The sequence below is a fragment of the Asterias rubens genome, chromosome 17 (assembly GCF_902459465.1).
Source record: "Asterias rubens chromosome 17, eAstRub1.3, whole genome shotgun sequence".
NCBI lineage: Eukaryota > Metazoa > Echinodermata > Asteroidea > Forcipulatida > Asteriidae > Asterias > Asterias rubens.
Window position 1 is genome coordinate 9437628 of NC_047078.1, and position 143863 is coordinate 9581490.

General features: G+C 38.5%; 10 protein-coding genes across 12 annotated transcripts in view; 6 read left to right on the forward strand and 4 right to left on the reverse strand.

Moving 5' to 3' along the window:
• Positions 1 to 8639: 8639 nt before the first annotated feature.
• Positions 8640 to 11579, reverse strand: LOC117301474 (60S acidic ribosomal protein P1-like). Its single transcript, XM_033785493.1, has 4 exons — positions 11358 to 11579; positions 10360 to 10537; positions 9513 to 9578; positions 8640 to 8810 (listed from the first exon to the last, which is right to left on the reverse strand). Exons 1-4 carry the CDS (start codon positions 11427 to 11429, stop codon positions 8797 to 8799), a joined length of 330 nt encoding a protein of 109 aa, XP_033641384.1. The 5' UTR covers positions 11430 to 11579; the 3' UTR covers positions 8640 to 8796.
• A 297-nt stretch (positions 11580 to 11876) lies between these two features.
• Positions 11877 to 16019, forward strand: LOC117301419 (out at first protein-like). The gene is made up of 4 exons (XM_033785395.1): positions 11877 to 12135; positions 13786 to 13923; positions 14605 to 14782; positions 15310 to 16019. The coding sequence occupies exons 1-4, from the start codon at positions 11947 to 11949 to the stop codon at positions 15594 to 15596; spliced, it is 792 nt and encodes a 263-aa protein (XP_033641286.1). The 5' UTR covers positions 11877 to 11946; the 3' UTR covers positions 15597 to 16019.
• Positions 16020 to 17376: 1357 nt separating this feature from the next.
• LOC117301418 (retinoblastoma-binding protein 5-like) lies at positions 17377 to 32383 on the reverse strand. Its single transcript, XM_033785394.1, has 14 exons — positions 32252 to 32383; positions 30723 to 30748; positions 30150 to 30322; positions 28637 to 28777; positions 27787 to 27874; positions 26428 to 26499; positions 25051 to 25160; positions 22441 to 22613; positions 21204 to 21376; positions 20418 to 20535; positions 20202 to 20268; positions 19237 to 19336; positions 18742 to 18865; positions 17377 to 18015 (listed from the first exon to the last, which is right to left on the reverse strand). The coding sequence occupies exons 1-14, from the start codon at positions 32268 to 32270 to the stop codon at positions 17885 to 17887; spliced, it is 1515 nt and encodes a 504-aa protein (XP_033641285.1). The 5' UTR covers positions 32271 to 32383; the 3' UTR covers positions 17377 to 17884.
• A 225-nt stretch (positions 32384 to 32608) lies between these two features.
• On the forward strand, positions 32609 to 41740 carry LOC117301831 (GA-binding protein alpha chain-like). Its single transcript, XM_033785827.1, has 10 exons — positions 32609 to 32693; positions 33431 to 33584; positions 34332 to 34476; positions 35048 to 35132; positions 36233 to 36307; positions 37109 to 37198; positions 38205 to 38411; positions 38929 to 39021; positions 39482 to 39674; positions 40130 to 41740. The coding sequence occupies exons 2-10, from the start codon at positions 33448 to 33450 to the stop codon at positions 40320 to 40322; spliced, it is 1218 nt and encodes a 405-aa protein (XP_033641718.1). The 5' UTR covers positions 32609 to 32693; positions 33431 to 33447; the 3' UTR covers positions 40323 to 41740.
• Positions 41741 to 41967: 227 nt separating this feature from the next.
• LOC117301358 (E3 ubiquitin-protein ligase TRIM71-like) lies at positions 41968 to 57629 on the reverse strand. Of its 2 annotated transcripts, none has more exons than XM_033785289.1 (7): positions 57431 to 57629; positions 49177 to 49891; positions 47993 to 48130; positions 47186 to 47398; positions 46216 to 46483; positions 45778 to 45954; positions 41968 to 45278 (listed from the first exon to the last, which is right to left on the reverse strand). In XM_033785289.1, exons 2-7 carry the CDS (start codon positions 49864 to 49866, stop codon positions 44839 to 44841), a joined length of 1926 nt encoding a protein of 641 aa, XP_033641180.1. In that variant the 5' UTR covers positions 49867 to 49891; positions 57431 to 57629; the 3' UTR covers positions 41968 to 44838. The 2 variants fall into 2 exon arrangements, with proteins under 2 accessions (XP_033641180.1, XP_033641181.1); XM_033785290.1 differs by lacking the exon at positions 57431 to 57629 and adding an exon at positions 50664 to 50828.
• A 2155-nt stretch (positions 57630 to 59784) lies between these two features.
• Positions 59785 to 64562, reverse strand: LOC117301490. The gene is made up of 8 exons (XM_033785511.1): positions 64067 to 64562; positions 63569 to 63653; positions 63167 to 63219; positions 62671 to 62805; positions 61849 to 62048; positions 61276 to 61353; positions 60596 to 60809; positions 59785 to 60028 (listed from the first exon to the last, which is right to left on the reverse strand). The coding sequence occupies exons 1-8, from the start codon at positions 64389 to 64391 to the stop codon at positions 59982 to 59984; spliced, it is 1137 nt and encodes a 378-aa protein (XP_033641402.1). The 5' UTR covers positions 64392 to 64562; the 3' UTR covers positions 59785 to 59981.
• Positions 64563 to 67337: 2775 nt separating this feature from the next.
• Positions 67338 to 77630, forward strand: LOC117301857 (protein SMG9-like). 2 transcript variants are annotated; one of them, XM_033785848.1, is made up of 12 exons: positions 67338 to 67388; positions 68409 to 68554; positions 69253 to 69342; positions 69626 to 69959; positions 70770 to 70864; positions 71700 to 71812; positions 72332 to 72539; positions 73343 to 73532; positions 74012 to 74119; positions 75302 to 75427; positions 76599 to 76740; positions 77244 to 77630. In XM_033785848.1, the coding sequence occupies exons 2-12, from the start codon at positions 68462 to 68464 to the stop codon at positions 77320 to 77322; spliced, it is 1578 nt and encodes a 525-aa protein (XP_033641739.1). In that variant the 5' UTR covers positions 67338 to 67388; positions 68409 to 68461; the 3' UTR covers positions 77323 to 77630. The 2 variants fall into 2 exon arrangements, with proteins under 2 accessions (XP_033641739.1, XP_033641740.1); XM_033785849.1 differs by having other exon boundaries at positions 69259 to 69342.
• Positions 77631 to 84307: 6677 nt separating this feature from the next.
• On the forward strand, positions 84308 to 102048 carry LOC117301565 (lachesin-like). Its single transcript, XM_033785595.1, has 11 exons — positions 84308 to 84624; positions 89235 to 89396; positions 89917 to 90048; positions 91988 to 92164; positions 93441 to 93740; positions 98018 to 98192; positions 98693 to 98793; positions 99393 to 99541; positions 99837 to 100035; positions 101005 to 101070; positions 101469 to 102048. The coding sequence occupies exons 1-11, from the start codon at positions 84567 to 84569 to the stop codon at positions 101573 to 101575; spliced, it is 1626 nt and encodes a 541-aa protein (XP_033641486.1). The 5' UTR covers positions 84308 to 84566; the 3' UTR covers positions 101576 to 102048.
• A 10003-nt stretch (positions 102049 to 112051) lies between these two features.
• Positions 112052 to 133676, forward strand: LOC117301536 (proto-oncogene tyrosine-protein kinase receptor Ret-like). The gene is made up of 18 exons (XM_033785557.1): positions 112052 to 112157; positions 113286 to 113411; positions 114078 to 114203; positions 116072 to 116188; positions 117371 to 117610; positions 118540 to 118692; positions 120710 to 120808; positions 122458 to 122565; positions 124205 to 124315; positions 125598 to 125699; positions 126475 to 126629; positions 127567 to 127798; positions 128571 to 128681; positions 128905 to 129095; positions 130711 to 130945; positions 131553 to 131649; positions 132437 to 132536; positions 133470 to 133676. The coding sequence occupies exons 1-18, from the start codon at positions 112094 to 112096 to the stop codon at positions 133557 to 133559; spliced, it is 2457 nt and encodes an 818-aa protein (XP_033641448.1). The 5' UTR covers positions 112052 to 112093; the 3' UTR covers positions 133560 to 133676.
• A 3191-nt stretch (positions 133677 to 136867) lies between these two features.
• Positions 136868 to 143863, forward strand: part of LOC117301590 (serine/threonine-protein kinase Chk1-like) — a 17033-nt gene continuing 10037 nt past the window's right edge. Inside the window, exons 1-6 of the mRNA XM_033785619.1 lie at positions 136868 to 136972; positions 140070 to 140172; positions 140902 to 141001; positions 141929 to 142052; positions 143272 to 143406; positions 143772 to 143863. The exon at positions 143772 to 143863 is cut by the window's right edge and continues 97 nt beyond it. Of these exons, the coding sequence (XP_033641510.1) occupies positions 140108 to 140172; positions 140902 to 141001; positions 141929 to 142052; positions 143272 to 143406; positions 143772 to 143863 (516 nt within the window). The 5' untranslated portion in view covers positions 136868 to 136972; positions 140070 to 140107. The remainder of the gene's footprint in view (positions 136973 to 140069; positions 140173 to 140901; positions 141002 to 141928; positions 142053 to 143271; positions 143407 to 143771) is intronic.

Sequence of the window (143863 nt, forward strand, 5' to 3'; positions counted from 1 at the left end):
TTTTTTAAGTTCTGCCTGGGCCCAATTTTATAGAGCTGCTAAAGCACAAACATTTGCTTAGCATGAAATTTCTTCACTGATAAAAACAGGATTACCATCCGAATTTCAATTTGTTGCGTATGGTTTGTTACTGGTATTCAGCTGTGGTTTGCTTATCCTGAAAATCACGTGGAAATTTGGTTTTTATCGAGGCAAAAATGTCATGCTAAGCAAATGTTTGTGCTTATAGGAGCTCTATGAAAATGGTCACAGGATGGAAATAGAACATCGGCTGGGACGACTACTTTAGCTTTACTCGACCGAGGGGACTTCTAGTGATCGATAAATAATATTAAATCCAATTTGAAAAGATTTGCACTTTTCTAATCATTCTGCTCCCGTTCTTGTGGTAAAAACTCCACATGGTTATATTTGGACACGCAATGCATTCCCACGTGATTTTATCCAAAACACTGGAAGTAATTTCCTTTTAAAATAATATGAATAACACCCGTTTCCCTTAAAGGTACTGGACACAATTGGTAATATTAATCAAAACAAAAATTGTTAGCATAAAAACGTACTTGGTAATGTAGCAGTGGAGAGTTGTTGATAGTAAAACATTTTGTGAGAAACGGCTCGTAGTTTTTTTAGAAAGAAAAATATTTCTCACTAAAATATTTGAATTGAATTCGTAACATCAGCTGAGGTCTCGAAATCAAGCATCTAAAAGCACACAACTTGTGTGACAAGGGTGTTTTTTCTTCCATTATTATCTCACAACTTCGACGATCAATTGAATAAAAATTTCACAGGTTTGTTTTTTTGTACGTACAAAATGTTGAGATACACCAAGTGAAAAGACTGGACTTTAACAAAACCAAAGATGTCCAGTGCCTTTAAGGTCTTTTAGTAGAACAACTTGAGTGAGAGTAAGTGAGCTTTTAGAAAAATAACGCCAAGGTTTTGCTGCTTGCTGAGTGTTTAATTAAAATCATTTATACTAGAGAGGAAATACAAAGGTGATGATTGGGAGTATTCAGACAGGACAAAGTGGCTTCGTTAATGGAAGGTTGTTTTCGTCGTTCAAGACGGTCGGCTTGGCAACAACTTGTTTTCGCTATATAGGTGCCTGATTTCGGGGTGGATGCAAGTAAGAGAATAATAATGACAAACAAAATTGTGAATGATGGGGGCAGGTTTTTTAAAACGATAGGTAATGAATTGAGATCAAATTAACAGCATTGTGGAATTGGGGTAAAAATAAAAACTAAAAACATTGTATTTGGAAGCTCGCCGAAAACAAGGCTACAAGTGACACTTGGTATGGGTCTAGAAGAAAAATTATTAAATGTGAAAAGAACTAACTTGTGTTCTCTCAGATGCCTAAAAGGGCTTCAGGCCAGAAGTCTTTAAATATTTTAGTGAGAGATTACCTTTTTTACAAAAAGAAACCAGGACGTTCTTCACAATGTTTTATTATACTATTATTAACAGCTCTCCATTGCTCGTTACCAAGTAAGGTTTTTATGCTAACAATTATTTTGAGTTAATTACCAATAGTGTTCAGTGCCTTTAAAGTGGTCCACCTTCTTTAAAGTCCACCCATCTCATTTTATTTTACCGACATCACTATCGCTGTGAATATTTTTATATAAATAAGGAAACACTTCCACACTTGTATATAATTTAAAAAAATATTGTGTCATAAAATAAACTGTGATTCCCGGAAGACTGTGTAAATGAACCCACATGGTGTATAGAATCACAATGCCTACCGTTTAGCGCTGCATTCAATTGTTTGTTTCAATCATAATTTAAATTTGTTTAAGAATGCTTAAATAATGTGTATGGCCAGGTGGTGGAATATAATGTGCCGGAAAAAAAATTACAAATAAACTTTTATAATTGTTTCTTTGCAACTGCTACTTTTATCACCTAAACAACGGATATAATCATCTCAGTCGTACAGGTTTAAACTGCTGTGTTGACCACTTGACGCAGTCGGTAGCAAACAAAGCTATAGTATTCAATAGATGTTCAATTTTCATTGTGGATAAAGAATATTATGTTTTACGCTTAAAGGCACTGGACACTATTGGTTACTCAAAATAATTGTTAGCACACAAACTTACTTGGTAACGAGCAATGGAGAGCTGTTGATAGTAAAAAAAAAATAAAAACATTGTAAGAAACGGCTCCCTTTGAAGCAACGTAGTTTTTGAGAAAGAGGTTATAATGTTACTCACTCAAAAAAAGTATAAGACTTTTATTATGCATCCGAAAGCACACACAAAGTTGTGCAACAAGGGTCTCTCATTATTCTGTTGCAAACTCAATGACCAATATTGAGCTAAAGAAGTTTGTTACGCATAAATGTTGGGATACACCAAGTGAGAATACTGGTCTTTGACAATTACAAAACCATGTCCAGCCGTCGATTTCACCAAACTCTTCCTAACTTAGGATTAATCTTAGGACTTAGGACGGGTTCAGTTCCGTATCCGAAGACGTTTGGACGCATTGAACCCATCCTAAGTTATAAGGACGGGTTACTCGTCCTAACTCGAGTTAGGATTAATCGTAGTGTTTCGTGAAATCGGCTGCAGGGCCTTTAAAATAATGTAACATTTGCATCAGTTTGTTCGGTTTCCCCTTATACTGGCGTATAAGCACTGTATACTCATACTTCCCCGCGCTCGTGTTATCTGACTTTCAAATACAGGTGGCCGCTCATGCAATATGGCATCCCGTGTGATACTTATTATAATAATATAATATCCCCACCACATTGGCAAATTACCTCGTAATATACCACACACCATGCCTTAAATTTCCCTCAAGGTTCCGCGTTATTAACACAGTGGCACGCTTAATTGAACGTTGCCATTGCCGATACCATCTGCAAAAACCATGGATAAGATGGTCATGTATAAGATGATTGTAATGAACACGTTCAAGCCTATATAATAATATTGGGTTCTTATTATATCGCACCATCACCCAGTGACGCTCAGTGCGTTTTTACATGCAGTACTTTCCTGCAAGGATCTGGGACTAAAATGATACCAACTTTTACATAGCATCATGTATTATGGTTATCAATGTGCTGTTATGCATTTATGCGGTCAATCAAACCCGGAACACTGGAATGACGAACCCCTTCTCCTTTCACAATTGTACTGGGCTCTTTTTACGAAACACACGGAACCCACGGTTTTACGTCCCATCCGAAGGACGAGTCATCATGGTTAAGTGTCATGCTAAAGGACACGGGTGTCCCGACTGGGACCAGTATCACGACTGAGACTCGAACCCACACTCTGCTGATCGGAAACATCAGAGTTTAATTTCGGTGCCCTTTGGGCATGACACGCCACAAACTGAACATTCCTACCAAATATAACGGAGACCTATACCTTCGTTTTTGGAACCAGTCCATTGTTTTAATTCTACACAATAAAACTAACTTGTGATAATAAAGGCCTAGGAGGTGGAATTTTTAAAGATATTTTCTAAAAACCAGAGCGGCTTATATCATCAACGCATGTAAGAGTATAATCCGTGGGTGGAATACAAAATCTGATAAACTTTTCTGGCAGTTTGAATAAAATTCGTGGGGGATAGATAATTGATATCCTGTTTGCCATATAACCACATTACTTCATAGTAGACATAAACAACAATTATTAAATAGTTTATAATGACTCTACCATCTGGATTAAAAAGATGTTTGCATGAATACACAATCATAACAATTATTGTCTCAACAGAACATGTCTATATGGAATACGACATAATTATTATTTCACAATGCAGTTCCTGTTTATCTACAACAGCAGTGCCAATAAAATAAAACAATTATGTTTCAACCATAAAGTATTACTTATGTCTATAATAATGTTTGTAATTGTTTTTGTTATTGCTCCACAGCAAATTGTAAACCGTATGTTATGTAAAGGAATAAGCCTCGTGTTTAGCATACCTTGCATAACAAATTATTGACTGAGCAACCTTTTTACGCGTTGCACGCGATATTGAGATAAGAATATAAAATAACTGAAAACTGGCCTTGATGCAGCTGATATGTTTTTTTATATATAACTTATTGAATTTTGCGTGGAAATTGTGACACACAGTGTAAACTTTCCCAATTATACAAGACAGTGTCTTGCCAGCTAAAGACGCCATGGAATGTACAAGGCGGTAAGCTTCATGTATTTCATTATGGTTTATAGCCAAAATAACTTCCGCATGCCATCTATAATGCAAAACTCCATGCTTGCATCATCAAAGGCACATTTCCCAAATACTTCGATCTGTGTTCACAATGAAGCTATATGCAAATGATCACACACGATAGTCAAAAACGTATTAACTGTCATTTTTGCTAATCGTTGAGCTTACTATTATAGGCCTCCAGGGTTGAGCAAACACAGCCAAGTAAAAGTCGACTATTACTTGTGATCGAAAGCATTGTAGATCGTAAAGATTTCCGTTTCATGCCAGCACCATTTCACCCAAAGGAATATCTCACTGAGTAATTTAGATACCAATTTATTTCATGACGAATGGAAATAAAAGTGGTGGCAGGAAACGGACATTTTCCTACAGATTTTGTAAAAACGGTGTGCTAGCTAATAATACAATGTACAACGAGTCATCATAGCTTACCCTCTTGAAGTGTGGTGTATAGTAGTGTTACAATGTCGCAACCTCTCAAGATGAGATTCATACGACCAAGATGTGTTAGATTTGTCGGGTGCTTCTTTTAAGAAACAAAACACAGGCAGTCCAATGTCCTACTTTCAGACCTCTTGCTCTATGGTTAACCTAGCACGGAGGTACGTCCATCCACAGTGATGTTCACACGAGCGATGCATGTGATTTTATCCAGCCAGGCTTGTTTTGAATACTTGATTATTTTGAAGCCCAATGCGAAGGTTGCGCGAGACCGTAACGCACTATACCGTTGCATGTAGGCGAACTGGTAAACTACGTGCACGTGTGGCGGGGGCAGTTGAAATAATAAACGGTCACATATTTCGTAAACTTGTGCAAGTCCCTGTTCCTCTTTTTGATCGAGGACGCACGAACATAATGGCTCATATACATGCTTTAAAGCAGGAATATTGCTTATCAACTCTCTGCTAAGCAGAAATGAGCAGGATACCAGTCACAAATGGTACATTTTGGACATTGGCTGGTAACCTTAGTAAGTGTTGTTGTGCTGAGCATTTTTGTGTGCTCAGCTCTATGAAGTTGGGTCCATGAGTTCTGGTTTGGGTATAGTCCCATGTGGTTGAAAAAAACGTGGATTTCGTTTGCATAAACATCTTTTTATACCGCCACATTCTAAACATAATATCCTGACGAAATTGCAATAATTTTACAGCTAGAAAGGAACAACAATATTCGAAGAACAGAGGCAAAGCGACACCATCCAATGTAAATTTTTTTGTGAATGATTTAAGGTGAGTTACTGAACGTTTTTTTTTTTTAAGGATGAGGTCCTCTGATGAATATGTTTGAAGTGTCCAGGTGTATTGGTGATCAAGGAAGAAATTACACAGATAGGTCCTATAAAGGCATATATATAATTTATGTACAAAATCTTTTTTCCCAAAAAGTGTTAAGGTATGGGGCCGCTTGATTAATATAGGCCTACGTTTCAAGTTTATTGGTGATCAATGAAGAATTTACTTGAATGTATATTTTATACAAAATCCATTTGTAAAATTTTAAAAAGGTAGGTGCTTATACTGATGAGTATGTTTCAAATTTTCAAGTGTATTTTCATCAATGAAGAAAATAATTACAACTTGTTTGATGCAATTCCCTCGATCTATTGAAACAACGGACTAGTGGAAGTTTAGCATATCGTTCAACATGGTTGGAATACCTGGCGTTGTTGTTTCATTCGATGCGATGCGATGCGAGATAAGTCTTGTCTCGTCTGGCTTGTCGTTTTTAGTCACACACGTTCACATTGCAATAATGTCACAGCAATTATTCACCACTGATTTGAAGAGGTTAGAAACATTCAGTCATGGAGGAGGGAATAAAATAACAAGGGCTTTACGATTCCACGAGAGGTTAAAACTTCATCCCCACGGTATTTTGGAGACTTGGTAATGTGGGGGATTGGCTAAAGGGCTATAATAGAGAATTGGCTGTTTCCAACTTGGTGTTTAATTATAAGGCATGATACTTCACGGAGGCAACGAAGGCAATTGCCTTGGTGCCCTTTAGATGCTCCCGGTAGATTTCCTAACCAAGAAGAAGCATTGGTGCCCTTGCCCTTTCTAAGACGATGCATACACAAGAATGTGTTTATATTCTTTTGTTTTGTGGACGTTTGCCGAGTTCCCTTGACGGGAAGATCATCTAAACAAAGGCAGCACACATTTTCCCCAAGAACAATATTATAATCTGTCAGTTGGCCTACTGCAACTATCCCTCGATGAGTTACCAAGGTAATAAACAGGTTTGATAGAGCTGACAAAAAAATAGTCGCCGCGAAGGTGCACTTATTATATAGGGTGTGGTCAGACACCACTGACATGAAACAACAAACATGTAAAAAATTGTTTTTAAATTCCATTGTGCGAATGGAAAGGTCAGGTGAAAAAAAAGTTAAGAAAATATGAAGAAAAAAACACATTTTGTTTATTTTAGTTGTTAACAACGGAAATTACTATCAGCTCCAATTTCGCGCTTTATTTTAAAAGGCTTTCAAAGACAGGGGTTTTAAAGGGGGGTAATTCAGCGATTAGTTTGCCTTTTTTTTTAATGTTCAAAATATACAATTTTCTCGAATGCGACTTCTTTTTTCAGAAAGCCATACTTTTTCCAAGCTACATAAAATTAATTTGACCTGTATTGAAGCCTATGTTAAATATGTGTGCAGTGTTAAGGCTCAGCTATTAGACAGAGGGCCAACATCAAGGGAGAGGAGGGAGGGAGGGGGGCGGCGGCTGTTAGCTTCCTGTCAGTGTACTTTCGAAAGGCCAAATTGTGTACAACAAAACCAAACTCATAATGCGTTTCCACAATCTACTAGCAATTGATCTGACTCATTTCCGTATTAAGACCTTGAAATTTTTAACGGCAGTGGACACTATTGGTAATTACTCAAAATAATTATTAGCGTAAAACCTTTCTTGGTGACGAGTAATGAGGAGAGGTTGATGGTATAAAACATTGTGAGAAACGGCTCCCTCTGTAGTGCCATAGTTTTCGAGAAACAAGTAATTTACCACAAATTTGATTTCGAGACCTCAAGTTTAGAGCTCAAATTTTCACAGGTTTGTTATTTTAGGCATATTATGTTGAGATACACCAACTATGAAGGCTAGTCTTTGACAATTACCAATAGTGTCCACTGCCTTTAATTACCTCTAAAATCACAATCCCCCATGAACACTATAATTTATGATTGTTCTTCATTTCAGTCCGAAAGTAACCTAGCTATATAATGCCATTTAATAATCACCCAATAATATGTTGTTACATACACATTGAATAACAATGCTGTGTTATAATGACCTCAGTCAGAAAACGCAGACAATGGACCAACCAGTCCGATACCATAACTATAAATGCATGCAATGACGGTCGATTGTCTTCGATTTTCTCTGCGTTTATGTCACAACACATCTGTGGTTTAAAGGCATGTACACAGTTGTTAACTACTCATAATAATAAAATATTAGCATCAAAAGTTATTTGGTAACGAACTATGGAAAAATAGTTTGAAACATTGTGTGAGAAACGGCTCCCTCTGAAGCTTATGGGTTTTTTTTTATAAAAAAGAATTTCTCACTGACATGTTACTTTGAATTGAATTCGAGACCTCGTGATGAGGCGACAAGGATGTTTTTTGTTTCCATTATTCTCGCAACTGTGACGACCAATATTGTTATTTTATGTACACAACTATTGTTGGGATACACCAAGTATTAAGAGTAAGTGCCTTTAATAATCGGTCTACAATAAAGCGCGCCACCATGCGTCTACCTCTTTAGAGGTCATTTATTTTTTCAAAAAAGGCAATTAATTTTGACGTCACACTCGAGGCTCGTGAATAACGCCAGATACCGGTGTCCCCAAAAAATATAATGCGCCGGAGATCGTCACCCATTTAGGAAACTATTACGGGGCTGTAGGAGAATCAAAAGAGGGCGCTATCAACACAGTTTGCTGTCATAATAGGAGGGCGGGGCATCTCCTGCCGACCGCCTACCACACACACCAGTGTGGCAGGAGATTCCGTGCCCCCCCCCCCCCCCCCCCCGGCAAACCGTTTACAAACTTCTCCCAATAGCGCCCTCTTTTGGACCATCCTCCCCGAAGGACAGATTTCCCTTCGACACCAGCCTTTTTCTAATACAAGACATCAATATACATTTCGAAATAATTAATAGTTACTCCAGAGGGAGCCGTTTGTCACAGTTTTAAACTCCCAACAGTCCTCCTCCATTGTTCGTTATCAAGTCAGTTTTTATGCTTCGATTATTTTGAGTCATTCCCAATAGTGTCCAATGCCTTAAAAAAAATCCATCGTTTTTTATTTTTCAATAACAAAAACACACAAAAAAGAGCGAAAGTAACAAAACCTAAGAAAAAAAGTCAGAAAGAAAACAGAAATGACAAATTTATTTTCTTTTTAAAAATGTTCTTTTCCTTTTTATTGCATCTTCAATCAATTTCCAGTTAGTATCTGCAAAGCTTCGTTTGTAAACTAAACTAGTCCAGCGCCCTCTGTTGACGAGGTGAGACTACCTGGATCGTGAAAAAAGAACTGGCCACTATCTTTTAGTCGAAGAGACCTAAAATAAAATGACAGAAAAATAAAAATAATTTGGGTTAATAACATATAAATAAAAGTCAGCGAGCCTAGATTAGTAGGCCTATATAATTATGCGGTTGATATGTAACTAAAGGCACTGGACACATTTGTTTCCGTGCAATCCAGACCTGTTGATAGTATAAAACACTGGGAGAAACAACACCCTCTAAAGTAACGTAGTTTTTAAGAAACAGGTACTAAAAAACTTCCTCTTATAATGCATCCTTTTATAAAATTTGTAACTCCGATAACCAATATTGAGCCAAAACGTTCACAGGTTTGATATTTGACGCAATTGTTGGGATAAACCAAGTGAGAATACTGGTCTTCGGCAATTACCAAAGGTGTGCAGTGCCTTTAAGACTTAAACTCCAGTTCCAATTTCTTATAAAAAATTAAGAATTTTGTTAGTAATAAAGATTTAAAATTGTACAGCCCTGTTCATATTTCCTTAGAAGGTGAATGCGATAAGAATTTTGACGTCACAAGTTCGCAGCGCATAATACAAAACATTTGAGCTGTGTTCGTTGTATATTTTATTGTTCTATTAATGCGCTTAGAGGCTTTTCGTATTAGGCGCTTAACAAATGTCCTATGATTATTATTATTAAAACAGCCACTTGACATAAAATTCGCTTCACATTCACAGGAATGAACCTGGCTTAAGGATGTTTGATCTTACCGAATCCCATATCATCATCGGACTCTTCCTCTTCCTCCACCTTCTTCTCCTCTTTCTTCTCAGCAGCTGGTCATAAAAAAAAAGATGGTTAATATTAATTTATGAAGGGCTTTTCAAAATTGAGTTGCTTTTCCCACAGCTCATTTTGTTAAGGGACAGGGGTCGATTTCACAAAGAGTTAAGACTAGTAGGACTAGTCCGAGCAGATATTAAAAACATATGGCTGGTCCCAAGTTAGGACGAGTATCGTCTTAACTCTTTGTGAAATCACACCCAGGGCTGCTGCGAGAGGTGGGGAGGAGGGCTGAACAAAAGGATGTAGTTAGTTTTTGAGATGTTTCTCATTGGTCTATATCTTCATTATTTCTCAGATACTGATCCATGCTGAAAGGTGGTGTGTGATCTTCTTCCGAGTGAATTGTTCTCGGGTCATTTCTCATCGTTTGGGCTTGAGAACAGTGAACTTGGGCCAGGCCTGTATGCTTCGTTTTTTTGAGAGGGCAAGGGCACCAAGGCATTTTCTCCTTGGTAAAGGGCACTCTATGAAGAAATTGTTAATTTCTACTGGGGCATTTCAAAGACACCAAGGCAATGACAAGGGGGCATGGAGGCAATCGCCTTCATTGCCTCTATGAAGTATCGCACCTGTTGGGCCAAGAACATACCGCCAGAACTCAGCCCAAGTGGACACATAAGAAAACTTACCAAAACTAGTCACAAGAGGGCAGTTTGACAATAACAGAATCATGTATTCGGTGATCATTCTACAGAACCTTGCCAAGCCGCACTACAGCAGCTGCTACGAGTGCCGTGGATTATATCAAAGCCTGCTGTACTTGAGACTTACCAGCCTCTGCGGGTGCTGCGGCAGCGCTGCCGCCGGCAGCAGGTCCGGCTGATGGGCTTCCAACACTGGAGAGCAGAGAGCCCACGCTATGTCCCTCAAGAGCCTTAGCGAAGAGGCCTGGCCAGAAAGGCTCAACAGTCACTCCGGCTGCCTTGACCAAGGTGTTGATCTTGTCGGCCTAGATACAGAAAAAAATTAATTGTGTATTATTAATTAGGGTATAACAGTGCGAAGACTCGGTTTTCACTGCGTGGTAATGATCGGGTTGGTGGCTGGTTATGTAAAAATTAAAGTAAAATTTAAGTAACAGTAAAAATTAAAGACATGGTGGTGGCATGATTTTGTCCAAGACAGATACACTGTTTGTATCCAACCCTACTATTTTTCCAGTTTATTGTGAATTAGAACAGAACAGCATCTTTTTAATTTAAAACAAATTAGATGTTTCTTTGGTGATAATGAGTGATTAAGTGGTGGCCCCAAACAACAATGTTTTCAACCAAAGACAGTAAAAATGCATGAGGGCAAACTTTACTATTATTGAGAATTTTTTTACAAACAAGAAAGTTCATGACGAAACTAGAAAACTATTTGTGCGAAACTCAGCAGTGTTTTTTTATCTACCTTAGTTTGATCAAACCTCAAAAGAATAAGGATGAAAAAATGAAAAGTAATCTTTATGAAAAATAATAATCAAAGTGGCACATGGTCAAGAAATTCATGATCCACATTTTCGGAAAATGCCGATGAGGGCGCTGTTTGAATTTGTAACGGTACCAAAAAATGTGTGCAGACAAAAACAACAAAACCTAGCTGAACGACACCTTTATTATATATAATTAATACTAAATGATACAACAATGAAGTTGATGAACATTGAAAGAAAACCTTCAATTAAGCCCTAATTCATAAGCATAGACAACAAATCAAATTAAAACTGTAACATTCGATTCAGCGGGTACACAGGCCAAATGCACAAAATTAAAATGGAAACTTACCGTGATGGCAACATCATCATCATGAAGGATGAGGGCACTGTAGATACAGGCAAGTTCAGATTGAGACGCCATTTCGGATAAAAGGGGTATTTGGCTACCTTTTTATGCCAAAAGAAATTTTGGATGGTTCCTCAAAAGGGTACACGTCGCCGGATTTGGCCTTAGCTCGGGAAGAGAACGGTGCACCTTCGTGAAGATTGATTGCGAAAGGACAGTACATGGGAGATCATTCCATTATTAATGGGGGCTAAAACACCATTGGTCTATATTGTACGCAACTTACGTCCTTGTTATAGGAAAACAAGTGTTTTAAGTGAGTTAAATGAAAGTAATTTAACTAAAACGTAATATTCAGTTCTAATTATTTGATATATGACATCGACTTGTTTGATTTCATTTATTCAAAAAGTTTCATAGGTAGAGGGGGGAAAAAGAACACCTGTTTGTAAAATGAAATTACCCAGAGCTTTACGCCCTCTACATTCCCAAAATAGTTAGTTTAAAATCCAAAATGGCGGCCAACAGAAGGACGTCTTTTTTCAACAAGCCTAACAAAACGTCAAATTTAAAGCCTATAATTTGTGATGTTATGACAAAAATTACCTTAATTTTTATCTGTGTTAATATAGTATCATCTCAACTTGTAATCAACGTAAAAAACAAAGGTGGCGATCTTATACAAGAGACGTTAACTGGCGAACCGGACAAAAATACGATCAGTCTGGAATTTCAGAAGTTGGATGGAACTTACCTGAAAATGCGAATTGACTTCAAGTCGGTAAGATTGTTGGCAGGAATACTGTACCTTATTGTTTGTTGAATAATGATGGTCAATGCTTCAACATATTTACTCCCGACGAGTTCATTGCAAGTTGATTGAAAGAACAGGATTTTGTTTTGCTTTGAAATTTGTTTTGAAATTTGATAACAAGTAAAATTAACAACAGATTCAAATCATCATGGGTCGCACTAATTCCGACAACTCACGACAACTCACGACAACAATTTTTAAATGCACTTAAACAGAACATTTTAACATAATTCAACCGGTATATATATGCACAAGAGTCATATGCATCCAAATCACTTTCAAACTGTTGAAAAAATTGTATTTTTAAGTGTACAAAAAGTGTTTTTTATCCCGAATTTAGTAATGAACGGAAATATCCGCCATGTTGTCTTTCAACGTACTTGAACGATTCCATTACACCGCAGGGGTAATACAATATGCAAGATGATTATTTACCATTTAATGTGCCTCTCATAGTCCCCATAGAGTTTTAAAAAATATTGTATTTAAATCTTCCCTTTTATAGAATTCCAGAGTGTCGGCTTAGTACATGTACGTAACAGAAAAAAAAAAAAAACAGCAGCTAAAACCAAAAAGAAAAAAATACAACTCGGCCCTCTGAAATTACCCATGCACCCTGCGGTGTAATAGAATCGTCCAAGGTACGTCGAAAGACAACATGGCGATTATTTCCGTTTGCTACTAAATTCGGGGTAAAAAACATTAGATGCATATGACTCTTGTGCATATAATTAATGGTTGACTTATGTTCAAATGTTTTGTTAAAGTGCATTTAAAAATTGTTGTCGTGAGGGGTCGTGAGTTGTCGGTATTTAGTGCGACTGCAAATCATCATGAACTTGGTTTGCATAAACATCATTCATTTTATTTTATTATTTATTATGTTGATTAATTATAGGCCTATTAATTATAAAATATGGAAAAAATATGGAAAACATTTTACCATTGTGTTTTGGAAGAAATACAGCTATCCTTTTCCCCTCCACAATCCCTCACAGAATGAGGTACAATTTACAAACATTTGAAAGCACAGCAAACAAATGATAAAGAAACACTGTCATGATTGTACTTTGTCACTGTCCAGTGTCAGTGTCTGTCAGTGTCACCGAACTGAAACAGAACAAACATGACGAAGCCTGGCTGCGCCTGCCCTGTCAGTATCAACACCCCCACCCCAGGATTGTTAATGTTGACTGTCTGCCAGGATATGCATAAAACCAACATATTTTTATCAGTGAACATTTGAAAGTGATTATGCACTTCCGTTTTCATCAAGACACTCCACTCTCCCCCCTCCCCTAGAACTACGATATGACTAATGACAATAATGACGTTCTATATGACTACCACCCCCCCCCCCCAACCCCACTCACCAGGCAGGAGTATTCAAGTAAGCTTGGTTCATACTTCTTGCGAATGCAAACACAAAGCGAATACTGACGTCACAAACACTCCCATTAGCAGCAGTTGAGCTGCAGTGTCACCGAGTGTCAGAGTTGTGACATCAATTTTCACATCGCATTCAAATTCGCAGGAACTTGAGAAGTAAGAAGAGCTCGTGCTTGAGTTGAGGCTATGACTTTAAAATAATCATCTTCTAAACTTACACAATTTCAGGAGGTGCAGATCTTCAAGATGACAGTACTGGGTGAAGAGGAGAGACTCGATGACAAACAGCATCAGTCAATGTGCTTCGTCTTCAAATTCCTCAAGTCTGAGTTCATTACCGCTGATGCCATGTCCAAACTTCGCCAGGTAAGTAAGTCAGAATAAATAGATCATGATGGAGCTCCAGTAAAACGTTGGCTTGTGGTCAAGTCGTTAATATCGTGATAGCATAATACACTCAGTACCTAGCTCTAATGGATGTCGGACACTATGTACCTTTGCCACTCCGTACCCTGGAAACTTTGTACCTTCGACACTTCGTACCTTCCAGAAACTTCATACCATAATAACCAAACTGGTCACTTCGTAATGTGTACCCTCAGCCGAGTTATTTCATAATCCTCTGATCTCCATGAGCATGGTGTGGGCGGGGTGGGATCTCCCAAGCTGGGCAGCTGAATTCTCTCCCCACACTTATTTTGAACATGCACAAAATAAGCAGAGCTGGGTGGTGGCCAGCAGTACTGTCGTGATGTACATGATAGAGTCTCTAACTTGACAAACTGATGGATTTTTACAGCAGTCGTTCCCGACCTGATAACTTTTTGAGATCGTCAGGGTGATGGGCATTGTCTTCGTAAGGTCGCAGAGCTGTGTGGACAGGGTATTAGCAATCGGAGACTGCTCTCGCAAGATTACTTCTCTTGTGTAAGTCTGCTGGTTTCTGTCAAGCAAGATTTTTCTGTGCTTGGCAAGTTTTCTACGGGCTTGATGAAAATGGTCCCTGCTTTCACACTGTTTATTCTGAAAATTGTTTGTTTTTTACAGAAAAATCCTGGCACGATCAGGAATCCCGAAGAAGACAAAGGTCAAGAGAGACTTATCATGACCCTCGGGGTAAACCTTGACCTTGCCAAGAGTATCAGCCCGTACGTATTCAACATGTGTTCCAAGGCGGAGACGTTAATCTTTAGCAGGGAGTCGGATCTCAAGGCGTGGTCTGCTGGTAAGTAGGGATTCGTCTCAGTAAAAACCCAAACTAATCGACACTCATCTTCATGAGGGCAAAGCCATTTTAGTTTTGCAAAAGTCACCACTATGGGATAACTTTGAAGGAGCATCACAGGGTTGCCCGTAACTTTTTTAGTGACTGCCAGCAGGCCATGGGCCCAATTTCATTGCTCTGCTTACTGTAAGCAAAGAATCAGCGCTTGTGGAAGCAAGCAATTCTGTGCTTAGATCAAGCAAGCTAGGAATGTTGGCTTGTCCGAGTGAGTACTCAACATTACTAGCCATTCTACATTTACACAGCTAGCGCAGAATTTTGGCGCTTGCATGTAAGGGGAGCCATGAAATTGGGCTTTTTCACGAGTTGATCTGTCATGGGAAGCTTTTCAAACTTAACTAGCCAGCCAGACCACTTGAAAAGAATTGTAATTGGTTCTAGGGTGTTTTAACTGGCATTTGGTCAGCAGACCTATTGTATACTAACATGACCTTAACACTTTGGTACTTGTTTTTGTTTGTTTACAGGCAACAACCAGACCTACACGTCGCTGCTTGGAGCTGCCCACCAATTCCCAATGGCCACCACACCTCGCTGTGATACCGTGAAAGAAACCGACCAGCCATGTGTCTGTCGGTTACCAATCTGTATTGGTTGGTACCCCTGTGGGCTGAAGTACTGTCGTGGGAGAGACTCGGCCGGGAAGACTGTTAGCTATCGCTGCGGAATAAAAACTTGCAAGAAATGTCGCGTCTTTGATTATTATGTCGAGCAGAAATTGAACTGCATGTGGGAATCGGTGTATAAAGACTGAAGATAAAACTCCTGGATAAAATCTGCTACGCTTGCAATTGTGCTAGGCAAAAGCTTAGCAGACATCGGCTACCAGCTAAAAAGACACATTGTGCATATATTGCTCGACAGTGGTTCCCTGCTTAGGAACATCGCTAAGCAAAATCGATTGGATCTCAAACAGCTTCTGCTTTTGAGATAGCCATGAATTTACATCTTATTGGATGACATTATTTAAGGTTAAGTAAATTGATTAAGTTTTCACTTATTTTTGTATGACACTTCTAAGCTCTACAAAGCCAGCAAATTCTAAGTCTAGTTCTTTTCTTATTGACAAAGTAAAAATGCAAAGGCATTCCTCCTCTTTCTGAAAAAAATCTATACGGCCAAGTCTTCAATAATAAAGAAGCTTTGGTGGTCAATGAAACACTATTAATGATGATTACAAGACGCCCTTTGGAGACTCAAGTTTTCCTTGACTATATCAAAAAACAAAAACGACCTAGTGGTAATTTTTTTACTTGTGATACATGAAGAGTTTTGGTGGTACTTTTACAAGATAAGTTTTTAAATTAAAGGTACAAAGTCACCCTTTGGCAATCTTTGTGTAGATTCAAATTGTTCTTGACTAATCCAACGAACTAGCCAGTCGGACCACTTCAACAGTATTTTTGACTGGTCCTCTTGTGTTTTTAAAGCTAACATTTGGGGAATGAACCACTATTGATGGAGAGTGTTGTGAACCAACATAAACACCTTGTAATGTTTTATTTATTACAATTCCAATCATGTGCTAAAGCATATTTTGATATTATCTTAACTTGCAAAAAAAAACTTTAAATGAACAGAAGTAATGTGTCCGTATGCAGAATTTGATTTTTTTTAATCAAAACTTCAATTCAATTCTTTTGTTGTTGTATATTTGTAAATAAAGTTCATATTCTTTTGTAAGAATTGTTTCAAGTTTCACATTCATTTTCTCTTGAATTATAATATATTGTCATCATTCACATCTTCAAATTCCAGGATTGGTTTCCATGGTGACGATAAAATAACACAAGCTAACAGTCAATTTAAACTTCCGTCAGATTTGTTGTAAACTTAGTTTCACAACTTTTACAAAACAAAATATTGAACGAACTGTGTTCACATATTTGATGAATATTCGTGCTACAATATTTCACCATCTTTTAAAAAGTCTTTCAGCTCAGCTAAGAAAATGCTTCTTAGCTAATTTCTTTGATAAGCACAAAATGAGTGGGCACCAGTAGAAAAAGTGTAAACTTAATGGAATTATGTCCAGGAATATTACTGCTAAGCATTGCAGTTCTGTGCAAGTCTTTGTGCTTACAGGCTTTATAAAATTTGACACTAAACACTTTTTTTTCGTCGGGGGAACTTCGATAAGGCCAAACAGCAGATACATTTTGTTTTACCATACAAGCATTAAATGCAAGTGGTTGAATGCTACAAAATCTTCACTGCGCTGAAACATCTTTTCAATGTATGCTTAATTTACTTAAATATTTACACACTATGTACAACATATTAATTTTAACAGTTAAAGAAGGGATTATTTTTCAGGGGAAAGTACAGTACATGCACCGCACCACTACATGGATTGTTGCTTAGTACTTAATAAAAAATTCATAAATACCCATAGTTTTAAGATGCTTGATTTTCAAATTCTAAATCTGAGGTCCGAAATAAAATTCGTTGAAAATTACTTCTCTCTCAAAAACTACCTTACTTCAGAGGGAGCCATTTCTCACAATGTTTTATACTATCAACCTCTCCCCCATTACTCATTACCAAGTAAGGTTTTATGGTTATAATTATTTTGAGTAATTACCAATAGTGTCCACTGCCTTTAACTCAAAACTAGTCTCTATTTCTCTGTAAGTAATATCAGCATTATGGTATACACATGTACTGTTGAATGTTTATGAAGGAACCCAATGGAAACTTCAGTCATATTATACAATGTCTATGGGAAGAATGGAAACTTCAGTCATACAGGGTCTATGGGAAGCATCAGGAACATCAAGTGGAACAGTCAGTCTATGACACAGGGTCTATAGGAAAAACGGGGAACCCAATGGAAAAGTCAGTCATACTATACAGGGTCTATAGGAACCATCGGGAACCCAATGGAAAAGTCAATTATATTATACAGGGTTTATGGGAATCATTGGGAACCCGATGGAAAAGCCATCTTTATTATACAGGGTCTTTGGGATCTTAGGGAACCCAATGGAAAGGCCATTTTTACCGAGAGATGTCAAAGTGTTGTAGGAGTTTTTTCTTACTTCAATCGTCGTGAATTCTCCTGTGTTTTGATTTTCCTCGTCTGCCGTCGCTCGTTCCTTTTTGCTTTCCGGGAGGCGGACCTCTTCGTTTTGTCTTACCGTCGCTCTTGTTGGACAGGAGGGGATGGAGTTCTACAAAGATAAAGATAAACAACTCTTAAAGAACAAAGGAGTTACAAGAAACATATTGGCAGGCCCAAACTCAATATTCCCAACAATAAGCGGGAAAGTAGTAGTGGGAACGCCATTATCGTACAAGCACCGTGGTAATAATAATAATAATAATAATAATAATAATAATAATAATAGTAATAATAACACAGCATTTGTAAAGTACACTTTATCTGTGTGACATTCAAAGGATATCTTTACAGGCTAATCTGAAGAGATGGGTTTTGAGAGAATGTTGGAATCACGAGATGTCATGTATCGTAGTGAGATCTCTGTAGTCGCAATTAAAAACGCAGCCCAATTAGCAACCATTCAAAGTAGGAATAACTGCTTGATCGGCATTAGTCTGTGTGTGATCGTAGAGGCAGCGAGTCTGCAAGACTTTTGACATAGAAGCAGCACATTAGTGTGGAGTCTTTAATTTGACAAATCGATTGTGTCCCGTCATGATAAGTTTTTGAAATCGGGGTGATCGGCATGGTCTTTGTAAGGTCATAGAGCTGTGTGAATGGGGTATTCATGAAGTACCTCTCAGAATACACACTAACTGAAAGATTGATTATGGAAGCCAAAGCCCAAGGTTTGGAAACGTCGAGGGGGGTTCCAGAAAACGGATTTCCGGTTAAAAAAGAAGAAATCTCATCCCCGAATGTTGGAATACCAAGGTGGATATCAAGATCCTCTTACCGTCTGGGGTGTCTCCATGGAGCTCTATATCAACAACTTTTACTTTCTTCTTCTTGGGGGAAAGGAGGGAAGATTCTTTGGGGGCTACTCTCTTCTGGGTTTCTGCCTGCGGAGGTTCATCCGTCTAAAGTTTCAGGTAAACAAAAATGGTTTTGATCAGTATGAGTCCTTGAGTCATTAATTTCCAGTTCCTTTCAGAACCAACACTACTCAAAAGAATTATTCACATGGTGTTACCCCAAACCTCTCCTAGTTCTACTTCCACCATGCAAAGTTTCAAATCCAACTCTTGTCCTTGATCGATCTTACAGACTTTATTACTTGACACTTAAGACTTAGAGCAAACTGAATGAAATGCTGAGTTGTTAACCACCGGTTCTTTTCAGAACCAACACTACTCAAAAAGATATATTCACATGGGGTTACCGAAAACCTCTCTTACTTCCACCATGCAAAGTTTCAAATCCTACTGATATAAAGGTAGTACGATCTTACTGGGTCTGATGTTGGTGCCCACGTAGGCTCCTCAGGTTCATCGACCTCTGGTGAGATGGGAAGATACAGTAGAGCTTTTTCATCCTCTGCTTCTTCATCACTGCCAAAACGAAAACAATAAACAGACTTATACATATTTCTCTTTACTTTATAGGGTTGCATTACAGTATGATCATGACAGTATAAAAGAAAAATGATTTGGGGGTTGATCAAAGAAAAATTGACTACAGTGGGCCTCAAACCAACGCCCTCCGAAATAAACAAGCCGGCTCCCTACCAACAGACCGATCCATTAAGCTCCGCCCCATTGCGTATTGACCAATCACAACGCAACGAAGGTCCGACACTATCTAGTCATATGTTTGTGGTCTCCGTAAGGATGTTGGCATGGGTATCATCTACTAGGAAAAGTCGGTCTATGACACAGGGTCTATAGGAAAAACGGGGAACCCAATGGAAAAGTCAGTCATACTATACAGGGTCTATAGGAACCATCGGGAACCCAATGGAAAAGTCAATTATATTATACAGGGTTTATGGGAATCATTGGGAACCCGATGGAAAAGCCATCTTTATTATACTAGGAGCCTGGCTGGTAGAGCAGCAACAATACAGTCCCAAATTTTGACGAAGCAATTTTGGTTAAGTACCTTGCTCAAGGGCACAAATGTCATGAATGAGATTCATACCCACACTCTGTTGCTGACAACACTAGAGCTTGGGTTTGGTGAACTAGATCGCTCGGCCACAGCACGCCACTTCTTCAGAGTTGGGACCTTCCTTTTCTTGAGAATGTTACCAGCCAAACTACCATGTCTTGTGTACAGTTTGTGGCTGGTTTTCAATCAAGATTTGTTTCTCAAGCAGCTCTAAAAAAAGATTGGGTTTGAGTGTTTGAAAAAAAACAAATTCATGAAGCCTGTAAAAGTACAAAAAAAACTTGCTAAGCAAAGAAAAGTATGTACCTGCTTAGGAAAGCTGCGATCGGTTCAACGGCAAGAACGTCTACCTCTTCATCTTCTACTGCTACATCTAAACACCACAAAAAGATTTTAAAAAGAAATCATCGATAAAAACAAAACGGTGAAATCCATTTCTAAAACGGTTAACATTTTTTTAATAAGCTACTTCGTCATAAACCAATGCTACTTTATCCCTTGAAGAGAAAATCGATAACTTACCAACGGGATCAACGACAGATTTATCCTCATCTTCTATATCAAATTCACTCTCCCGTTCTTCGTACTCAACGTTCTCATCCAGCTCCTTGAAGTCTGGGGCGTAGGCGCTCCAATTCTCCTGCAAACGAACGTGAAAGAAGAGGTATTTGAATCTTTACGTTTTCAGAAAATGGGTAGAATGGGCCGTTAGAAACGTCAAGACCCCAAAAAAAAAATCTTTTCAGAGGCAACACTCAGACGCCAAAAAAAACAAAATTCTCAACTTCAACTAACAATTTCTTTGTTAAACTTTCTGCTCAACTTTAATAGAAAAGTTGCCAATTACACGAAACTGTACATGTATTATTTTTTCGTTTTTGCAGAAAAAAACTCCTGAATAATTTTTAAAAACATTCATAAACACAACTGCAAAGCAAAGTTTTTTGTTCTCATCATTGCACAGAACTCAAGCTCTGGTGTTTCTCTTCAGCAGAGTGTGGGTTTGAATCCCGGTCGTAAAACCTGTGTCCCTGAGCAAGACACTTAACTATAATTGCTTCTCTCCACCCAGGTAAATGGGTACCTGTGAGAGCAGGGATGGTTCTTGTGATTGATTTAGCTGAGTGGCACATATTTTTAGCACAGGCTGTCTACGCCCCAGGGAGCTGAGATGGTTTAAGGAATGAATTAAATGGCCCAGTAACCAGGGGTAATGATGTTGGAAGCGCTTTGAGAAGCCCCTTGGGTGTTAAAAGTGCGATATAAAAAAAAACAATTATCATTATTATTCTTAAATTGTGTACGTACCACTTGGTTTTGAGCCCAAACAGAAACGACTCCGCTTGAGACAGAGGCTATGATTGGTCGAACTGGATGCCACACAACGTCCAATAGGAGCTCTCCTCTCGTTCCATGTAGGATCTTGACTAAGTTTCCGTATTTCTTCTCCCAGATGTACAGGGCATGCTGCCGAGCAGACCCTAAAATGAAATGCCAGATTTAGAGGAAAATTTTGCAACTATCTACAATGGAAACTGGCTGGGTGAAATAGGATTCCAGCCAATGACCTCAGAGTTAACAAATTGGCACTGTACCAACTGGGTTTGGTCTGGCTAGAACTTAAACCATTAGGCGGAAAATGCCTATAGTTTGCCCTAGTACAATCCAAATATGGCAATTCTGTTTGTAGTATATCCTTTCTCATTTAAAGTCCATTGCCACTCAGTCTGATTGCAGGACGGGAGGGTCGCCCAAGATTTTTTAGCAGGCTCAAAGTTCTGTAGCACGTTTTTCCGATCAAACCCGTCTGAGCCCGTCAATGAGTTCGTAAACAGACTGTAAAAAGTTGCTACTACACCCACTCTGTTTCAAACAGTTGAAGCCTATTCGACTACATTTTTTTCACAGCATAGTTTCGTGTACTGGGGGCTTAAGTAACAGCCACAGACGCAGACACTAGAAATTATTCTTCTCTAACCAGCAACAATGTCCACTCCCTTTGCACTCAGTTTAAGCCCGTTCGGCTACATTTTTTTGAGAATGAGTTTTGTGTGATGGGGACTTAAAGACAGTGGACACTATTGGTAATTGTCAAAGACTAGCCTTCTCACTTGGTGTATCTCAACATACATGTATGCATAAAATAACAAACCTGTGAAAATTTGAGCTCAATCGGTCATCGAAGTTGCGAGATAATAATGAAAGAAAAATAACGACGTTGTGTGCGTTTAGATGGTTGATTTCGAGACCTCAAGTTCTAAACTTGAGGTCTCGAAATCAGATTCGTGGAAAATTACTTCTTTCTCAAAAAACTAAGTCACTTCAGAGGGAGCTGTTTCTCACAATGTTTTATACTACATATCAACCTCTCCCCATTACACGTAATCAAGAAAGGTTTTATGATGATAATTATTTTGAGAAATAACCAACAGTGTCCACTGCCTTTAAGTCCGATCAGCTACATTTTTTTGAGAACGAGTTTGTTGTGATGGGGGCTTTAGTAACAGCCGCCGACGCAAACACAGTAAAATTATTCTTCTCTTACCAGCAACAATGTATTCTCCATCTCCCGAGAAGCAGCATTTCTTCCAAGGAGTTCTGTTAACGAGATCTTGAAGTTTCTGGATGGGCTCCGGTTCACCGTCTTTCCCGCACGCAAGAACCTCTCCGCTCTCATAAACACGGATGATACGATCCGCAGTATTCACTAAGAAACAGCTGGAAATATAAAGAATACAGAAGCTGTAGTGGTTTGCGGCAACACCATGTGTATATCTACTTGTTGGGTAGAGTGTGTCCTTTTGAGAACTTGTCTTGCTTTATATTCTATTACTGCGGAGTAGACGTTCCCACAAGCATTTCCCACACGCAAGGACCTCTCCGCTTTCATGAACACCAATGATACGATCCGCAGTGTTCACTAGAAAACTAAATACCAAAGCTGTGACTGTTTGTACAACTTTAATTTAGCCCATACTATGCTATGCAACGATATGCACCAAACGGAAACAGTCATTCATTCATTCAGTCGATGCGGAGCATCGGATGATGGCCCTCCAAACACGTTGGTCCTCCATTGCTGTACGCAGCTCTTCCCGACGCAGTCCAGAGTCCCGGCACAAGGTGTCCGCATAGGTGGTTTGCGGTCTGCCTCGGGAACAGTGACCTTGAGTAGGGGCCCAAAGCACAAGCTTGCTCACTGCCAGCTCAGCATGTCTTAGACAGTGACCTGCTAGTCTCAGCCTTCTTGCCCTAATCTTGGTGCTATTAACTCTTGGTAGTCCACCGTAGAGTTCCAGGTTTGTGACATGCCTCTCCCAATGAATCCGTTTAACACAGCGAAGCATTCTCGTATAGCAGCCGTCCAGTCTCTTCTCTAGACGACTGGCTAGTGTCCAGGACTCACATCCATAAAGCAGTAATGATTCCACAGTGGCAGTGGCAGTAACAGTACGGTAGTTGTAATCTGTTGCGTAAAGGCCGGTTTATAGTCGGTCGCGCGATGGTCGTGCGGTGAAAATCTTGCGCGCGATCCTAAGACTGAGGCCTAAAAACCGTGTCTTTTTATGAATGCGCGTCAAGATTTCCATCGCGCGACCGACTATAAACCGGCCTTTAGGCAGTCAACTCAGATGTCATTCTTTGACTGAATTTGTTGCATTCAGCAGCCAAGTGACTTCATATTGGTGTTGCATTTTGTTGTATTTGGCAGCCAACTTTGTTTTCATTTGGCAGAGTTCATGATCCCACATATTAGCCTAGTCATCACTACACTTTATGTGGCATACTGTTGCGTACAGCAGGGCAAACGCCCTTGATCAGTCGTAACACAAACAACATGCCTGCACAGTGCAGCAAAATCCCTTGTTGCATTGTGTTGCATTTGGCATGGTTCTCATTTCAACAAGAATAATAATAATGATAATATCGAAGTCTTATATAGCGCACGTATCTACCAAACAAGGTACTCAAGACGCTGAGTATATACAAACTTTCAGAAAGACAGGTAATTGCAGTGATGAATTTTGAGACCCTATAAGTTAGCACCTTATAAGGGTTTACAAGGTGCTACGACGCATACAGCAGCCACAGCCAGGAACACCGGGGCCAACCCCCTTCTCTTTTCGAAAAGTGCACTTGGTTCTTTTACATGCGTTACACAACACATGGGACCAACGGCTTTACGTCCCATCCGGAGAACGAAGCAATGGTTAAGTGTCTTGCTTTAGGACACAAGTGTCATGGCTGGGGATTCAAACCCACACTCTGCTGATCAGAAACACCAGAGTTTGAATTCGGTGCTTTTAATCGCTCGGCCACGACACTTCCATGTTGCATTCTGTTGTATTTGGCAGGGTGTGTAGAGGGACCCTAATGGGGGTTGGGGTTCATAACCAAGATTGCACTAACAGTAACCAGGGCCCAATTTCATAAAACCTGTATTAAAGGCAGTGGACACTATTGGTAACTGTCAAAGACTAGCCTTCACAATTGGTGCATCTCAACATATGCATAAAATAACAAACCTGTGAAAATTTGAGCTCAATCGGTCATCTAAGTTGCGAGATAATAATGAAAGGAAAAAACACCCTTGTCTCACGAAGTTGTGTGCATTGAGATGGTTGATTTCGAGACCTCAAGTTCTAAATCTGAGGTCTCGAAATCAAATTCGTGGAAAATTACTTCTTTCTCGAAAACTATGGCACTTCAGAGGGAGCTATTTCTCACAATGTTTTATACCATCAACCTCTCCACATTACTCGTCACCAAGAAAGGTTTTATGCTATTAATTATTTTGAGTAATTACCAATAGTGTCCACTGCCTTTAAGCACAAAAATTGGCTTACCATGAAATTTCTTCCTTAATAAAAACAGGATTACCAACCAAATTTCCATGTGATTTTAGCAACAGCTGAATACCGGTAACAAGCAATGTGCAACAAATGGAAATTTGATTGGTAATCCTGTTTTTATCAAGGATGAAATTTCATGCTCAGCAACTTTTTGTGTTTACAGGCTTTATGAAATTTGGCCCAGGGCCCAATTTTATGGCTCTGCTTACCGTAAGCTAAAAATCTGTGCCTACAGAAGCAAGGAATTCAATGATTACATCAAGTGTATTTCATAAATTAGCAGGATCCTACTCTATACTTACTTGCCCCTCCTTGCAAACTCGATGGATTTGATAGCCGTCGTATTACTGGCTCCTGTCGTCACTTTAAACGAGGCGACTAGTTTGAAATTATCTGTTGATACTACAAGAACCTGTAGCGAAACAGGTGGAAAAATGTCTTTAAAGGCACTGCAGCGGAATTCAAGAAACGCTAGGATTAATCCTATCTCTAGTTAGGACGAGTAACCTGTCCTAACTTAGGATGGGTTCAATACATCCTAATGCCTTCCGATACGGATCTGAACTTGTACTAAGTCTTTAAACACTAGGATCAATCTTATCTCGAGTTAGGACGAGTAACTCATCCTGTAACTAAGGCCCGGTTTATACTTCTTGCGAATGCGAAGCGAATTTGACATCAATTTGACGCCACAACATTCCTTTTACAGTGATATTCGCAAGTGAGTTGAGCAGAGTTGAACTGCTGCGAATTATTCATTGCGAATTTGTGACGACAACATTCGCATCACATTCGCAGGAAGAATGAACCAGGCTTTAGGACGGGTTCAGTACGTCCTAATGGCTTCGGATACAGAACTGAACTTGTCCCAAGTCTATAAGATTAATCCTAAGTTAGGAAGAGTTTGGTCAAATCGGCGGCTGGACCTGTTTGGTAATTGTCAATGATGAACACAAAAGATCACAGCGGTCCGTGAGTCTTTTTAAGTCTTCTTTAAAACGTGACCTTATCTCCTAATATGAATCTTAGCTTCCCCTCCAGCACTCCTACGTAATTCATTCACATCCATTTCTCAATCCTTCTTAGATATTTATTTTGTATCCTGTCTGCTTAAAGACAGTGAACACTATTGGTAATTGTCAAAGACTAGTCTTCACAGTTGGTGTATCTCAACATATGCATAAAATAACAAAACTGTGAAAATTTTAGCTCAATCGGTCGTCGCATTTGCGAAATAATAGTGAAAAAAAAAACACCCCTGTCACACGAAGTTGTGTGCGGTCTGATGCTTGATTTCGAGACGTCAAATTCTAAACTTGAGGTCTCGAAATAAAATTCATGGAAAATTACTTCTTTCTCGAAAACTACGTCACTTCAGAGGGAGCTGTTTCTCACAATGTTATATACTATCAACCTCTCCCCATTACTCGTAATCAAGAAAGGTTTTATGATGATAATTATTTTGAGTGATTACCAATAGTGTCCACTACCTTTAAACTGTTCTGCCATCTTTTTGCTAATTATGAATTTTTGTATTTTCAGTGATCTTTATTTATGTATCTTGTGTCAGAGTAGCCGTTATGTCTTATCTTGGTATGTCCTTTTGTTTGCATGTCTGTCTGCTTGTTTGTTTGTTTTTGTCTGTCTGGCTTTTTAAAATTTATTATTTGACAACTCACCTTGCCTTTGGCGTTTCCTGAATAGATATAACGCCCACGTCTGTCGAACGATGCCACTATATTCAGATCAAACTGAAGAAAAACAAATTAATACACTAGTTAATAATAATAATAATGATAACAATAAGTAGTTACTATTTAGGGCATTTCAAAATAACCGTCTCAATGCGCTTTGAGTCAATACCATCCCTTTAATCTTTCTCAGCTTTCTTTCTCTGGAACTGCTGTGGCACTCTCCAGTGGCTTTTTCATACAAAATATCAACCTCTTCCCTCGCAGGTACCCAGGCATCTATCGTACCCATTTATACCCCTGGGTGAAGAGAATGGGGCAATTATGTAGCATCTTTCTCAAGGAGACAAGTGTCATGACAGGGATTTGAACACTTTGATGACCTAAACCACCATTCATCTCATCAAGACTGGACTTCTGCAACAGTCTACTTACAGGACTACCTCAGCAATCACTAAACCGTCTTCAAAAAGTCCAAAACGCTTCTGCCCGCTTAACTCACCAGAACCAAATCTTCCGATCACATAACACCCCTTTTATATAATCTCCACTGGCTTCCTGTTAAACATAGAATACAATTCAAAATCTTGCTTCTCACATTCAAGGCCCTCCATGGGTTAGCACCTTGCTACATTACACATCTTTTACAACAACGTAACATCAGACCAGGCCTTAGATCATCATCATCACCACACATACTCTATGTTCCCAAAACTCGTCTGGCAAGTTACGGAGACCGTGCCTTTTCCAGCTGCGCACCGCGTCTCTGGAATTCCTTGCCAGACGAGCTGAGGGACACACCTGATCTTTCTACTTTCAAACACAACCTCAAGTCTCATCAGTTTAATTTGTCAGCTGACTAGCTTCCGGCGCCTTTGAATGGATCTGTTCCAGATACTGCGCGCTCTATAAATTTTATGTTATTATTATTATTATTATTAGAACTAGAATTCAATGCTCTTGGTCATGACACCCTACATGTAGTTCGATATTTCATCTTCATTGTTCCTCCTACATGTTCTCTGTATATCATTTGCCAGTGAGTTGACAAACCATTCAAAAACCATTCAACTGCAAGGGTTCTGCGGGGTGGCTCAACTGAGCACAAAAATAACTTGAGGGTAGACTGGGCCCCTGTCTTTAACCGTAAGGATAAAGACAGGCACCTGCCACTCAGATCCAGTGATTCCATTGGATACAATGATATCATTGGATAAACGTGCAGTGACATTTGACTGTGCATCTCTATGTGAAATTAATGTAGGTCAAAGGTTACACGCCGGCTGGAGACAATCAATTTCAATATTGAATGGTTAGACAGTAGGAGGGTTGACTATTTATACTTACATCATCATCTGTAGGGATAACGGAATAGCTCCCATCAATGTTGAGAACGATCGGAGCATGCTTCATCGGGCAGACAAGAATCTTTGCACTTCAAAAAAATAAAAGCATAAATTATACTAAATGGTAAAACGCTGGGGTAAGGTTTCCAAACTGTTCATGTTATGGGGCAATGCAATCAGTTGAATGGCCTTTTGACTGTGTTCTTTTTCTGTGACATTTGATGATACTCCTTATCATAAGCTGTGTCTCAGATTAATGTTAAGTGAACAATATTCTCAAATCTGTGCTGGGCGGCACAATGTATTTTGCTCAAAGTGACGGGCGAAAATTGTGAGACCTGGCAGGCCTGTATGCTTCATTTCTGAAAGGGCAAGGGCACCAAGGCATTTTCTCCTGGTAAAGGGGAAATTGTAAATTTCTACTGGAGTATTTCAAGGGCACGAAGGCACGAAAGCATTGACCAGGGGGCATGGATGCACTCGCCTTCATTGCCTCCATGAAGTATCAGGGCCCAATTTCATAGAGCTGTTTAAGCACAAAATTTTGCTTAAGCAAAACAATTCTTGCTTAGTAAAATCAGATTACTGGCCAAGACTCCACTCAATTTTTATGCTTTAGAAAGTAAACAACAGCTAAATACCAGTCACAAGCAATGTATATGGCATGACATTTTTGCCAGTGACATGCCAATAATAAGCGAGCTATTTTGGTGCTTAAGCAGCTCTATGAAGTTGGCCCCAGGCCTGTCTAGAAAGGCTCGCCCAAAAACTGCACAACATGGCTACAACACTGATTGTAAGCGCAGAATCGGCAGTAAGCAGAGCAAATGATATTGTCCAAGATTACTTACTGTTTCCTAGGGTGGAACTGAACTTTGAGGACGGGCGACGGGAATCGATATCTCTGATCACAATCACCTGTCAAGACGTCCCAAATCGATATCATGTTGTCCGTAGAAGCGCTGAGGAGTTTACGTCCATCCCGACTCCAACTAGAAAATAATTGAATAATAACACAACTATTTAAATTTCATGTTAAGGCACATACTAGAGACAGACCGAGGCCAAATTTCATAAAGCTGTTAAGCAGAAATGACCAGCTTGAAAAAATTCTTTGCTAAGCAAAAAATTGAGTGGGGTATCAGCCACAATAATGCAAACTGAAAGTAATTTTGGCTGGTAACCTGTTTCTGCTAAGTGATACTATTCTCTGCTTTGTGGAAGCGCCGTGGCCAAGCAGTTAAGAGCACCGAATTCAAACTCTGGTGTTTCTGATCAGCAGAGTGTGGGTTCGAATCCCCAGCCGTGACACTTGTGTCCTTAGGCTCCAGAGGGAGCTATTTCTCACAATGTATTTTACTATCAACAGCTTCCCATTACTCGCTAACAAGTAGGGTTTTTATGATATTAATTATTTCAAGTAATTACCAATAGTGTCCACTGCCTTTAAGGGCGAGCCCTGCGGCAACATATATGTATGGACTGAGGTTAACTGATATAAGAATGATATAGAGAGGTTTGCGGTAACACCATGTAATGACTATCTCTAATGAGTTGGGGTGGTTCTGAAAAGAACCGTTGGTTTCAACTTGACGTTTCGATCAGTATGCTCTGATCGTCTTCTGGAGATCGCACGGAGTACACTATATATAGAAAGGTTTGCGGTAACACCATGTAAAGACTATCTCTAATGAGTTGGGGTGGTTCTGAAAAGAACCGTTGGTTTCAACTTGACGTTTCGATCAGTATGCTCTGATCGTCTTCTGGAGATCGCACGGAGTACACTATATATAGAAAGGTTTGCGGTAACACCATGTAAAGACTATCTCTAATGAGTTGGGGTGGTTCTGAAAAGAACCGTTAGTTTCAACTTGACGTTTCGATCAGTATGCTCTGATCGTCTTCTGGAGATCGCACGGAGTACACTATATATAGAAAGGTTTGCGGTAACACCATGTAAAGACTATCTCTAATGAGTTGGGGTGGTTCTGAAAAGAACCGTTGGTTTCAACTTGACGTTTCGATCAGTATGCTCTGATCGTCTTCTGGAGATCGCACGGAGTACACTATATATAGAAAGGTTTGCGGTAACACCATGTAAAGACTATCTCTAATGAGTTGGGGTGGTTCTGAAAAGAACCGTTGGTTTCAACTTGACGTTTCGATCAGTATGCTCCGTCTTCTGGAGAAAGCGATCAGAGCATACTGTTTGAAACATGGAGTTGAAACTAACAGTTCTTTTCAGAACCACCCCAACTCATTAGAGATATAGCCATTACATGGTGTTACCGCAAACTTTTCTATATATCTTATTTCCACCATGCAAAGTTTCAAATCCTACTGATATAAGAATGGTTGACCAACCTGACGGAGCAGACTGGATGAACGTGTGCGCTGATGATCTTAGCAATGCCTCTGGTCAAGAAGTCCCAGATAACCACACGGCCGTCGTTGCAGCCTACAGCTAGTAACGTACCTCTCTTGTTAAATGCGCATGTTAACGCCATGCTGATACAGTCAAGGGTGCCATCACTTTCCTAAATACAAACAAAATAATGCTTACCACAGAACTTATAAACAAGGTCAGGCCTGATACTTCACGGAGTCAACGAGGACGATTGCCTCCGTGCCCCTGGTCATTGCCTTGGTGCCCTTGAAATGCTTCAGTAGAAATGTACAATTTCCTCATAGGGTGCCCTTTACCAAGGGGAAAATGCCTTGGTGCCCTTGCCCTTTTTAACACAAAGCATACAGCCACAGGCACCAGGGGTCGACATGGGTAAGTTAATCGAACGCACCATGTGAAGGCCTATTGTGACGATATATTCACCACGTGCATGACATGTATGGTGCCATATTGCAGGCTGGTATAGTCTATCTATCATTCAAAACCGCGCATTTTTTCGACCTTACTTATCAGTATTTATCTCAACTTACCTCTGGAAAGTTCTGGCCAAAAGACTCTGAAAGTAAACAGGTAAAAATAAAAATACTAGATATTAATAAATGGCAACGACTGAGTTAACTCGGATACGAGTTGATTTTTGTGTATGAAATAACTTGGATTAGGGTACAAGTTGACCTAAGAGATGTTAAATTTGCATCGGGGATAAAGAATATTATTATTATTTTTTTTTTTTACCCATACAAATGAACGTATACACTGTATACTCAGTACTTTCCCGAGTCCTGTGAAAAAAATATCACAGGCATGTTATTTGGGTGGGATTCGAACCCACGACCCTTGCAATTCTAGAGCAGTGTCTTACCAACTAGACTACCGAGGTTGCCCGGTAGCTAGAGGCAGTTCGAATCCTATGTTTTGGCAGCGGGTACGGCAACGATATAAGAGATGTTAAATTTGCACCTGTTTCCAATGCAATGCTATGTTCCAATCAACATGGACAAGGTTATCCAAAATGTAATAATACAAGTAATTAAAAATTATGAGGTAAAGTTACACCTAATGAAAGATCTATATCTTGGGGGAAACCGCAATCAAATATTTGACAACAACATTTGTTTTAAAGTTTGCATTCAAAAACATGGTACTTAGTCGACTGCCACTTGTTCATTCATTCAATTATGACTGACCAATCTATCTACGCAATCAAATGAGATTGCTTTTGCTGGTGAGGACAAGTAAAAGAGTTCCTTTGTTTTTTTTGCTCTTTCGTTGGGCAAGGGCTTAAAGGGAAAGGTTTCTGTATGGTGCCACCACTTTGAAAAAATAATATCTACCTCAATGCGCTATCCCTTTTTGTAAGAATTAGTGAAACAGTGGTGCCACTGGTGGCACCAAACGGAAAGTTATCCGATTAGTGTGCCAGACCCTAGAGAAAACGGTCCGTGCCGCGTCATCGGACAACTCAAGGAATCAAGGTCCAATGAAATGTGGGCTTCAATTTTCATTTTTATTGTGGTCAAAAATATTTAATTCTAGACTTCAGTCAGTATAAAATTATAAAGAAAGGGAAATTAAACTATTCCAACATCCATCATTACAATTTACAAAGACAAAAAACTCTCTTCTTAAATTAAAAAATAATTATAAACCCGGCCTTATCGTATATCGTTATTATTAACACTAGATTCTAGAAACAGAGTTAAAAATAAAAATAAATATATAAATTTATGGTGGCAGGACACCCAGTAAAAATACTTGTTTAAGTTTATATGCATGTACATATAATTATTATTGCAGCTATCAACAAATAATAGGACATTGCAGCATGGAGGAATAAATTAGGAGCCTCCATGATTGCAGCTAGCTTGCAATCAAGGGTTTAAATGGGAGTGATAAATAAATTTCTTTTTTAAGCTGTTGACCGGTAATGTGGAATGGCGCCCTCTGTTGACAGACTAGTGTATTGCCCGTACTTAGACCAGTAGCGCACTAAAAAAACAAACACAAAACGTTTACTTTCTACACATATACACTGACGAAAAAATACATAAATAATTACCTAGTAGCTCTAAGTTCATCTTGATGCCTCCATACAATATTTTTAAATGATTTCTTGAGCAAATGTCAAATAACAACGTATTTACTGCCCGTTTATCGGAAGAGCCAAGAAAACTTTTGCTTACAAACTCAAAGATGGCGGCATTTTGGAGGCTTAGTCAACAACTATAATTTTAAAGCTTTTGTTTTTTTTTACTAAAGTACTAGCCTACAATAAAAAAAGCGTGAAACTAATATGACAGTTGTTAAATATTATATTATTAAAAGAAAAAGATTCAAATTTTATAAAATATTAATGTTTAAACAAAATAAACAATACACTTTTTTGCATATCCGGTTTCAGCAGCTAGTCTTTGTTTTTCTTCCGTTTTGTCAGTAAATAAACGCTTCAATGCTGCTGTAGTTTCAGTAAAAATTTGCCGAAATCTCTTCTTGAACAGCAGGTAAGTGTGATCATCATTGCTGTATGAGTGCTTGCTTATCATGTTGTTGTGTTAATTAGTTTTAAAATGTGAATATCAAGTTATGAATGCAGGATTTCCATTAATTTAGGTTGTTAAAAAAGTTGACCTCTACTGATTCTCCACTTCTCCACATGCTGGACAGAGTGCACCGAGAGTGAGAGGGGGTAGGGAGGAGGAGTGGAAAAGTTTCCGTATGGCGCCACCACTTTTTCATTCTATATATGAAATAAATATAGTATCTAATTTACCTCAATGAAATATCCATTTTTGTAAAAATGAGTGGCGCCATACGGAAAGTTATCCAAAAATAAATAAATGGGATTTATGATTTTCTGCTGGACAAGTGAAGTGATAAAAGGTAGTGGCAGGTTACGATTTTACGAAAATATTCCCAAAACCAAAAAGTTAACACAGGTTTCGGGTTGTCAATATATATTTTGTGTGGTGAGGCTAAAAAAAATTCCTCGTAGCCCCACCCACCCCCCTAAAGTGTTTGTAGTATTAGTAAAGGATTCATGATAACATGCAGAAGAAGCTCTGTATCCTGCCACCACTTTCTAGTTCGTTATGAAATTTTAGTAACTTATAAAAAATATCTACTCAATGAGATATTTTTGAATTTTGGTAAAAATTTGTGAAAAAAGGATACGCAACATCTTTCCTGAAATTCCATTGAAATTATGTATTGTATTGATTTATCCAATTATTTGTTGTAGTGAGAGAGTTTGCAGCCATGGACGACGGCGGATTAGATGTTGTAGAGGAGCTGTTACATGTTGTACCAGACCAACCTGATCAGCCTCAGCAAGATGATCATATCCTTACCGCTATGGAGATAAAACAAGAGGGGAAAACACTACCTTTATTAAGGTATATGGTAAACTTTGAACAGTTCAGGGCGCTGGTCACAAATAATGGCACTAGAAAATGAGTGACAGCATCCATACAATTTTTGGATGCTTCGAAAGGTTCTTCTATTCTATTCTTAAACCTGTTTCATAATTTGACAGCGAATATGAATGTGATAACAATTTTGACGTCACAAATTCGCAACGAATAATTCGCATCAGTTGATTTGTGCTCAACTCCTGCAAATGATTTGCTGCGAAACTGGCCATGTGACGGAAATGTTTGATTTGCATTCGCAGTAGTCTCATCTGGGCCAAATTTCATGGCTCTGCTGACTGCCGAATTATGCGCAAGGATCACTGCAAAAAATCCCTGCTAACTCAGGAAATCTGCTTGGGGTAAGCGCAGAATTTCCTGCTTCCGTAAGCGCGTATTCTTTGCTTGCGGTCAGCAGAGCCATGAAGTAGGGCCCTGTTGTTGGCAAAGCCTAAGCCCTGTTCATACTTCCTGCGAATGCAATGCAAACATTGGTGCGCAATTTTGGTGCGCGCTGTTATTACTCTAGTGACCCAAAAACTTTGCTTCGCTCGAAACATTCGCAGGAAGTATGAATCGGGCTTAAGTTCACTTGAGTTAATGATGTCTTCACTAGAACGCTAAATGATAAGATGTTATAAACATTTCGATGGTGTAAGCATGTTTGTAGGTTCTGATGGTTAAATCAGAAGTTAAAGTTGTCTAATTTGTTCTCTTGTTTTTGTTTTACAGTGGGGAATCGCCCAAAACTTCGCAGAATGTTGTATCTCACATGATGGACATAGCGGAGCCTTTGATAAACCTGAAGAAGGCCCTCGAGCAACGGTTACAATGCAGCCTGAAAGACCATGAGATCTACTTACAAAACAGTACATTGGTAAACATTCTTAGTATTTCAATATCCTCGCCTCAGTTTTAAACATTGTAGCGTTGACCAGGGGTTGCAAGTAACACAGTTTATTGACACAAGAAGGTACGGTAAACTGGCTTTTCTGTCCTCATTTCAGAGCATTATTTACACTCAACAAGTCAAACTAAATACACGATAGACAAAAGCCCAAAGCCAAAGAGCGCACTCTCTGGCGAGCAGATATATAATTACAGTGATGAATTTTGAGACCCAATGTTTAGCACCTTATAATGGTTTACAAGGTGCTACGGCGCATACAGCAGCCACAGTATACTCCCCAGGGAGCTGAGAAACATTAAAAAGGGATGTTATTGGCCCTACGACCATCAGGGCACTAATGTAAAGCGCATTGATACGGTTATTGTGAAATGCGCTATATAAGAATTTGTTGTTATTATTATTATTTTTATTATCACACCCCCGACGGCTACGGACGTCTCAAAGCCAGGCCAAAGGCTTACGCAGAGGCCATGGCGTTCCTCTCCGTTATCTTGGTTTACAGCAGGGAACCTGACTTCATAATTCTTTTGTTTTGTAGTTAAGTGAAGAGAAGAGTTTGATCGAGCAGGGAGTCATCGCCAAGGGAGTATTGCAGTTCAGTGTACAGGTCATATCAGCACAAGGTAAACATTAAACAATATTGTTAATGTAAACTTAATGCAATTTTGGCTAGAAACCTATTACTGTTCAGCAAGATTTCTGTACTTAGCAAGATTTTGTGCTTAAAGGCTTTTTGAAATTGAGCTCTGAACTATCCTAATTGATTTGTTTGGAGTTTGAAGAACATGAAGTGAGGTTATACATATACAACTAGCCAGACGTTTCGACCTTAGTAGAGTCTTTCTCGAAGGCTAAATGATAATACTGTTAGTGAAATTATACATACAACAAATAGTTACTGGACGGACGTTTCGACCCTAGCAGAGTTTTCTTGAAGGTATAATAATATAATAATAAAAGAAGTCAAGAGCAGACAGGAAAAAGCAAGGTATGAACAATGACGAAGGAGACAAAGTCTGGGGGAGGGGGGGGTTGTAGCCTGAACATCTGATGTCACACTTCGAGGCTCGTGAATAATGCCAGAGACCTGCCTCCAAACCAGCGTGTATATTCACCTTTGACCTACATTCATTTGACATAGATACACAGTCAAATTCTATTGTGTCAGCCTTGTACTGTTTGCTTGGGCATCTAGGAAAGCTCATGTCACTGTGCACATTTATCCAATATCGTTGTATCCAATGGAATCACTGGATCTGAGTAGCAGGTACATGTCTATGTCCTAGTGGATAAAGACAGGGGCCCAGTCTAGGGGGGTTGGAGGGAAGGGGCTGGTTTGACCACAAGAATATGGAAACACAAAGAGCAAGATCAAAGGTGGGAAGAGGGAGAAATTATTTAGTGATTGAGGCAGACTACAGAGGCAGGCCTGGAATAACACGTAGGCTACGACAACCATGGCCTCCATGGCCCCCTGGTCTTGACCTAGGTGCCCCTTCAAAAGTTTCCCATTGATTTACCAGTGTAAGTGCCCTTTGCAAAATTAAAATGGCCTCGCCCTTTTAGAGACGAAATTCCTGGTCTGTAAAGGGGGAGGCAAAGACAAAAGGTCTACGAGAATCACTAGAGCATTCTGTGTGTATCGAAGCAAGTCACTGCACCAGACACAATTAAGTCACACTTGCAACTTTAATTTTGAAATTGTTTTTAAATTTCTGTGCAGGAGTCAAACCTCGAATTAACATTGTCGATGTCATAAAACCCATCACAGTTGAAGTTGCAATTGAGCAGCGAGCAGGTATGAGTTTTTCTACTAGTAAAGTATAAGTCTACCACTGAGGGGAACTATAAACATGAACAGTAAACTTGGGGTACAACCATGAGTAAAATCTCTTTTAAAGGAGTGGTGGCTCTGAAAAGAGTCGGTTTGGTCTCAACGTTTCGAACAGTATAGACAATGTGACCTATAATTTACATTCATCACCCTCTGTTGAAAAAACACTGTTTACGTCATGTTTCGCCGGGCAAAAAGACACGTAGTCACGGTAAGATTGCATACACTTTCTAGCTGGCTGCCAAAACACAAAGGTTTTGCCCGGTGGTATGCGCGCTGGCTGGTCCAGCTTAAAATTTTTAATTTTTCTAAGGTGTTTTGTTTTATATAATTGTTTAAACCTTTTAAAAGCACCAGACACCTTTGGTAATTGTCAAAGACCAGTAATCTCACTCGGACCCCAGCATTATGTTTAAGATAAAACACCTGTGAAAATTTTGACTCAATTGGTTGTCAAAGTTGCAACAGAAATATGAGGCCTGAAGTTTTTGATTACTTGAGTGAGAAATAACCTTTTTTCTCAAAAACTATGCTACTTTAGAGGGAGCCCGTTCTCACGATGTTTTATGCTATTAACAGCTTGTTACCAAGTCAGTTTTTATGCGTTTTTTATTCTAAATGATAACCAACAGGGTCCAGTGCCTTGTTTGTGCTACTAAGGTCTGGCTTAGACTTTTTAATTTTTATGTATATGGTGTGTTTTTTAAGAATTTGTTTCAACCTTTTAACTGATGAGTTCTCATGTTCTCTTTGTGATTTCACCAGCTCCAGTACAGGTGGAAGATGGGACGGGATGTAAATGGGTTGTGTGTAACAGCTACAAGGAGGAACAAGAGAAGCAAGGAATACCCCTCGGTGAGTTGGCATTCTTAAAGACACTGGACACTATTGGTAAATTGTCAAAGACCAGTCTTCTCACTTTGTGTATCTCAACATATGCATAAAATAACAAACCTGTGAATATTTGAGCTCAATGGGGCATCGAAGATGCAAGATAATAATGGAAGAAGAAAAACCTTGTCACAAGTTGTGTGCTTTCAGGTACTTGATTTCAAGACCTCAAAATCAAATTTTTAGGTCTCAAAATCAAATTCGTGGAAAGTTACTACTTTCTCGAAAACTACGTTACCTCAGAGGGAGCCGTTTCTCACAATGTTTTATCAACAGCTCCCCATTTCTCGTTACCAAGTAAGGTTTTATGCTAATAATTATTTTGAGTAATTACCAATAGTGTCCACTGCCTCGAAATAACTGAGTATAGATTGCAAAATATTTCAGTTGTTAAGATTAATGCCACCTTCTTTATTGTGGCACCCCACCATAGTGGTATTGTCTATGGCATGACTATAGATGAGCAGAGAATTCCTTTTTGAAATGTCAAGACCACACTGGCTCTTTTCAGAGCCGTTTGCGTTTACGTTGATTACTCGACAGGATCCTTAAGTGAAGACATTAGGCCAAGGGTTCTTGACTGTTGAAGGAGTGCAGATCGGACACACAAGTGCTATCAGAAAAACAAGCCCACAATAACAGATTTATACCTAGTTGTACCGTCAAGTTTACTATTTATTTATAGTTCTTTCCTAAGTATGGTTGATGTTATGTATTTCATTGTTTTTCTCATCCGCAATGCCCGGAGCAAGTTGAATGCCCTTGATATCCTAGACTGGACAATTCCACTTTATCAAAGGGGGGGGGGGTTAGTTCTCAGATGTGTGTATTTGTTTCTTCAAGACTGGAAACAAAATAGGGGCAGTGAGATCAGTGACCCCTGGAATTGTGGTTGGGCCTAAAGCTACTTTAAAGTCTTTCCCCCTGACTTATTATTAACCCTCATTGCTATTCACACTTCAACCATCAGCTCCTAAAGACTGGACAAAGGACCAGACTATTCATTGGTTCTATTGGGCCACTAAAGAGTTCAACGTGGACACGTGTACAATGCCGAAGGAGCTGCAGCTTAACGGAGAGGAATTGTGTCAATTAACCAAGAGGTTTTTCATCGCTCAGTTGCCCAAGGTACCAAATGTCGAGCTTATGTGGTCCCACTTGGAAATTCTTAAAAAATGTGAGTAAAAAATATTATTAGTAATAATAATAATAATGTTTCTAGTGGGCCGTGTCTGTCAATAATGACACTCCTGGCGCAAAAAAACAAGAACTTTGCTAATACACATGACACAAGACAACCAAAAGTTTGAAGGCTATTGTGTTCGCAAACAGATATGTCTTGAGATGATTTTTTGAATTTTGAACAAAATTAAAAGTTGCGTCCCCTTGGCTGCATGCCGCTTCCCAGGTTGAATCATAAGCTTGGGTGATCCCTGGCTATACGGACGTTACAGGTTGAACGGCTTCTGACTGGCACCCATGAACAAACCTTTTGAAATGAAACTGTCACACGTTAGTTTTGTTTTGTTGTGTACATCTACATAGGATTCAATCAAACGCACAGTTCCAAAAAACAAAGGTGTACTTTGCTTTTAACTAATATTTGCCCACTTTTGTGGAATCCCTTAAACTTGTTCAAACACATACATGTACCTTTAAGCACATCTTAAGATATTTTAATGTTAACATTTCAGATCAAAAAGAGGTTCGAAAGCCGCCGGAACGTCCCCTTCGTATCACAGGATTTGGATCAGATGACAAACTTAACTGCCATGGGAACAGAACAGGTAAGCCATGCAGTGCTCAAATTTTCAGACTTTCTTCACTAATTAGATAGCATTTAGAGTATTTATCCAGATCAAAATTTCCTTTAAAATGTTAAAGGAACATTACAGAATTGGTTTTGCTAGCTAAAAAGTTGCTGGCAGTGTAGTCATCCACCATATACATAAACCGACAAACCTGTAAAAGTTTGAGATCGATCGGCCAATGATGAATTTTGCAGTGCATCGATGCCAAAACAAAAACGAATAAAACACTTACTGAGCGAAAAACTTAAAACGCGAAAATTTGATTATTTATTTCTCATCAAATATGAAATTTCAGACAGAAATATTTCGAAGGATGTTTTCTACTATCATCATCATTAGACCGTGTAAGTTCTATGTAAATCTGTGATCTTCACGATTTTTGCTTCTTACCAATTCTTCAACGTTCCTTTAAACCTAATATTTGTTTACGTTTCAGGTAATAACGGGCAGATCCAGTTGTGGCAATTCCTCTTAGAACTATTGACAGATACCAGAATGCTGGATTGCATCTCGTGGGTCGGCACACAAGGAGAGTTCAAGCTGAAGCATCCGGAGCTCGTAGCCCAACGGTGGGGAGAGCGCAAAAACAAACCATCAATGAATTACGAGAAATTAAGCAGAGCACTCAGGTAAATATAAAGTGGCGCCCAACGGCACCTAGCATTTCTCAGAAATAGTTACTATATGTATATTAAAAGTGAGCCCTTTTCACACTACGCTGCAACCCTTGGGAATAACGACTGGATTTCACACTATGCTTGCTTTACCCCTGGTCTGCCCCCCTGTCTGCTTCACATTATTACCCCTGGTCACTGGGCCTTAATTCATTCCTTAAACCATCTCAGGTGGGGAGTATGCAACCTGTGCAACAAATGCGCTGCTCGGCTAAAACAACCATAAGAACCATCTCTGCCCTCACAGGTACCCATTTACCCCTGGGTGGAGAGAAGCATGTAGTTAAGTGTCTTGCTCAAGGTCACAAGTGTAAAATGCTGTGTAAGAACTCGGTATGAAAATCCAAGCCCTTTTTTTGACGGCCACTCTTTGCGTATGTAACAAACACCTCCATTTCCATTTCTCACAGGTATTATTACGATGGTGATATGATAGCTAAGGTTCATGGCAAGAGATTCGTCTACCAGTTTGTATGTGACTTAAGAAGCTTACTAGGCTATAGCGCAGCCGAGCTGCATGAACGTGTCACCCAGTGCGCTAAAAACAAAGTAAAGAAAGCCGCCAGTATGGCACTGAATTCTGAGATGCGGATAACGTGGTGAGGTGGACATGTTCCCCGTATCCGACAACAGTATTGAATGCTAGTATCCATTGCACAATCAAGGAACCAGTCTATTCACCAAGGTTCGGTTACACTGATGTGGAATGTCTGCAGAACAAGATGACAGACGCTAGACTGTTTGGGGTGAAAGGAAAACAAAATCTAGGTACACTGTATACCACTTCTTTCTGCAGATGCGGATCACGTGGTAGCGTGGAAATGTTCCCCCGATATCCAATACCAGGAATCAGTGGTATTATTCATTGCACAGAAAGGAACCAGTCTGTTTGATTTGGTTACACTGATGTGCAATGGTGGCAGAACAAGATGACAAACGCTATACTGTTTTGGGTGAAAGACAAACAAGTCACGGTATGCGGCTTCTTTCTGCAGATGCCGGTGACATGGACATGTTCCATGTATCCAACAACAGTAATGAAGGCTAGTATCCATTGCGCAAGAGAGGAACCAGTCTATTTGGTTCGGTTTATTACACTGATGCGGAATGGCGGCAGAACAAGACGACGAACGCTATACTGTTTTGGGTGAAAACCAAACAAGATGACTGACGCTAAAATGTTATTGGCGACAGACAAACATGTCGTGGTGCGCAACATCTTTCCAGTGCTGAAGAAAATGCGATCGCACGTGATCTAGCCATAGCTGTAGCCGAAGTCGCTGTTTCGTTCATGGCCTCAGCAGCTCTACTGCAAAGGCATTCTTGATCTCTACCGACTCATGTTCTGTCTTGTGGATGATGGTTTAGTTTGACCTAGTTTTTGTTAAATTTTTTATACATATGTTCAATGCTCTTATTAGAGACCAACGAGAAGACTGAAGACAATGAAGAAATTTCAGTTTTAGATGTAGGAGGAAAACCCCGGAGAATTATTCTTCCGAACAAAACCACGCAGTTAAGTAGGGACCGAAACCCCAAGATTGGTCAGACTTGCTATGTTTTAGTTTATACTGAATTTGCTTTTTAGTCCACTATTTTTTTAATTTTGTAATAAACTAATTTTGTTGATCTGATTCAGTTGTTGTGCATTGCAGTCCAATCTGATCCCCTTTTAAGGTTTTTATTTAAGTTTTACTCACGTAAAAGTGATATTTGTTTTGATTGAGGTTGCCGGGGCAAACACAGTATAAGTCTGGTAACTCAATGAGTACAATGGAAAGAACATAAATGTATACGAGAATAAGACTTAAAGGCACTGAACACTTGGTAATAACTCAACATAACTTTTAGCACAAAAACTACCTTACTTGGTATACGCGCATTTGAGAGCTGTTGATAGTAAAAAAAACAATGTGAGGACCAGCATGCCCTCTGACGTTTTTAAGTGAGGTAATTTCTCATTCAAATGTTTAAAAGACTTCAGGCCTGAAGCCTTTATTGGGCATCTGAAAACACACAAAGTAATTGTGCAACATGGGTGTTTTTTCTTACATTATTCTCTTTCAATTCGACGACCAATTGAGTCGAAATTTCCACAGGTTTGTTTTTTTGTGCATATCATAGCATACACCAAGTGAGAAGACTGGTCTTTGACAATTACCAAAACGTTCCAGGTGTGGGTTTCACAAAGAGTTGAGATAAAAGTCTTATCTCAAGTTAAGACAAGTTACTCATCCTAACATACATGTTCAACATTTAGGACTTGCTTGAAATTTTTAATAACTCCTAACGATATTTTCAGAAAATCTGAATACAAGTAATATTAAACTTGACTTTTTTTTTTACATAACAGCAGATAATTCTTTGTTTATTAGTGATTTAGCTGATCACACAACTACACAACTCAAATGTTTTTATTACATTTTTATGTATGCTTCTTGTTGTAAAGTACTATGATTTTTTTTAAAACAGTTATCGTGTTAAATAAAAGAATAAAGAGTGATTTGTTAAAATATATTTTAGATACTGAACCCAATCACCACAAGAATTTGTTAAAAAATATAATTATAATATGCAAAATAGTGGCCCATAGTATACAACAGTTGTTATGATAAGACGGTGAGAAATTTTATGAGGCATAAACATTGTAAAAATGAAATGAAAATTAGAGACACTCATTCAAACTTTTGAAAAGGTGCACTTTTTTTACACAAGCTACCTCAACAAAAATTACGTTTTGATGAGGGACTGGAAACCAGTCTAGGGTTCCTTTAAAAAAAGTACAATAAACGTGGATCACTTTAGTACGGTCTAAAAAGTGTTAATAAAAATATCAATTATTTTAATCAGAATAAACCATAACGATAATGTGACCAAGTACCTTTTGGTATGATTACGTGACAGTTTGTAAGAAAAAAATAATATCCAAAGAAACAAAAATACAAATCGTGATTATAATAGTAGCCCAAAAAGACCTGTCCAAATTAGCGAAGTACAATAATTAGGATTACAAAGAAACTAATGAATTATTTGACATTTAAAAGTATACATAATGCAAACAGTGTAGATAAAATTCAAAATTAACCCTCGTACTGTCTGACTATTCAATATCCTCCAATATGGGTTTGAATGATAAACTATGCCAGCCTTCAATATAAGATGTGGTGAATGCATCTACACAGTACACAGTCAACCCTCCTACTGTTTGACTATTCAGTATCATCCACTGTGGTTGTGAGCAGAGAATTGTTTAAAACATGTCTTCAAAGCAAAGCAGGAAACTGGTTGTAACAAATGGCACAAGTGACATGGCAATTTGAGCAGGTAATTTATTCTAACTGGTAAGCATAATTTGTTCATGCTTAGGACCATTGTTCCAACTAAAGTAACTCTAGATGAAATTGGGTTTTTGGAGGGTTAATTTTAATCTACCACTAAGCCTACATTATTTCCGTTAAAAATGAATTCTTATCATGTGCTACATATACAATATACATTCTTAAAGTAAAGCTACAGCGATAAAACATAGCAGCATTGTACCTAATCCCACTAGTAAACACACACTGTACAATAATATAACTACTGTTTCGAACGACCCCTTAAAGGCGCACTACAACGGAATCGGAAATCTCGGATTACAAATTATGAAATTTATACACAATTTGAATGATGATACATCATTAACTTTTGAAAGAGTAAACTCATTCCAATTCCCTACTTTTAAAATAGGGTCATACTTTTGTATTGACCTCGAAAAGATAATTATGGAAATTGTCACTACAGGACTACTCCATGTGAAGATGCTAATAGTAATAAGCATCCTGCAAAATTATTCAGTCTGAAGTTTCAGAATCAGAATTTGAAATTTGCAACGATCGTCTGGAAAGTTTTCATGGTTTTGATTTTAATTCTGCCCTGAATTTTGCTAGAGATGGGGTTATTATCCATTGGCCTGGGCTGGGCAGCTACTGCGACGAATGATTGCTTAGTTGAGTTGCGACAACCGTTTTTAACTACTCAGTTAATCATGCCGCCACGACTACTACAAAAATAGCCTCGACTTCCCTCTTAGTGAACAAATTGTGTCGCCAACGCAATCAGACATCAGTGTCACAATCCTTCAAGCTTAAATTTTACTGAATTGTGCCTGTTTGAATTTGGTTATGAATTTGGTTCACATTTCGATTGAATTGATTAATAACCGAGTACTGGAGAAGTAAATCTTAGCACAGTATTTCAGTTATCAAATTATAGTTATCAAATTAAAAAATATTACACCCTGAAATTAAATCTGTATAACTTTTCACCAATATTGTATCATACCTTTTATGCTTTCCTGTAGCAACTCTGAAGAACCTAGCAACAACCTTTCAGACTTTTTCAAATACTGTCCGGCAAATTCTTGAAAACTGGCCTCAATTTCAAAACTAAAAAAAAGATATTATTTAGCTTTTAAATTACCAAACTGGAATATTCTTTCCGTTTTGTCTGTGTATACCCCATACTGGATGGGCTAACATAGTTTTGTACATTCCTTAATTTTGTCTCCCTTCAATGTTGCATGTCCCCCCCCCCTCCTTTCAATGACTCAAAAAGTCCACACTCCGTTTTTCTTTCACAGCATTTCCTTCCCACTTCTCCAAGTTCTCAATTACTGAATATCACGGAAAATGAATACAAAAGCTGCTGTCTATTGACAATTCAAACTTCGGAATAAAATTGAAATTTTATCTAAAGTAACTGAAAACTTGGAAGATTTGGTGACTGAAGAATAGTAGAATACAGAACATGTTAAAACTGTTACAAGTGCTGGAATGGTTAGACAGATAAATGCCTAAATAGTACTTAATAATTATTTGTAAAGTTATGGGTCTAACTTTATAGAGCTGCTTAACGGCTGTTAATATTTTTCCCCTAAACAGTCAATTTTGTGCTTACAAAACCACAGAATCGTAAACAAAATTGCTCAAGAAGTTAAACTGCAATCCTGCTGAAAGCAACTCTATGAAATTACGTCTCGGTTGTGTTCAGCGTAAGTTTTCCTTTGATTTGGTTTGAGAAGCAAACCCAGTTTCAAACAATGCGAGTGCCTAAAACACTAGAGCATGAAGGGAACAATCTACGACATGTTAAAGATCCGAACAGAATGATAATTAGCCATAATGAGCATTCCTTTTGTGTTAAAGCAGATACCCTGCGGCATGTACTGCTTATCAGCAATACACTTAATATGCTTCCCACGTGCGGTGTAGTGATGGATCTGTCCAGTGTTGATGTATCCCATGTATCCGGAAATGTAAATCTCGTCGTTACCATCGATGGCGATTCCGGCAGGCTTCATCTTCTCTCCTTCGAAGACGGTCTCAAAACCGAAGGCCTCGTTACCCTTAGCGCCCCATGGGTCGACGGCGACCACCTTGCCCTCGTCGGCATTACTCATGAGGATGAGGTTCTTACCGGTGACGCAGATGAACTCTGGTTTCATGTTGACCTGGATGATGCGTTCAACTTTTCCGTCGATTGGGCTGTGGATGCTGATCAACTGACGAGTGAAGTCACCTATAAAAAAAAACAATAAAAAAATCCTTTTAAAGGCAAAGTTTATCTTTTGTTTTGGGCACAGTTTGATTCTTCAATCCAATAAAAATGTAGATACTATACAGTAAAACAAATCGGTAAAAATTTCAAAAGATGTTAGCTTTTTTTGAGATATTGCAATTATCCCACGCAAATATATTTAAGGCAGATAAAATTATTTATAGGAACACAATCTGAGAATATTTTCTGACAGTAAAATTTCTCGGATTCAACTTTTTGGCCGAAAAAATTCGAAGTAAAATACTTCCCAGAATGCTTAATAGTATCTGAAACAGCTGCACTTTAAACCAAGTAAGGTTGTATTGCCGTTCATTTTGAAATGGGCTTTTTGATGGGCAATTTGTGGATGGCTTTTGAAGGTTTTGGTGGTTAGAGTTAAACTGAGTTAAATTTTGGAGGTTGGACTGCCAAAGAAGGACCAGAAAACTGACAAGTGCATTAAAGCTGCGACTCAACTTACCAATGTAGATTCGATCTTCCTTGTCGATAGCAACGCAACGAGGATCCACGGTTCCCTGCTCACTAGGAGCCACTGGGAACTGCAGGACTTGCTTGCGGTCACCGTTGTAAACGGTGGCCAATCCAGAGCGGTCAATCACGACCAGACGATTCTTGGAATCGCATGCAACATTACGTGCTGTAGAGACAAAATAGTTTGAGGTTGAATAAATAAGAAACTGACAAGAGCAGGATTCGAACCAACACCTCGGAATTAACATTCTGGTGTCTTAAGCCCGGTTCATACTTCCTGCGAATGCGATGCGAATTTGATGTGAATTAGTAGGCATAACTCAATAGAATTGAACGTTATGTCCTGAGTTGTCGCCTTTGATTTATAGTTTTAAAAACAAAGTCACAGAAAAGTAACAACACCAAAAATATCTTGAGGGATGCTTACCACTTTGAGCTGGGATGCTCACTTTGTGATTGCCTTCGCTCGAACTAACCGCAACACGGTTGTTGTTACGATCGGCCACAGCGATATCCCCATTTGGGCAAGCAGTGATACCTCTTGCCCACTTAAATTCACCCTCCATGGTTCCTTCTTTTCCGAACGTTGCCATCATGTCCCACTCTCCTCTCTTGACGACCTGGCCAAGAGTTACGTTGTCGGCGGCTTCCTTTGCCAGACCGGTAAACTTCAGGAACGAGAGCTTCTGATGCACCTGTTGTTAGGAAATTAATTGATTGACGAGTAAGTATATAAAAAAAGAAATATTTTAATTATTATTTTTGTTCTCTCCACTAGTTCATTCATTGCTCTTTGCTGTATTTTTTAATGTTTTTATATAAATATAAATATAAAAAAATTCATACAAAAGAGATTGAAATAAAGATATGGAGAAGACTAGACTGAGGATGAAAATGTAAATTTTCCTTTAACCTCAAGGAAAAGGTTCAGTCTGCAAGAAAACATATAAACGGTACAGACATGCAACAACATTTGAATTCTGCCGACAGAGATGTAGACTCTCTCTGCGATTCTTACGATGTTCTCGAGATTATGCGTTCGCGACTATGGTCTCATATACTGGAGAGCTGTTTGGAGCCAGCAGCCTAGCTATATATAGCAAGCTAGACCAATTTTAGAGGTGGGCTCTAAATCCAATTTAGTCCACCAAGGGTGAGCGGTTAAACAACATTGTTCATAATTGATTATGGGCAGCCATCATTGCTTAAGTGCAATCTGGGGGAAATCTGTGCTGGGAACCACAAGGTATTTTGCTCAGAGTATACTGGGCGAAATTTGGTCTGGGCTGGCCTGCCCGGCAAGGTCAACCGTGGCAACAATGTATCCAGCATAAATGACTTGTCCACAAATCTAGCCAGAACAGGAATGACTTTTCGAGTCTCCAGAACTTGCTTACCTGTGGTGGGCTCTTTTCCGTCAGATTCTGCAGGTCTCTCTCCACCGTTGGATGGAGCGAGAGGAAGTCAGAGTCCGTGGCGGTCTCGATGGCGTTACGGGCAACCTCCAAGGAGTGACGAGCCTTACCGATGAAGGATGTTACTTTCTGATCGCTCTGTTGCATTGTCTGGGCTCTCTGCTTCTCAGTATGGTCAATCTCATCCAGTAAGGACTAAGGGGAAGGCAAACAACACAAATGAAGCATTATTAATTGAGGTTTTGCCGTAGCAGTTATTTTGAGTAGCAGGCCTTGCCCTTCGCTCTTCAATCAATCAGTCAATCAATCAATCAATCAAAAGAAATTTATAAAATCCAAAAATGCCAAAATCAAAAGTTTGCTCTAAGGCGCCGATGTATGGGCACAATCAGGAGAAACACTCTTAAAAGAGCACAGCAATTTTCCTTTTGGTAATGAGGAAAATGTGCAGTTTGTAGTTCTTAACATCTGTTCTTATTCTGTAGGACCGTTCTTGTCATCTTTCTAACTTGACTTGACTTTTTATACTTAACCTTTTATTCCTTGATAACAATTTGCTTCTCTTTTTAAAACTCAGTACAATTTACTTTGAATACTGACTGTTTTCCGAATACTCTAACCTTTCTAGTCTTGTATAACTAAAAAGCTTTTATTGTTCTTGCCCAATACCTTTCCTTTCTTGTCTTAGTGCTTTACCTTTTCTATCTTTCCTCATTAAGTAGACTCTTCTAAAACTAAAAAGCTTTACTTGTTCATGCTAAATACTTTAAGCTATCTTGTCTTCTTTACCTTTTCTTTCTTTCTGAGCTCGGAGATCTTGGAAGCCACCAGTTCTTGAATACTCTTTCTAGCATCACTGGCATTGATCTTCAGATCATTCTTGACTGTGTTCAATCCCTTCTGCACCTGCTGGAACTCGTTAACAACCTGCAACCATTCAAACAATAATTGATTAATTACACATATATTGTAAACAAGATGGTTAAAGAATTCATGCTCCTGTTGTATGACACAAAACACATACGTCCATATATTTACATTAAATTTACATGGTAAAAAGCTAATTGTTGAAAGCTAATGTCCTTTAATTTTTAGAAATTGGTAAAACAATTTCATGAAAAAAGGCTACGTCTTGTGAATTATTATACGTAACAAAACAGTATTATAATTTTACTTTTAGAAAGAGAACTTCCATTCTTGTTTTGTTTTAACAAATCAAATCTCACAGGTTACCGGTAAACTGGATATATGTGTTCTTACAATTAAATAACAAAATAGGCCTACAACAGGATTATACATACAAATATTTTACAGTAAGTTAAACATTAAACGAAAATATATAGCATTTAACCAAGACATTAAATAGTGAACATTGACAATAAAAAGAAGACCAACTCCACACAAGGTTTAAAAAGATAGGAATTAGGTAAAAGGACAAAAGCCAGATAAGAAAGATTTTTATAAAAAGGAACAGCATTTAGGTTTCATTAATTAAGAACATCTTTTAACAAGAATAGCAAAAATTGAACAATAATAAGAGACACAAAATATGGAGCTTCTATGTGCACAACAAAATATGAAAAAGTTACATTAAATATATGAGGCAATTTCAAACAAAACATAGAATGAACCAAAATAAAACAGAATCAGCTTGACGAATATAAAGAGGTACATGTAACTCATTAAAAGTGTCTTTATAATAAATTATGAGTTTTTTCAACAAGAAGAAAAATGAAGCATCGGGCATGGCAGTGCATGTTTTGGGAGGGGAATTTAATGTTTCATACAAAAGGTCATGTGTGGGTACTCCTAGAACTATGAGGTTTGCTCCCTGCTAGCGTTTGTTTGTAGGGACGACAGCGGAACGAACCTCTCAGAGTTCAAGGAGTAATGCTTGGTAACAGTTGTTATTTTAGCCTTGTTTTGAGGGGTAATAAACTTTTTTAAGAGAAAAGGAACGTGTGTAAGTTTACCTCTTCGGTTTTTGGCAAGAAGTCTCTCATGCTCTGACGGCGTCGATTGGCGGCCTCCCTGATGCTGACAGATTCATGCTGGGGGCGGGCGTGTCCCAAGAAGGCGCATTCCAGACAGATCAACTCGCTGCATGTCTCACAGAAGCAGCGGATCTTCTCGCCTGGATGATTCTCACACTCTGGTGCCTTCTTACGGGCCGGACTCTTCAACTCAATCTTCCCGGTTCGAAGCTCGTCCAACGTTGCGATGGAATGATTCTTGATCATGGCGAAACGCTTGTGGGCCTCGACGCACCCTTGACACAGGAAGTGATCGCAGTCCATACATCTCGCGATGGCTTCTTTATTCTCATCACACCCGCCGCACTCCAACTTCTTACCCTTAGCACCGAGTAGCTGATCGTGCAGAACCATCTCCTCGACAACTCCGCTCAAGTGAAGGTTAGACTTCAACCCAGTGATCCCGCCGATTGGCAATTCCGTCTCGTCGCTGCACACCGGACACGGGATCCGCGTATTCTTGGGATACTTCATGTTGCGGTATTTCACGAGGCAATCTTCGCAGAAGGTATGGACGCAGTCCATGATTTTGGGCTTGAAGTAGAAGTTTTGGCAGAGGCCACATTTCAGCGACTCTTTGCTGATTTTGTTCAGCACGGTGCTGGCGGCGTTTTTAAACATCGCAGTCATCTTGGCAGATGGTTTCTACGCAAATCTGTGGTCGGGAAAAACACAAGTAAAGAATACATAGAACTGGTTATCAATCATATTGATTCATTTCAATCCGGACTCCTATTGCCCAATAATATTGACTATAGACTTCAACTTGGCCCAATTCCATAAAGCTGTTAAGCAGAAAAAAACTGCTTGACAAAATAATTTGTTTGCTAAGCAAACACCAGTCACAGCATGAAAACTTCTGGCTACCAACCTTTTTCTGTGCTTTACAGGCAAATTGGGCCCTGAAATTCTTCCACCCAGATAAATTAACTACTTTTATGTGAACAAGAATCAGAACAACAAATTAACATCTCAAAAATGCTAAGTCATTGTTGCCCATTTTGATTTGCAGCTATCAATGATCAAAAAAGGTATTGATTTGATAATTAGAAATATTTCTGAATCCTGCCACCACTTTTTCACTCATTTTGATTTGACAATATCTCACTATATATAATGATAAACCATGAAACACTATATTATTTCATAACGAATACAAAAGTGGTGGCAGGATACATACATTCTTCCTAAAACGGCCCAACCCTTGTCAATGCATTATATCGTGCTAATTTGTTGGTGACCGCATCAAATTACAAAATACACAACTCGACCATCTGCCAGCGCAACTTTGGTCCCTGGCAACGCCTCGCCCAGCGGGCCAGCAGGAGAGCATACAACCCGTACCACACGTTTCACTAAAATTAAAACATCACTGATAAAAAGACGGTAAAATGCATCCTTTATTCACAAATTATACAACAACATACCACTGATAAAGACTCTCCTTGCTTCCTAATCAACTCCTATTGCGAATAATTAGCTTGTTACTCAACAGAAAACCCTCAAAACATGGGTATTTCGTAGTGAGATTCGGCAAAAATAGTCAGTAATGACGCGCTGACAAAACACCACGATCTACACCTGTTATTTTTTTAATTATGCTGTGCTAACCACGCATGCGTAAGGTATAACAAAAAACCACAGCCTGTGTACACAAATCGTCATTGAATGAATGGAATTTTAGGAATGTGCAAGTGCCACTATGCCTTTTTGTTTGTGACCTTTGGACAAGCTCAAATCCTTTGGGCATTACTGGCATTTTTAGGGTGGGTTTAAAAAAATATATTATTGAAATACGATTATTTTTACGTGAGGGCTTGTTTGCGAATAGTTAATTTTAATTAATAGCTGGAATATTCAAATATTCCAGCTATTAATTTGGTGGAATTGAAGCGCACTGCGACCGACGGAAACTACTGCCGTAGAGATTATTTTTTCAAATTCGAACCTATTTTTTTTTAAGGAAACACTTTGTGTACGTCGTGCATGTAGGCCTATACCATGTATAATGTAGGCCTGTAGGTATATCGTGTGAATTTTCAAAAAAGGCAACAATAATTTGGATGTCATAAAAGTTTTAAAATTTCAAAAAACGGTGAGAATGGAGCCGGACTGAGACAAACTCCCGGCCCGCGAAACGCGTAAACAATAAATGTTATCAACAAATATTTTATAAATAACAAATATATATTGATTTATTGTCCAAACCAACAGCGGACAGACCACCAAATTATTACAGGAAAGGTAATAAAAGAATAACTTCACCTTTAAATTAACAATAAAACTAATACCTAGTTATCTCCCAGGTACGCGCTTCGCTTCTTTTTCCAAAAGTTGACTTTGAACTATGTTTATCTTTTTCATCTAGTTCTTCAAATAGTGTACAAAATTGAGCACATCGCTTCCGATGTCTGATTGCCTCTATGGTTGATGATAGCTATTAAAGGCACAGTATGTACACGTTTGATAATGCACCCTTCCCATGAAATATGCTAATCCCATTCACGCATAAAAAATACAGACCCTGTTGGTTGGCAAACGCCATAGAGTTGTGCACTAAGCAGACGCGCAATCGCGTCTGCGTCACGCACCCATTAGCCGTGTACAAAACAGCGCGATGTTTCCTCATTTTGCCAACCAAAACGTTAGTGCGCACGCGCTACGTGCAATTTACATATTTCATGGGAAGGGTCCATTGTCAAAGACCACACCCCAACATGAATAAATGCAAACAAAATAACAATACTGTAAAAAGATAATTGACTTGGTCATCATTTTTGCAAGAGAATAATGAATGAAAAAAACACCCTTGTTGCATTACTTTGTGGTGCTAAGATGTGATAATAACTGGGTGAAGTCTTTTATTATTTTAGTGAGAAATTTCCTCTTTTTAAAAACTAAGTTTTACGGAGCTGTTTCCCACAATGTTTTATACTACCAACAGCTCCCCATTGCTCCTTACAAAGTAACAATTATTTTGAATTAGTTACCAACACAGTGTCCAGTGCCTTTAAATTTATAACGGTACTACAGTGCAATGTGGCAACGCGGTCCAAACTCATTGTCCAAAAGGTCCAAAGTAAATTTTGCCCTGTGTCTGGAATAAAACACGAATTCACATCTGTTCTTTTAAATTCTTGATGTAACAATCGTGTTTTCCAGCCCCCATTCAAATGTCCAAAACTGCATGCTCCATCTATACATAAAGTTATGGCCCACTTAACCGATTATAAATGTTACGTATGCGAGTTATTAGAAGTTATTCATAATTTTGTGGTTTGAGGCAGCGGCAAGCCTATATAGGAACTTCACGGTGGAATTCATGAACTTTGAACAGCAGACGTTATGCAAATACTTCGTTGGTGTCCTGCAGGAACACAACATTTGTAAATGCATTAGATAACGATTATAATGCTTAAGTTTATACTTTTCATTTTCTATTTAATTTGACTTTACCCAGCCACCAAGCCCTCGGTCATTTACCGCAGGCCCAACCCACACCCATAAAACCTCACTTCACTAAGTCAAACTACAGTTTGTTTGTATGGCAAAACAGAAGTTAGTGGGGCGCAAGTTGGAACAATTAACTTCATGGAATGTGTTAACTAGTTTCTGTAGAACAAGATTTGTCTGTGCTTCAAGTTGTTATGCTTATACAATACGGGCTTTTTGTGGGTCATGAGAGTTTTGGGTATAGAGAGGTATACAGTCGCTGTTGTATGGTGTAGGCCTATCTTCATTTTTTAGTTTGGCTCTAGACATAAAGCATTTTAGTAAATCTTATTTATTGATAACAAAGTTTAATGATAGCAATGTTTGCTATTTCAATGTGTATAATGATATGATACAGGGCCTGTATTATATGTAAGCAAAACACGTAAGTCGCTTAAGCCATTTTGATATTACACACTCTGGATAGCCTAATCCGGTCGCCATTCCAGAGCTGTCACCGCACCCGGAATACTGGTTTTTAAAAGCATGAGTTTAACTTGGATGCTGCGTCGGTTTGACAATGATTGAACATTATTCCTGGTCACACACAGACCCATCACATAGATTTTACAAAGAGTTAGGACTAGTCGTAACTTAGGTCAGGTATAGTCTAGGAAATATTTAAAACTTTAGCTAGTCCTCAGTAAGGATGAGTTCGAGATAGTCTTAACTCTATGTGAAATCCACCCCGTGCCCCCTAAAATCCCGAACCGGATTAATTTTCACTGTGAATATCACTGCAACTTCCTTCACCTACCCTACTGCAAGGAGGCCATAACTCCCGTTTACTCCCAAAATAAAATGGCGGTTGACACTTTGATCCTATCAAGATTTTGAAATCTCATTCCCATTCAAACTATATCTGGTGTTCATGAACACTCATTGTAGGTTGTGGAATGCTCGAGGCCATTTGAAAATCTCTATTGTCAGTCAAATTTCGTTTCACAAAAGGCTTTATCAAACCCGGAATAACACGTCCCCAGACCGAGTCAATAAAAGACTGCTTGGGAAGCGAGTTGCATACCGTTCGAATAGTCAATAGAGTACACAGAACAGCCGGAAATGTCACCTCATGTATAGGTCAAACAGTATTATTCCTCAACTCAAAAATAGAAAAAGCAAAACATAACATAATTTCTCTGAGGCAACACTCCTTGCAAAATAAATTTTCTCCGACTTTTCCACACTTAAAAAAGTTACTTCTCAATATTGCAAAGTCTCGAGGCAAAGTATACATGGTGTACACCATTTTGTTGTTGCAACCGTTTGACTGTAAAAAGGCAGTGTACACTATTGGTAATTACTCAAAATAATTATCAGCATACAACCTCACTTGGTAACGAGTAATGGGGAGAGGTTGACAGTATAAAACATTGTAAGAAACAGCTCTCTCTGAAGTGACGTAGTTGTCGAGAAAGAAGTAATTTTGCACGAATTGGATTTCGAGACCTCAAGTTTAGAATTTGAGGTCTCGAAATCAAGCATATCAGAAAGCACACAACCTCGTGTGAGAAGGGCGTTTTGTTTTCTTTCATTATTATCTGACTTGCAACTTCGACGACCGATTGATTCAACTTTTCACAGGTTTGTAGTTGGATGCATATGTTGAGATACGCCAAGAGAGAAGACTGGTCTTTGACAATTGCCATTAGTGTCCACTGTCTTTAATGCGGATATTATAATAAAAGGTTTTTATACTATGAAAATTTCATTCAACATGTGCCGTGCGTTTATGGAGGATATCACCAAAAATCTCGAGCAGTTTAATACGTCCAATGAGGAAGTAATCGGAGCACACAATCTGATAATCATATCTGACAGCAAATGTTTCTAAGATTCAAACTAAATTATTCAAACTAATTATCGGCTCAATGCACAAGCTTGCTCTGGTAACCATAACCTTGCTTCTACTATATGGGTCCCTCCACAGTTTCATGAATGTCCATGCAATATTATTCATGAAATTACCTGATCAAACATATTAACTTGTTTTTTAAGTTCCAATTTACATTTGATTTAATTTGTTTGATTAAACTGTTTGATTGGTTGATTGATTGATCGATTGATTGATTGAATGATTCGATATCATTTTCCATAACCAGAGAACTTCAAAGTGCAACGATTGTTAAAATGTTTTAATACCATTGAAAGCTGATGTGTATATAGTTTTCCCTTTAAAGTATTTGATATAAAAAAAAAAATTATAATCTGGATGGTCTCTATACGAACGTAAGACAGGTAGTTCAACTTCTTTACGCATCTACAAGTTAGTTCAAAACACAATTCAGCTGGCAGGTATTGTACGAGGGCAGTGAGACTAAAAGGGTCAAATCGACATAATCAGATGGCAATCCATCAATAGAACAGTTTATTTGATTTATGCTCAACAGCTTTTCCAGATGCTTCTGGGTTGATGAACAAAGCGAGACTAGTACCGAGGGAGAGGAGAACAGGACCCAATGTCAAGGCCGTCTGTCAGCCCCAATTGCCCGTTGGTCCCCTGACGGGAACCAGGAGGTTGGACTCGTATTACCTCTCAAAAAAACAAGGATATTTTTCAGGGTTTGGTTTTTGGACATTCCTAAATCTTGACTGCGTTTTAATGCACCCTAAGTGCACAAAAGTGTGAAATCAAAATATATTATTTCAAACCAAATAAGTACATGAATTGCGCCCACCATTCAACCCATTAATGGCCACTTTTGTTTCTGAAGTGTGCATCAGTATAATTTTCATTCGTTTCAAATGTGCAAAAATTTTGTGGGAATAGTAAAATTATTCCGAATTATTTTTTCTTCGATATTTTTATGTTTCAAACGTTTGTGTTTTTGGAAAAAAAACTCCCCTTGATTGTACAATTTTACAAAACATGGGCCTGGACACGTTTGCTAATTATACTCAGTCAAAACAAAGGGCTATTTATAGCATACAAACTTGGTAACGAGAAACGGAGAGCTGTTGACACAATGGTAAACGGCTCCCTCTGAAGTATCAGAATTTTTGAGGAACATGCAATTTCTCAGTCAAATTTGAGTCGAGAAAGACTTCAGGCCTATAGACTTTCTCAGGCATCTGAAAACACACACATAATTTTATTGCAGCAAGGTTTTCATGCATTCCCATTGCAACTTCGATGACAAATAAACACATAGTCAGATTTACGTCATCAACCGTCATAATAAAACAACCCACATTATTTCTCGGCGCACAATGCATTTCGCTTAGATCATAATTAGCATTCATATTATTATTATGAGTCAATAACTCTGTATACAACAGTCATATCAAAGGAATGTGAACTGATTTATATAATAGTTCGTTCTCAATGAAGTATGACTGATGGACTGATCATGACAGCACAGTGTTATGAAAATATTAGCAGCAGTCGATTTTTCATTGTAATAATAATAATACCATATTGATTCAGAACAAACAGTCCATTCAAAAAATGATAATAAAAGAAAAGCAACCTTGGCCTAAATGTGTATGAGTAGGTCTGACAGAAACCTACGGTGATCCTGAAAGGACACGGCAAACATGTGTACTTTGCGTTCATGAACTTGTTTGACTGAAATTCAATACACCACGTTCGGAATTGAAGATGGTCTGCCTTCTTCTTAGACGTCAATATATCACAGGAATGTTTTTACACTAAACACACGCTCAGGTCAAATATAATGGGAGGAGAGTGGTTTTTGTTTTCCCCATGGGATCAAACTTGAATCAGCCACATCAAACTCCGAAATTGTTTTGGTTTTTTTGCTTTGTTTTGCTTGTAATCGACTTGAGGAATACCTCATCAAAATTGTAATGATAGATATTTTTACACTGGATTTGCAAAAAAAAATAGTGATTTGTTTTTAAACAATATTTGTAAAGTGGATGCAATCTAGATTAAAATGGTTTGCATTACTTTTAACTTATTATCCCAAGGTGTACAATTTTGATTTGTCATTTTTTTTTCTTTCATCTTCATCTTCAGTTCAAAATCTATGGCAAGTAGTATAACGGCAAATTATCTTCAAAAGTTCGTTCGCAATTATTTCTTTGAACGTGCTTGGACAACACACATTCCCTCGTGCACGGTGGGAAATATTTCCGGCGTATCCTGCCTGGCACCACTTTTTCACTCATTTTTACAAAAGGAACATCTCATTTTGGGTAAATTAAATACTGCCTTGTTCCACCGAATGAAAAAGTGGTGACGGCAACCTTTGTCTAGTTTTCACATTTTTTTTCAAAATTTTAGCTGAAATGGTTTTAGCTTACCATGGAGGTAGAAATACAATAAAAACCAATGAATTTAGATATTACAGATAATGTAATAAATATAGTTTGGATAGTCAATCAGGAAGTTATACACAGCGGTTATTGGCAATTGTCAACCCGTGGATTACTTCAATGTTGAGTTACACCAATAAAGTAATATTCAACAAATTGATCAATCAATCAAAGATCAAACCATGGACCTTTTAAGCTCCGTGATCAAATTTCAAATATTTGTTTTAAGAACTTGCCACGCTAGAGTGGATACACTCACTATTGCACGTCCCCACCCTGTGACAAAATGCACCCATCAAAAGTACCGACCACACACCAAGTAAAACTAATTTCAGGACATTTACCTTCACTATCCGCAGTTAACGTATGAACAACCACCGGATAACTTACGATACAATAAGCTATACAAAACAACACTTACCTTTCAAGAAATATTCCGGATTCCAATATTCCACCCAAACCAGCACTTTGTAATTGGAAAGGGGAGCACTTTATTCCTGTGTCAACCAGTACAAATCAGACACACTTTGCAAGGCAGGGACATACACACACTGAGCCAATACATGTACACCAACGGTAACGCTCTTTTTCAAAGGACGCGAGTCTATGAATGGGCGTATTCAAAAATAATGTTATTTTGTTAACGGCACGCTAGACTGGTTCGGTACTGACTCACTGTTATGCCGTGTGAGTCAAAGCACAGTGGCGGGGGTAAGACTGTAAACAAAAATGTGAAAATAATTTAGTGCATTGGACTTCGCTCGGTAAACGAGACTACATTGTTATTAATAGATAAATGACTGGTGATGTGCTCATGTAGCCCTGGGAAAACAGCTTGTTTAAAGGCACTGAACACTCTCGGTAATCTTTACTCATGTTTAGCATTTCAGCTGAAGCCTAGTAGTAAAATATGCATCTGAAAGCACACAAAGTAATGCAACAAGTGTGTTATTTTATTAAATCTATTGTAAACTCGATGACCAATTTGAGCCCAAGTTTTCACAGGTTTGTTGTTATGTTGAGATAAACCATGGGTGAATAAATTTGACTAATAATTTATTCCTCCATGGATACACCAAGTGAGAATACTGGTCTTTGACAAATTACCAAACTAGTTTAGTGCCTTTAAAGGGACTATCTCTTGTAGTCACTCTTATGAAAATGTTTAAAAGTAACTTTTCCCAAGTCAAGATATCAGTGATACTGATAGCCTATTGATCGGAATTCTCGCGTGGTCATGTTATTATGCATCCATAGCGTGTTTTTAATTCGTATAGTATTTTTTTTTATAAGCGACTTGCAACCAGCATGAAACGAAACCAACAATAAAACTAGGAATGTTGAAACCAAGCCGGGTTAACAGTAGTCATTGAAGCTACTTAACGGGCAAACAGACAAATAATACTGTGTTATTATTTTCTATTGTGCTGGTGTTTATCTGTACACTCGGTGATAAATATACGGGTTGCATTTATATGTTGGGTCTAATGTGCAGACTGATATCCTTTACTTGTTGTGCAAGTTAGTAAACGGAATTAAAATAACATCTATTTCATAGCTGTTTTATTTGAATAAATAATGTAACGGTAATTCATTAAACTGATAATAAATGCATTTAAATGCACTAGACACGTGTAATAATGTAAAAGACCAGTATTCTCACTTGGTGATCCGAGAGAGAATACTGGTTTTCACTAAAATGCTTGGGGCTCTTCACTTAATGCTAGTTGCTGTCTATACGTGCTTAATATCACCAGATAGAGTTTGCACAGTAGCATAAAAAAAATGATAGGCCTACTTAATACAGAATAATTTTATGCCTAAAGAAAAACTGCGGATGTTCTTTTGTTGGACATACATTTGTATGCTTTCAGACGCTTATAGAAAGGATGCTTGAAGTATTTCAATATGTGTATGAGAAATCACCCTTTTGTCTAAATCTTAACTACGGGGAGGGTACGGAGCCGTTTTCCCAAATGTTTGATACTATCAACAGCTCTCCTTTGCTCGTTACCAACAAAAGTTTTCATGCTGACGATTTTTTAATAATTACCAAAAGTGCACCACTTCTTTAATTGACGCTGTGCACAGAATACAGCAACCCCATCAACAACAGAATACTTTTAAATAGGTGTACAGCTTAAATATAATGTTATTCCTTTCAGCCTATACATTAAACATAATTTTATTCTCGTCAAATAAGACAAATAACGTCACTCATTGAATTTAATAACATGAAGAAAAAGAAACAACTCAAGAGTTGAGGTGTGCAACATATTATCATTAACTAGATGTGTTTATTTGTACAAAGATTATATAATGTGAATTCAATAGTTCCTGCTATTCATTCCAATGAGTCGATCAATCAAAAATTGGCTTCTAACGGAAAAAACACCAGTAATGAATAAAATGCTACCCAAAGCTTTACAAAAATATACATAATACTTTAAAGGCAGTGGACACTATTGGTAATTACTCAAAATAATTATTGGCATAAAACCTTTCTTGGTGACGAGTAATGGGGAGAGGTTGATGACATAAAAACATTGTGATAAACGGCTCCATCTGAAGTGCCATAGTTTTCGAGAAAGAAGTAATTTTCCACGAATTTGATTTCAAGACCTCAGATTTAGAACTTGAGATCTCGAAATCGACCATCTAAACGCACACAACTATGTGTGACAAGGGTTATTTTTCTTTAATTATTATCTCGCAACTTCGATGATCGATTGAGCTCAAATTTTCACAGGTTTGTTATTTTATGTATATGTTGAATACACCAACCGTGAAGGCTAGTCTTTGACAATTACCAATAGTGTCCACTGCCTTTAAGTCCAAAATATAATTTTTAGCACAGAAAAAGCATCAAACTGTGTATATCTATTAGGCATAATTAGAATATATATTTCGTTTTTCTGCATTGAAGTATGTGTTTTGACGATTCGTTTGGTCTACTCTAGCTCAGCGGTCACTCAAAAGCCGATGCAAACCGCCCTGGCTGATGGTCCTGGTATGCTGCCTGAAAAGCATACAAAACAAAGACTGAAAGATGTAAACTTGTGGTTACCAGCCAAACCACGTGTACAGTTTATGACTGGTTTGTTAAGCAGAGTAGACATTTCTGTTGAGCAGTTTTATGAAATTTTACCCGCAGATTAAAGGTATGCCTGCATTATAAAATTATGTTGAGGAAATAAAAAACAATTATTTCAAACTTAAGAATAACGGAAATAATTCGAATAAAATGATAAAAATGATACAGAGTCCACTGATTTTGATCAAGAAGACCTAGAAAGTCAATTGTTATTATATATCTATATCTATATATATTTGTTTTTGGCGTACGAAAACCATTTATTACAACTACAACAAAATCATTTGAAAGACTTACCACCAAATAAATCCAAAAATAAGAAGTGAACGGTTCCAATTGAGATGAAACTACGTTAGTTATGCACATGTTCCCTATGGGAAGATTATTCCGAAAAGGGTAAACGTATACTCATCTCAGGACTGTATTTTGCAGGGGTTGAACCCCTTGGCGCTTCGGTGTAAAAAAAAAAAATCAAAAACAGTGAAACCTTACCATGAATAGACTCGTCTTCCAGTCCGTTGCATATTTCCCGATACTCTGTTGATGCAATCAGGGCGTTGAGGGCGGGATTCCACCATGTCGCTAACGTATTATCCTTCCTCATCATCATGCTGTATCCCTGCAAGGAGCACCCATCGATGCGATCTGAGGCTAGCTGAAGGTTATTTTTTACGCCCAGGAATTCACTGATGAAAACAGCATCCACCTGCAATGAAAACACTACTTGTTATTTTGTTATCAGTCTTCTGCCTAAAGCAAGCAGCTAGTCGAACGTATTGAGACCAATAATATTACCCGGCGCGGTAGTGATGATAATTAATAACGATCCAGTCCCGGCCAATTTTCTACATTCCGCCTAGGTAGTAAAGAAACAGGACAGCTCTTTTTAGAACCGAGAAGCCTCTCGAATTCCGAAAAACTACTCCGCGGTATAGTAGAATATAAAGCGAGACAAGTTCTCAAAAGAACATGATTTACCTGGCAAGTAGATACACACATGCTGTTACCGCAAACCAAATTGATCCCTCATGCCTCAAATCCCATATGGTTTGATTTCAATGTTGAGAATGTTCAACTGATAACATCACAAATCTAAAAATGAGGATATAGCCTCGAATCAAAGACGACCTCTGCAGTAATATTATTGTTCATATGTTCATACATGTACCCACCTCGCCATTGTTGACTGCTGAGAGTAAATCCTGCTGAGTCAAATAGTTAATAACTCTTCCCTCCGTCAGATCATGGCCCTATAAAAAAAGGATCAGAGAAATTTCTTTTAGAAGCAAAGCTTGATAGGCATGAGGTCGCAAAAGACATGCATATGCATTGAGACAAAGGATAATAATTACAATTTGGTGAACCAAAATTTTAGTCTTGCTTGGTGACGTTTGTTGCCTACATCATTAATGAGTTTTAGGCCGAGATGTTTCAATGTTTCCTATGGAAACAAAACTGTGCTTATTTAACATAATGTTACTGGCAAAAATGTCATGCCATAAACATTGCTTGTGACTGGTATTTAGCTGTTGTTTACTTTGCATAACAACTGATTTGAGTCTTCAATCCGCGCCGGTAATCTAATTTTACTATTAAGCAAGGATTTTTTTTTTTTGCTTAAGCAGCTCCATGAAATTGGGCACAGGACGAGTGACAGGGGGAGAATGAATGACCATGAGGGGCTAAGCCATTGATATTAGTTACATTTATAGCATACATATTTTGTAACTTAAAATAATAATTACCACGACTTCTGTCAGGCTTTGTATGCAATCTTCATCTTCAATATAGTAGCGTAAAAGACCGATGGTCTTCCCGGTGATGTTACGCCAGTTGAAGGCGCCCTCTGGGGTACCAGACTTCACCATGAACACGGCGAGGTGTTTCTTAGCGTGCGCTTCGGTGAACGAGAAAGTGCGCGCACGGCGATATGTAACTGGCCATCCTGAGTGGACAGTAAAAACAAAAGTCAATCAAAGTTAATTAATCATGAATTAAATAAGTTTGTTCTGTTTTGTTTCTTCTTTCTTAGTCTTTCCAAACACAAGTAGGATATTGCGCCTCCATAAGACTGTTTTTCGTTATGTACTGCTAAAGATGGAAATTTAATTATTTGTTGAAACAAAAAGTGGTAAGGGTATGTTTGCTGTCACTGTCACGCTCGACCAATTTTAGCACAACATTTCACAGATTAATTGTTTATTTATTTTATGCATATTTTTGGGATACATAAAGTTAGTCTATACTGTCTTTGACAATTGTGAAAATAATGTATAGCGCACGATCTACCAACAAGGTATACAAGGTGCTTAAGATACTTTTTTTAAAGAAAGAAAGGTTTTCGAAGTTGTGAAATTCTGAGACCCAATTATAAAGCACCTAATAAGGGTACAATGTATACTACGGCGCATTCAACAGCCACTACCAGGAACACCAGGGCGAACCCATTCTCTTAGCGATAAGTGTTACTGGTATCTTTTAAGTGCATTTTACACAACGCACGGGACCAACGGTTTTAAGTCCCATTCGAAGGTGTCCAAAGCCTTTAATAAAATAAATAACTGTACCTGTGCATGCATCATACCACCTTCCCAGAAGCCCAATACCGCCTCCCTGTTTCTCGATGTCATCTCCTATAGATTCCCAGCATCGGTTGTAGTCATCCCAGTCTAGTCGGCAGCTCTTTTGAGCAATCCTACAAACTGTAAACACGTCAACAATGAATTTGATTATTTACAATGTTATAGTCATTGTACTATATAATATTAAGTAATCATCAGTGTTTTGTTGTGTGAGGTGTCCTAAAGCGACTAGCAAACAAAAAGCTGTGGCGCAGGTTTGGGGATGCCGGCCGGGCAAACGTTTTCTGACGTCAGGTGATGAGACTGAAAATTAATAAAAAGGACTCACACGGGATTGACACTTGAGCCAAGTCTGTATACGAGTTGGCGGCAGGGGATATGATGGCTACGACATTTGCTAAGAGTGTTTTATCTATCGTACAACTGCAACTGTAATTTCTGCCATCCTAACCCTTCAAAATCCAATCGAGGTACTTCTTACCTGCGTTAACGACATCAATGTTGTAGCCTTTGACCTGGCCACTCTCAGGTTCACTGTAGTAAAACAAAGAATTATAACGGTAAAAGTATACAAATAACTTGAAGAAACAATAATTAATTTGAAGAAACAATATAGTTTCAAATGGCATGACAGCGTATAGCTTGTTAACTTTTAGCAATTTGTGCTATAGAAGTTTTGAAAGGAAAGCAAACGAATCTGTTTGTCCTAAATTATTGTTAAATGCATACAAATTAGATGATTTATCAATAATGTGATTGATCTAGAAATTGTCTTTGAACCAAACGCACAACGACTTGAATGAGCACTTTCAAGTTTTCAACACAATCAAGTTTACCGCAATAAAATTATACGAGTATTGTACTCTATGGTCACAAAACTTACACGTATTCGAGTCTATTACTGTAATCTCCAATAGCAAAAGTCCAAACTCGATCGGTGGTTTCTGGTATTTCAGCCGCTGCTGGAACTATGGAGATTAAATTAATTAACAGAGATTGCACACAAAGGGCATTTAAAATCAAACATCGTGGAACTTCTAAAGATTACACAGGGAGTTTTGTGTACGGAATTTAATTAAAACAAATAACTATTACAAATTATATAAACTTAAACTCCCCTCCCCCCAAAAAAAAAAAATATATATATATATATATATATAAATAAAAAAAAATAAAAAAATGAGAGGTTTAACATGCCTAACAAATTAATTCCTTAATGTGGAAATTAAGTATTGTATAGGCCCTTTAAGTACCTGTATAATACAGGGAAAAGCAGAGATTAATGCTATAAATGAATCTGCGTTTAGGTATGAAAAACGAGAAGTGAAACAAATATATCGATTGTTTAGACTGTTAAAGAAATTGCAAAACTTGCACTAACCTGTTTGTGGAACTGTCATTTCATTTTTAACATCAACGTAAATATTGCCTTTATTGGCAACTCCAATAAACCCGAACAGCAGCGCAAGAGATGCTACTACCAACGCTACGACAACCAACGCAGTGCCACCGCATTTCTCTCGGCCACAACAGCCGTACTCCCGACGCTCTACTACACGGTTCATTTTAGCGAAGGTAACCTTAGACGGGTAATTTCTCTCAGTAGGATTCTCTCCTTGCTTGTTGGTGTTTGTTGTGTCACCATTTTTCGGCAAGATCATGTCCACCTCAGGTACCATAAGAGCTGGTTGGTTTGTTTCGCTCATTTTCCACCCTTTTTTCGGCGTATTCTTTGCTATGGTGTGACACAGCCAGTATACTTACGAGAACTGATTCAAGTTTCATGGATTTCGCACAAACACAAATACATAACCTTGGGGAATAGCTTGCAAAGAGTATAAGTCGAGACTAGCCCTGCCGGCGGCCTTGCACTTTCGTGTTATGATACAGCACAGAGGAAGGCTCCTATAAAAGGGCTAAACTAGAAACCATGATAGCAAGTCTATGTAAAAACGTATTAATTTTTTACTAAAAAGCAATAATAGTCAACAATCCGGGCCACATGTTCTACTCCAATGCCTCCATTCATGAGAGAACAATAATTTGAAACGTGTAAAGTTGTGTGCGACATGACCTTACAAGTATCTATTGTGTAACTCCCTCTACAGCATTATTTTTTTACGTTGGCTTGATTTCAATTTCTTTTCCAGAAAGTCATGCAGAGACCTCCAGGTTTTACTATTTTGTTGTGTGGAATCTGAGCTAAACCTCTGCTCATGTTGATTCCTGATCCTCTGTAATCATTTCTGCAGAAATAGAGCCCGATTTAATAAGGCCTGTGTGAGCGCAACAAATTGCTTAGCATATTGCTTAGCAGGAAAATGGTTATTAGCCAATTTGCATTGTTGTGACTAGTGCCACACCACTAGTCACATAGAAATAAAAATTCGCTCGTGGCCCAATTTCCCAGAGCTGCTAAGCACATCAATGTGCTTAGCATGAACTTTTTACCTTGATAAAAACTGTATTACCAACCAAAATTCCACGTGATTTTTCAGGATTTAGCAAACAACAGCCAAATTAATATAAAGCAAAATGCAACAAATGGAAATTTTGGTTGGTAATCCTGTTTTTATACGAACGAAATTTCATGCTAAGCAAATTTGTGTGCTTAGCAGCTCTATTGAATTAAGCCCTGGTTTCAGCTCTCATCCACTGCAATAACTATATAGTTCTTCAATCGGTGCACACTTATTACAACAATACCCATCAAAGTAGTTGAATTCCTTCCTCCGTGTTTGTTTAGTGAATCACTACTTGGAATTCATCGTTCAAACAGGACTAGGGCATATGGATATAGCATGCGTGCTTTAGTTAGTACGAAATTGGCACATGAACTTCAAGCACACTGAAGTATGAGGTTACCTATTCGTCGTTGTGTAAAGCAATTCATAAGATTTACAATGAAGATATAATGTCATTTTCGATTCGGGTTCGCCCTACTCATTAAACAGTGATGTAATACTATTATATTATAGTGCTGGCCCTAGGCCAGCTGTGATTGGCTACACACAGGTCACCGACACCACCATTATACACTCGCGTGCCAATAGTATGCAAATTACTATAGTAAGTGTCAATCATCCAAGTGCATGGATGGATAAACAACTTGGAAAAGTGGCTTCCCGCCTCTTTTGTCCATAATGAGATTTTATCGGTGCTAAAACAATGGGCTGCTTATTATCATGGAGCAATAAACTAGTATTGCTCCATGTTATTATGCACACAAACGAAAAGTCTGTCACAACAACTTTGACCAATGGCAGTCAAGTGTCATGCGGTATTTTGCCTGCGTAGTAATGTAGGCCATTTTTTAGTGAACATTGAGAAAAAACATATGCCGCAAATAATTTTTTTTTTCTTTTTTTCTGATCAAAATATTTCCAATGAACAAATTTATGCAAGATTTATTTCACAAACTTCTTTTAAAGTCACTAAAATTGTGAAATTTTACGAGCGGATGAATAAGTTTTCGATGTCTTGCATTGGACCGTAACACAAAATAAACCGCATCACTCAGTCATTCGCCCATCACACAGTGCAGACGTTTTTCCCCGTGCACGCGCGTTGTTACTTTTGCAGCTGAAATTCAATGGAAGAGGATTGTGGATTTATGCGGCGACGTCTAAATTTACGAAACTAAATTGACTGGGAATTACTTCACTAGGGCAAAGTGCGTCGGTAAATAACCCTTAGCTTCTTCTACTGTCTGTGTGGAATATGACACACTTAAATAAAGGTAAGAAACGTTTTAAATACATAACTACTTTGAGAGTATAGCCTATTCTAAAAACCGGTTCTATTTAATTTAGAGACAAATAATCAATTTAGGGCAAAATTATATTTTTTTTTGCGGGGCCGGAGATAAGCAGATAGAGCAAGACTAATAATAACGTTGCCAAATGTTTTTAGACCGGTGTAAATATTTATCTTTGTTGTATGTGCCTAAGTTGTGGTCATAGGCCCACATGTCAAATTAATTTCTAAATAAAACAGATAATTTATTACGCATAATCCTTCTGAAACAAGTGCTGTTTGCGGGGTAAATAAGCACTGAATAATGTCTAGACAATTTAAGTGTTGCACAAAAATGTTACATTGCTTGACAATACAAAAATCACAGGTAAAAAAAAAAATGGGTGTCCAATCATTCATATAATAATTACAGATAAAAGAACAGGGTGTCACCAAAATTAAAACTTGGACTTACCAATTTGTCAGTCCTGTGTGGTTGCCTTGACCTAGCATGTTGACGTCTCGCTCGGCAAAGATATAATAGAGTAATTGATTTGTTGGCAGAGCAGATCAAGAGTGCGAGGGCGGGGTCTATTAATTACGGAGGAATCAACTTGTTTTTATAACGATCCGTTTGCAGAAGAAGTGTGTATGTGTCTCATATGTAGCCATTTCTGACAGCCTTCAAATTCAATTTGTGTGTTAATTATCAAAACCCTTAATTTATTGTGTACTCATTTTTCTTTCTGTGAGAATCGATATAAGGCTACAGAGGCCCCAATCACTCAGCCACAAAACCACCGTACCGTGAAATTTCGAATACTCGCTCGGTTACTCCGAATCGAAAGAAGAAAAGCGCCCTCAAGAGTTGTCCCTTCGTCAAGTCCGTGTAAAAGTCAATGAAACTTGAAAATATTATAGCGCACAGCACACTCTTCAAGCTTCTTGGATAATCCCTACACATTACGGTGAGTGTATGACTGAGTAGATTTGGTCAAGGCTTATATAAACTATATATATAGCTGTAGAGTATAATTGCATTTTTTGATAGTTTTGTTCATTACTTAAAACCTTTTTTTTTTAATTACACCATCGGCATAACCATGGACTCTATTATTATCTATGGAGGTAGTCTACCTCCATGGCATAACTGACTGACGTGACTCTCTCGTCGGCGGTCACATCACTCTGTATCACTCACTGTACACAGTAGTGTAGTGTTAATTACTGGTGTATACTGTACTTAACTCTGGCTAGTAGGGCCTAGCATAGAGCAAGGAAGAGAGTAGGGAGTAGTACCGAGTAGTAATATCACACCAGTGACCATGACACAAGTTCAAGTTGTCGGTTGTTGTGGTAGTGTTCACTGCAGTGCAGTTCAAGTAAACAAAAAACATCAACAATCAATTGACTATCGAATCGTATCATTTATTACCGTATACTATTAGTACTATACTTATAGTAGTACTCTTGAGACAATGAGAGAGCGCACATGTTTTTGTGACATTTAATAAATATCAATAACTTTTCTTTATATAGGCCTATATTAAAAATTAATATTTCTTTTTATTTATTATTTAAGTAAAAATTAATATTAATGAAGTAATTATAACACACATTCAGTCAGTGTGATATTAATTGTTTGTATTAATTAATATTGTTCTTTTCATGTTCATTAATTATCTTTTATACCTTATTATAAATTGGGATTTTAAGTATAATACAATTACAATATATACAACTTGGCAAACCTCTCGGGCAAACCTTGGCAAACCTCTCGGGCCGTTTTAAAGTAAGTTTTCTATTTATCTACTAATGATAGTAGCTCTTTAGATCCGAGACCACAATAAACACAATATTTTTCATTTAAATTTTTACTGTTTAACATTCAGGTTATAAGCTTTTCTTTTAAATTTAATAAATAAAATAAAATTAATAAAAGATTGTGGCCATGTAACAACAATAATAGCCTTTCTATTATTTGACAGTTCTAGATCTGCGTCTTATGGATGACCAAACGATCTGATGACCAAGTGAAAACATGTCATCAAAAGTACCAGGAGGAATTGTGGGCGGAGCTAGTGGGAGTAGCACTGGGGGAGCAAGACGACGCAGGAGAAGAGGCAGGTCAAAGGTCAGCAATGATTTCTCATTCCAATCTTTGGATCTCTTCCATAAACTCATTCCAATCTTTAGATCTCTTCCAAAAACTACACTAAGGCCGTAAGGGTTCGTATTCGACACTGCCTGGGGCCAGTGATTTTCAATGTTTTAGCCTTTGGCCAGTAAACTCCTGACCAGATGCAAATGTATGTCCAGCAGTTATACATTTTTCAATGGGAGACATTTGGGACGCTTGGTGGCAGCAGACTTACCAGGTAAAATCCGTTGTTCTCGGTAATGTGCGCATGGTCGGAACTATGTAAACAATGGAAATATACCTGGTAAGTCTGCTGCCACCTAGCGTTCTAAAGTCTACCATTGAATAGTGGCAGAATAGTGGTCACTACCTCAAACTGAAAGGAATAATGTTCAAATGTTGATGTTGAGTTTCGAGTACAAAATACAATTCTGTTGTGTATTAAAATCAAAGCAAGGTAAACTGTATCAAAAGCTCTGTCTTAATGAAGATTCTGGTCAATTGTGAAATAAATTCTAGCCCGGTAAACATTTTGAGCTACAAAGTACAAGCCTTGTCTTGTGAATTTTTCAATCCCTGTCATAAGAAGGTATGCTCGACTGTATTTAGGACAGCCACTGAGGATCGTGACATCCTCTATTGGAGAATTATATAAGGGGGACTTATGTCTGGACTTTTTCTGTTTCCTTAAGACGCAGGAAGATCTTAGAGATGAGACAAGTTCTCCTCAGCTGAGTAAGCCAACAATAATTCTTGCCAAATCTACTGCATCTCAACCACAGGTAAGAACATTAATCAATATAATGTTAAATTGTTGCCATACCTACTGCTAAAATATAAGTAGGATTTCTTTTTTTATACTGCCTCTAGCTACTGGGCAAACTCAGTTGTCTAGTTGGTAAGACACTGCTCTAGAATTTCAAAAAGATCATGGGTTCAATTCCCATGACGAATATGCCTATGATGTTTTTCATCGAACTCAGGAAAGTACTGAGTATATACAGTGCTTACATATTTGGTGTATGGTCAAAACCAAGTTTTAAAAAAAAAATTTTTTTTTTGCAGAGTAAATCAGATTTGTATGGCTCATCACCAGAACCAGGGGGTGCTACTCTTTCATCCCAAACGGGTGAGCCTGCAAAGTCTACTCCTCAGTTTAAAATCAAAGCTCGACCCAGTGAATCTACTCCCTATAAACCCATTCCAACTTTCCCACAAGCCAACTCCTCAGCAATGAACTATCAATCTCCTGTTACCACGGCAATATACGCATCGTCCCCGTCACAGGGAGATGCAGGACAGTCTGGTGCTGGTAGTTACTCTGCAGCTTCAAAGCCTGTGGGTCAGGTGACAAGACCACTTGGACAGTCCAGTGCAACCCCGGTGTTCACCATAGAGGGTAAGTGGAAATACACAACCTGGGACCTATATGTAATTTTGGCTGTTAACCTTTTCTGCGACGCAATACAAGGATACTTTAAGGTCCATTACCAATTTGTCCACATATTTCTCTTTTACCAAATTTCGTCTCCTTTTTTGACCATACAACTAATCTTTGTTATTGCTGAAAGTGTCGTGGTCGAGTGAATAAGAGCAACAAACTCAAGCTCTGGTGTTTTTTGATCAGCAAAGTGTGGGTTCGATACCTAGTTGTAACGTTTGTGTCTTAAGCAATAAGATGGTTTGTAAAGCCATGGGTCCTGTGTGTTGTGAATGTTTATTGTATTAAAAAAGAACCCAGTGCACTTATTGAAAAGAGAAGGGTGACTGGCCCCGGTGTTCCTGGTTTGATTGGCTGAATATTGCGCTACAGCTATGGTGCTTTGTAAACTGATAAGCCGTCGATTTCACAAAACTCTTCCTAACTTAAGACTAATCTTAGGACTTAGGACGAGTCTCAACCCTGCACTGTAGCATGCAGACCTTAAGATTAATCCTAACTTGAGATAAGACGAGTCCTAACTCTTTGTGAAATCGACCCTAGGTCTCATATTTCAGCACTAGGTTCAGCATGTATAACTCCACATACATATATATTTGGTTTGCGGTAACATCATGGTGTGTATCTACTTGCCAGATAGAGTCTGTTCTTAGAGAACTATCTTTCTTTATTCTACCACCGTGGAGTAGATTATGAAGGAAAATACTGACAGCGCATAGGGACCTCACGGTGATGGTTAATTATTATCATTGTTATTATCACGTACAGTTCCTGTCCACAATCGACTGACAGCACCACCCGACATGAAGCAAAGTGTGAAACTAGTGGATGACAACCTCCAGTGGTGTGACAATGGCATGGAGGTAAAAACTTATTTTAATAATAATAAAAATAATTACACAGCATTTATAAAGGCGCACTGAATCTGGTGTAAAACCATTCAAAGGCACCAGTCAAGATGGAAAAGAGGGAATTCTCAAGTGTTAGGGAAAGCAAGTGTGAACAGGTGTGTCTTAAGTTGCTGCTGAAAGATGGAGTTGTTATGTATTTCCCTGAGGTTTTCAGGGAGTGAATTCCAGGACCTATGGAAAACCCCCTGTCCCCGTAGCTGGCTAGACGAGACCGGGGAACAAGGAGCATGTTGCTTGTGAATCTAAGACCTGGTCTTGTAGTACGGGGAGTCAACAGGTTTTAGTTTCCCTCGTGGTTCATTACTTGATATTTGAAATAGTTGTGTCCCCTTAAGGTGATTCCCTCTTTCCCTCTTAAGGTGGATTGTTTTATTCTATGTTTAAAATTTAAAAATCTTTCTAACAATTATGCATTTTAAAACAAATGGCTTTCATAGATCAACTCGCATGGTCTAAGGCGACAGGTCCCTTTAACATTGGACAGCAGCCCTGAGCCCAGTGATTTGAGCGCTGGACCAGTAAACTTTTGACTGTGCAAGTCCAGCTGTCTTTTAAATAATAACACCTCAATGCATTTTTAATTTAAACTGATCAATACAAGTATCTTTCATTTCTGTTGAGTATTGAAGTTATTATTACCCATAAGAAAAGTAGTATAAATCAACCTTCTGCCCTGCAGTCTTGTGTATGTTTTCCACTAAATTTTGAGTAGCCCTGGTAGTGGTAAGAATTATGTTGTCGGTAAATTTGTTATTTTTAACAAATCCTATATTATTTTCTATCCTAGATGTTACTGGACCACACTGATTTTCTAGTAGTTGGCGTATTGGGGTTACAAGGTAGTGGGAAGTCCACTCTGATGTCCATACTGGCTGGAAATAGTGTCAGTGACAATAAAAGGTACGTCTCTTAAATGTTCATTGTTATATTAATTACCGTACATACAAAGTCTCTGCCACGACACGCCACCAGAACATGCTAAAACACAAACAAAACAGCAAGGTACATGTAGTGCCCACATTAGGCCGTGTCTGAAACAACTACTGCGGCTACAGCTACTGCTAGATAGTGCTCGTCTGCCTACTCTTCAACACTAACAGGCGTGCTACTAATCTACAAATCCCAGCCATATCTCGTTTCCCTTCCCCCCCCCCACCCTGCCCCCTTTCAATGCTGGTTCTCATTGCACGGATTGCATTGCACGGACTGCACAGTATTCTGTGTTCCGGTCAATGTTGAACGGAGGACTGTAGAGAGAATGTTTCTTGTCAGGGGAAAGTGGACATGGAGTGGTTTTATGTAACGTTTGAAACGGTTGGCCCAAGCAGTTTGGCCGGGATTGTTGCTGTAGCTGTAGCTGAAGTCACCGTTACAGACATGGCCTTTGACTCTTTTGAAATGTTTTCATTTAATTTCCAGTCCCTATATCTTCAAGCCACAAACTAGAGAGATCAGGAACCAGTCTATGCACCAGACTACTGGTATTGACTTCTATGTTACCAATGAAAGAGTAATGATTCTGGATACGCAACCGGTACTCAGCTCTTCAGTAATGGACAGCTTAATGAGCCATGAGAAGAGTCTGCCGCCAGACGTGACATCGGCTGAAAACTGCAATGAAATACAGGTAACTACACAAATTATTTAAAGGCACTGCTGCCGATTTCACGAAACACTATCTCCAGTTAGGATGAGTACTTTGTCCTAACTTAGGATGGGTTCAATGCATCCTAGGGTCTATGGATTTTGAACCAAATTTGTCCCAAGTCCTAAGATTAATCCAAAGCTAGGAAGAGTTTGAAAAATCAACGGCTGGACACCTTTGGTAAATTGTCAAAGACCAGTATTCTCACTTTGTGTATCCCACCATATGCATAAAATAACAAACCTGTGAAAATTTTGATTCAATTGGTCGATGAAGTTGCAAGAAAATAATGAAAGAAAAAAAACGCCCTTGTTGCACAAATTTGTGTGCTTTCAGATAACTGTAATAACAACAGTCAGGTCTGAAGCCTGTATGCTTCGTTTTTGAAGGGACAAGGGCACCAAGGCATTTCTCCTTGGTAAAGGGAATTAGGAAATTGTAAATTTCTGCTGGAGCATCTCAAGGGCACTAAAGGCAATGACAATGGAGCAGGGAGGCAATCCCCTTTATTGCCTACGTGAAGTATCAGGCCAACCATAGTGATTGCTTGTATTCAACAAATTCAACACCTTTTTTGAATAATAGTTTATTGTGTAATATTGTTACAAACTGTGGCTATTTGTTTTTGCTTTACGTTAATGACTTTGTGAGAATACTGGTCTTTGACAATTACCAAAGGTGTCCAGTGCCTTTGATGCAAGAAAAATATCAATGTAGGATTCAAATAGTAAAAAAAAATACATGACTTCTGCTACAATTATATTCCTCATGTCTTTATTTTGCAGTCTCTTCAGCTTGCCTCATTTCTTTTGACGGTGTGTCACGTCGTCCTCATTGTTCAAGATTGGTTTCTGGACATTAATCTGGTAGAGTTCCTCAAACGAGCTGAAATGTTGAAACCCCCTACTCCTAGCCCTAGCCCAGCATTGGAAGGTTCCAATAACGAGGAAACAGAAGACTTCTTCCCAAATGTTGGTAGGTACCTTTGTTTAACAGGGGTGTATCACAATAGAAGGATTGTTTGGTTGAAATAGGTTGGTACTTTTCACTTTAATTGTTCTGGATATGTATTGCACCGTTCTGCTGGACCGCCAGAACGTTCCATATGAACCAACGAAATTGCCCGATAGCTAGATGCAGTTTGAATTAGGAGACAGTTCAAATAAGGATTCAAACTGCCTCTAGCTGCCAGACAATCTTGGTGGTCTAGTTGGTTAGACACTGCTCTAGAATTGCAAAGGTCGTGGGGGTCGAATCCCACTCAAAAAATAAAAGACGCATGTAATCTTGTTCAAAGACCTGGGGAAAGTAGTTAGTATATTGTATTTACATACATTGATGTAAGGGTAAAACAAAATTAATAGGATTTATATGGTTGAAGTCCTTCTAAGGGATATGGTGGTAAGATGCCTTGTACTTAATAAGTTCCTACTTTGTTTTTTTTATTGCATCAGTGTTTGTGTTGAACAAAGCAAGGCAAGAAGACTTCCAAGTGACAGCTGTTCAGTCAATGCAGGAAAGTATAGCCAAACTCTTCAAAGATTCAAAACTTACTCTCCAAGGTATGGTTCTATCAAATCTGGGCCCAATTTCAAAGAGCTGCTTTTGCTTAAACAATTTTTGTTATTAAGCAAAAATAAGCAGGATACTAGCCACAGATAACGCATGTGAGATTGTAAACTTATTCTGATAAGCATAATTTTGTTGTGCTTAGCTACTTTGTTGTGCTTAAAGGGAAGGTACACTATTGGTAATTGTCAAAGACCAGTGTTCTCACTTGGTTTATCTCAACATATGCATAAAATAACAAACCTGTGAACATTTTAGCTCAATTGGTCATCGGAGTTGGGAGAAAATGAAGAAAGAAAAAACACCCTTGTTGAACGCATTTGTGTGCTTTCAGATAGGAATAATAGGCTTCTAGCTAGAAGTCTTTTATTATTTTAGTGAGAAATTACCTCTATTTCAAAATCTATGCTACTTCAGAGGGAGCCGTTTCTCACAATGTTTTTTGCTATCAACAGCTCTCCATTGCTCGTTACCAAGTCAGTTTTTAAGTTAGCATTTGTTTTGAGTAATTACCAAATGTGTACCTTCCCTTTAAGCAGCTCGATGAAATTGGGCCCTGGTATTTCCCCTCCCCTGATGTGTGACTACCTGTTTGTGTATACAATTTTCATGAGAGATCACCTAGTATCACAAGGCCTCAGACGGCCACTTCAAGGTGAAGGCTACCCCAGGGGCATGTTGCCACCTACTCCTAGGGCTGAAACAGGGTTACCTTCTTCACAGTCCAAAGGATGTAGGCATGGGTGTCACCCACTAGGAGCCGGGTTTGTAGAGCATGATGCACTACCTTACAATGTTTTACGAAGCAATTATGATTAGGAACACTTATCACGGTAAACTAGGGGTTAACCCAAGTGTTTCTGGTTCACACGGCAAGCACCTTTGCTTACAAGTTTCCTCGGGCTTGCGAGCTGCAGTAATTAAGTTCACTTATGAGGCATCCTTAAGCTCGGTTCATACTTCCTGGGAATGCGAAGCGAACGTTGACGTCACAAATTCGCAACAAAAAATTCGCAGCAGTTCAACTCTGCCCAACTCACTTGCAAATATCGCTACGAAGGGAGGGCTGTGACGTCAATTTCATGTCAAATTCGCATGAAGTATGAACAGGGCTTTAGTTTTATTACCAGAAATAACTTAACAATCAACAATTCTTCTGATGTTGTCAAATGTAGGAACGGCCTCAGTAGCTCACACAAAGCTCCTACCAGGTCTAAACAGAAAGAATCTACCACTGGATGTGAATTTGTTTGTGCTACCAAGATTTGATAGGACACCTGCAGAGAACTCGTCATCGGAAGGTAAGGGTGTTGCCAAAACTAAAGGTTTCTCCAACCTATTCTCTTTAAAGGGTGAATGTACTTTTTGTAGGACAAAAACACAATGTCCACAGATTTACACTAAACTTACACAGTTTGAAGATAATGATAGTAGAAAGCTTCCCTGAAAATATTACGTGCTGAGGTGCTGTAGTGTTTGAGAAATGAGTAAAACAATGTCATGAAAATTATTTTAAGCATTTACGAACATATTTTCATGACATTGTTTTACTCATTTCTCAAAAACTACAGCACCTCAGTAAGTAATTTTTGAAAGGAAGCTTTCCACTATCATTATCTTCAAACCCTGTAAGTTTAATGTAAATCTATGGACATTTTGAAAGAGTACCCAAATCCTTTAATTATCATAAGAAGAATCGGTCATTATCGGGACTAAGGAAGGATTTTAAACTTTCCATGGTGGTAGTATAACTAGGTGGGGTTTGCAGTTAGCACAATTCGTATATCTCTTTTGAGTAGTGTTGGTTCTTACCTCTTTTGGTAATAAACCAGCCCCGCTCATTGTCTCCCTCTTCATTGTTCATCCATTGTTTTTTTTCTGTGTGCTTTCTGCTTCTCTCTCTGCTTGTTTTTGACTACTTCTGTTACAACAATATGTGTGTGGTATTTTGTCATCCAGCTTTCAATGAAGACGAAATGTTTGAGTCGAAATGTCAGAGCATTAACCATTTTTAGCAAATTCAAATATTCTCTTGGATAATTTCATTCTGTCAGCTTGTTGCCATGGGGGACTTTGGGGAACGCTAGGTGGCAGCAGACTTAAGGCCGATTCACACTACAGCGATAACGAAAACGATAACGATCACGAAGCAAAGAGAACGCATACTATTGGTTGAATTGCTCCAGGCAGAATAAGCACACGCTCATTCAACCAATACAATGCGTTCCCTTTGCGTCGTGATCATTATCGTTTTCGTTATCGCTGCAGTGTGACTTGGCCTTTACCAGGTAAAATCCATTGTTCGCAGTATTGTGCGCATGCTCAAAACTACGTGAACAGTGGCTAGTTACCTGGTAAGTCTGTTGCCACCTACCGTTCCAAAGTCCCCCATTCGAAGCAGGAGTGGATGTAATTTGTTTTAGCATTGTAAATTTGTGTCAAATAAATTTGTATTAATGCTTGCTATTCCAGACCATTCTATTCTGCTGAGTCTGTTACCAGTCTCCTATCAAGGCCATCCAAGTGTAGAACTCTTAACCAAGGCATTCCGGAACCAGATTTATGGAGCTGCTCGAACGTCTCTGACACACACTTCACTCACAGAAAAGAACTGGTGAGTAGTAGGAGTGCAGTTGACACAGGATGTTTAGGGCCAATGATTTTTCGCAATCGCGAAAAACGGACAGAATTTGCAAAATCTTCCCTTTGAAACGGTAAAATGGATTTCAGTTCATGTTTTGTTGCAGCGATCAGTCAGTGAGCCTTTGCGTTAAATTAAAAACAATTGCCAACTCCGGAACTGAATTGGCCGTTGATTAAAAAAAAAGATTACTATCTGAATCTGGACTGTTTTCGTTAAAAGTTTTTTCCTGCACAATTAACATTTACAACCCTTAAATCTATTACAGAAAAGGAATTGATTGTGTCTGAAACAGAATTCATGTTTTTTTTTACGGAATTTGCACTTTTCTGAATCAGAAAATCATTGGCCCTAGGTGTTATTTTCCAAATATTTTGACTTCTAGAATAAAGTTGCTGTGCAAAGGTTGACGAAAAAATAACATTAATAAATTATTCATCATGCAAAGTAAACATTATCGATTCTTCTTATCACAGGTTCCATTATGCAGCACGGACCTGGGAGGCAATAAAGAAATCCAGCCTTATGTCAGAGTTCAACAGACTTCTGACCTGAGCATTCCCTTCCCAGGTGGTAATACAGACCATTGCTGTTGATTCTCCAGGAGGTAACTGACTGCAGTTCAAAAGTCGGATGTGAGTTGGATGTGAGTTGAGAATTTCTTTGTCCAAAGAATGTTTGATGAATATTTGGAGTATTGGTAAACACTCTTTCGCAGAAAAGGCAACTTGTATAACATTTGAAATGGTTGAGAGGAAGTTGAATAGAATTACAGCCTAGGGCAAGTTTGAGTGCGCACATTTAGTCGACTACTAACCAGTAATGTACATGCGCAGTGATGACTCACTCAAACGACTCGTTTGGAAGCCTAGTCAACCTTTGGTACCACGGTATTCAACACTCCATTGCCTTCTGCGTTTTCGCTATAGTGTCACTGCTTCCATATTGCGCTCTACACATGTTAGCATGGAACAGGCAATTGGGACCACGGAGGAAACCATGGTCCTGAGGCTGGTCGCAAATGGTCGACCACAGCAGTCAACCAAATGTCGACCAGCCTGGGTCCGAGTCAAAATAGTCAACTTTTAGTTAACCATGGTGCACACTCAAACTTGCTCCTAGCAAGAGGGATGTTAAACATGTTAAAGTGGCTCTGAACAAAATGCAACTTCAGCAAATGGTGTTTACAGCAACAAGAATTTTCAGCTTCACACAGGTTCTTGGTAGCCACATTAGTGGACAAACACCTGGATGTAGAGAAGCAAGTTATGGTTAAATGTCGTTCCATGGACCCAAGCACTGTGATTAGCATCCAAACTATGAAAAAAAATGGGGATAAAGTAAATATATCTTAACCCCATCAGATACTCATTTAAACACCTGGATGTAGAGAAGCAAGTTATGGTTAAACGACGTTCCATGAATCCAAGCACTGTGATTAGCATCCAAACTATGATAAAAAATGGGGGTAAAGTAAATACATCTCAACCCCATCAGATACTCTTTTAAACATCTAGATGTAGAGAAGCAAGTTATGGTTAAAAGTCGTTCTGTTGACCCGAGCACTTTGAATAGCATTACATAGGGACCATAACTCTCAAGCACTTGGGAACCTGTGCTTTGTAGAGTTCAGGGCAAGAGCCCGCTATTCTGACACCAAAAACGATGCTAATAAAATTGTCAACAGATCTTAAAGGGAATGCATCTGATTGGTAATCACTCTTAAAATCAGTGGCGGTAAAAACTTTCTTGGTTAGAAGAATAGCAACTTTCGATAGTATAAAGCATTTTGAGAATCATTTCACATATATGTACTTTTTCAAAATGTGTATTCCAATTATCTCAAAAAATGTTAGCAACATTTGAAATGAACATTTCAAAGGTTCATTGTATACATTTACATTTATATAGGATTAAAAAAAACCAGTGGTTTAAAAATAAGCAAAGGTAGACTTTCCCTTTAAAAAGTTGAAATTAAAAAGAATTTGGGTTAAGATTTTGTGCAATCTTCATCCTTATGTTGTCAAGTTTTGTTCTTCAAATGTTGCACTTTACAAATCTGAAGTGTTTTCTTTTAAATTGCGAGAACGAAATGCAAAAAGTAAATTGATTACTTGATGTTCTTAAATCTTGTTGAATATTAAACTCGAACGTTATTTCATGTGTGGTACACATTGTCGTTTTATTGCTGTTTGTGTTCAGAGTAGTAGAGGTCAAACATTTTTTTAAATTAATATTCTTTATCCCCGATGCAAATTTAACATCTCTTATATCGTTGCGGTACCCGCTGCTAAAACATAGGATTCGAACTGCCTCTAGCTACCGGGCAACCTCGGTAGTCTAGCTGGTAAGACACTGCTCCAGAGTTGCAAGGGTCGTGGGTTTGAATCCCACCCGAGTAACATGCATGTGATCTTTTTTTTCACAGAACTCTGGGAAAGTATTGAGTATACAGTGCTAACACACATTTATTATTATTATTATTAATTGGTACTGTTGTCTCTAAAATAACAGTCGTTTTAATGTTAATTCCCTAGTTTGGGTACTCCTACAGTTATAGCAAACTAATAATTAAGTTGATGAGATGGTTTTGTTGGTTTGGTACACCATTCAAAACTAAATAGATTTGTAAAATGCAGTTATTTGCGTTATCTCAAAAATAATCCCTCAGTTCCATGTTAATTCCATAGTTTGGGTTTCCCATACAGTTATAGCAAACTATAAGTGAGCAGATAATATGGTTTAGTTGGCTGGAACATCATTCAAAGCCAAATTGAATTTGTAAAATGAAGTAATTAGTGTTGTTTTCTCTAAAATAACAGTCGATTTAAAGTTAATTCCCTAGTTTGGGTACTCCTTCAGTTATAGCAAACTAATCATAAGTTGATGAGATGGTTTTGTTGGTTTGGAACACCATTCAAAAACTAAATAGATTTGTAACAAAGCAGTTATTAGTGTTGTTGTCTCTAACAGTCGATTTCATATTAGTTCTCTTACATTTAGAGAAAACTAATCATTAAGCTGATAAGATGGTTTTGTTTAAATGTATTGACATTAAAACGTGTTGTTTTGCTTTTTCTCGGGTACTAATTGACAAAATGGTGTTTCAAAATACAGTTTGGTGACCTCTAAGTTAATTATAAAGTGCTGACAAGGAGCCCGATGAATTACTTTTTATAAAAAAGACGGGAGTTTAAAATGAAAACAAAAACGCCCTTATTATTAGCCATAAATATGTGATTATATTCTAAGGTCATACGGTTATGTTTGCTTTTACCAAGAAACGGATGTCATCCAGATGTACTTAAAGTCATTAATCTGAACGAGAATCTTGTCATGTGATCCCTTCATGACGTCATAACAGCCACTGAGTAATTTCACTGAATACCATTTAAAGGCACTGGACACTATTGGTAATCACTCAAAATAACTCTGTAGTGACTTGACAATCTAGACAGCTCTGGAGTGGCTATGGCCAGTTTGCCAAAAAAATGTTGAATTTGGTCACAATTTCTTTTAAGGGCAGTGGACACTATTGGTAATTACTCAAAATAATTGTTAGCATAAAAACTTACTTGGTAACGAGTAATGGGGAGCTGACAGTATAAAACATTGTGAGAAACGGCTCCCTCTGAAGTAAGTCGGGGATATTTCTCACTAATTGAATATTAGGTAAACAAGTCAGTTTTTAAAGGCACTGGTCCCCTTTGGCAATTGTCAAAGGCCAGTCTTCTCACTTGGTGTATTTCAGCATTTAAATAACTCAATTGGTCGTCGAAGTTGCGAGAGAACAATGTAGGAAAAAACACCCTCGTCGCAAAGGTGCTTTCAGATGTTTGAATTCGAGACGTCAGCTGAGGCCTCGAATTCAATTCATTATATTTTAGAGAGAAATTATACTTCTTTCTCAAAAACTGCGTTACTTCAGAGAGAGCTGTTTCTCACAATGTTTTATACTATCAACAGCTCTCCTTTGCTCGGTACCAAGTACCTTTGTAATGCTAACCATTATTTCGAGTAACTACCAATAGTGTCCAGTGCCTTTTTGGTCATTAATTTTTTGAGTGATACCTTCCCTTTAAAGGCAGTGGACACTATTGGTAATTGTCAAAGACTAGCCTTTACGGTTGGTGCATCTCAACACAAACATAAAATAATAAACCTGTGAAAATTTGAGCTCAATCGGTCATTAAACTTGCGAGATAATAATGAAAGAAAAAACACCCTTGTCAAACGAAGTTGTGTGAGCTTAGATGGTTGATTCGTGAAAATTACTTCTTTCTTGAAAACTAAGGCACTTCATTCATTTCATTTCAATACATTTATTTCAGAGGGAGCCGTTTCTCACAATGTTTTATACCATCAACCTCTTCCATTACTCGTCACCAAAAAAGGTTTTATGCTAATAAATATTTTGAGTAATTACCAATAGTGTCCACTGCCTTTAAAGCTATGAAATGCAAAGCAACCAATCAAACCTCGCCATTATAATCACATGTCGTAAAACACGCTCCAAGGCGGCTGCATAAAAGCAATGTATTAAAACAGTCCCTTTTTCTTGACACATTTTTAGACTCGAGACGAATTGCGCTCAAGAACAGCAATTACTTATTTATGCAAAATGACCGTATACGAATCATGCCTTGGCGCTGTTTTGCAGGCGATGAAAGGGTGGAGTGATGGATACCATATGGATGCATAGGCACCGAGAGGGAGATAAGATTATAACTCACACAGATTCAGTGAATTTATAACGAGAGATCGTCTGGGTTTATGAACCCCTTTAGGATATCGAGTTATTCTCAGATCATGAGACATACTTTATTAACAGACTCGGACCAATAAATATGTTTTACCATATATTTATATGGGATTTGAGGCATTGCATATAGGTATGGTTTGCGTTAACACCGTGTGTGTGTCTACTTGCCAGGTAGAGTTTGCTCTTTGAGAACTGTCTTGCTTGATACTACCCCTGAGTGAGTAGTTTTCAGAATTCACGATCAGGAGACTTCTCAGTTAAAAAAAAAATGTCCTGCTTTTTGGGGGTTAAATACTCACCGTCTTCTAAAACCAAATTTCTTCGAATATTCTCAAAATGCTTTACACTATATCGGAATATTCTGTACTTCAAACCAAGTATGTTTTTATTGCCATCAGTTTTAACAGTGCCTACCAAACTTTTAACTAAGTTAACCTTTAAAGCGCTGACTCGGGGCCATATACAACAGTCATATCTGTTGTAGTTGCATTTTAAATGCCGCGTTCCAATTCCAGAAATATGATAGAATTAGGAGGTGTTGAACGACGATACACCAGGGCATGAACCACCCACCCCGACCTCCTTCTCTCCAATTACTTAAATACATTTGCTATTTGTTTTATGAGCGTGTGTGTCTTGCTCAATGGTTTTAATCACATCTTGCAGGCATGTATGCTTCGTTTTTGAAAAGACAAGGGCATTTTCTCCTTGGTAAAGGGCACCCTATGAGGAAAATGTAAAGTTCTACTGGAGCCTTTAAAGGGCACCAAGGCAATGACCAGGGGCATGGAGGCAATCGCCTTCATTGCCTCCGTGAAGTATCATGCCTGATGCTGGGACGCCGATATTTTTATTATTATATTAAATAAGTATATCAAGTAATAAACCACAATATATTGGCTAATGATATGGGGAGACCACTAACAGGGGATGTATAACTCAGTTGGTAAAACACAGTCACTGCTAGAACGCCGCTTACGTTAATCCGGAGGTCGTTGGTTCAAGTCTCGCTTCTGTCAAGTTTTCTTTATTCAAACCCCAAACATTTGTTTATTGAGGAACACTGTTCCCGTAAACTGGTTTCGCTTTTTTATGCCTTTTTTTTCCGGCTCCAGGTGGCTTCGCCCAATGACTCTGTCAAACGATGTCACCAAGGCACTTCTCCGTGTAATTAGTTCTTATTAGTTCGTTTACAGTGCTAACACACATCGGTGTATGGGTAAAAACCAAAATTAATATTCTTTATCCCCGATGCAAATTTAACATCTCTTCTTTGCGGTACCCGCTGCCAAAACATAGGATTCGAACTGCCTGGCTCTAGCTACCGGGCAACCTCAGTAGTCTAGTTTGTAAGACTTTGCTCTAGAATTGCAAGGGTCGTGGGTTCGAATCCCACCCGAGTAACATGCCTGTGATATTTTTTCACAGGACTCGGGAAAGTACTGAGTATACAGTGCTAATACACATCGGTGTATAAATAAAATACAACATTCATAATTAGTTCTTGTTGACTTAGTTTCTTAGTCGAGGCCTTCACCTCGAGTTGTCGTTTTGAAGTCAAACCCCTTTTCACAGAGATGTACAGCCGTAACCTACAGACTGGTTTAGAAATAGTGTTGTAAATTGTTGCTGTTGTTTGTGCTGCTGTTGTTTTCTGGTGGTGGTGGTGGTGGTGGTGGTGGTATCGTGGTGATGTTAATATTTTAGTCTTACATCATGACTATACATTCTAGTCCTCATAATATCAATAATTTTAATATGGTGCCCTCAGCCAGCGGTCAAAAGACGATTGCTCATTAGACTGAACATCTTACGTCACACTTCGAGGCTCGTGAATTACACCAGATACCAGCCTTAAGCCTACGTCAATCCCCTTCCAAAAGCACATTCAACCTCGCACTCATTTCACATGGAGATTTGCAGTCAAATCCTACGTACATGTATAATACACATTATGCACGCTGCATGCAGACGATCGACCGAACTTAGTGCAGCCGCCAAACACCATCTCGGACCAATCAAACAGATATAAATCTGACGTCATTGCAAGTTTGTCAAATGAAATCATTGTATCCAATGAAGTGACTGTCTGTAAAACAAGTCCCTGTCTTTATCCTTGCGGATAAAAGGAAGTTTGCTCATTGGCCAACCCTGTGCGTCGCGCACACAAAGATCATGCGTTTTCCATTGTGTCATCATTGTTTTACCTCTAAAATGGCGGCGTGATGACGTCAATGCATAACGTCCATTGACACGTGGTCCGATTCAAACGGCCTCCCATCCGAAATCGATGAACAAACGCAAACTTTAGACCTTTATCACGCTGTCACCATCTTGGTCATGTTCCCTGTTTCCAATAATAGTAATGAATGCTAACATTCATCGCGCAGACATGGCACCAGACTATTATTTCGTCCAGCCTCAGTTTGGTTACAATGAGTTGGAATTGAGTAAAATCAAGATGGCAACACCGTGGTAAAGGTCTATTTACTTCCAACGTCACTTTAAATCTTGACTCATCCATTATTGCAGTTCAGCACGGCTATTAAACTCCTTTAAGTTATCAGTGAAGGCTGAATGGGTTTAACACGCAGAGGGGAAAGGACATCCCATGTCATCAGGGTGTCGCGATTGATTGTCCCGCTATTGTCCTATGAATAAAACAAGAGAGTAATAGATCTTCACTATACCTGACATGGTAAGGGGCTCACCAGACAAAGGGGTTTATATAGCTGTGTCGTTATCAGAACGCGCCAGAAGGCTCTAGTGAAACGCGAAGTCGAAGTCTCCCCCACCCACACCATGACACTTTCGCGCTGTGGAGAGAAGTATACATACCGTCAATTGCAACACACTTAACCCCATTGCGACACTCATATCTCATCAACCCCAGCTATTAATACCGTTGGTTTTCATCACTCCTGCATAACCTTCGTGGGTATGATGTTGTAAAGAGCTCGTGTGAATTGCATGATATCAAGCGTAACAATCTTATATTGTTTCATTGTTGAGCCGTTAGTTCTTCGAGGCAATACACATGGATCATCAGAGAGTGCTTCTCCTTACGATGTTAATCACCATTACAGTGCCTATAAGTAAGTAGAAATTCTCTTCCATTGACTATTTAGAATTTATCTAACCGTTTGAATCTAACAGAGCCATGGATGGACACAATTTTATAGAGCTGCTTATGCTGACAAAATTCCTTGACAGATTTCTGCTAAGAGCAGAAATGAGACGGATACAATCACAAATTGTTCAAAGTGATGTGGTACTTTGGCTGATACCCTTATTCTGGTAAACATACATTTGTCAGCAGGCATTTTTGTTTATACTTTCGTTACTAAAAGGTACATTACATAATTGTTGTTTTGCTAATAAAACATTTGCTGGCAATAAACATTATAGTAATGTAATCATATAGCTCTATGAATGTACTCCACCAAAACCATAAACTGGCAAACCTGTTGAAGTTTGAGATCGATCGGTCATCTGGGTCAAATAAATAAAACGCTCACTGAGCGATAAACTCGAATGGGAAATTAGTTTCATATATTATTTCTCATCAAATATGACATTTCAGACACAAATATTTCAAGGGATGTTTTCTACTATCATTATCATTGACCGTGTAAGTTTTATGTAAATCTGTGATCTGAGACGTTTTTTGTTTTCAATGTACTCGTTTTTAACGCATTATTATTTGAACTAGTACTTAATTTTTCGTCGATTGAATTGAAAAGTTGTAACATTTATTTCTGATACAGAGCGTCTTAATTAAAGAGCACAACTATTTCGTCAATATACAATCGGGTTAAGGTTAAATTACACACGCCATTGCACCGACTGAGGACAGCAGGGGCCTTTATAGGTCTGTCTATGTAATTAACACAGCCTGGTCAGTTCATTTGCAGTCTGCATAAAATTTAATTGTGATCCTAATATTCCCAAAGGGAGAAACAGCCGTGTACTTTCATTGAGGGGTGTCAGGAATAGGCGTGGTTTACTGGACATCCTCTTTATGGCAGTGGTCAAGCAAGGCCTATACTTAAACTGAATACGTTAAAGGGGTTTTCCCATTCATATAAATTGTAGAGGATTATACTGTTTGATTTTGAATCTTGTCTATTTGCTCCCCTTAATGCACGTGTTTACTCCGCATGGTTCTGTGTCTTAAAGAAAACTCAGATTGTTACTCAACCTGTGGCGAGTAAGCTTGAAGTCGAGTTATGTAAAGACGTTCAGCTTTATTTTCCCAACCTACATATAAATTACTGCTCCCCCCCAAAAAAAATAGTTAACGAGATCAATTATTTCATAGAGCTGCCTGAACAGAAAATATTGCTTAACAATTTCTGCTGAGCAGAAAATAATGAGCAGGATACCAGTCACAAAATGTTCGTACATGTGATATGGTATTTTGTCTGCAAACTTTATTCTGGTAAGCAAAAATGTGTTGTGCTTAGGCTACTGTTTGTGTTTAAGCACCTCTATGAAATTTTGCTCTGTGGTTGGTTAGCATTTGTAATTTACGAGTCTGTAGGCTAAAACCCGAATTAGTCACTGAATAATTACAGTTGATCAGTGGACTGAACATGGCCCAATCCTTTTCTCGTCTCTTACTCAATATTTGTTGTTTGAATACCCCTTTTAGCAGAATGAAATGTATACGTTAAGGCGCCTAATCTAACACGTGTACTTCCTCCACACCAATTGTTTACTATACATAATTGATATAGATTATAGAAAACTTGACCGGGAAACCCTGTCACACTTCCCTAAAAAATATTTGCATAACATTTCTACCCTTGATGCGCCTGCGGTAAAACCACATCTATACAGAAGGGGCGCGTTTGCGGTGATAATATATGATTGGTGGACTCAAAGTGTACGTAAGCTTAATTTATGCATTTATTCGTGAAAATATAGCGATATGATAGGTGGACTTAAAGTTTAAATAATGTATGCAATAACTCATGCAAATATGTGGACTCAAAGTTACAATGCAGTGATATGATTGGTGGACTCAAAGTTTACGTAAAAGCTTATTATGTATGCATTTATTCATGCAACAGGGTGATATGATTAATGTGGACTCAAAGTTTACGTATAAGCTCATTATGTATGCATTTTATTCATGCAAATAGGGGGATCGATAGATGCAGGTAAACATTATATTATCGCATCTCTTAAGTTGTTAAAATTGAAATGAAGCTCATAATAAGCAATGAAAACAGTGATTACCATAGCATACAGTCAGTCATGTCCTTTCTATTATACAACGTCACAGCCATGTCTTTGCCATCCAAGGTTAGAAAACTATAAAGGAAAGCCAAATAATGCATAACCAAAACAGTTTATTATTTCAGATAGATTTTTTTCACAGAACTCGGGAAAGTACTGAGATATAAAGTGCTTATACACACATCGGTGTATATGGGTTAAAAAGCAGTGGACACTACTGGTAATTACTCAAAATAATTACTAGCGTAAAACCTTACTTGGTAACAAGTAATGGGACGAGGTTAATAGTATAAAACATTGTGAGAAACGGCTCCCTCTGAAGTGACGTAGTCTTCGAGAAAGAAGTAATTTTCCACGAATTTGATTTAGAGGTCTCAAGTTTAGAATTTGAGGTCTTTAAATCAAGCATCTGAAAGCACACAACTTCGTGTGACCAGGGTATTTTTTCTTTCATAGTTATCTAGCAACTTAGATGACCAATTAAAGAGCTCATATTTTCACAGGTTTGTCATTTTATGCATATGTTGAGATCAAGGGGGAAGACTTGTCTTTGACAGTTATCAATAGTGTCCAGTGCCTTTAAGCCAAAAAGAATATTCTTTATCCCGGTGCAAATTTACATCTATCAAAACAGATTGGCTAAACCTGTTTGTAACTACCTTATACACAAATATTAAAAATAGTGATGAATTTGTTGGAAACAAAGCAACCAATCAAGGGAGATGTTGATCTGATCTCAAGTTCGTGGTATCAAAATGACATGAAAATAATATATTTTTGAGTTTTTGTGAAAATAACCGATGGTTTACAACTCGACGTTTCGATGCTTGTCTTTCCTGGTCTGCAACTGGATAGTTCAACCATTGTGAATCTCCACCATACCTTTATTGCTTATAAAGCTTATACAAAAGGTTCGGTAACTTTAACTAACTTTTTGTAGACGATACTTTTTACCTAGTGATTGTAAAGGAGAGTTTGCCGAACAGCAGAAGGTGTGGTTCGTATAGCTTCTATATGAACAACTTAGTTACCGGTTAAACGTCACACTAATAAACATACATAAAATATACTTCCTTCTAATTTATTCATTTATACAAAGTTTGACCACAAATCAAACAAATTAATTTATCATCTATCAAGCCATGTTGAACTACACCTAAATCATTGGTTATTATCGTCTTCGGACTGCCACCCCCGACTAACACCTTTTTAGTGCATGGTTGAGGACACTTCGTGCGTCACAAAGTATTTTCTTCTTCTTCTTTTTCTTCTTATTCTTTTTCTGAGGGGGTGGAGCGACACTTTGACATGAACATAACTCTTTCTCAGCCTTGTGATTTTTATGAGGTATAAATTGTGCCTTTACAGTTACTTGTTCTTTGATTCAGCGTGGAGGTAGTTTTGTAATTATAAATCACAGGGGCCCAATTTCATAGAGCTGCTTAAGCACAAAAAGATGCTAAGCATAGCCAAAGTATGCTGACAAGAATAAGGTTACCAGCAAAACAACATGTACCATATGTAATTAGTATTCTGCTCATTTCTGCTAAGCAGAGAGTTGTTAAGCAATAATTTTCGGCTTTTGGAAATTATGCCCCGGACTATTCGTCCTTGAGCTTTGTTGGGGGAAAAAAATGCAAGGTGATAGTTCATGGGGCTTTTATTTCTGAAAAAGAGTGCGCATTAAAATGAGGTGAACTTACACTGCCATCATGACGAAAAGTTGATGTTAAATTGATTGGCTACAACTTAGGACCAATTTGCGTGTTTTAAGGAGGTCGAACATAGTGCCTTTGTCAATGTTCTCATTTCATAGACCATTAGTTTCACCATGTAAATATAGAGTTAAATTGATTGGCTACAATTCTTAGGACCAATTTGCGTGTTTTAAGGAGGTCTAACATAGTGCCTTTGTCAATGTTCTCATTTCATAGACCATTAGTTTCACCATGTAAATATAGAGTTTTATTAATTTCATGCTTCACCTCAAACCCTGATTGAACTGACAAAGCCTTCACAACTGATGGTCCGAAATTGTGGAACATTATACAATCCCACATCAGATCTTATCTTGACTCTTATTGCTAAGCGCTATGATTTTATAATAACAATAATGTCGAGGTATTATATACCGCACGTAACTACAAAGGCGCTTTATATACATTTTTACAGAAAGATAGGTTATTGAAGTTATGAATTTTGAGACAAGAACACCTGGGTGGGCCGCTTCTTTTTTCGATAACTGCACTGGGTTTTTTTACGTGCATTACACAACACACGAGACCAACGGCTTTACGTCCCATCCGAAGGACGAAGCAATGGTTAAATGCCTTGCGGACACAGGTGTCACGACTGGGACTCGAACCCGTGGTCTAGAGCGAAATTTCGCTGTTCAAGTCCTGTTATTAATGTTGTTAATATTATCTCCAAAGTTTCATAATAATATTTGTTTCGGTTGTAGTTACAGCAGCCAAGAGGCAAGATATCGTCATAGGCTCCACTACATTTTCACTGACGGAGCGGGTGCAGAAATGTATGGAGATGCTTCGACTCAGGGTGAGGAACAGTGCCAACCCGGGCGGCGATATGCAGAAGTGCCTTCGGCAGATGACTACTACTCGAGGTAAGACATCTTGGATCCATCAACGATCTTAAAGGCACTGGACACTTTTGATGAAACTAGTAAAGAATACATTTACCATTGTTATATGGAAAACTTTGTAACATAAGGTGGCGGCAGACTTATCAGGTAACTTCCATTGTCTTACGTAGTTCTTACTTGCGCTCATTACTGAAAACGATGGATTTTGTACCTCAATATTAAAGTCGCTGGCTGGTATGGTTCAACTGTTTACTTGTTATCAGTTGTGTTGTTTAAAGGCACTGGACACGTTTGTTAATTGTCAATAATTGGTGCATCAAATAACAAAACTTTGAAAAGTTTGACTCGATATTGGTCATCGAAGTTGCAAGAGAATATAATGCAAGAAAAAACACACGTGATGCATTACTTTGTGAGCTTTCAGATGCCTAATCTATTTGAGTGAGAAATTACCTCTTTTTATGAGTGGTGGACGCCCCGTTGCAGCTTTAAAAGATATATAAAACATTATACATTTCTCATTTTTCTGTTTTCTTCTCAGCTCCAAATGAAACTTATTTTAACAACTTAGATTCTGAGTTGTTGGTTGCAGAGGAGGGTAGTACGGCTCTATTGGAATGTGAAATAGTCAATCTAGGAAACAAGGACGTGTCATGGAAGAGACGGGGAAAAAGTAAGTCATAAAACTCTTGTGTTAAATTGGAACAAACTTATGCTTATTTTTGTGTGTTTAATCATTGTTAAAGGCAAAATATACAATACGTGTTTACGTCATTCCACTCGTTGTTATATTAAAAGTTGATGGCAGTTTGGGGGTTTGCAGATAAAAAAGGGGAAAATCATCCGGGATTAAATCCATTGAGAACACTGTATTCGACTCATTAAGTTTGGCAGGAATTCATATTTTGCTTGTTGCATCGGGTCCTATGGTGACCCCATTTATTTTTATCTCATTCTGCTCATTCTAATCTTTATATAAACAAGAATAATATTAAAAGTCGATGGCAGTTTTTGGTCTAAAAAGGTCTGCAGTTAGAAAAGGGAAAAATCATTAGGGAATAAATCCATTGATAACACTGTATTTCGACTCAGTAGGTTTTGCAATAGTTCATGTTCACGTCGCATCGGATCCAAGGGTGACTCCGTTGTTTGCCTCATTCTAATCTTTATATAAACAAGAATAATATTGAAAGTCGATGGCAGTTTTTGGTCTAAAAAAGGGGAAAATCATCCGGGAATAAATCCATTGAGAACACTGTATTTCGACTCGTTATGTTTTGCAATAATTCATGTTCACGTTGCATCGGGTCCAAGGGTGACTCTGTTGTTTACCTCATTCTAATCTTTATATAAACAAGAAAAATATTAAAAGTCGATGGCAGTTTTGGGTCTGCAGATGGAAAAAAAAGGAAAATCCTCAGAGAATGTGTCAACCGAGAACACTGTATTCCGACTCATTAGGTTTTGACACGGAGAGCGCCCGGTTGTAATCAGTGCAGAACACCGGTCCCTTGAGCTCGACGCTCGGGGTTTTGGTCCGGGGTGTGAGAGTCGTTTTACGGGCTCTGTTTGCGTGTGGCGAACCATACTGTCAGGGCGCATACTGGTACTGGGTGTTTATAACTGTACAGATGGGCGATTATGCGGAGAATTATAGCGTGACAGATGAATTGGGGATGAGAGAATTGTTCAGTTTTATTTAATTCCCTTTGGTTGTGTATGAAAGCATTTACCAAAATAAATTGGGGTGGACCCAATTTCGTGTATAGGCATAACCTACATAGGCCCCTAATGGTTTACCAGGTTTCCATTTCAATTTGGATCAGGTGTACCACTGGACCAATGGTCATGCTCACCTCGGCCTAATTTCTAGTACTTTACGTTCAAGCTAAAATAAAGTTCGTCTCCTGAGACGAAAACTATTTTCGTGACATTGTTTAATGTAAATCTTTGAACATTATGTTTTGTGTTACAAAAAGTACCCAAAGGTACCCAAATACTGCTTGGTAGGTATCTTTGCTATAGGAAAAAAGAGTGGTGCACCAGTTTCATTAAATGTAAACTTTATGGAATTTCGGCTGGTAACCGGACTCCTTATCAACACAAGATATTATGGTGGACAAGGATGGTTTTGTTTAAAGGCACTGGACACCTTTGGTAATTGGCAAAGACCAGTCTTCTCACTTGGACGGTGTATCTCCTCAACATATGCTCAAAATAACGAAGCAGTGAAAGATTGGAGATAATAATGAAAGAAGAAAAAAAACTTGTCACACTAAGTTGTGTGCTTTCGGATGCTTGATATCGAGACCTCAACATCTAATTCTGAGGTCTCGAACTCAAATTCGTGGAAAATTCCTTCTCTCTTATAAACTACGTTACTTCAGAGGGAGCCGTTTTTCACAATGTTTTATACTATACCAACGGCTCCCCCATTACTCGTTATCAAGTATAAGGTTTTATGCTAATAATTATTTTGAGTAATTACCAATAGTGTGTATACAGACAGATTTACCTATAAAACAAAATAATGATAGTGTCAGCTATGGTATCTCAAAATGGCTTATGATAGGGCCTATTAACTCAAAATTACTGTTTTGTTGTATCCATAGCATTGAGTCATATGGAGACATCATATCTACGCGGTAGACGCTTCAAACTGAAGAGAGTAAACTCTACCTTTAGTATCCGTATTGAGGGAGTCGTCAAGTCTGATGCCGGTGATTACAAGTGCCAAGTACTATCTAGAACCTCAACAATCGAGAGGATCATCAGACTGGAGGTACCAAGTAAGTGGGAGGATCCATTTCATAAAGCTGTTAAGCAGAACGAACTGCGAACTGCGAACTGCTTAGCACATTTTGTAAGCTAAGCAAAAAATGGGTTGGGCACCAGTCAAACAAATATGTAAACTTTATGGACTTTTGGTGGGTATTAAACCAGTTTTCCCGTTTCTCTGTTTTAAATGCAGAATTATAAACTTTCTTGTTTTATCGTTCCAGAAAACGGCTGTGAGTATTATTTTTGATGTTGTGAACATAGCTAGGTGTTTTCTGTGATAATTTTTGAGACTGGCAAATAATTTTAATTCATACTTTTTTGCGTAAATACTGTTGCAAGTAATTAACAGAAACACCCCCCCCCCCTTTGAGCAACAATGTTCTGCGATATTTCCCCCCCCCCCCGAAATTGCAATCTCCTGGCCGAAACAAAATGTCCCTCTCTATTAGAGCTCGTTAAATAACTACTTTTTAAAGGCGTCGTAGGATATGCGGACTAGCTTTTGAATCTTTTACAAAGGTAGTCCCAAATAATTCATGAAATTCCCGGATACTAAAAGATGAATGACAATCTCTCTTTAGAAACAAAACCATTGCTGTCAAGTGTATGTCTTTTTGATGGACGAGTGAGCGCTTGAAACTCCCGTAGGTTCACGATTACTCAATTATTAACTCTTTAACTCTCTAAATGCAAAAGAGTGGAAGGGCACTCTTTGAAGAGCCATATTGGGGACAACTCTTTTTCGAGTGGTCTTCAACTTTTTTTTTAATGAAGTTTGCATCCTTTTGAGTGATTTGTTCATAATTCTGCCCTGGAGTGAAACCCCTCTAAAAGAGTGAACTAACCACCAGTTTTTTTAAAGAGCCATTTGAGGGACAACTCGAAATGCAAAGAGTGTTTTTTCATACTTTTCCGTCTAGAGAGTATATCTCCGGTTTAGGATAAACCGGATTCAAACTCGGCTGTCCCGATCAGCAGAGTCTGGGTTAACCATGCTGATTCGTCCTTCGGATGAGACGTAAAGCCGTTGGTCCCGTGTGTTGTATAACATCGTGACGTAAAATAACCCAGTGCATTAGTCAAAACGAGAAGGTGTTCGCCCTGGTGTTCCTGGTTTGATTGGCAGTATATTGCGCCACACTTTGTAGACCTTTAAAAGGAGTAGGTCTCATAATTCAAACGTAGTCCCCTTGCAGGAAAATTATGGAAGTTTAAAGCGCCTTTAGCGTCAATGAGTGACGGATATGCGAACTCTAAGACAACTTTTATAATTGTGATTTTCAGGTCTACCGAATATCTTCACCATCGACCCAAGCTCGTCTCCATATTTCATCCCATCCGACCCAAACCGGCGCTACTTCAACTCTACATCGGACGCCATTTTGTTTTGCAACGCAACAGGCTCCCCAGAGCCGAATGTCACGTGGGAGCGCGTGGATGGCAATTCGTCCAATGGGAGGCTAGGTTTGTGGGGCGATACGGTGTCGTTACGTAACGTAAGTGCGGGAGACGCTGGGACGTATAACTGCACGGCTTCAAACGGAGTTGGTGACGTAGAGTTATCAGTGGAAGTTGTGGTTCAGTGTAAGTATGACGTCACAATTTGCTTTAGGCCTAACTGTAATAGACGACGTAACGATTCCGCACAGTTTTGCATATTCATAACCATAATCATAATTTGGATCGGGCAATCGTGTAGTTGACTATTTAATTATATTTAATATATACATACTGATTATTACACTGCAAAAAAATTGGGGTGTTAAATTGACTCCATGTGTGTTGTCACAATACCGACAAAGGATAATCAAGTAGCAACAATTTCTACAACAAAATCGCAATGATGTTATTTAAACACTTTAATATGTTTACTCTGATTCTCAGTCTGCGGTAACTATATGTAACAACACCACTGGTGTCAATTTTAACACCCAAATATATATATAAAAACACCACCACCAACAATAACAACACCTACTGATGCAGTAACACTTCTCGTATATTTTGTATATTTTTGCATAACCACATTACTTCGAAGTCTCTCAAAAATTAATGCTTAAAGACAGTGGACACTATTGGTAATTGTCAAAGACTAGCCTTCACAGTTGGTGTATCTCAACATATGCATGACATAACTTAACTGTGAAAATTTGAGCTCAATTGGTCATCGAAGTTGTGAGATAATAATGAAAGAAGAAGACCTCAAGTTCTAAACTTGAGGTCTCGAAATCAAATTCGTGGAAAATAACTTCTTTCTCGAAAACTATGGCACTTCAGAGGGAGCCGTTTCTCACAATGTCTTATACCATCAACCTCTCCCCATTACTCGTCACCAAGAAAGGTTTTATGCCAATAATTATTTTGAGTAATTACCAATAGTGTCCACTGCCTTTAAACTATCGAAAGCTGCTGTAGGCTTCTAGCAAAAAGTTGTTATTGGCATTATTTTTCAGAGTTATAACTAAATGCATGGTACCCCAAAACCCAAGAAGGAAAACATACACTTAATTATGATTCAGCGATCCGCAGCGAGACTATGTTTCAACAACTACTCAAGGGAGGCTAGTGTCTCAGAAATGATTACCAAACTCAACTGGCACCAGCTTGAGGGGGGGTGTCGTCTCATTCCAAGGCTCGCTATGATGTTTCTCATCCTACACAACCTCGTCGATATAACCTGTGAGGTGGGTTTCGAAACCCACCTCACTAAACCAAGCAACACGCCCTACTAAAAGAACCCATCCACTCTCACTCATGCAACTTCAAGCCAGGACAACAATTTACGCCAACACTTTGTTTTCACAGGGACTCTACCACACTGGAATGGACTCCCCCACACTATCCTAGATTTGAAAGATTATAAAGCCTTCAAGACAGCGATTAAAGCACACTTTATTTAGACATCTCCACTAGGTCATTGGTCAGGTCATATAACTCTGATGCGATTCGGGTATCCGTTTTGATTGGAGTACAATATATCCAGATCCAGAAATGAATACCTTCTCTATGAAACTGTGCCAAGTAGGTTGCTTACTTAGGCCGTGTCCGAAACGACGACTTCGGCTACAGTTACGTCTAGATCAGCGCGTCTACCAGTGTTGAAGAATAGGCAGACGCGCGCGATCTAGCCGTAGCTGTAGCCGAAGTCGCCGTTTCGGACACGGCCATGGTATGATATATTGGTGAGGAGCACTGAGCATCTATTTTTAATCGCTTGGATCGATGTAAAACATTTATCCGTCGTTTGTTAATCTTGACATTGACAAATAATATTCATATCCAAGACTGACAGGTGGGTTGGGAAAAGCACTCATTACGACAGATCTTACCGTACCACGTACCTCGGTAGCGACACCCTGAGCGGGGGTTTTGACGCCTCTGAACGGTATAGGGAAGACTTGCAAATCATGGTAGCTGCTCGGAGTTGAGACGTGTATTCAGGCTCCCTTAGGATGACACTGCCATACGTCACTGTCTTTTATGACACCTCTATGGCTGGGAATGAGGGGTTTGGTTTGTCAAGTACAGGCAGTAACAGCTAGCTGTCTTGATAAATCCACGTCAAACTTGTTTTGGACCACGGCCAGGCTCCTTGCAAGATTTATAAACTCACTGCTTACCTGTAGCCTAAAATAATTGTTTGTATCCATTTTGTGAACAACCGTTTGAACACAACTGGTAGAAGTTATTTCAAAGTTATAATTTTAAACAATCACTGTTTAGTTTGTTGAATACATGATTTGCAAATGACAGTAAAGTTAGCTTGGTATTGGATATTGAACATTCACTTGGGTTTTTGCATCGAATATCAATGTTGCTTTTTCCTTATTGGACATTGGCCATTCAAATATGTTTGTACACGTCAATTTTTGATATTGGACACTGGACATTCAAAGAGGTTTGTACAGCAGTGACTGTCTGCCTTGTACATCTATTTTGAACATTGGGGATTCAAATAGGTTTGTACACATCGAATATCAATGTTGCTTCGATATTGGACATTGGACATAATGTTCGTACAATGAATGTCTATACGATTTACATATTGGATAACGGATATTATCTGCACAGAGTTACTTATGTTGTGTATCATTTTGTGTATTTGTAACAAAATGTGACTGGTTTTTTTTCGGGTTTTTATATTTTATAAAAGTAACAATAATATTTGCAGCTTTAATCTGTCAGTGCAGTTCAGTTAGGCGCATGTTGTGGTGCCCACTGCAACGAATATTAGATCATTAAGCACATCTCATTCAAACATTTCTAGGAATTGGAATAAAAGGTTTCTATAGAGCAGGTTGTCTGCCAAACTCCATCAACGGTCAACACACTATATGGAATAACACTTTCTGTTTAAAGGTTCCTACAAACTTTGGTACCAAAAATGATATAGGTATTAGCACAAACAACTTGGTAATTAGCATTTGAAAGCTGTTGATAGTATAAAACATTGAGAGAAACGGCTCCCTCTGAAGTAACGTAGTTTTTGAGAAAGAAGTAATTTCTCACGAAAATATTTGAATCTGAAAAACACTTCAAACCTGAAGCCCCTCTTTCAGGCATCTGTAAAGAACACATAATTGTGAAACAATGGTGTTTTTCCTTTGTTTATTTCCTTGCAACTTTGATGACCAATCTTAAGCCAAATTTTAACAGATCTGTTAATGTAGACATAATGCTGGGATACACCAAGTGAGAATGCTGGTCTTTGACAATAATATTACCAAGTGTCCAGTGCCTTTAATACACCCGTAAGCACCCATGCAAAACGAACTTGTGATGTATAATGTAGAGCCAATATATTAGGAATTAATCTGTTTTGCTAGTCGTAGATAATCCAGATGTGATATCACATTTTGCCCCCATCGTCAAGGGTCTGATGATAACCTTGCATATGGTGAATGCTTAATGACCAATATACGCATTTGAAATACCCAAGTTAATAAAGATGTAGACTTCGCAATGATCTTAATACTCGTCTCCTGAGTGACCTTGACATGGCAGAACGGGCCCAATTTCATAGAGCTATACTCAGCACAAAAAACCCTAGCACAACAAAATAATTATGCTTACACAATGTGATATCACATTTATTTAAAGACAGTGGACACTATTGGTAAATGTCAAAGACCAGTCTTCCCACTTGCTGTGTCTCAACATATGCATAAAAATAACAAAACTGTGAAAATTTGAGCTCGATTGGTCGTCGGAGTTGCGAGATAACTAATGAAAGAAAAAACACCCTTGTCACACGAAGTTGTGTGCTTTCAGATGCTTGATTTCGAGACCTCAAATTCTAAACTTGAGGTCTCGAAATCAAATTCGTGGAAAATTACTTCTTTCTTAAAAACTACTCCACTTCAGAGGGAGCCGTTTCTCACAATGTTTTATACTGTGTCAACGGCTCCCCATTACTCGTTATCAAGTTTAAGGTTTTATGCTAATAATTATTTTGAGTAATTACCAATAGTGTCCACTGCCTTTAATTGCCTCTATCGTGAAGGGAGACTGAAAACCATGCATATGGTGAATGCTAATGGCCAGGATAAGCATTGATAAAAAAATGCATAGTCTATGAAATTGTAGACTTGTATCTCAAGGATCTGAATTTAGTACACGTCTCACGAGTGACCTTGAATCTTATGACAAAACGGGCCCAATTTCGAAGAGCAACTTGACATTAGGTTTGTACAAATTGTACTTATTGCGGGTGTCACATGTTCATTGTCACATTTGGGCTAGGATGGCCAATCCATTACGATACTAAGCTTAATAACAATATTATACATGTCTCTATAGTTAACCCCCGTACAAGAATTAACAAGCGGTGACGTTCGTCTTGAATTTTCATTCTTTTGTAGACAAACCTGTGGTCGTGTCCCCAACCCCCATGGTCAGGGCAGGTCGAGATGACTATGTAACAATAAGATGTAACGTCAAAGCCGTCCCAAAAGCTGAAATAGTCTGGAAGAGGAACAAGGTGGTGCTGCAAAATAACGGCAGGGGAATTCTCCGCAACGGGATGCAATCTGTCGAGTAATTTAATAAGCATTAATTTATTTTAATACACTAATGGGGGACTTTTTGGACGCTTGGTGGCAGCAGACTTACCAGGTAGATATATTGTTGTTTTACGTTATTTTGCGTATGATTGACCGGTAATTCTGCTGCCACCTAGCGTTCTGAAGTGACCTATTTTAATTAACCCTTATGGTCAAGACTGACCAAGATCCTGGGCCCAATGTCATACTACTTGTGCACAGACAGAAAGTATAGCTAAGCACAACAAAAACAATGCTTTACCAGAACAAGTTTAACAGCCAAAAGTGCCATGTCACTTGCATCATCTTTGACTGATATTCTAAGCACAAATTGTTAAGCACAACATTTCTGCTTATTCAACTCTATAAAACTTGGCCCAAACTTTGTGCGGTTAGTTAATTTCTATTTCATTATACTGACAGAAAACGAAAGTTTGCCAAAAGTAATTTAAATTTGTAGTCATGATAAAATTGTTTGCCTTTTTGTATTCCAAGTTATGTATTAGTGAAAGTGATGCCAGACACCGACTATGGCAACTACTCTTGTGTTGCGTCAAACATGATGGGCACATCACAAATGACTGTTGAATTACATGGTAAGACCTTCAATATAATCTTCAAAGATGTTCTGGGGTCGTCCTATAGAGTGTCGGGGTTAACCTGTTTCTTTATTTACGTGTTAATTATGTCCCTTATAATGTATGTTTGATGTAATTCTTTTAAATATTTGTATCTTCTCCATTTTTGGAGGTTTTGAGGTAATAAATAAATAAATAAATAATGGGAGACTTTGGAACGCTAGGTGGCAGCAGTCATCATAAGATCAAAATACCTTGTTTACGTATACCCTTTTCGAAACCACGGCTTCGGCTTCCAGACTCGGCTCAGGCTAGCTTGGCCCCGCGGTTGTTTTGACAATTGCACGTGCTTTGCATTCGTGCTCAGGGCTTCAGACGAGAGGACGGAGCCTGAAGCCGAAGCCGTGGATTCAAAAAAGGGCCATAGTTCTGAGCCTTTTCAGGTCACAACTACAAAAACAATAGATGTAAGTCTCCTGCAACCGACCCCAAAAGTCTCACATTTGCAATTGGCTTAATGTAGAAAACAAGATACAAAATTCGAACAAACTAATTTTCGCCATGACCAAAAAAATATAAGAGAGAATTGGACTTATTTCATCAATATTATGTTGCAGGTCGACCTGTAGCCCCAGCAGTGACAAGCCAAGCTATGGGTCGTAAACGCCACGCTTATACATTGTCATGGCAACCAGGAACATCTTCGTCCAATCAGAAGGTACCAATCAGTGCTTACGTCATCATGTTCAGAGGATGGTGGATAGAGGCAAGTATTTGCATTTCATAGAATTTGAAATTCTTTTGTTTTTGGGGTATTTAATTTCTTCTTTATAAATGCTCGATTGATTTTTTTTTCCCCAAAATATTCAAACTTCTGTTACACACTGGGATGGGCCAAGTGATCTCTTATGTTGACAATAGTTGGATGAGCAATTGACTGGCCCCTATAAGGTTATTCTGCGATGACGTCATGTGAATTGTATCGTGATATGTCTGCTGCCACCTAGTGTCCAAAATACCTCATTTGATAAATTATTTTTTTCCTTTCAACTTCCTGGCAGATGAGAGGGACGGCAAAGAGGATAGTGTTCTCACACGACACCCCTCTGAGAGAAGTGGTACGTGTCCGTGGTGACGAAAGGTCTTACAGTTACATCATACGTGACCTGAGGCCAAACACGACCTATGAGTTGAGTATTTATGGAAGAAACCAATACGGAAATGGGGATGTATCAATGTTCACCTTTTACACAACTACTGGTAAGAAGGCTTTGTTTTTATTTAAATCTTATTTACCGTTATGAGAGAGGTCCCAAAAAACTTTTAAACCCCATTATACATTTAGACGACGCCCCAAATAAAACGCTGTTATCAGATTGCATTTCTCGTATATTTTTTGTGTGTGTTTTATCTTCATCAAAGTTACTTTTTACATTCCCAGCTGATGCCATATTATAGAATTATTCAAGTCTGAATGTTCGTAATTAAAACAGTTATCAATATAAACCACAAAGGAAACTGACCGGGTAAAATTTCATTTCTAGTCAATTCTTTGTTCAACCCCCAAAATCAAATTAATAAAAACAGTGTGTACTTTCACCATTCTGATTACTTTTTGTTTTAATTAAGCCTCACGAAGTTCATGCCTTGTTTTCGAAGTTTGTATACAAGTTTGAAATGCACCAGACTCACTTTGTAGTTACTTGGCAATCTAGACAGCTCTGGAGTGGCATGGCCAGATAGCCAAAAAGTGTTGAGTTTGGTCACAACTTCTTTTAATACTCAAAATAGTTGTTAGCATAAAAAATTACTTGGTATACAAGCAATGGGGAGCTGTTGATAGTATAAAACATTGTGAGAAACGGCTCCCTCTGAAGTATTTTTTTTTTGAGAAAGAAGTACGTTTCCAAGAATTCGTTCACAAAATCAAGCATCTGAAAGCACACAACTTCGTTTGACAAGGGTGTTTTATTATTCCATTATTATCTCGCAACTTCGGCGACCAATCGAGCTCAAATTTTCACAGATTTGTTATTTTGTGCATCATTGAGATACACCAGGTGAGAAGACTAGTCTTTGACATTGACCAATAGTGTCCAGTGCCTTTAACAGGATTGATTTGCTAACATTTGGCGCACTTTGTTTATCATCAACACGACCAAACAGGAACTAATAACGAAAATTTAAACGAAACTCAATTAACTCTGATTTCTGTCTACATTTTTGCAGCAAATGTTCCAACGACCACGCAATCAATGATATCAAAATATGGCATAATGATGACAACTAAACCTGGTATGTATTAAAGTTTTTTCTTTTATAATTTTTAAATTTGATGTCCAATTGAGCAGCAATTTCACAGATTTTTATTTTAATGTCGTATAATGTTTGGAAAACAAGAGGGAATTGGTCTTTAGAAATTGTCAAAGGTGTCCAGTACCTAAGGATTTTTTTTTACCTGTCCATTAAATAAGCCGCATAAATAGGCCTATAATGACGAGGATATTGAAGACTGCAGACCCAAGTATAGTCCCCACTCCCACATGTCTCGCGGAGTCCCATGGCGGTGAACACACCTGCAGATACACAATTAAGGGGGCAGAATCCCTTGGGACAAATTCTTTTTTTACACCAGTAACGACAACGGATAATCTTTCTTTTTGTTGACCACATTAATTTTGTTCTCTGCACAGGTATTCGCCTTCCTCGTCGATCTGGAGCTGCTAGTCTTGAAGGAACGGGGCAACTTTGCTGTGTTATTTCAAGTTTGCTTTTCAGCTACATCATCATTAACAAATAAATAAGTACCAATATTATCGCACGAACTGTCGTTTTTTATTGTAATGAAACCAAAGTTTAATTGAAACAACAAGTTTGTCAGTGAGAGTTATTTATAACCTGTTGTCTAACGATGCCATCCTACATGTAGTATACTCCCTGTTACGATCATACCGGTGTACCAGGGAAATCTGTCCACTCTGTCCCCTATAAAGGGAAACTTTTATGGCTTTATGAGGACGCTTCAAGAGAGGGCGCTATATCAGAAGGGGTTTGGACATAATCTACTGCCACCTGCTTAACTAGTTACGACGACAAAAATAAGCTACATAAAACTTATAGCCATTAATGTCAATCAAATGACTTAGCATTATTATCTTTTTTGGAACCCGTGACGGTTTCAACATTCCTTTTCCCCGGCTAGAGACCCTGCCGTCGATTTCACCAAACTCTTCCTAACTTAGGATTAATCTTAGGAATTAGGACGAGTTCAGTTCTGCCATCCAAAGACGTTAGGACGAATTGAACCCATCTTAGGTAAGAAAGGGTTACTCGTCCTAACGTGAGATAGGATTAATCATAGCGTTTTGTGAAATCGGCCCACAAGTTCAAAAAGCTGCTTAGGCAGAAAAGACTGCTTAACAAATATTGAAACGAGCAGGTCACATATTGTTAGCACATAAATGTGCCTGTGCTTAGGTAGGCTCACGTGGTTAGGCAACTCTATGAAATTAGGCCCAGATCTGCAGTACAGACCGTTTGGCGATCGCAAGTGCCAATGTGCCGAAAAAGGGCAAAATGGCTTTAGGTTAGTGCAAAGGAATGGTTAGTAGGGCCTATTACACCGGAAAGGTTCAAAGGCTTGCCGTTTTCAGGTAGTTAAGTAGAATCGTAACTAAAACAAACTTGGAGGAGTGGTTAAATTTTGGTTTGTGTTTTTGAAGTGCTAAACAGTGTCGACACAATTGACAATAGAGAGCGCTATGAACAATTTCATAGGCCAAGTTCCAAAAAAAAATTGCTAACACAAAAATTGAAATGAGGAGGTCGCAAATTGTACACTGTAGGACATGATACTTTGGCTGGTAACCTTATTCTGGAGAGCACAATGTTTCTGTGCTTAGGTACTTGCAATAGGCAGCTCTATGAAATCAGGCCCATATCTGCAGAAAGATCGAGTGGCGATTGCCAAGTGCCAATGTGCCGAAAAAGGGCAAAATATGGCACAAGGTTAGTTCAAGGGAAGGATTAGTATTCCCGGAAAAAGTAAAAGGCTTGCCATTTTCAGAAAATTGTTAAGGAGAATCGTAACTTATAAAATATAACAAACTTGGAGGAGGGGTTAAATATTTGTTTGTGTTTTCAAGGTGCTTATAAACACTGTCGACACATTAAATAGAAGACCTATTTGACAATAGAGGGCGCTATGAAAAATTTCATAAGCCAAGTTCTCACAGGGCTCACACATTTTTTCGACATAAAGACTGATCTGGGCCAAATTTCATAAAGCTGTTAAGCAGAAAATACCGCTTGACAAATTTCTTTGCTAAGCATAAATTGATTGAGGTACCAGTCACAACAATGAGAATGTAATGTAGTTTTGGCTGGTGACCTGTTTTCTGTCGAACAACACTTTTCCGTGCTTAGCAAGTCTGTGCTTAAATGCTTTATGAGTGGGCACTGATACCAAAAACATGTTTTGAGCACCTTTTAAACGATATTAATAATAATCAGTCGTTTTAGTCGGACTCTTTATACATGTTTATAGGCCTAAGTCATTCTGATATTAATAATCTCAGTGTAGAAAACGGGTTTCAAAGTCATAATTTGCAAAGTTCTGCAATAATTTATAAATGACATGTACACAAGTAATAATAAGCAATTTGCATGCCATGCAATGCACTATAGATACGTTATAAATAACTGCAGATAGAAATCATCATGGTAGGCCCAAGCAACTTGCTCTTTGTTCTTCTGCAACCTTAGTCACATAATTGTAAGGGTTTTTTTTCTAGTGACTGTGAGGTCTGTATGTACAACTATTTCCTAAAGGGGGAACTAAAACCCGAACTAGTGCCCATTCACTGCCAGTGAACTGGCTTCCTCTATTGTTTTATAAACAATAATGAACTGTTCGAATCCCACCGAGTAATTGTCTGTGACTTGTCATTTTCACTGAACTCTGGATTTGACTACACTGTTACAGGCCTGCTAAACGTGTAATGGGTCACCCCGTTATTCTTTACAAAGCTCGATGTAAAATTGTTACATAAACAAATTATGAATTAATTTAATCTTTTGTTTGGTTCCGGCACCAATAAGTTTCGACATCCATCCCTATATTCCGACACACCTATAGTGCATTTCTCCAAATACAAATCCCGGAACCCTTGGATAATTATACCAGGGGATTCGGAACATAGGGATGTCGGAATAGAGCGTGCAGTCACCTTTTATTTCACTGGTTGACGGACACTCTATAGCTCTATTAAAGGTGACTGTACCAGGCGAATCGTATTACTGAACAAAAGAGGGCGCTATTTGTTGGGGCCGAAGCCTTTTGCATCTAAAACCACACAAAGTATGTGCAACAATGATTTTTCTTCTTTCGTTATTCTCTTACAACTTCGTTTACAATTGAGTCAACATTTTCACAGATTTGTTGTAATTATGCATAATGTTTGGATAAACCAAGTGAGAATACGTCTGGTCTTATTATACCTTTATCATGGTGCCGCCATCTTGATTTTCCCCCATTGATATCAATGTAAACCAAATCGAGGCAGGAAGAAAATAATAGTCTGGTTCCTGTTTGCAAAATGATTATGAGCATTCATTATTGTTATTTGATACAAGAGGAACATAACCAAGATGGAGGGAGCATGATAAGGTCTATTACCAAACGTGTCAAGCGCCTTTAACCCGCCAGTTCAAACACTAACAATGTTGCAATCGATTAGAACAATCCCCTCGTTTATAGACCAAGTGACCTTTACTTTCAATAGGTGTGACCTAATGTACAATGATACATTCTTTCGATTTCTGGGAGGCAAGATACTGCACTGGTCGTATGGGGAAATTGATATTGTGTGGCATCACACAAATCCGAGAGTTAAACAAGTAAAAGCTGGACAAGTTTGAGATGTGCCCCCCCCCCCTTTCGTCATATCAAAAGTTGATAAGAATTGGACAGTGCATGCAATCTCTATGTTTTCTTCAATTGAGCTGCATGTTCAAATCATGCCTGCCGGAAGTTTAGGCTTAGTGGCTACTTTGTTAATGTGATGTCACAGGTCACATCGTCTGTATTATAATTATGTATACTAAGTTATTTCTATAATGAACTCCGAATCAGGCGATTAAAGTTTGAATATTTAATTATAGTTCATACCTGGTGCTATAAAGCGTATAGTTGCTGGTATAGATGCCTATACCCTACTGCTAATTTAATGCAAGACCAAGTTTTATCATGTTGACCGACACTGTTAAAACCAAGCCACCATTATGCATTGAAAAGAACTTGGCCAAGACTTTTGTTTTCATTTTGATATGCTCTATATTTGGTAAGACACTGTTCTATAGTTGCAAAAGTCGTGGGTTAGAAGCCCACCCGAGTAGATAAGCCTGTGATTTTGTGTTCACAGAGCGCACTCGGGAAAGTACTCAGTATACAGTGCTAGCACACATCGGTGTTTATGGTTAAAAACCATAACTGATATTAAGCTCTGATGTTTTTTAAATCAAGGACCCATTAAAAAAAAGAAGCTTCTTAGCAGCTCAGCAAATGTCTTGAGCGGGATCAGGTAGCAGAAATGTCTGTGCGTAGTGCAAGCTGGCCCCAAACAAGACTTAAAGCTACTCTTGGTACACCAGGGATAATATTAACGATGAAACTAGCTTTTTATGAGAGCTGAAGGTAGGAATTGATATTCCTCTTAAAGGCAGTGGACACTATTGGTAATTACTCAAAACAATTATTGGCATGAAACCTTACTTGGTGACAAGTAATGGGGAGAGGTTGATGGTATAAAACATTGTGAGAAACGGCTCCCTCTGAAGTGCCATAGTTTTCGAGAAAGAAGTATTTTTCCACGATTTTGATTTCGAGACCTCACGAAATCAACCATCTAAACGCACAGAACTTCGTGTGACAAGGGGTGTTTTTTTCTTTCATTATTATCTCGCAAGTTCGATGACCGATTGACGTCAAGTTTTCACGGGTTTGTTATTTTAGGCTTATGTTGAGATACACCAACTGTGAAGGCTAGTCTTTGACAATTACCAATAGTGTCCACTGACTTTAAAACAGTCTAGTTTGTAGGACAGAGGAAAACATGCACCAGGCAAGTATTTCCAAAGAGATGCAATATGTGGAATAAAGCAGTTGGAATGATTCGTTGCTCCACTTCTTACCGGAGTTTATGGATGAGAACTTTACATTAAAAAAACAGTCTATACCTTCTATGAAAAGAAATACATCTCAATAGCTGAGTAAATAACAACAAAATCAAGCTGACAACAAACAAAACAACAACAAAATCACAATAGGTAACAAATTAATTATTACACAGTCCCTTTATTTAATGCTTCGCCAAGTGAGATTTCTGTTGTCAATATACCTTATGCATATGACGTCATATGAGAAACGAAAGAAAATAACACCATTTAGTAAAAACTGGCAGCACTTGTTTCCAAAGACGAAACATCACTTTGTTAAGTTCAATTAAACCGTCTGCACTTATTAACATAATAGTATAACTCGTTTTCAATGTCCACAGAATTGTCATACTACTCCTTGAGGGTTGCCCTAAATTCAACATTTACCAAATAATTAACAAGTCGACATGTGAACTACATTTTATTTTAAGAAAATGTGCCCTATAAATCGGGAAGAGGAGGTGGTGGTAATTAAAGATATTCCAATATTGCAACTTGGCTAAAGCAACGAATACTGTGTACATTTTTTACTTCCATATAAATTAATGAACTTTTATATTAATGTGTCCATCTTGGTTAAAACAATAATTAGTAACAATGTTTTCCTCCGTCTTCAAACGCTTTGACTGCTGTCAAAATGACGTCGTCCATTACTAGTACAGGGGTCGATTTCACAAAGAGTTGGGACTAGTCCCAAAAGATACGAGTAATTGGTCCTAACTCGAGATAAGACTAGTCCTAACTCTTTGTGAAATCCACCCCAGGGGTCGATTTCACAAAGAGTTAGGACTAGTCCCAAAAGATATACAAATTGCATGGATAGTCCTAAATTAGGACGAGTAATTGGTCCTAACTCGAGTTAAGACCAGTCATAACTCTTTGTGAAATCCACCCCTGGACACTTTGGGTAATATTTCCAAAGACCAATATTCTCACTTGGTGTATCCCAACACATGCATAACATACCACTCTACGAACATTGAAATCAATTTGTCATCTAAGTTGCAAGTGAATATTGACAAATAATAAATTACTTGTACGAATTTGTGGGCTTTTAGATGTTCAATAAAAAGGCCTCAATATTTGTAATATTTTGAGTGAGAAATATAATCCCTTTCTAAAAATCATACGTTACTTCAGAGGGAGCCGTTACTTCAGAGGGAGCCATTTATTTAATGTTTTATACCATCAACAGCTCTCCATTGCTCGTTACCAAGTAAGTGTTTATGCTAGCAAGTATTTTTAGTTTAACAGTACCAATAGTGTTCAGTGTCTTGAACTAGCATATTCAAAAAGTTGAAATTATAAACGACGGTATATACGGAAAAGGGTTAGAGATCGATTTCATAATAAATATCAGAATTGGTAATGTAAAGTTAGTTGCATGTTTTGGAAAAGCACATTGCAGAAAACGATTGGATACACACTAGACGATATGCCAGGGAAATTTAAGCTTGATAAAATATAATTATAAGAGAACAAAAATGCAGTGAGCTCTGAGTGTGACGCAATGTTACAATGAACACAAATACGATAAAGTTATAGATGGTCAGCACATGACGTCATTGACCACCATTTTGATGAAACGTGCAAGCAAGAAATTAGGCTATCATTGGTTAAGGGTTGTGCGCAGTGCGTACAAGGGTGCACTTCTCCATTGTTTATCCTCAAATATAGCGGCCGAAGACGTCATTATTTTGCAATCATTCTATTTTGCTCATTTTCGGTACCCTATGGAGAATAAGGACAAAACAAAAGGTCTTTGTTCTAAAGACAGCTGTGCCCCACAGGGAATTTAGTGTACTAAGTATATGGGAATAATATGTAAAGTGCAGGGACACGTTTTAAGACCCGGTCACACAGGCCCCGATAATAATAATAACGAGAACGAAAACGTTATCAATAGACGCCGTTGATAGGTTGAATAAGCGTGGACGTTTATATTCTGCGTAAGTTCTGCGTGGAGCAGTTCAACCAATAGAATGCGTTCTCTTTGCGCTATCGTTCTTGTTATCGCTGCAGTGGGACCGGGCCTTTAGTGCTATAATAATTTGGAGTAATTACGAGTAGTTTCCAGTGCATTTAACATAATATTACGATAATGTCGTGTATACAGCAGTATAAGGAGTAACCGTGCCATCACCGTGAAATAGTGCCAATAACTTTTGCGTAGGTGCCTACACAACCGTAAAAGTTTGAAAGTTTATTTCAATGCTACTATCAGGATTGATAAAGCTCTGGTAAAAGAAATTTCGTGACCGCCTACATGAAATAGCATACCTTTATGAAAATTTTAGGCTTGATCTGTTAAGAAAAAGAAAAAAGAAACATGCACAGTTTTTAAAACACTACGTCATTTCAGAGGGAGATATTTCACAGAAAAAAGCTCTGATATTTTATTTGATGAGCTTTCAGTGAATTCTTACTACTCCTGTATAATTCTTTTAATACTTTTAAAAATACACTGCTTGGGGTCGAAACGTCAGACAATTAACTGAGCTTGCAGCGCCAACGCAAATTCCGAAGACGTGACAATAAAACTTATAACAATAACTACATTATAATAAATAAAAAAATAACTGGAATATTGGGGCTAGAATGAAATTGTCATAGTCAAATAATTTAAAGTCGTACCGTAAATGGTGCAATGCGATTGTTAAATCCATTGTGACCTACACGTATTTTGTGGCCGGAAGTGCGTCATCATTTCCCCGCTCTTTCTCTCTCTCACTTTCTGAAAAGTATAATGACGTCACCTAATGAATTATTCATTGACCTGAGGTGAACACCTCTTCACACTCGGTTTTACTGTCGGATGGCCTTCGGGAGTTTGTTCCGGTTGACAGGTTCGGAAATACAGCTGGTTTTGTTGACTAGAAAGTGATAGGTCCCTCAGCTTTACTATTGTTAACAAAGCTATAAAGAATTGTTGTGTACGTGTCTATTTACCCTACGTTATATTCCCTTTTTAGTCCTACACTAAAATTCGAACTGACTACTATTAATGCTGGTATTTGTGTTGAGTGCAAAGTGACCCCTGTGTGCTGTGACACCGTGAACTTGGATGCTGATTGATACCATAGATCAACTGAGCACACCCTTCTTCGTGCTTTATACTTTACTACTGGTGAATTGGGCAGAACTTCAGCGGTGAATCGCGTCGTCAGACCCCGTGGTGTTCTTCAAAAGTGTGGAAAGTTCTCATCCACTGACCTTTGGTCTATTATCTATTCGACTGAAATCATAACTTCTTTATGCGGTTATGGGTTTCGTGGACTCAACGATGTTTTTGGCCAGCACTATTGTGTTATTGGTGTTCTTGCAGAAAGGTCAGTCCATAATTTGAATTATTTTGTAGGTATAAAATATTTTGGAAACATTTCTGCATCCTACCATCACTTTTCAATTCGTTATGAAATGGTATCTCATTTCAAAAATGAGGTATTCCTTTTGTAAAAATTAGTGATATTATGGCATGATACGAAAGTTTTTCTGTTATTTTAAACGTTAAAATTAGTTAACTTTATACGGGAGTAAAATAAGCTTTTGATGGTTGGATAACTCTCCAAACATTGTTCACCATATTATTTGTATAAGGTCAAGAGCACTTGAGAGTTGTTGATGATTATAAACTATTGTTAGTGTTGATCCCACACTGTGAAGTCAAGTAGTTTCAGAGAAAGAGGTCAATTTTCACCAACAAAAATTCAACTGGACATGAATGCACACAATTTTGAGCAACAAGGGTGTTTTTGCTTTTCATTGTTTAAGATTAGTCTTGCTACTTTCATGACATTCAAACTTGAGCCAAACTTTTGCCGTTGTTATTTTATGCATTAATGTTGCGACACGTTGATGAGGATTGGTCTTTGACAATAATATTATATCAAAGTATACCCTTTTATTTCTCCCAAATTTTGTTTGCTATTTGGAATTACAAATAACAACTCTACAAGTTATGAAAAAAAGTGCATTACAACACACACAGCCAGGGTTTCAAATGTCACGAACCACATAATTTCAGGGGATATATTGATGTAAATTTTTATACCCCACTGCTAAAATATTTTTCCAACCATTACCGATTCAAAGGCTATCGATCATGTGCCCTTTAAAGGCAGTGGACACTATTGTTAATTACTCAAAATATATTTATTTGCATAAAACCTTACATGGTATAACACGAATGGGGAGAGGTTGATATAAAACATTGTGAGCAATGGCTCCCTCTGAAGTGAAGTAGCTTTCGAGGGAGAAGTAATTTTCAAAGAATTCGATTTCGAGACCTCAAAATTAGAATTAATTTGAGTTCTCGAAATCAAGCATGAAAGCACACAACTTCGTGTGACAAGGGTGTTTTTTCTTTGATTTTTTTTATTATCTCGCAACTTCGACAACCAATTGAATTCAAATTTTCACAGGTTTGTTACTTTATGCACATGTTGAGATACACCAAGTGAGAAGACTGGTCTTTGACAATTACCAATAGTGTCCACTGTCTTTAAGCCATTGCAGTTAGACTATAGACATGTCCTGAGGAGGTCACACTATTTGCTTACACACTGGCCCTGACGGAAACCTTATAAAAACGGAAACATTCTTTCAAGGTTAAACCGCACAAAGGATTATACAGCCGCCCCATGGTCACTAGATTATGAGCATTCGCATTGAATACAGGTCGCCGTAGTGCCAACATTGTAACTGGGTAATTAAACATTTTCAAAGCGAAAAACTCTTAAATTAATGCACAACTGTTCATGCTAGTTTTTCTATATCCGAACCAAGTGACTTTATAGCTACATATAAAAAACTATGGGGTTTAATAAAATGAAATTGAAGCCATTGGCGTTGTTAATAGCTTAATTTTTACAACTCTCAGGTGTTAAAACAACACCAATGCAATTGGTTTTGCAGTGTGTGTTATCATCTATGTTGGTGTCTGTATTTGTCTCTGCAAAGCCACAATTATCAATGCATTACTCGCCCAAAAGGTAATACTTTATACATCCTTAAGTTGCGTGTGTAGGCCTACAGACGTAGATTTTCTGAGACCTTCTAGCTTGTCTACAGCCTTCCCCCATTCCCATTGCCCTGTGTGCATTTGTTTCAGCTCAAGAGATCAACTTCAACGCAATAAAAACTTGGTAAAAAGTGCTGCCTCTTTTAATAGTAGGCCTACAGTATAACAATTAATTTTTGAGAATTATTACACGCGGATGTGGTCATTGGTTATGCTATAAAAAAAATATAAAAAAACAGCTTTTAAGGGGCCTATAGATCCCCAAATGGATCCTACCTTTAACAAGTTTCCCATTTTTGATCATTTTATTGCAGTAATTTCTTTGACTAAAATATTATGATTCGCATAAACATCATATAATGAGTATATTCTACCTACTCCGGGGTATGACCTTCGCGGTGCAGATGTGGGTCGGATGGTTTGACCGATAAACGGGGAGTGGGCATCCGGACCCGGAAAAATTTGACCGTCCATGATCCAATGTCACTAGTGGAAGATCAAGTTGCTGATTGCCATACATACACTCATTGCTCTATGATACAATAGACCGGCTATCTACATAGCTGAGAGATAAAAAAGTGTGTTGAGAAAGTTTTGTGACTAAAAAGAAATCGTGGTAAAAAAAGTGCTAGCGCGCCCTCTCGTGTTTATTCATGTTGGCGAACATGTGACAAAAACATTGTTCATAAGTAAACAATCAATCCGACATTTTTTGAGTAAAAGTTGGGAAAAATATCTAAATAATTACCTAACTTTTGGATTCAGAATAAAAAAATATTGCTTGTAAAGCCGAATTTAAAGTCATAATATGACTTAAAATATTATTATTGTACTTGAAAAATCACTTTGAAACAGCACAGAAAACTAAAGCAGACGACAGCCTCAACCTGCAAAAATAGTCAGGCTCGGCTGTATCTACATGCACATTCGTACGCGTTATCTGTCGGTACTATACTAGTCAGGCACCCTGTTGATAACGCTACATTTTGATACTAGGTACCAGAGTTTTATAATCCTCATAAAATACAGAAGAACAAAAACTTCGCCGAAGTCGTATTTTGCCTCGGCTCTGGTGCTGTCAAAATGTATAGAATTAGAATATTATTTGCAATAAAATTGCACTGGATGACAGAGGGACCAAGAAAGAGTAAGTTTCTAAGATATTTTTTGAATAAGCATGTGTTTTTAAAGCCATATTGGACACTTACTGAACAGAACAAAAATTAAAAGTTCACAGATTTACATTACAATACAAATAATTTATTAAATAACTTACACTACACAGCACAGTCCACTTACACTACTACAGTACACTTCTAGTTCTACAGGGTTTACAGAATTGAAGGTATGGTGAAAGATTTCCCTCGTTGAAATATTATTCCATGAAATGAGTTACTTTTTGAGAAAACATTAAAACAATAATATTTATCAATTCTCGATATGTCAAGAATAACGGATTCATTTTAAACACATTTCACTCATTTTTACAAAAAAGGGATTATCAATAAATATCAGTAAATTAGATACTATATTATTTTAGTTCGAATGAAAAAGTGGTCGCGCCATACGGAAACTTTTCCACAATTTTAATACACATTTGATACACCACTAAAAACACACTTTAAAAAAAGCAATGGAGTTGTGGGAACAATCTTATACATTGAAACCCCACTATGGAATAACAGCTTAAAAAGAGGTAACCCTATATAGCAGTTAGAAACTTAAAGCCATTGGACCCTTTCGGTACAGAAAAAAAAAAAAAAGTTCACAGATTTACAAATAATTTACAGGGTTTACAGAAGGTAATGGCGAAAGACTTCTCTTGAAATATTAGTCCATGAAATGCTTTACTTTTTGAGAAAACGTTAAAACAATATAAATTCTCGTTAACGAGAATTACGGATTTGTTATAAACACATGTCATGATACGGCGAAACCCGCGAAAACAGGAGTGGGTTTTCTCGTTATTTTCTCCCGACTCCGATGTCCGATTGAGCCTAAATTTCCACAGGGTTGTTATCTTATATATAAGTTGTGATACACGAAGTGTGGGACTTGGACAATACTGTTTACCGAAAGTGTATAATGGCTTTAACAGTGACTGAACAGTGACAGTATTTTTCTCAGATTCAAATTTTGGGGAATAGAAACGGATATATTTTCCCATAACAACATTACTTCAAAGTGAAATGATTCTCAAAATGATAGTTATTGAAACCTGCTGAGTCATGTAATACCTTTCCTTTTAATTATTATATTTATGTTTACTTTGCAGTGACATCACAGAATTGCTCGCTACTGTCTGGACCAACGGAATGTCAAAACGGAGGCACTTGCCAACAACCTGACTTGACTTGTATGTGCACCCTTGGGTACATTGGTCGCTATTGTGAAATACCAAGTAAGTTATCAATGTTTTTCAAACTTTAACTTTTTATTTTGTAAAGTTTAGTCTACCTGAAGATTTCGAGATCATACGAACCGACGTTTTAAGCCCAATTCCACGCCACAACCATCAATGGCGTGGTTGTGTGGCTTCATTTGTGTGGCTTCATATACATATGAAGCCACAACCATGGATGTACTGAACATGGCTGTGGCTCCACAACCATGCACATTTAATGCAGAAGACGTTTTTACTTTTTATTTAAACAAAATTTTAAATATGAATGTAAAGGAACTGGACACCGTTGGTAATATTGTCACAAAATAACAAACCTGTGAAAATTTGAACTCAATTGGTCGTCGAAGTTACGAGATAACAATGGAAGGAAAAACACCCTTGTCACATGAAGTTGTTTGCTTTCGGATGCTTGATTTCGAGACCTCAAAATCTAATTTTGAGGGTTCGAAATATAATTCAAAAATTTTAGTGGAAAATTACTTCTTTTCTGAAAACTACACGACTTCAGAGGGAGCCATTTCTCACAGTGTTTGATACATTCAACAGCTCTCCATTGATCCTTAACAAGTAATTTTTGATGTGAAAAATTATTTTGAGTAATTACCAATAGTGTCCAGTGCTTTTAAGTAAGAATTTACGTTCTTATAAAATATTTCTTTGCAGTAACGTCATCACAAGACTGCTCATCGGTGCCAGGACCAACGGACTGTAAAAACGGCGGCACTTGCAATAATGAATTGATGTGTATGTGCACTCCCGAGTACGTCGGTACCTTTTGTGTCTTCCCAAGTAAGCTATCAATATTTTGAAAGTATACATTATAAGTTATCACACAAGCGCGAGTGGAATGCTGAAAAATATAACGCTTCAGCGTTCCATATGCAATGAGGCACTATATTTTTCCGTATTCCATGAGCGCGCGTGTTAAAGCGATGCAAAGTTACAAATTTCAGAACGTTATTTCATGACGAACAGCATGCACGCGCATAGTTTAGAATGTCATTTTTGCACGATCCGTATACGGAGCGTGACGCGTTGACACTCACATTTACGCAGTGTGCTATATCAAATCAGAGAGTAGGTTAAATAGCTTTTTATACCACCCTCCAGTTCGAGCATCTGATTGGTGGATTAGCGCGTACTGGAGGATAAATACCACCCCCAAAAATGATTTAAAAGTTTGCAGACGCGTATTATTATCCGTGTGTGTCAATCATTTGAAAGCTGCACTAGAATTCATTCATTCATTCAAACTTACATTTATGTCCATACTTCATGAACACAGTACAGACAATTTCTTTTTAAAGTAATAACCAATAAACAAAGCTATTTTTAAGGGAGAGAAAAATAAGTAAATAGAGTATGGAGGCATCATAGACTGGAAGTCGAGGCTTATGTAGGGATGCCTGGGGACAGACACTAAACGAGGACAAGAACGAATGGACAGACAGTTAGAATAAAGACAGACATGATGAAGACAACAATGATGAGAATAATAATTAAACAACAATAATAATAATAATAACATTAATTAATAAAAATAAATCAAGTTATATAAAAAGCGTTGGAATGGAAGAAGAAGAAGAAGCATCTGCAATGCTCTTCTCTACAGTCTTCCTAACAACCAGATTTCCAGACTTCAACGGCTCCAAAATACTGCTGCCCGCATTGTGACACTGTCTAGAAAATCCTGTTCTATCACCCCCATTCTGAAACAACTACACTGGCTCCCTATCTCTCAACGAATCATCTTCAAGCTGATGCTCATTGTCCACAAAGCTCTTAATGGCAAGGCTCCCCACTATATTTCTGAACTGCTTCAAGTTTACACTCCATCAAGGAATATTCGATCAAGTTCTATGCTTCTCCTCATTGAACCCAAGTCTCGACACTCATGGGGTGACAGGTCTTTTTCTTCAGCCGCGCCACGCATCTGGAACTCTCTACCACTTAATCTTCGATCTTGTCTTTGTACTGCAAAATTCAAGTCTCTTCTCAAAACTTATCTTATGTCACAGGTTTTCAATGACTAATTTTGTTGTGTCTGTTTTTCTTTGTGTTGTGTTTTGTTTTTGTTTTGCTTTTGGTTTTACTGCGCCTTGAACACCCAGCAGGGTGGATATGTGCGCATTACAAGTCTTATTATTATTATTATTATTTGAAGAAGGAAGGTGGATGTACAATTTATTGTCAGACTTGTATCCCACTCAAAATAACACCAGTGTTGTTAGTAATTAAAACTAAACGTTCTTTATATAGCGCATTTCAGACCAAAGGAGCTCTCAATGCGCTTAATAAATCAGTTTCATCAACAGTCTGTGTACGAGTGTGATGAAAGAGAAGTCTATTAGAAACTGCCTTTAAATAACTAGGTTTTCAAGGCCAGTCTAAAATGATTCCAGTTTAGTGTTAGAGCGCAGTGCCAGTGGGAGAGCGTTCCATAGCTTTTGGGGCCGCCACATGTAAATGATCTGTCACCATACATGTAGCTCTTCATTTTAATAACGATGATAATAATAATAATTGTGGCTTTTTATATAGCGCACATGTCCGTCATTCAGTGACGCTCCTGGTGCTGTAGCATACAGCATTTCCTGCAAGATTTGGGACTATGTTTACCAAGTACTAAGTTTGCCGTGTTTCGTTTGGTTTTGTAGGGTGCACGACTGCAGGGGACTGTTTGAATGGTGGCTATTGTCTGATTCAATCACCACCTGAGTTGAATGAGTGTATGTGTGCTGCTGGGTTTGGAGGAGATAGGTGTGAGATTGCTGGTGAGTATTACATCAGTTTATTTCATTCAATCCCACTAAAGACTTTTGGACCGATCCATTAGGCTCCGCCCACGGCGCACGTGTGAGCAAGAACACGTGCGCCTCTCCAATGCCATTTTGCAAGACTCTGTCGCGCGTGCCAAGCATACACGCATGCATGTCAGACTTTATTTGTCGGACTTTTGGTGCCAATCAGGGTTGTGATTAGTCAGAACACAATGGGGCGGATCTTAATGGATTGGTGTTTCCCAAAATGTGCATAAAATAACAAGTTTTTTAACATTTGGGCTCAACTGGTCATCGAAGTTGCAAGAAAAACTTGCATTAAAGAATTTAAAACACCCTTTTTGCACTAACATTGTGTGCTTTCTGATGCAAAACTATAAAAGGGTTCAAAAACTAGGTTACTTTGGAGGGAGCCGTTTCTCACAGTGTTTTTAAATACTATCAACAGCTTTCAATATTGCTCTTTACCAAGTTATTTTGAGTAATTACCAATAAGTGTCCAGTGCCTTTAAGTGTCAGGTCGATACCACCAATGAATGCCAATGAAACTGAATGAAAATACCAGGGTTGCGTTTTGGTGGCTGTAACCAATGAATGTTTCGGTCAATGGCCAGTGATCAACCAATGGCAATTTCAACCGAAACAATTATTGGTATAGGACTGCGAATATGCGTAATCGGGGTTATGATTGAGTAAAGCAGTCTGAAAAGGAACAAAAATGGCGCGGCTAAACTGTACACCTTTGGGAACGAGGTGAAATCCCACTACAAATAAAACCCATTCCAAATAATCCGTTGTTGTGACACTTGTGTCCCTGGGCAAAACTACGCTTCGTTCCACCTAGGGGTAAATGGGTACCTGTGTAGTGCAGAGATGGTTCTTGTGATGATTTAGCCGAATAGCGCATATTTTTTGCACAGGCTGTATACTCCCCAGGGAGCTGAGATGGTTTAAGGAATGATTTAAGGCATAGTGATCAGGGGTAATAATGTTGGAAGCGCTTTGAAACGCCCTTCAGGTGTCAAAAGCGCTATATAAAAATTGGCTATTATTTTTATTATTATTATTATTATTATTATTATTATTATTATTATTATTATTATTATTATTATTATTATTATTATTATTATTATTATTATTAGTGTTGTTTACCAAGTATATCGTCTGGTTTTGTAGGATGCAGGGGTTCATTGGAGTGTCAGAATGGAGGAACTTGTGTTATAGTACAACCACCGGATCTCAATACGTGTATGTGTGCTCCTGGGTTTGAAGGATTAAGATGTGAGCTACCAAATGGTTTTGTAGGGTGCAGCAGCTCGGTGGACTGCCTGAACGGAGGAGCTTGTATTATTCAACCTGAAGGAAATGAATGTATGTGTGCTTATGGATTTGAAGGTGATATGTGCGAGGAAGCTGGTAAGTATGACCTCAGCAGTTTTTAGAACTGTTTCAATCCTATAATAAAACTTAACCTGGACAATTCCACGGTAACGGAAGGACGTTTTGACTCATTAAGCAACATTTAAATCGTGGATCTTTAACAGTTTAATTAGTTTCATCAAGCAAATGTCACAGTTTCTTTGATTAATGACTGCCTTCAAAATAGCCTCCACTTTTTGGCTGAAAAACTTTGAGTTTATAAAATATGAATATTAATAAGGTCGGTAATGGAAGGACGCCATTGGCCATGGCCTCATGTGCCCGTAGTCTTGGCCTTGGTGCCCTTCAATAGTATCCAATTGACTGTAAAGGTTTTCCAGTTGAAGTGCCCTTTGCAAAACGAAAAATGACCCTTGCCCCTTCAACATGTTCAAAGACGAAATTCCAGGCCTGTTTAACCCATGGACATTGCTTTTCAAAAGGTGGTCAGGTTTTTGAGATATCACCTGAATATCCGGAGCGAATATGTAGGCCTTTATGCAGAAAGAATAGCCAGAACAGGAACACACAATCTGAGAAGTGTTAAAAATTTTGGGGGATCAAAGTTGAAATCTTTTTCAATAACCACAGTACTTCGAAGTGAAATGTCTCTCAAATGTCAAAGTTACGTTAATACATTGTCCTTTTCAAAGTTAAGTGTTTATTGCCATTACCAAACAAATAAAGACCTTTTAACATTGGTGTAAGGCTAAACAAAAAATAATGTCATCCCTGATGCAAAAATGTCATATAATTGATGTTTTATATTTGATTGTTTTCTTGTTTTTTCTAATTCTTAATGTGTACAGTTGTTATCTCTTTGTAATTTGACTGAATTCAGCTTTTGGCTGCGATGGTCTTTACTTTTAATAAAACCATTTTAAATTTCATATCTAATTTTCTACTCAATTATTTTGTATCAACAGTTACTGGAGTTGATGGCTTTGATGAGCCTTGTTCTGGTATGGGTGAAGGGTATTGCCTGAACGAGGGTGTTTGCGAACCTCTGTATGACGACCCATCTCGTTGGAAATGTAGATGCACATCGGACTACGCAGGACCCATTTGCGACGACGAAAGTAAGTCCGTTGTCTTTTCCATTTTATAAGACATGTTCTTCCTACTTAAACAGCTACCTGAGCGGAAGGTTTTTAACGGAAATAGTATTTAGACTTGTTTATAATGCACTTGTTGACTGTTTTAATGTAATTTTGATATGTTTACACTTCTGAGTTTTTCGTAATTATCGATTAAAAAATCAGGCCCCAACCTAAAGGTTTTGAAAAACTAAAAACACTTCTGCCCTTGAGAGCGCCCGCCAAAGGACAATGCCGCTGACGTCATTTGTGGGAGTTTGCTTTGCTATACCTCCACGCTGCAACAAAGCGGCTTTACAAATTGGAGCTCCCAACTATGACGTTTTAAGAGTGATTACGTAACGGGGCTTTTCGCAAATCTCTCAGAAAAGCACTGGATAAGGGTATTCAAAATGATTGTTTTTTTACACAATCAAAATCTATTTATAATCATATGACTCGATTTCCTTATTCATTGAAAACATTTTTAATGGAATTCAGCAAAGTTCACGACTTGACATTTTCGTTCAAGCAGGTCTTTAAGTCCGATTTCTGACTTTTTTGCCCATGGGAAAATCTGAAAGTTATTGTGATTAAATAGCCTCTGAAGTCAATTGGTTTTAGAGTCTGCACCAAGTGTACATGTTGGTCAGCCATTTTTGTTCTTGATATTATGTTCCTACTTTTTCCATCTCTGGGACCCTGGTCCGAATCCCACTGGGGGCACTATATGGATTGGGTTTTCAGTCCCTACCTGACTGTGTGGGTTTCCCTGGAATAATTCTCTTGGGTTTTCCTCCCGCGTCTTAAACTGAAATTTCTTCATTGCCTTCTCTTTTCTCGTTTGGCTGTTATATAGGAGCGTTGACAAATTATACAATATTTACTAATATTCAAACTGCCTCTAGCTACCGGGCAACCTCGGTAGTCTAGTTGGTAAGACACTGCTCTAGATTTGCAAGGGTGGTGGGGGGTTCGAATCCCACATGAGTAACATGCTTGTGATATTTTTTCACATGACTCGGGAAAGTACTGAGTATACAGTGCTAACATACATCTAAACCTAAATTGATATTTATAAATACCTCCTCGGACAGTTTCGCTACTCCTATTGGTGGAGAGCGGGTCCTGTGGGTGTTTATGACCGGTAAAAAGTGTTGAAACATGGGCGTGACACGCGAGCTTGCACATGTGCTTATAAGACAGTTTCTTCTTTCCTATTGGTCTAGAGCAACGGCCGAGACAGTTGTGCCACATCACGCGATACGCGTGACGCGCACAGCATTCCCTTATAAGGAGTTGTTTACCCGAGGGCGGCGGAGGGCCTTACCATTTCATTGCTGGAGGGGTGTTGTGTTGAAAGAAATCATTCAACAATTATAATTTTTGCATTTATTTTACTTTTTGACCAAAAGTGCTGATGTTTTTTGACCGAAAAGGTATTTATGACCAGGCCTGGTTCTTGATAATTTACCTCGACTGCGATAATTTACCTCGACTGCGTCTCGGTAAAATAATTAAGAACCAGGCCTCATTGGGATTAAACCACTAGTTGAAAACCTGTTCACCACACATTGAATCCCTTATTTTTTATCCCAGATGCAAATAAAACATTACTGTAAAGTTCACAGATTTACATAAAACTTAAAACGGTCCAATGACGACGATAGCAGAAAACATGCCTTGAAATATTTCTGTCTGAATTTCATATTTGATGAGAAATGAATAATCTAATTTTGCTTTTGGACTTTATCGCTCAGTGAGCGTTTTATTCATTTTTGTTTTGGCATCGATGCAATGCAAAATTTGGAATCTGTTTTTCACTATTCTCTCTGGAACCAGATGGCCGATCGGTCTCAAACTTGTACAGGTTTGTCAGTTTATATACATGGTGGATTACATAAAGTGCTTACACTGCCAGCAACGTTTTTGTAAGCAAAACCAATTCTGTAATGTTCCTTTAAATATATTACTTGTTGCTAATTTGTTCCTGATTCTGATCATAATTCTGTTTCCTTAGAGGCCTGTTCTGCAAGCAATATGTGCTCTGATCAAGGGACGTGTGTGGACGAGAGATGTCAGTGTATAGTTGGTTTCTCCGGGTTCCTCTGTGAAATCGGTATGTGAATAGATCAGTAACTCAATAAGCTCTGCTACTTCCGTGCTATTGCGAATGCCATACAAATTTATACACCAAAGGGCTGTTTTTGCTGTGAATGTTTCGCGGGAGTTTTCCCTATAAGTCAACTGACGCTAATTATTCGTTGCGAATTTGTGATGTCAAAATTTGTATCGCAATCGCAAACGTGGGAAATATGAACCAGGCTTTAAGGCCAAGTCACACAGGCCCCGACAACGTGAACGAAAACAATAATGATACAAAGGCACACCCTCGATTGGTTGAATGAGCGTGGGCGTATTCTTCGTGGAGCATTTCAACCACCGAGGGCGTGCATTTTTATCGTTATCGTTTTTTTATCATTATCGGGGCCTGTGTGACTTGGTTTGTTGTCTTATCAATGCCACTGTGTTTGTCAATGGAAGGCTGGTACCCTGTATTTATACGTTCTGATAAATACATGAACTGGTCGTAGGAACCTGATGGTTTTATTGGATAGACAGAATACGCGCATCGACCCGCGTTCGATTAACTTCCCTGGGTTGACCTACGTCTGACCTCAGTCTTTGAGCAGCTTCGACTGTGATGTCATTGTTGTGGCTTACCCAGTTCAGACCAGGACACCTTTGGTAATTGCCAAAGATCAGTCTTCTCACTTGGTGCATCTCAACCTATGCACAAAATCACCAAACTGTGAAAATTTGAACTCAATTGGAGGCCCAATTTGTGTAAGAATAACGGAAGAAAAAAAACCTTGACCCGCAAGTTGTGTGCTTTTATATATATGCCTCAATTCGTGACCAGCTGAGGTCTAGAATTCAATTCAAATGATTTTTTCTTTCTTAAAAACTACATTTCTTCAGAGGGAGCCGTTTTTTACAATGTTTTATAGTATCAGCAGCTCTCGTGGGAGTGTCGTGGCCGAGCGGTTAAGAGCACCGAATTCAAACTCTGGTGTTTCTGATCAGCAGAGTGTGGGTTCGAATCCCCAGCCATGACACTTGTGTCCTTAAGCAAGACACATAATCATTGCTTCGTCCTTCGGATGGGACGTAAAGCCGTTGGTCCCATGTGTTGTGTAAACACATGTAAAAGAACCCAGTACACTTATCAACAAAAGAAGGGGTTCGCCCTGGTGTTCCTGGCTGGATGGCAGCATATTGCGCCACAGCACCTTGTAAACCAGTACATGGTGCTTAAGGATTAGGTCTTATATCTCAAAAATTCGCCCCACTCCTTGCAGTAATAATACCTGGCGCTTTGTATCCTTTGGCAAAAGGCGCGTTATAAATATGGGTATTATTATTATTATTATGACGTTGCTCGTTACCAAGTAAGTTTTTATGCTGACAATTATTTTGAGTAATAGTCGCAAAGTGTGACATCAGATATTCTAGCTATATCAACAGAAGACTTCGGAATGGAACATATAAATGTCATTTTGTTTTGAGAATAGCAGATTTATTCGGGGAAAGTCTGCTGCCTACCTATAGCATACAAAACTCCCTCACACAGGCGGCAATCGGAATTCTAAAAATGAGGTTTTGCAACAATATCCTGATGTTAAAATGTTTCAGAAAACTTCTCAAACTTTGTTGTTTTATTCTTGTTTGACATTGTGTCTCTACTTTTTTTGTTTTTCATGACAGCGTGCACCGATAATAGCGAGTGTTTCAACATGGCAACCTGTGATATACCATCGGGAGAGTGTATCTGCCTGCAAGGATACACAGGGCCCAAGTGTGGACTTGGTGTGGGTGAGTAGTATTGACTGCTTCGAGTGCTATGGTTAAAACTACGACTCCCGCCAGGTGATCCCCGGAGCGTTCTATTTTCCCGAGGCGCAGCCGAGGGAAAGTGGCACGATCTGGGATCACCCATCAATCTATTAATCATTCTCGCACACGTAACGTTCGCACGCGCATTTCAGATACACAGACGCACAACTGATTGGGTTAGAGGTGTGTAAAAAGATGTCTGGGAACCGCGCGTGCCAAGTAGTTGTCTTTATTATATAACACCCAAGCAGATCCTTGCCATTTGATTGGAGCATTTTCCATTACGTGTTAGCAAATAAAAGTCCTATTGCACGCTACGTCACCCACCGTGCATTTTTCGTTCCATTCAGTGTGCATTTTTCGTTACATCCGCAAAGTAATAGTGCACGCCGAAATAAAAAAAACATCACTGTTAGTGCATGTCTTTGGTAATGCAGCAGTGTTACTGCAAGGCACATACTACATTTGGAGTCTGCGTATCTACTAATTGCTGTAGGGCCCTACAGAACGCACATTGTCAGGCCGACCCAAAAGCAACGGCTGTAATTTCACAATTAAAAATTGTAGGCCTACACTTTGTTTAAAAAAAAAAGTTGTATCCTCCAATCAAAATGACAAAGATCTACTTGGATGTTATATAAAACAAATCATGAATGTTTTTTATTCGTGCAACATTGAAATTTGTTCATTCGTTGAAAGATGGAATGTTCCATTCAACTCGGCTCCGCCTCGTTGGAAAGAACATTCCATATTTCAACTCATGAACATATTCGCACCATTTCACTCATAAACATTCATTATTTGTATACTATTGCAGCGCAAACTATCACACTGCAGCCAGGTTTCTAGTAAAACAAAGACAAATCATGTGACGAGCTCTAAACCAATGAAAAGGCAGAATTGGTGTAAGGGGTGTTATAAAAAAAATTATTATGTGAAGGCCTGAGATCTGTTCTCAGACAGTGGTAGGGCTGTTTCTTTTTTGTAAAGGGTACTTTCTGCGAGACAACTGTCTGCATACATTAAATTGAGAGGGGCGCCAAAGCCCAGAGGTCATTCACAATTATCAACATTTTCACAAGCGTACAAACCGTAAGCTGGGAGGGAGGGTGTTTTCTGAAGAAAAATTGTACTATAAAAACAGCTTTGACCTTTTTGCACCGTTAGATGAGTCGCTTTGTTCACCTTTTGTTCATTTGCAACAAGGAACACCAGAAAAGCCTTGGGGGGGGGAACTATGTGCAAGGCCACAAAAAGACCAACTGGACAGGGTTTGAAAAGCCCACCCCACATAACAAAACTAGCCGAGGTGGCACCACAATGGGCGTGCAGGCCTGATATTGCATGGAGGCAACAGAGGTGATGGCCTCCATGCACCCTGGTCATTGCCTTGGTGCCCTTGAAATGCTCTAGTAGAAATCTACAATTTCCTCATTGGGTGCCCTTGACCTATGAGAAAATGCCTTGGTGCCCTTTACCTTTCAATAACAAAGCATACAGGCATGTGGGTGTCCACTGAATAAAGTATTTTCTTCACGAGTGATAATATGAAATAATATTTCTGACAAACGAGTCACTGATCCTGACCGCATCACACATTTATTACTTGATCCACCAGGCAACCAACCACGCTGCCTGATCGATAGAGACTGCCTTAACGGAGGTACGTGTGAGAATGACGGGACATGTACATGTATCAATGATTTCAACGGACAGCAATGTGAAATTGGTAAGTTACACGTGTTTTAAACAGGCATGCCAGAGTAGATAAGGAGCGACTCTTGAAGAACCCAAATAGATTTATGTTTCAGACGGGCAAACTTAACATAATGTTTACATTGGCTCGGCTCATGACAAGATCAACGTCTGAAACCAAGGTGCTCCAGAGTTGTTTCCGAACGCCTGCAACAGTTGATCTTTCGACTTCTAGTGCGTGTAGTCGCTCCTAACTGTTTCAGACGTCAAACTCATTATTAAAATTACAATATATTTGAATGATCTCGATGCATGGACCAAACAGTAGAAGAAGAGTTAAGTGGGGTTCGTTCGCGGGAGCACCATGTGGAAATCTGTTTTGAGTAACAGTGGTTCTAAAAAGATGTGAATGATAACTCTACATTTCGATCAGTCTGCTCTGATCGTCGTCAGGAGGGAGGAAGTATAGTCCTACTGATTGCAACTTTGATTTGTCCAATTCTCAAGAGATTTGAACCAATTCTCAAGAGATTTACACCATGGCCCAATTTCATAGAGCTGCTGAAGCAAAAAATTATGCTAAAAGACACTGGACACCTTTGGTAAGTGTCAAAGACCAGTCTTCTCACTTGGTGTATCTCAACATATGCAGAAGATAACAAACCTGTGAAAATTTGAACTCAATTGGTTGTCGAAGTTGCGAGATAATTTTGGAAAACAAACACCCTTGACACATTAAGTTGTGTGCTTTCAGATGCTTGATTTCGGGATCGCAAAATCTTATTCTGAGTTCTCGAAATCAAATTCAAATAGTTTAGTGGAAAATTACTTCTTTCGCGGAAACTATGTTACTTCAGAGGGAGCCATTTCTCACAATGTTACCATCAACAGCTCTCCATTGCTCGTTAACAAGTAACAAGTTTTTATGCTAACAATTATTTTGAGTAATTACCAATAGTGTCCAGGGTCTTTAAATTTTTTCTGCTAAAGCAAAAATATGCAGGATACGGTTCATAAAACTGTACATGTTACATGGTATTTTACTTATTCCGGCAAGCATAATTTTTCTTGTGCTTAGCTACTTTTTGTGCTTTTAAGCAGCTCTGAAATTTGGCCCAGGTGCTATATTCAAACCTCAACTAATTATATTCCAACCATGCAATGATTAAAAAAAGAGTTGTTGTTGATGTTGAATTAAAATGTTGATCATCCCTTCTAGTCATGTGATCTATTGCGCATGCTTTGAACTACGTAAATTACCAGATATGTCTGCTGCCACCTAGCGTCCTAAGGTGTCGTATTAATCATGTCAACAGCTTGTTCCGACAATAGCCAATGCAAGAACGGTGGCAAATGCAGAATTAAAAAAGGAAAATGCGACTGTGTTGATGGTGCTACTGGGGTCCGATGTCAAATGCGTAAGTTTTTACATCCCTAGACAATCCCAATCCAATATGCCGACACAACCCTTTGCATGCCACGTAGCAATTTAATGCGTTTAAATCTTCCTGCCTTTTCGAAATTAAGCCTGCAGCTCCACTTATAGCTAAAGCCCGGTTCATACTTCCTGCAAAGCGAACGCGCGAATTGAAGTTTGGCGTCACAGGGCTGTTTACGCTGCGAATGTTTCGCAGGAGTTGGACACAGTTTAACTGTTGCGAATTATTTGTTACGAATTCCTATCGCATTCGCAGGAAGTATGAACCCGGCTTTATGCTCTGTTTTTGAACAAAAGTTTCTCTTCAGACAGAACTTAAAGACTCTGGACACTGTTGGTTATTGTCAAAGACCAGTCTTCTCACTTGGTGTATCTCAACAAATGCATAGAATTACAAACCTGTGAAAATTTGAGCTCGATCGGTCGCGAGATAATGGTGAAAGAAAAAACAGCCTTGTCACATGAAGTTGTGTGCTTTCAGATGCTTGATTTCGAGAGCTCAAATTCTAAATCTGAGGTCTTGAAATCAAATTCCAAGAAGATAACTTCTTTCTCGAAAACTACGCTACTTCAGAGGGAGTCGTTTCTCACAATGTTTTATACTATCAACAGCTCCCCATTACTTGTTACCAAGAGGGTTTATGCTAATAATTATTTTGAGTAATTACCAACAGTGTCCACTGCCTTTAAGATCTAGCAGAACGCTACTTCGAACTTATAACCGATTAACCTCTTGGACTTGGTTTTCATTGCAGTTCCGGCGGCTTCATCCACGGTTGTCATTATTGTGTCAGTCGTTGCAGTTATCCTCGTCTTACTCGTCATAATCCTAGTGATAATACTCCTCAAGAAGCACAGATCCAAGAAAAGAAACCAAACAAATAATGGACATGTAGAGATGGCGCCCAGGGTAGGTTCAGTTCATGAATTCACTCAGGAAAGCTCTATTAAAGAAAGAGGCCAGGGCCCAATTTCATAGAGCTGCTAAGCACACAAATTTGCTCAGCAGGAAGTTTTTGCCTCGATAAAAACAGGCTTACCATACAAATTTTCATGTGATTTTCAGGATAAGCCAACGACAGCTGATTACCAGTAACAAGCAATATACAGCAACTGAAAATTTGGTTTGTAATCATGTTTTTATCAAGGAAGAAATTTCATGCTAAGCAAAGTTTTGTGCTTAGCAGCTCTATGAAATTGGGCCCAGAACAAAACATCCTTTAGGCCTGGCAACACACCTGTAATTCCTTTTCCACTTAATTCACTCGGCCAGTGTGGCAGGATATTCTGTCCCCCACAGATCCTTTCACAGGTACCCATTTACCCCTAGGTGGAGAGAAGCAATTATAGTTAAGTGTCTTGCTCAGGGACACAAGTGTTATGACCGGGACTCAAATCCACACTCTGCTGAACAGAAACAACAGAGCTTGCGTTCGGTGCTCTTATCCGCTTGGCCACGACACCATACGATTCAATTCAAATACACCAACTCATCAACTAAATAGTGAATTATTTATCCTTGCTACTCCAGTCTAGACTCGAACCCACACTCTGCTGAACAGAATCACCAGAGCTTGAGTTCGGTGCTCTTATCCGCTTGGCCACGACACCATACGATTCAATTCAAATACACCAGTTCAACTTAATAGTGAACTATTTATCCTTGCTACTCCAGTCAAGACTCGAACCCACACTCTGTTGGAATGTTTTATTACTTAGTTGCATGAATCCCTTTTGCAGAAACACGAGAGCTTGAGTTCGAAGCTCTTCCGCTCGGCCACGACACCATGCGATTCAATTCAAATACACCAACTAAATAGTGAATTTGGTTTTCCTTGTTACTCCAGTCTAGATCAAACGATTACATTGGCATCAGGGATGACAATAGATGGTCCGGCTCAAAAGGTTCTCTTTTGAAGGCTGAAAACTTTGAGCCGACCGGGAAGGAGTTTCCAAGGGAGCTGCTCCACGTGATGGGAGAGCTTGGAGCAGGCTCGTTTGCCAACGTACACAAAGCTGAAGCTGATGGTATCATAAAGAAGGGAATTATGACGACTGTTGCTGTCAAGATGTTGAAGAGTAAGACAGTATTGACGATGTGACCTCTGATGTCACTCAAAAATCATAACATTTTTCGCGCGCATACCGCCGGGCAAAACCTTTTTGTTTTGGCAGCCAGCTAGAAAGTGTTTGCAATCTTACCATTTTGCCCGGCGAAACATGACGTATACAGTGGTTTTTCAACAGAGGGTGGTTTGAATGTAAACATGGGTCACAAGCTTACTACACCCAAAGAGCCAATAAAGGATGATCTCAATATGTCAACTATTACTTTTTTATGGCCAAATAGACATCGCAGATACCGGTTAATAACCATTTTACTCTCAAAATTTGCATTTAGTAATAAATAACTTGAGTCAAAAATGCACCCGGCCGCGCAGCTTTTTTAGCCGAGAGTCAAAAACGGCTTATCTATTATTATGACCCTGGATGCCAGTTACGAATTTCCCCTATTGGTTTTGAACACAGTTCTCCAGCTTTGGCATTTCCACACCAAATAGCCGCCACTGATTGACGTCACGATTCCTTTGTCGCGCCGGTTTGTTTGACTTCACATTTTTCAGAAATTTGGCTTGGAGCGTACTGGAGAAATACCCATTTTTACCATGTTTTAACGTGAGGTAAGAGACTCGTTATATTTTGTATGTTTCCTGGATGGACTGCAGCTGTTAGAAAACTGTAATATCTATATTTTTGAGATCATCCTTTATTGGCTGTTTAAACCTAATTGTGTGCCTCCTACACGTACATGTTTTTATGTTTTGTTCATTTTATTAATTTTTTACTTTAGCCTCAGCGACTGAGACAGACAAGAGTGATTTTAATAAAGAGAGAAATATGTATCTTAATCTGGGATCTCATCCGAATGTTGTGAAAATGCTAGGATTCTGCACTGAACAGGGTGAGTTCAACCTTTGTTTTCTCTTCTTTTCTTCAAAACATAATAATATTTATAATGTATAGATTTGCCTGCCCAGAACTCAACATTTTTGCACAGCACTCAGAGCATGCATTGTGTCGCCCAGCACAGATTTCCCTAACATTGGCTTCAACACTGATCACTTGAACACGGACAAAAAGTAAATTATTTGTTTGGTGTATTTTCTTGTCACTGGTATCCTCAGAACCCTATTTCCTTATCATGGAATACCTACCCAATGGTAACCTGCAGTCCTACCTGAGACACATTCGTACAGGTTCCAAGGAGCAATATGGTAACGTTAAGGAGGAGAAAAGGAACTTTCTACTTCCGGATGAAATCTTATCCTTTGCCAATATGGTCGCCAACGGCATGGAATTCCTCTCCTCGAAATCGGTAGGTAGTCTACATAGGGTGTGTTCAATAAGCTTCCCTGGACGACGTCCGGTCTGCCCCCGGTATGTTCAGGTAGCTTTGACATTATTCCAGGGGCTCACCCGGGTCAGCCCCAAGTGCCCTGCTTGTGGAGTGGGTCACTTGTTGGGGCTGGCCCGAGGTGCATGACGTCACCACGAGAGGGTGAGTGATCGTTGGATTGGCTCTTAATTGCCCAACATACTCACCAGAGTGAGCACCGTAGGGTCGACCCAGGGAAGCTAAAAGAACACACCCATACTGATTGTCGTCTATCGTCTACCAAAAATCACACAATTCTTTTTATTTTAATGAGATATCAGCTTACATTACGGATGACCACTTCAAGATGATGGCTACATTTAACTGATTTAGGCTGTTGGCTAAGTTCAACTGCCACCAGAGGCACGTTGTCAATTACTCCTAGGTTTGGAACAGGTTTACCCCCTTCACAGTCCATAAGGATGTAGGCTTGGGTATCATCCACTAAAAGCCACCTACTCCTGGGGCTGAAACAGGGTTACCACCTTCACAGTCCATAAGGATTTAAGCATGGGTATCATCCATCAGAAGCCACCAACTCCGGGGGCTGAAACAGGGTTATCCCCCTTCACAGTCCATAAGGATGTAGGCATGGGTATCATCCACTAGGAGCCACCTACTCCTGGGGCTGAAACAGGGTTACCCCCTTAACAGTCCATAAGGATATAGGTATGGGTATCATCCACTAGGAGCCACCTACTCCTGGGGCTGAAACAGGGTTAACCCCTTCACAGTCTGTTAGGATGTAGGCATGGGTATCATCCACTAGGAGCCACCTACTCCTGGGGCTGAAACAGGGTTACCCCCTTAACAGTCCATAAGGATATAGGTATGGGTATCATCCACTAGGAGCCACCTACTCCTGGGGCTGAAACGGGGTTACCCCCTTCACAGTCTGTTAGGATGTAGGAATGGGTATCATCCACTAGAAGCCCTGGCTGGTAGAGCACTTCCTTCCTTACTTTTACCAAGCAATTATGGTGAAGTGCCTTGCTCAAGGGCACTTATTAGTGTCATGCCCGGGACTCGAACACTGTTGTACATGTCTTCTGGTTACAGCCACCTTTATGGGATGCAATTGAGCTTAAACTTTGAGCTTAAACTTTCGAAGGTTTGTTAATTGCCGTCTTTTGTTTTATTTCACTGTTTCTTTGTTTTCTTTCACTGATGTCTGTGTTTTCTTTCACTGATGTTTGTGTTTTCTTTCACTGATGTCTGTGTTTTCTTTCGCCGTTTTCTTTCACTGTTTTCTTTCCCCGTTATCTGCGTTTTCTTTCACTGTTTTCTTTCCCCGTGTTCTGCGTTTTCTTTCACTGTTTTCTGTGTTTTCTTTCACTGTGTTCTGTGTTTTCTTTCAGTGTTGTCTGTGTTTTCTTTCAGTGTTGTCTGTGTTTTCTTTCAGTGTTGTCTGTGTTTTCTTTCAGTGTTGTCTGTGTTTTCTTTCAGTGTTGTCTGTGTTTTCTTTCAGTGTTGTCTGTGTTTTGTTTCAGTGTTGTCTGTGTTTTCTTTCAGTATTTTCTGTGTTTTCTTACTATTTTCTGTGTTTTCTTTTCAGTGTATTCACCGTGACCTTGCCACACGAAATATTCTACTTGGAGAGGATCTTGTCGCCAAGGTGTCTGATTTCGGACTAGCTCGAGATATCCAAGATGAACAGCAATACGAGATGAAATCAAAGGGTCGGGTACCAGTCCGTTGGATGGCCCCGGAATCGTTACACGACAACATCTATACTTCGAAGAGTGACGTGTGGGGTTATGCTGTGCTCATGTGGGAACTAGTTACGCTAGGTATAGTGTGTATTTTGTCTCTACACTTCACTTATGGCTTAAAAAAAAAAATACTCTGATTTCGAGCGATATGGCCACAGTTAAAGCGTTAAACACTGTAGAAAAAGTGTTTGTTTGGTGAAGGGTTGCTTGTTTGTTTGTTTCTTTGCATGGCTGTTGTTGCTACTGCTGTTGCTGTTGCTGCTGTTGCTGTTGCTGCAGCTGTTTGAGCTACTGTTGGTTGCTGTTCCTGCTTCTACTTCTGTTGTTGTTGTTGCTGTTACTGTTGCTGTTGTTGCTGCTGTTGTCGTGGCTGCAGCTGTTTGTACTGCTGTTGCTACTGCTGCTGCTACTGTTGTAGTTGTAGGCCAAACTCAGTCCTTGATTGACCTCTGTGGGGCGCTGTTTGAGGTTGTTATGTAATATAGCAAGGTTTAATTAGCAAACTCAAAGTGTTTATTAAACATTTCACTTTAAAAGTGCAACTCAATTATCATTTAATATAGTACAAAATTGTGAGCGTATATTATATAATCTACCAACACCTATTTATTTAAAAAACATACCATGTCACAAATAATATTTTTCTCCTTTTTCCCTCTCTTTTTCTTCTTCTTTGTCTCCCCAGGTTCACATCCCTACCCAGGCATGTCATCTCGTGAGGTCATGGAGAAGATCAAGGTTGGCTACAGGCTTCCCAAACCAGAGCACTGCAGTGATGAAATGTAAGGGTAGAAGTTCAAGGGTCAATATCCTTGCCAGCCCCCCCCCCCCCCCCCCCCCGATGCTAGAAAAGAAACACGCACAAATGAATGTTTTGATGCATTAAATGGCGCACCCAAGTTGTTTTGCTTGCCCCGCCCTCAATCCCTTATGAAAATGTGAATGAATACAATTGAAGCCTCGAGATCATTATCTAGCATTCTCCTAAAGACAAGCAGATACTGTTTGAAGCGCCAAGTCGACATCAGATACTGTTTGAAATGCCAAGACGACATCAGTTCTTTTCAGAATCAACGCCCGGGCCCCTCCAAAAAGAGATTTATACAAATAAAGCGCATTTCACAATAACCGTATCAATGTACTTTTACATTAGTGCCCAGGTAATTGGGCCAATAACGTACCTTAAATCTTTCTCAACTCCCGGGGGAGTATACAGCCTCAGGCAACCCCAAGGCTTTTTTTCATACACATCCCTCGCAGGTACCCATTTATATACCCCTGGGTGAAGAGAACAAGTATAGTCTTAAGCATCCTGCTCAAGAACACACATGTCAAGACACTCCGATGACTTAACCACCACAACATAATTCAAGATGCTTTAAAATAAACCACTGAACCATGACGCCCTAATAATTCAATATAATAGAATTTTACGATTGGAAGTCATCATTTCCCAGACTAATTTGAATCCAATACTACTTCAAAGAAATAATCAAGCATTTCAGTAATATTAACTACCCAAATTTTGACTAGATGAACAATTCTTTCTTCTTTTTTATTCATTTCTAGCTTTGATTTAATGAAAGAATGCTGGAGTGAAAATCCGGACCAAAGACCAACCTTCACCGAGATATGCACGAAACTGGATCGCCTGATGGCTGACGCTAGTGTAAGTTTTATACATATCATCAACCAATTTGCATATAAATAGTATATTTTGCAAATAAAAGAAGTGTCTTGAATGTCTTGGAGAATGTTGTGTCCCTGAAGTGATTTGGAAGTTTACTCCAGAGTTCAGGTCCATAGACGGACAATTGTCAATCAGTAAAAGTGACGAGACTTTTTTTGGTAAATTACTGATGGTCCTGTATAATACCTTTGTCATTTATGGAATTTAAGGCATTGCATGGTGAGGTATCAATATATATTTGGTTTGCGGTAACACCATGTGTGTATCTACTTGACAGGTATATTTTGTTCTGTAGAGAACAGTCTTGCTTTATATTTTTTCTACCGCAGAGTAGATTTTTTCGGAATTTGGGAGATTTTTCAGTTCTGAAAAGAACTGTCCTGCTTATAAACTACTCCTATAAACTACTACTTTAGCTTTGAGTGGATTGTTTTTAACTTCACTACTGCAGAGTGAGATCTTTAAGACAGTGGACACTATTGGTAATTGTCAAATAACAATCTTTTCACTTGGTGTATCTCAACATACATGTATGCATAAAACAACAAACCTGTGAAAATTTGAGCTCAATTGGTCGTCGAAGTTGCGAGATAACAATGAAAGAAAAAAACACCTTGTCACACGAGTTCTGTCCTTTCAGACATGTCAGATGCTTGATTTCGAGACCTCAAATTCTAAATCTGAAGTCTCGAAATCAAATCTCGAGGAGAATTACTTCTTTCTCGAAAACTACGTCACTTTAGAGAGAGCCGTTGCTCACAATGTTTTATACTATCAACCTCTCTCCCAACTACTCATTACTAAGTAAGGTTTTATGCTAGTATTTATTTTGAGTAATTACCAATAGTGTCCACTGCCTTTAAGTCATCTTCACAATATTTTCAACATGATATTTGTTTGTGCATTTTACAGGGATACCTCATTATGTCTGATCTGAATAAAGATGACTACCTCTATCTAGAACCGAACCAGACTAAGACTAATACAGCTGATGATGTCTGAACCTGCTCGAACTTCCTGTAATAACGATCATTCTACAAAGATACATTTTGGTACGATTGTTTGTCTATGTAGGGAAAGCTCCATTAAAGACACTGTACACTATTGGTAATTGTCAAAGACCAGTCTTCTCACTTGTTGTATCTCAACATATGCACAAAATAACAAACCTGTGAAAATTTGAACTCAATTGAGATATTAATGTAAGAAAAAACACCCTTGTCACAACTGAGGTCGCTAAATCAAATTCGTGGAAAATTTAATCTTTCTCGAAAACTATGTTACTTCAGAGGGAGCTGTTTATTACATGGAGATAACAGGTGTTAGTTGTCAAAAGAAAAAGATGTTTTATTCTAGCCTCCTTCTCTAATTAGAGCTTTCCCATAATGCAATTATGTCCTCTTGACCCTTTCATCAAGCTACTTAAAGGAAGACATTGCCTTGGATCAGACAGAGTTGGTCTTTGTAAAGCATTTGTAACCGTTTGTTGTGAAATGTAAATGGTTATAATTTAAAAGTAGAATATAATGATCCACACAAGTATCACTCGAAATTGTGTGGTTTTCCTTTTACCTCGTCGACTAACACGGTCGGCCATTTATGGGAGTCAAATTTTTGACTCCCATAAATGGCCGACTGTGTTAGTTTGCAAAGTAAGAGGAAAACCACGCAATTTTGTGGCAAATTTGTGTAGACCATTGTATTCTACTTTTAAAACATCTTTCTTACCATTTAATATTATAACAAACAGTTACAAACGGTTTTCTAAGACTAACTCGACTGATCCAAGGCAATGTGTTCCTTTAAAGGTAGGGTGGAGATTGTTTGTTTTCAACATATTGCTTATTTTATTGACAAAATTATAAAGAATTATACAAGAAAAGTCATATTAGAAAGTTTCAGCTGAATTCAATGTCTACTTATGTTCTTACCCTACATCTTTTAACATCTGTTTTTATTTGAACAATGACTAAGGCATAAAACGATAGGCCTTTATAAAACAATATTAATAAATGCCCCAGACACTTTCGCTAAACCTATTGGTTAAGAGCGCGTCACGTGGGGGTGGTTAAATGGCTGATAAAGACACAGCTAGAGCTGTTTAAGTTCGGCTGACTTTGCGTGTTTGGCGGCAAGCTCATATACGTCAAATTTACTTACGCTGAACAAACCAAACGCACACAAAACATTTTTACAAAAACTTCGAAAACTCGCAAAAGAAACAGATTTGTCACAGATTGTCTATAATACTATGAAATTTATGAATTGGAGTAAAAGAGTAGTGACTCTTTCTTAAACAGCCTTTTAAAACCTTGCCGTGTGGTGGCCTGCGATAAAGCCCCTTGCCGATCACTCGGCCATGCCCCTGCCAGTTTTAAACAGCCGTTTAAGAACTTGTCACTACTCATACATTCCCTTAATTAGTTATTCCATTTGTCTTATGTGTATACTTACCTCAGTACTCATTAGGATTGAGTAGGTTAGCCAATGTTGTATAGCTTAAAAGCTTTAAAAGAAATGTAATAATGTTTATAATAAACAAAGTTTTAAAATTAAGTTTCTGAGATTGGAACTATAGTTTTGTTGTTTTTCGTAAGGAAAATATTCTGGTGCTTAGGAGTAAAACTATTATTCGTGCAGAAAAGTTTACACACATTTTAAATTGTTTAGGTTATTTCAAAATGTTTTGTGGAATCTGAAATAGTATTAATCCATGATTTAATTGCCACTTCTTTACCAGTTTTGTAACTCTTTTTAAGGCCAGACGTCTTTTTATATTAATTATAAAAACTGTTTACAGTTAACACTACTTATATTTTGTAGCTATTTCTTACTCAATTGAAATTATTATCTAAAGGTTTGCATTTTAATTATTTGAGAACATAATTTTGCATACTATTTCTTACTTATAATTCTAATGGTGTTTTTATAAGGATGTATTTTGGTTTAATTGATGAACTAATAGTCTGGAGAAACGCCAATAAATCCCCCAGGAGAGGCTGCTTAAAGTTTTATATAAGGATTGTTGTTTGTGTTTATATGATTGTGCATGGTTTGGAAGGGAGACTATGACTTTAATATATTAATAATAATGACTTATTTATAGCGATCGATCTGCCACTCAGTGACGCTCAAGGTGCTTCAACATTCAGTATTTGCCGGAAAGGTATTTTGGAGCTACATTTTAGTATGAGGCCTTTTTCCTATACACTGCACCATGTAATGGTTTACAAGGTCTGTGGGTGCAATATACAGCCAATCAAACCAGGAACACCAGGGGACCCCCTAAAAAAAAAAAAAAACAGAACCTTCGGCTTTGTGTCCCATTTGAAGGACGTACGAAGCAATGGCCTCGTGTCTTGGACTTGTCGATGACTGGGACTCGAACCTACACTCTGCTGAACAGAAACACCTGGGGCCCAATTTCATAGAGGTGTAAGCATACAAGAGCACGGCCACCACACGGCAAGGTTTTAAAAGCATACACAAATAGCTAGGCAAACTATTCTTGGCTATTATAAGCAAGCATTATATGGCTGCAGTTTTTGCTAAGCTTGAGTCAGTAGGGTGCTTTTATCTGGGGTGTGTTTTGACGGCGGTAACCAAAAACTGTTTCGATTGTTGGTCGTTGGTTCTGCTGTTCAGACCGACTGAACAATAACCGAGTTGTGAGCTCAGTTACTGTTTTGGTTATGACGTCAGAACCAATTATAGGTTACAGCCGCCAAAACGTGCACCTGCTCAGCACGCCACATTTTATTCTAAACTTCAAGGGGAACTTTACTGGGTATTGTTTTTCATGAATAGATAATGTTGCTTCCGACAACTTCCAGAGTGTAGTTTTTCTGTACAAAAGCTAATGATCACTCTCATGCCCCCCCCCCCCGCCCCCGCCCCCAAAACCCCGCTCAATCCCAACTATCTTATTTTCAACAACAGAGGGGGCTATACAGTTTGCAAAACTTTTCTGCTGCATAATACCCAGTCGCCTAAAGCGCATGTACATTGTAAATAGGGTTGCTGAAAGTTTTCAATGTGGCAGGGCAACTGACTAACTCTTTAGACTAATTCATTTTATCAATAGGGGTGTTGTATATCCACTCTGAAATTCCTTTGGATTTATAGAACACATTTCACAAAATAACCAAAAGATGGTGCATATTCTGCAATTACAATAAATTTAAAGAGTAAAATAGTACCATTGTAGTATTTTTTGTCCAATTAATTTCGATTTGAAAACTTCATGTACCGCTTTCCAACTTTTCTAAACCCATCGTATTGTTATCTTCGATCATTCCTGTGGTGTTTTTTTGGTGACAGTGCATGTGTCATTATAATATTATGTGTTATTTTTTTGAAGTGATTTTGCAAGCTTGTTTCGTCACTTTTTCGACAACGTAAACCACAATAAAAAGGTAAGTTAAGGTTGATTTCTAGTAAAGTATGGACCAGTAGTATTACCGGTCGTAGAGCCTGTGTATGTGACGGCTGTGTAAGTGAACAATTTTGATGAGAACGAATGAAAAAAAGTGTTGCACGCTTCAATTCACCAATCTCTGTGACATGTGTGACTGTGGGAGGGGGAGGGGGAGGTGTCATTTCCCCCTCCTCAAATGTGCAAGTCCCATTTTATTTCATCTTGTTGTGAAGCCAAGGACTTGTTAGTTATTTGCCTATATGATTTTAATTGGTCTTGTTTCTGTTTAGCCTTTTTTAGTTTTTATTGTTAGGCGCATAATAGAGGAATCTTTTATTCATAATGCGCCTTATCAAATGCTGTTTATTTATTATTATTATTATTAAGGACTCCCAGAAAGTCAAACTTAATCACTGTAGCAAGACGTTTAAGTTAAGAACCCATTCATGCTAATTAATATTAATAATATTATAAATAACAAGAATTTATTAATAATAGTAGGGATGTCAAAACGGGTCACGTGACACGCGTAAAAATGGCGAACTTTTTCACGTCCAGTGTCAATGTTTCATCTTCCAAAAATTATTTTAACAAAATGGAGGAGAATAAAATTTTTTTTAACAAAATGAATGTATTAAGACCACTTTGATGTAGTACTTGATTGAATTTGACACTTACTATAATTTTAGTTTTCTAGAATAGGGCAATTTAAATCCGTACTTTGCGCTGAAAACATCGCTTTTCTGCGTCCCGTCGATTTATTAACTTTTTGTTTCCGAGCGTGATGAAGTTTTTCGTTGTGGTTGTAGTCTCACGAAATATGTCCCAATATTGTCATACTTCCCCTTAAAATGAAGCTTAGATGTTTATCTTTTCATATTTAACCCGGGTCAGGGCGATAAACATGATCTTGAATTAATAAAACACCGAACAAATGTAGCGTTTGATTAAACGCAATGAAAGCCTGTCAGCCCGCGATACAGTTGCATACCGTTGGAAAGCCCCATTCGTGATCTAACGAATGACAGCAGTGTCAAAGTTCAAGAACGAGGCAGTTTCCGATGAAAGCGCAATCAACACGAGGGGTTGCTCAAGTTTTATGCACCTATCCGGTACAGAGGTTGTGTATACAGCTAGTTGTCTGGTTTCCACCTCTTATAAAGAGTAACGCATGCAGCACACGGCAAAGCTGTTTACGGGGTGACGTCATTGGGCCGAAACCAGACTATTGTATGCTGCGCAATGGTTTTGCAAAATGGAGACTACAGCGCCGCGTCCCCCGTGAGAAGGCCGGTTTATAGTCGGTCGCGCGATGGTCGCGCGACGGAAGACTTGCGCGCAATCCTAAGACTGAGGCCTAAAAACCATGTCTTTTTATGATCGCGCGTCAAGATTTCCGACGCCCGACCATCGGGCTTGAGTGTGCATTGTTGACGTTTCCAAGGTTAAGATCGGACGTGTGGAAAGTGTCGCAAGTATTGTTTACCAAAATTGAAGAATAACAGCGGGAATTTTAAATTGTTTCTAGAGAAATTTTGGTTGTTTATAGAGTGTATTCATATTATCTTCGAAAAACAAACTTTTGAGTTGATTTTTATACTCTTTCAGTGTCATTAGTGTTCGGTTTTCAGAATTCAGTTCTCATTTTTTTTTTCAATTTTACTAAACTTTAACTGAAACGTCCAGTAGAGTCAGTGCACAACCTAGCTTCTGTATAAAACAATTATCAGTCTGTAAGTTGGAGCAAATTAAACACAGTTCAGTTTTTCTTTGATTTTTAATTAACATTTACTTTTATTAATAAATAACTTTAAGTTTAACACATATTTTCTACAACAACTGCCCTTATTTTGATGAAAATTCTTGAAACAACAATTACACCTAATTTGCATATTTAAAAAAAATAACAAATTTAATTAATTAACAAATTAGTTGGTGGATATTGTTTTTGCATACATATCCTAAAGGTATCTTGCTTTCCTATTCCTGGTCCAAAAATGAAGGTGGTGACATATTTACTTTTTGAGATATTCCTTTTTGAAAACGTGAGTTTATTATAGAACGGGATTCAAATAACCACCAATTATGCATAATTTGCATATTTAAGAAACAAAACAATAAACAGCATAATGGTTTTTTTTGTTTTTTTGTTAAATTATCTGAAATGAATCTCACTTTCCTATTCCTGCTCCAAAAATGAAGGTAGTCAGACATTTACTTTTTGAGATATTCCCTTTTGAAAACACAAGTTTATTCATTGTTTATTTATAAAACCGGGATCAAATTACCCGCAATTAGGCATAATTTGCATATTTAAAAAACAAACAATAAATAAGATAATGGATTGTTATTGTTGTTCTTTATTTTCTTTTGAGGCACCTGACTTTTCTATTAGTGCTCCAAAAATGAACATTGTCAGACATTTACTTTTTGAGATATGTTCCTTTGAAAACATGGGTTTGTTCAATGTTTGTTTGTTTGTTTAAAAAGCAGTGAAAAGTCAATATTCACACCTTTCACTAATCCCTCGGGACTTTAGGTCTTTCTTTAAAACTTGTTAATTTAAATTCCTAGCAATCAAATTGTTTTATTTCTTCTATTCTCATAAAACTTTTTGCAAGGAAGTAATATATTTAGGTTTTGTGCGACTTGAAACCTTAGTTTGTTAATTAGGACCCTGATAACATTGTTATTTGTTTGTTTATTGTTTACGTTAGTTGCTATTAGCAACGGCCTTGTTGAACTTGACCTGTAAATTAATCATAACTTTGGAATCCCTTGACCGATTTTCTTCAAACTACCACCTAACAACTCCTATCACTGTGTTCTTTCATTATAGCCACATTGCAAAGCAAAAAAAAAAACATTATAATTTCAACTGACATCCCTAATAATAGCGTACCTGGCTCTGTGGCTCTTTTGTATACATGTGATGTCACAGGTCACATCGTCTATAAATCCAGTTATTATTATAATAATAGTTTCAGTGTCGTAAGGAGTATGTTGCTTCCTCCGTCTACCTCCGGCCACCTACCACCGGCAACTTTTATAAGTGTACTATATCAATTGTCTCTTTTTGGGGTAACTATTTGCAGAATGTGTGGGTAATTATCACACTCTACCAGCAGGCAGGATGATCACCCCATTTGTAGAGGGCTGGGACTTTGTGCAGACGTTAGGCGAGGGGGCATATGGCGAGTAAGTATGTAGTCCAAGTAACTTAAATTATCTACAAGCAAACTTTGAAATCTGCGGTTCTGATTGATCAGCCCATTGCAGCAATGGGTGTGATATAAACCTTCATTGGTCAGAAGTTCTGGCCCCCCTTCACACCAGTGTTGTTGTAGCCACGAGGGGCGTTGCTGGGGGGACCCACCCCAGGAGCCGATTTCATGATACTTTACGCAACTGCGTAAGTCCACTTGCGCAACGTTTATGGCATAAGTTGCGCCATTAACGTTGCGCAAGTGGACTTACGCAGTTGCATAAAGTTTGGTGAAATCGGCTGCAGGAGTCACAATTTTTGCCCAGCACTCATAATTTTTGCCCAGCACTCATAATTTTTGCCCAGCCCTCTAAACAAAGTACACTGTGCCACCCACCCCCTCACAGATTTCTCCCAGACTAAATCAAAATATTGTCCACTGTTCATTGATCTGAGAAAAAGTCACTGAGAAAGAACAAAGTCAAAACTTATTTCATGGCCCCATAACATAAACACTTTGGAAACTATGCATCAAGCGTACACGTCTGAAGCTTGCACTTCATCTATAAAGGCCCAATAATTAAACAAGAATAATTTTGCTGATCCACTTAACCTTGGTGGACTTCGAAAAAATTTGATTTAAAGCCCACCACTAAAATTGGTTTAGCTAGAACTTGACACTTTGAAGAATAATGATTACTTATTTATATTTCTCTGTACAGAGTGAAACTAGCTGTCAACCAAAGCACTCAGGAGGCTGTGGCAGTTAAAATATTAAGTCTTGATAAAGCACAGGGTGCTGCAGAAAACGTCAGAAAGGAGGTAAACAAAAAAAACAGCTTTTGCAAGCCTTGAAGTGTTGTCATTGTAGCTTTTGAGAAAGACTCTACTAGTTTCTAAACATAAGACAGTTCACTATTTGCATTTTAGGTTGCTGAAGCTCCCATCGCATCAAATTTGTTCTCACTGAAAATTATGAAAAAATGTAGCCAGACAGGCTTAAAGGAACATGTTGCCTTGGATCAGACGAGTTGGTCTATAAAAAGCGTTTGAAACCGTTGCGAACTAACACGGTCGGCCATTTATGGGAGTCAAAAATTTGACTCCCATAAATGGCCGACCGTGTTAGTCGACGAGGTAAAAGGAAAACCGTGCAGTTTCGAGGCATGTTTGTGTGGATCATTATGTTCTACTTTTACAATATCTTTCTACCCATATGCATTTTATAACAAACGGTTACAAATGCTTTTCAAAGACCAACTCGACCGATCCAAGGCAACATGTTCCTTTAAACTGTATGCAAATGGAATGGACATAGCAGCAACTTTTTACGGGAATGGTACTCCAGAACTGTACTACAGAACTTTTAGCCTGCTAAACAAATTGGTCGACCTCATTTTGCAACTAGACGGAGTGGCAACATATTTAAAAAAGAAGGACGTACTTCAATGGGAAGTGCCATACTTGGCTTGTACTCCTAGGGACAAGCTAGATGTGGTGTGGTCGGAGTCATTTGGATGTACATGTACATGTGCACACAGACCGGTCCGTTTGTAGCAATTTCAGACTGAACTCATTTCCAGAACTTAACTAAACAACATTGTAGGGTCCCATTGTAGACAGCCAAAGCTATACATTCTAGCAAGACCAAACCCATCGTACGTTTTTTTAGGCCGCTTCAAAAGTTTCGGTGTGACCCAGCTATAAGCAGTTTGTGACAGCTACATCTATTTTTTCATTATTTCTTAGGTATGCATTCATAGGATGTTGAACGATGAGCACATTGTAAGGTTTTACGGCTCGCGTAAAGAAGGAACCATTCAGTACCTCTTCCTGGAATACATGAGTGGGGGAGAACTGTTTGACAGAATCGGTAGGTGTAGTAACTTGCAAAGTCTCTATTTATTGTTGTGTTACCAAATGGCTGTTGTTGAGTTCAGTCTTGTACAAATAAAGCTAGTCGAGTTCATTGAGTAAATGTTTCCACAACTGCTGGTTGTAACAGTAAAGGGCCCAATTTCATAGAGCTGCTTAAGCACAAAATTTTGCTTAAGCAAAAAAATCCTTGCTTAGTAAAATCAGATTACCAGCCAAGACTCCACTCAATTGTTATGCTAAGTAAACAACAGCTAAATACCAGTCACAAGCAATGTATATCGTATAATATTTTGGCCAGTAACATGTTTAAAATAAGCGAGCTATTTTCGTGCTTAAGCAAATTTTTTGCTTAAGCAGCTCTATGAAATTGGTGTCGTGCCCGAGCGGTCAAGTGCATCAGAATCAAGGTCTGAATGGTTCTGTTCAAGCCTTCTTTGCTTAGCTCATAACTTCAGTGATTACCCAATGAAAGCAATTGTCGAAACAACTCACATAACCCACAGCAATTGCTGTCGTGCCCTTTGCTTTTTATGTGGTTCACTTTGGGAGATGAAACAAAAGTGCTTCAAGACACCCGAGACACCAGTAGATAAAGTGCCGTGTAAGACCTGACTGTTGTTTATTTTCTTGATACTGAATAGGAATCCCTTATCTTTGGGTCAGTGCAGTAAGGCGGTAATTACAATTTCAAATTTGTGAAGGCATTAAAAGAAAAAAATGTGTATAAACTTGACAATAAATTAAAATCCACACACAAATTTAATTTTAGAAAGAGATTGATTCTTTTTGCCAAGCAGTTCAATGTCCTTTTGGAAACCTCTCCTTTAAATCGTTTGCAGTACCCGCTGCTAAAAACATAGGTTCGAACTGCCTCTAGCTACCGGACAATCTTGGTGGTTTAGTTGGTATGACACTGCTCTAGAGTTGCAAAGGCCGTGGGTTCGAATCCCATCCGAGTAAAATGCCTATGTGATTTTTTTTCACAGGACTCTGGTAAGTACTGAGTATACAGTGCTACACACATCGGTGTATATGGGTAAAAAAAACAAAAATTAATACTCTCCTTATCAGTTCACCCTATTTATCAGGAGCTCCAAAATATTTTTCGGAACCCAAAAACTGCAGTACAGTTAACCACCCTGTAGCTCTGAGCTGACAAGAAGTAAGCCAATTTAAATATTTCATAAAATTATTTTTTTAAATTTGTGTTTCAGAACCCGATGAAGGAATGTCACCTGCGCAGGCTCACCGATACTTCGGTCAATTGATGGGCGGAGTCGAATACCTCCATATGAAGGGGGTCACTCACAGAGATCTGAAGCCAGAAAACCTGCTCTTGAATGATAATGGTAAGGACCCAATCCCTAACCCCCATAGGCACCTTGTAAACTGTTGTCTATCACATAGAGCCACAATGGATGAAATTGAATGGTGAGACAGTAGGAGGGTTGACTGTAGATGCATTCACCACTTGATGTAATATTGCAGGCTTTTCATGGTTTATCACTCAACACCACATTGGATGATATTGAATGGAAAGACGGTAGGAGGGTTGAGGATAATGGGTTGACTGTAGATGCATTCACCACTTGATATATTGTTGCAGGCTTTTTTATAAGTTTATTACCCAAAACCACAATCAGATGATATAGGATGGTACGACAGGAGAGGTTTATTTAGTTTTTATAAAACTTATTTCTCCCCCTTTTTACAGATAACTTAAAGATATCAGACTTTGGTCTTGCCACTGTCTTCAGACATCAGGGTAAAGAGAGACTTCTTGGGAAATGTTGCGGTACTCCCCCT

Coding starts and splice junctions, on each gene's coding strand:
- LOC117301419 (XM_033785395.1), top strand. CDS start 11,947: ATGACAAAAATTACCTTAATTTTTATCTGTGTTAATATAGTATCATCT. Junction 12,136..13,785: donor TGCGAATTGACTTCAAGTCG/GTAAGATTGTTG, acceptor ACACAATTTCAG/GAGGTGCAGATCTTCAAGAT. Junction 13,924..14,604: donor CCATGTCCAAACTTCGCCAG/GTAAGTAAGTCA, acceptor TGTTTTTTACAG/AAAAATCCTGGCACGATCAG.
- LOC117301831 (XM_033785827.1), top strand. CDS start 33,448: ATGGACGACGGCGGATTAGATGTTGTAGAGGAGCTGTTACATGTTGTA. Junction 33,585..34,331: donor AAAACACTACCTTTATTAAG/GTATATGGTAAA, acceptor TTTGTTTTACAG/TGGGGAATCGCCCAAAACTT. Junction 34,477..35,047: donor ACTTACAAAACAGTACATTG/GTAAACATTCTT, acceptor TTTGTTTTGTAG/TTAAGTGAAGAGAAGAGTTT.
- LOC117301565 (XM_033785595.1), top strand. CDS start 84,567: ATGGATCATCAGAGAGTGCTTCTCCTTACGATGTTAATCACCATTACA. Junction 98,794..99,392: donor AATGACTGTTGAATTACATG/GTAAGACCTTCA, acceptor ATTATGTTGCAG/GTCGACCTGTAGCCCCAGCA. Junction 100,036..101,004: donor CACCTTTTACACAACTACTG/GTAAGAAGGCTT, acceptor ACATTTTTGCAG/CAAATGTTCCAACGACCACG.
- LOC117301536 (XM_033785557.1), top strand. CDS start 112,094: ATGTATAGAATTAGAATATTATTTGCAATAAAATTGCACTGGATGACA. Junction 117,611..118,539: donor TGATATGTGCGAGGAAGCTG/GTAAGTATGACC, acceptor TTGTATCAACAG/TTACTGGAGTTGATGGCTTT. Junction 125,700..126,474: donor TGGGGTCCGATGTCAAATGC/GTAAGTTTTTAC, acceptor TTTTCATTGCAG/TTCCGGCGGCTTCATCCACG.
- LOC117301857 (XM_033785848.1), top strand. CDS start 68,462: ATGTCATCAAAAGTACCAGGAGGAATTGTGGGCGGAGCTAGTGGGAGT. Junction 70,865..71,699: donor GGTGTGACAATGGCATGGAG/GTAAAAACTTAT, acceptor TTTCTATCCTAG/ATGTTACTGGACCACACTGA. Junction 73,533..74,011: donor AGACTTCTTCCCAAATGTTG/GTAGGTACCTTT, acceptor TTATTGCATCAG/TGTTTGTGTTGAACAAAGCA.
- LOC117301358 (XM_033785289.1), bottom strand. CDS start 49,866: ATGACTGCGATGTTTAAAAACGCCGCCAGCACCGTGCTGAACAAAATC. Junction 46,484..47,185: donor CGGAAAAGAGCCCACCACAG/GTAAGCAAGTTC, acceptor TCCTAACAACAG/GTGCATCAGAAGCTCTCGTT. Junction 45,955..46,215: donor GAGCATCCCAGCTCAAAGTG/GTAAGCATCCCT, acceptor TTGTCTCTACAG/CACGTAATGTTGCATGCGAT.
- LOC117301418 (XM_033785394.1), bottom strand. Junction 30,323..30,722: donor TTGGCCAGAACTTTCCAGAG/GTAAGTTGAGAT, acceptor GTTTGTATTTAG/GAAAGTGATGGCACCCTTGA. Junction 26,500..27,786: donor TTATCCCTACAGATGATGAT/GTAAGTATAAAT, acceptor GTTTTTCTTCAG/TTTGATCTGAATATAGTGGC.
- LOC117301490 (XM_033785511.1), bottom strand. CDS start 64,391: ATGAGCGAAACAAACCAACCAGCTCTTATGGTACCTGAGGTGGACATG. Junction 63,654..64,066: donor AATGACAGTTCCACAAACAG/GTTAGTGCAAGT, acceptor TAATCTCCATAG/TTCCAGCAGCGGCTGAAATA. Junction 62,049..62,670: donor GTGGTATGATGCATGCACAG/GTACAGTTATTT, acceptor CTGTCCACTCAG/GATGGCCAGTTACATATCGC.
- LOC117301474 (XM_033785493.1), bottom strand. CDS start 11,429: ATGGCGTCTCAATCTGAACTTGCCTGTATCTACAGTGCCCTCATCCTT. Junction 10,538..11,357: donor ATGATGATGTTGCCATCACG/GTAAGTTTCCAT, acceptor TTCTGTATCTAG/GCCGACAAGATCAACACCTT. Junction 9,579..10,359: donor CGCAGCACCCGCAGAGGCTG/GTAAGTCTCAAG, acceptor TTTTATGACCAG/CTGCTGAGAAGAAAGAGGAG.